This window comes from Monodon monoceros, unplaced genomic scaffold (assembly GCF_005190385.1).
Source record: "Monodon monoceros isolate NGI ecotype Baffin Bay Population unplaced genomic scaffold, NGI_Narwhal_1 Super_Scaffold_11, whole genome shotgun sequence".
NCBI classification, from domain to species: domain Eukaryota; kingdom Metazoa; phylum Chordata; class Mammalia; order Artiodactyla; family Monodontidae; genus Monodon; species Monodon monoceros.
This window is the reverse complement of record NW_021703767.1, coordinates 123,981,786-124,125,964: the sequence shown is the minus strand read 5'-3', so window position 1 is coordinate 124,125,964 and position 144,179 is coordinate 123,981,786. Positions and strand designations below refer to the sequence as shown.

General features: G+C 41.6%; 3 protein-coding genes, 1 non-coding gene and 1 pseudogene across 16 annotated transcripts in view; 3 read left to right on the top strand and 2 right to left on the bottom strand.

Moving 5' to 3' along the window:
* LOC114891177 (elongation factor 1-alpha 1-like) overlaps positions 1–1,471 on the top strand; it is a 1,493-nt gene extending 22 nt beyond the window's left edge. The window contains 2 exon segments of the mRNA XM_029215314.1: positions 1–180; positions 393–1,471. The exon segment at positions 1–180 is cut by the window's left edge and continues 22 nt beyond it. Coding sequence (XP_029071147.1) covers positions 1–180; positions 393–1,471 — 1,259 coding nt within the window.
* Positions 1–46,269, top strand: part of ESYT3 (extended synaptotagmin 3) — a 54,336-nt gene extending 8,067 nt beyond the window's left edge. The window contains exons 2-23 of the mRNA XM_029215313.1: positions 11,929–11,970; positions 13,248–13,382; positions 22,786–22,862; positions 24,431–24,497; positions 25,119–25,208; positions 25,695–25,750; positions 27,171–27,291; positions 29,221–29,391; positions 30,085–30,167; positions 31,958–32,006; positions 32,253–32,342; positions 32,785–32,847; positions 32,951–33,013; positions 33,567–33,635; positions 34,180–34,266; positions 34,975–35,124; positions 36,892–37,388; positions 38,082–38,180; positions 38,705–38,836; positions 44,895–45,000; positions 45,838–45,887; positions 46,227–46,269. Of these exons, the coding sequence (XP_029071146.1) occupies positions 11,929–11,970; positions 13,248–13,382; positions 22,786–22,862; positions 24,431–24,497; positions 25,119–25,208; positions 25,695–25,750; positions 27,171–27,291; positions 29,221–29,391; positions 30,085–30,167; positions 31,958–32,006; positions 32,253–32,342; positions 32,785–32,847; positions 32,951–33,013; positions 33,567–33,635; positions 34,180–34,266; positions 34,975–35,124; positions 36,892–37,388; positions 38,082–38,180; positions 38,705–38,836; positions 44,895–45,000; positions 45,838–45,887; positions 46,227–46,263 (2,334 nt within the window). The 3' untranslated portion in view covers positions 46,264–46,269. The remainder of the gene's footprint in view (positions 1–11,928; positions 11,971–13,247; positions 13,383–22,785; positions 22,863–24,430; positions 24,498–25,118; positions 25,209–25,694; positions 25,751–27,170; positions 27,292–29,220; positions 29,392–30,084; positions 30,168–31,957; positions 32,007–32,252; positions 32,343–32,784; positions 32,848–32,950; positions 33,014–33,566; positions 33,636–34,179; positions 34,267–34,974; positions 35,125–36,891; positions 37,389–38,081; positions 38,181–38,704; positions 38,837–44,894; positions 45,001–45,837; positions 45,888–46,226) is intronic.
* A 9,030-nt stretch (positions 46,270–55,299) lies between these two features.
* On the bottom strand, positions 55,300–135,338 carry CEP70 (centrosomal protein 70). Of its 13 annotated transcripts, XM_029214375.1 has the most exons (20): positions 135,253–135,299; positions 133,561–133,659; positions 132,774–132,876; positions 115,556–115,743; positions 113,939–114,064; positions 111,122–111,212; positions 110,874–110,997; positions 110,361–110,541; positions 103,990–104,159; positions 98,864–98,920; positions 89,453–89,534; positions 89,260–89,348; positions 87,749–87,823; positions 79,307–79,412; positions 61,854–62,024; positions 60,115–60,261; positions 59,765–59,933; positions 59,486–59,600; positions 58,419–58,498; positions 55,420–56,134 (listed from the first exon to the last, which is right to left on the bottom strand). In XM_029214375.1, the coding sequence occupies exons 5-20, from the start codon at positions 113,951–113,953 to the stop codon at positions 56,073–56,075; spliced, it is 1,734 nt and encodes a 577-aa protein (XP_029070208.1). In that variant the 5' UTR covers positions 113,954–114,064; positions 115,556–115,743; positions 132,774–132,876; positions 133,561–133,659; positions 135,253–135,299; the 3' UTR covers positions 55,420–56,072. The 13 variants fall into 13 exon arrangements, 10 of the variants coding, with proteins under 10 accessions (XP_029070207.1, XP_029070206.1, XP_029070208.1 ...); XR_003792332.1 differs by lacking the exon at positions 115,556–115,743 and having other exon boundaries at positions 55,300–56,134; positions 59,486–59,596; XM_029214376.1 differs by lacking the exon at positions 133,561–133,659 and having other exon boundaries at positions 135,253–135,319.
* On the top strand, positions 67,201–67,307 carry LOC114891394. Its single transcript, XR_003792501.1, has one exon. It is a non-coding gene; the product is annotated as a U6 spliceosomal RNA (small nuclear RNA).
* Positions 83,078–84,428, bottom strand: LOC114890661 (annotated as a pseudogene).
* Positions 135,339–144,179: the final 8,841 nt, after the last annotated feature.

Sequence of the window (144,179 nt, the reverse complement as noted above, 5' to 3'; positions counted from 1 at the left end):
AGGGCTCCTTCAAGTATGCCTGGGTCTTGGACAAACTGAAAGCTGAACGCGAGCGTGGTATCACCATTGAAATCTCCCTGTGGAAATTCGAGACCAGCAAGTACTATGTGACCATGACTGATGCCCCAGGACACAGAGGCTTCATCAAAAACATGATTACAGGGCTTCCCTGGTGGCGCAGTGGTTGAGAGTCCACCTGCCGATGCAGGGGACATGGGTTCGTGCCCCGGTCTGGGAGGATCTCACATGCCACGGAGCGGCTGGGCCCGTGAGCCGTGGTCGCTGATCCTGCGCGTCCGGAGCCTGTGCTCCGCAACAGGAGAGGCCTGCGTACCGCTAAAAAAACAACAACAACAAAAAAAAAACAAAAACAAAAAAACCCATGATTACAGGCACATCCCAGGCTGACTGTGCTGTCCTGATTGTTGCTGCTGGCGTTGGTGAATTTGAAGCAGGTATTTCCAAGAATGGGCAGACCTGTGAGCATGCCCTTGTGGCCTACACTCTGGGTATGAAACAGCTAATTGTTGGAGCTAACAAAATGGATTCCACTGGGCCACCCTACAGCCAGAAGAGATACGAGGAAATTGTAAAGGAAGTCAGCACCTACATTAAGAAAGTTGGCTACAACCCCGACACGGTATTATTTGTGCCAATTTCTGGCTGGAACGGTGAAAACATGCTGGAGCCAAGTGCTAACATGCCGTGGTTCAAGGGGTGGAGAGTCACCCGTAAGGATGGCAATGCCAGTGGAAGCACACTGCTTGAAGCTCTGGATTGCATCCTGCCACCAACTCGCCCAACTGACAAGCCCTTGCGTCTGCCCCTCCAGGACGTCTACAAAATTGGTGGTATTGGCACTGTCCCTGTGGGTTGAGTGGAGACTGGTGTTCTCAAACCTGGCCTGGTGGTCACTTTTGCTCCAGTCAACGTGACAACTGAAGTGAAGTCTGTTGAAATGCACCATGAAGCTTTGAGTGAAGCCCTTCTTGGGGACAATGTGGGCTTCCATGTCAAGAACGTGTCTATCAAAGATGTTCGTCGTGGCAATGCGGCTGGTGGCAGCAAAAATGACCCACCGATGGAAGCAGCTGGCTTCTCGGCTCAGGTGATTATCTTGAACCATCCAGGCCAAAGCAGTGCTGGATATGCACCTGTGCTGGATTGTCACACAGCTCACATTGCCCGCAAGTTTGCTGAGCTGAAGGAGAAGATTGATCGTAGTTCCGGAAAAAAGCTGCAAGATGGCCCCAAATTCTTGAAATCTGGTGATGCTGCCATCGTTGATACGGTCCCTGGCAAACCCATGTGTGTTGAGAGCTTCTCTGACTATCCTCCTCCTCTGGGCCTTTTTGCTGTTCATGACATGAGACAGACGGCTGCAGTGGGTGTCATCAAAGCAGTGGACAAGAAGGTAGCTGGAGTTGACAAGGTCACCAAGTCTGCACAGAAAGCTCAGAGGGCTAAATGAATGTTTTCCCCAATACCTGCCACCCCAGTCTTAATCAGTGGTGGAAGAACGGCCCCAGAACTGTTTGTCCAATTGGCCATTTAAGTTTAATAGCAAAAGACTGGTTAATGATAACAATGCATTGTAAAACCTTCAGAAGGAAAGGAGAATGTTTTGTGGACCGTTTGTTTTGTGTGTGGCAGTTTAAGTTATTAGTTTTTAAAATCAGTACTTTTTAATTGAAACAACTTGATCAAAAATCTGTCACAGAATTTGAGACCCATTAAAAAAGTTTAATGAGAAAAAAAAAAATGCCCTTTGCGGGACTTCCCTGGTGGTCCAGTGGTTAAGACTCCGTGCTTCCAGTGCAGGAGGTGCGGGTTCGATCCCAGGTCTGGGAGCTAAGATCCCACATGCCTCATGGTCAAAAAACCAAAACATAAAACAGAAGCAATATTGTAACAAATTCAATAAATGGTCCACATCAAAAAAAAATCTTGAAAAAAAAAAAAAGCCAGGCTTCCCTGGTGGCGCAGTGGTTGAGGGTCCGCCTGCCGGTGTGGGGGACACGGGTTTGTGCCCCGGTCTGGGAGGATCCCACATGCCGCAGAGCGGCTGGGCCCGTGAGCCATGGCCGCTGGGCCTGCGCGTCTGGAGCCTGTGCTCCGCAACGGGAGAGGCCACAACAGTGAGAGGCCTGCATACCACAAAAAAAAAAAGTCCTTTGGAACAGAGGCGTGAGACTTTCTTTTTTTTTTTTTCCTAGCAAAGAGGGTGTGTACCTGGGTCTTTGTACATGTGTACATGTGATTCTGTGAATGGATCTCTAGTTCTGCATGTGTGTGCGTCTGTGTGTGTACATGTGTCTTTGTGTGTCTGTGTATATCTTGGTGTGTATGTCTGCATGTGTGTGTCCACCCACCTCTGTATGTCTGTGTGTCTCTCTGTGTCCATACACACCTGCTTCCACGGGAGGAGCCACCGTCCCTGTGTGAGGGAGCAAGCAGGGGTCACCTAGTGACAGGCAAGCTCTGTAAGTGAAGCTCTCCAATCCCCCTGCCTCCTGAGAGGGTCTGGTGGCCAGAAGCTCCTGTCCAGGCCTCTCAAACCCCAGCCCATCTGTGGACCCCACCCCCCAACGGGATGCAGCCGTCACTCTGGCTCCATTTCCTCAACTGCTATGGAATCATTTTTCCTAAAGAGTTTAAGAAATAAAGCACGTGACCACCCAAAGGGAAGCACCGATGTGGCCCATGTTGGTGGCCTCTGCTAGTCTGGAGTTCTTAGACTCAGTTTGATTTCCAATCTTCCTCTCCTCTCTAAGCTGTCATTACCACCACTCTCTTGACAATGTCTAAAAACGCCGTCATTAAATTATTAGCCCACTTTGCCTGGAAGGCTTTGGCCCAAGTGCACTAAAACCAGCATGACTGTGTTAGTTTAGGGAGGCCTTCCATGCGGGCTGAGGCCCCTTCTTGCTGAAACTTCCCCGAGGGCTCCTGCAGGCGGAATAGCAAGCATCTGAGATCCTGGTGATTTGACCGCGGCCCGACAACTTTCGAATTTTCCAGGCCTGCTTTGGGGAAATGCTCATACCTGTACTACGTCAGTCAGAAGAGTGTTCATGTTTCTATGGAGACGAACCTTCCAGAGCTCTGTCTCCATTTAGAAGTAGATTTTTGTCCATTATCTGCTTGATTGTAGATCCTGTGGGCAGCACAGGAATGAGAAGCCTCACTCCCCTCGGTCAGGAGAAACCTGAGGCTGCAGGAAGGGAGTGAGGACACCTTCTAGGGGCAAGGGCAGTGCCTCAGGCTAGGCAGAATTGTGATATTGTGTTTTTCACCTGTTAGCTTTTGCCTCCCTTTGCTCTTTGTGGTCCAAAAGATTTGTAAAAGAATTGAGGGCCATAGGCTGCTGGTTGGAATTTGATGTTCTCCTAGGAGTCACAGCTGGAAACACAGGCTGTGACTCTCTAGCCCTGGTCAGGAACCCCAGGGAGCAGAAAAGCCACCTAGTTCCAGGGCTGGAACAGGTCCCCGAGCCTGGGGGGCCCTGTGTGCTCATGCTTCCACATCCTCCACCGCCAGCATCAGGACAAGCTGGCGAGCTTGTTAAAGATGCAAGTTTCCAGGCCCCGACCAAGAATCCACATTTTTGTTTGTTTGTTTGTTTTTTGCGGTACACAGGCCTCTCACTGTTGTGGCCTCTCCTGTTGCGGAGCACAGGCTCCAGACGCGCAGGCTCAGCGGCCATGGCTCACAGGCCCAGCCGCTCCGCGGCATGTGGGATCTTCCCGGACCGGGGCACGAACCTGTGTCCCCTGCATCGGCAGGCGGACTCTCAACCACTGCGCCACCAGGGAAGCCCAAGGATCCACATTTTCACCAGCTCTCCAGGTGGTGTTTTTATACAGAAAAGTTTGAGAATCGCTCAAACTCAGGGTGTAGCCCTTTGCGTTGCCTGGTGGTTTGAGTGTCTCTCTTCCTAGCTGGTCCCAAGGACTCCCGGCTACCCCCAGCCTCATGGGAATTGGTACAAAAGTGACTTTAGGACTCAGTCTGACAGTGAGCCATGTGGCTTCTTTTTCTGCCTTCCCTTTGTTTACCTGGCAAGGGAAAGTCACACACAGAGGCTCTGACCGGGCCGCTTTGCCCCACCTCACTCGAGCTCCTGCATTGGTCAGAGTTTCCCGTGAAGCCTCGCAGGCATTGGGCCCAGGCTATCTGTGACTCATTATCTGGGGGCACAGATCTCTCAGCCAATCAGCGGAGGCCAGAGAAACAAGAATCTACGTGGTCCTTCCCCCTCCACCTCAACCACTTTCGCTGTGTTATCCTCTTCTCATCTTCCGTTCCGCCTTCTCAGTGGTCTCCCAAAGTGCAGAGCAGCAGGCACTAGGAGACCCAGGGAATTTGCCGGGCTTTGGGTCAGACAGAACTGGACACACAGCCCATGTGATCTTGTTCTTGGTATGTACCTGAGGTCAGAAGTGTCAGTGTTCGTACCTCTGAGGTCTGTACAACTTCCATCAAGAATCACCATTTCTGGAACATTTACTCTGAGTCAGGAAGGGTACTGAGCTCCTTACATGCATTGTTTTATTTAGTTTTCTCAGGAACTTTGTGAAGTTGGTAGTATTGTACCCATCTTGTGGTTGAGAAAACTGAGGTTTAAAGTGATGGAATTTTAAATGCAAAAGGGATAGGTTAGAAAAACACTGAGAAATGGACTTCAAATGTTGATATTTCAGATGGCTTAAGGGGAGGGGAAACGGATGAGAGAGAGATTTGAAGGCTGGGCTCAGGTGAGAAAATCTGAGTTCTGGTCACCTGACTGATCTTGGCAAGTGCTAGTCTCTGAGCCTCTCCTCATATGTAAAACAGGGATAATTGCATCTTTGCTGTTCACTTTATACAGCATGAGGAGGATCAAATGAAAGTGTCTGTGGAACCCTTAGCTAGAAAGCATGGCCTACCGGTGAAGGCTCAGGTCCCATGAGGGCAGTCCTCTATCCAATTAGACTTTCTGTAAGAGAGGAAAACAGTGGTATGTAATGTTTTCTTAAGAGGAGTGAGTGGTGGAGTGGAAAAGCACAGACAGACGTAGATCTGGGTCACAGCTGTAGCACTCCACAGCTGGTGATTCTAAGTAACCTCTCAGCCTTAGTTTCCTTATCTGGAAAATGGGTCTAATAAGGGATTAAGATGAGTATTAAATAACATGAGATAACATGAACTCAAAAAGGCTGAAAATAGGATGAAAAAAATACAACTGGGTAACTTTGAAGCAAAAGAAAGCTGTAGTAGCAATTTTCATCTTAGACAAGATAGACTGTAACTCGGATATATCTTTAAGACAAAGAAAGATATTATATGCTCATAAAGGGAGCCATAATTAAGATATAATCATCATGGCCATATATGTACTGCATAATATAAACCTGAAATATAAACCAACAGCTAACAGAACTGCATAGAGAAGTAGATAAATCAGCATTTTGGCTTGAAAATTTTCATATATTCCTCTTGGAACATGGAAAATCAAGTAGACAAAAAGTAAGCAAGGAGAAAGACTGTTAAAAGGAAATGATTAATAACTTGATCATACATGGAACAACCATAGAAATTAATCATGTACCAGGCCACCAAGGAATTATCACTATATTCCAGTGAATTGCCACCCTACAGACTGTTCAGATCATACAGAAGTTAAATTAGGAAACAAAAATAGGTATAGATATCTCGTGCATCTAGATATTTTAAAATATTACTATTTTAAAAAATCAGTGTTTAAGAGGAAGTCATAATGGAAATTACAAAAACTGAGAGCTGAATAATGATGAATAATGATGAAAAAACTGTTAAAAATTGTAAGGGAATTTATAACTTTGAATTTATCATGAAACAAGAAAAACTGAAAATAAATGATTCAACTCTAAAACTCATAGAGTTGACCCTAAGAACATAAAAGAACAACAGATTCTGATCAAAGAAATAAGAAGGAAGGAAGGAAATGATAAATATAGGGATGAAAATGAACAAAAAAATTTTAAAATAAAGGTAAAGGGGAAAGAAAATTATTAAAAACTGAAGTTCCTTCTCTCAAAAGATTAATAGACAAAACTTTGTCGAGCTTGATCATGAAAAAAATAGAAAATAAAATATAGAATGAAAAAAGGCAGAAATAACTACAGATATAACAGATTAAAAGAGTAAAATCTTATAAATGACTATATATCAAGACATATGAAAACCTGGATGAACTAGACACATTTCTAGAAAAATATAAATGCCAAGATTACCAGACTAAGATCAGTAGACCTTGAATACACCAATAACCTCTAAAGAGAGACATGGTAATTTACCACCCACAAAAGTCTCAGGCTAAGATGGTTTCAGAGGTAAGATATGCTAAATTCCATCGATCAGATAATTCCTATATTTACAAGTTGTTTCAGAAAATAGGAGGATAAGGATAGCTGTCCCACTCATTTTACAATTTATCATAAAATCTTTATACCAAAACTAGATAGGAATTTTACAAGAACAAAAGCTGTAGGTATCACTTTGGATCATTAGTGTATAAAGCCTAAATGAAATATCAGGCCAGCTAAATATTTCAAGTAGGGTTTATCCCTGGAACTAGTGATGGTTCTGTTTTAGAAAGAAATATCAGTTAAGTTGACCACATTAATGGATGAAAGGAAAAAAATAACATTATTATCTCAATAGATATGAGAAAGTATTGAATATAGTTCAATACCCATTTATAATGAGAGCTCTTGGAAATTTAGGAATTGAAAAGAACTTCCTCAGTCTGATAGAGGCTATCCTCCAAAATCTATAACAAAAATTGTGCTTAATGGAGAAACTTTCTTTTTTTTTTTTTTTTTTTTTGCGGTACGAGGGCCTCTCACTGTTGTGGCCTCTCCCGTTGCGGAGCACAGGCTCCGGACACGCAGGCTCAGCGGCCATGGCTCACGGGCCCAGCCGCTCCGCGGTATGTGGGATCTTCCCGGACCGGGGCATGAACCCGTGTCCCCTGCATCGGCAGGCAGACTCTCAACCACTGTGCCACCAGGGAAGCCCTGGAGAAACTTTCTTTTGTGGTCAGGAACCAGACAGAGCTGCTTGCTATCACCAGTGTGCCTGCGTAGTACCAGAGGGCTGGCCAAGAGAAGCAAGTAAGGATAAGGATGGGGAGCGGAAAGAAAAAAATTGTTATTATTTGGAGATTATAAATGTTTGTAAGTTACCTATGAGAATTAACAAACAATTAGAACTAGTAACAACTTTCAACAAAAGTTGCCCAGAAAATGAAATACCATTTTTAATAACTATAAAACCCACAAAGTAATCTAACAAAAAATGTACAGGACTTTGGTAGAAAAAAAGTTATGATCCTAAATGTGAATACAATCAAATGTGAATAAATAAAGGGAAATATTCTGTTCATGGATGCAAAATGTAGTAAAGAGATCAGTCCTCCCACAAATTAATCTATATATTCAGGAATACAACAATCAAAATCTCAGGAGGATTTTGGCAGGGAGACTGACAAGATGATTCTAAAATTCATATGGAAGTATAAATACCTACTATTATCTAAATCAGTTTGAAAAAGAAAAGCAAAAGGAGGGGAATCACCCTACCCAGATCATATTGTGAAGCCATAGAGATTAAAACAGTGTGGTACTGATGCAGAAACAGGCAAACAGACCATGGAGATCAATGCCAAGTCCTGAAACACACCAAAGTACACATGGGAAGCTGATGTGTGAGGGAAGTAGCTTCACTAGTTAGGAGGAAACATGGGCTTCTTTCTTTTCCTCCCTCGCTCCCTCCCTTCCTTCCTTTTTTGTATGTTATTATAAAATTGCCTTAGTGAAAATAAAACTACCATACGACCCAGAATCCCACTACTGGGCATATACCCTGAGAAAACCATAATTCAAAAAGAGTCATGTACCACAATGTTCATTGCAGCTCTATTTACAATAGCCAGGACATGGAAGCAACCTAAGTGTCCATCAACAGATGAATGGATAAAGAAGATGTGGCACATATATACAGTGCAATATTACTCAGCCATAAAAAGAAATGAAATTGAGTTATTTGTAATGAGGTAGATGGACCTGGAGTCTGTCATACAAAGTGAAGTAAGTCAGAAAGAGAAAAACAAATACTGTATGCTAACACATATACATATGGAATCTAAAAAAAAAAAAAAAGGTTCTGAAGAACCTAGGGGCAGGACAGGAATAAAGACGCAGACATAGAGAATGGACTTGAGGACACAGGGAGGGGGAAGGGTAAGCTGGGACGAAGTGAGAGAGTGGCATTGACATATTTGACATATATACACTACCAAACGTAAAATAGATAGCTAGTGGGAAGCAGCCGCATAGCACAGGAAGATCAGCTCAGTGCTTTGTGACCACCTAGAGGGGTGGGATAGGGAGGGTGGGAGGGAGATGCAACAGGGAGGAGATATGGGGATATATGTATATATATAGCTGCTTCACTTTGTTATACAGCAGAAACTAACACAAAATTGTAAAGCAATTATACTCCAATAAAGATGTTAAAAAAATTGCCTTAGTGAGAGTGTGGAGAGAAATTATACGCCTATCTCACCTGCTATAAAAAAAATTCCAGACAGATTTTAAATGCGAAAGCTAAAACACAAAACCAGTAGATAAAAACATAGAATACGGGCTTCCCTGGTGGCGCAGTGGTTGAGAGTCCGCCTGCCGATGCAGGGGACGCGGGTTCGTGCCCCGGTCCGGGAAGATCCCACATGCCACGGAGCGGCTGGGCCCGTGAGCCATGGCCGCTGAGCCTGCGAGTCCGGAGCCTGTGCTCCGCAGCGGGAGAGGCCACAACAGTGAGAGGCCCGTGTACCGCAAAAAACAAAAAAACAAAAAAAAAGAAACGTAGAATAACTTTGAGAATTTGGAGTAGGGAAAGGTCCAGATTATAATGGGAGAACAGACTCGCCTGTCTTCATGGAATTGAGGAAGCATGGCATAAGCAGTAGCTCCATGAATGTCAGCCTGCCTCATTTCCTTCCCTGGCCCAGAACCTACTCAGGGGCAGTCACAGAGAAGGCGGCCCGGCCCTTGTGTTGGCTCCCTGGGGAGGGATGACATGGCCGAGATTCGGACCCAGGGAGGCCCTACAGGTGCCTAAGGCAGAATAAGCTGTCTTGATGGTCTCTTATTTTCTTTGTCTGAATCGCTGCTCTGGTCAGGGGTTCAGACTCACTCTCTGGGGGAATCTCTTAGACAGGAGCCTCAAATACAAGCATGGGTGGCCAGGAGAGACCATGACAACGTCCTCAGAGTGGGCCCTGGGCATTCCATTGCTGTCCTCAGTGTCAGGGTGAGTGTGGGTCACTCTAATGCAGGGTTGGGCAGGTCATTGGTACCTCACATCAACCCTGACTGAACATCAGGGTCATGCCAGGAACTTGTTAAAAATAAATTGGAAGGCCCACGCCTACTCATTCAGTAGGCGTGAGGCAGTACAGGAATCTTCGTCTGACTAGATCCCAAGTGTGGGCAAAAGCTGGCTCACCTTTCCAGGGTTCAGCAGATCAGAGCTTCTCAGCTTCCCGGGGTGAGAATCACATGCACGGGGGTGCAGGACGTTGGAAGGGGTACGCACATAGGGTGTGTGGGGACGGGATGGGAAGTGCAGTGTTGGGACAGCAGGAAGGGTGTGAGGGGTCCAGCCAGTAGGCTTGGGCACAAGAGGAGCAGAGGCACCAGTGACGGCCCCACTGTAACCAAACTCTCCCCTTTGTGGCGGTCCCCCTCCCCCTGCCTTGGTGCTGATCCTGTACTGGAATAGCCTGTTAATTGCATGCTTCCTTCACCAGGCTGAGAGCTCCTTGAGGACAAGACCTTGCATTCATTCATTCATACATTCATTCATTCCACAAATAGTTATTAAGACATTCATACACCAGGGACAGGCGCTAACAGGAAGCACGGCTGAGTCAGCCCACCAGAGCTTGTGGTCTGGTAGGGAGGCAGGTGGAAGACCAAGCGGCTCTAATAAGGTGTGTTGAAAGCTGTGATGGAGAAGCAGCAACACATACTAGGGACACCTAGCCCCAGCTTGAGCGATCTGGAAAGGCTGCCTGGAAGAAGGGAAGTCTAAGAGGGTGGTGAATGGAGCAATCACCATTGGAGAAAGAGGTCTGTTTGAGACCCACGTGCAGGAGTTTGTACTTCAGTGCTGGGCAGTGAGTGTAATAGAGAGGAATGGAAGGGTCTCACCCTACACTTGGCTGGAACCCAGCTTGGGACCTGACCCAGGGCAGCTGCAGTGCATGTGTGGTGAACTGGCCGGGCTGACCCTGGTTCCTGGCCCCCTACTCCCCCGATGATTCCCTTCTGTTCCTGGGCTGGGCTGGCTCCCCTTCTGGGAACCAGGCAGTATTTTTCTGGCAGCACCTGGGAATATTAGATGCTTCTCCAAGTTGGTATGGGCCACACTGCCCAGGGGTGGGGAAACTGAGGCTGGGAGAATGGCGTGATGTCCCAGGAGTCTCAGAAGCACTGAGCTCCCCTGAACTGTCAAGGCTGTTAAAAACTGCTCCTGAGAGAATGAAATCTCTCTCCGTCTCTTCCTGGGCGAGTGGCCTAGGCCTAGGTCTGCGTTTGGGCCCTCGGGGCATCCCCGGAACTAGCTCAGGGCCTGGCACTTGGCAGGGCTGCACCAGGTGTGTGAACTGCATGGACGTGTTTACTCAGTCCCTGGACGGTGCGCCTTCCGAGCCCCCAGGTGGGAAAGGCAGGCCCTTTCTCCACCTTCGGAGGTCCCAGGCCCACCGTGGATCTGATCCGGAGTTGGCCTCGTCCTCTGGGGACTTGCAGCACGGTGATAGTGATGGCCGTCCCTTCCGTTTTACTGATCCGTGTTCTGTGCCAGGCACCCATACACTCTTACTCTGTGCATCCCAGAAAACCCTGGTGGTGGTGCAGGGCGGCCCTCGTGGGGGGTGGGTAGTGCACTCAGTAGACATATTCCGAGACTGAGACTTGTGGGGAGGGGGTTCAGCACCCTCAGAATCAGGTTACGCGATGGTTAGGCGACAGGATTGTCAATTCCCCTCAGGGACCTCCGCACCCCCCACCACCACCACCCAAGGGATGTGGTGGGACTCACCCAGCAGGCCCTGGAGGGAGCTGTGCTGTGGCCATAGGATCTGGTCCAGGGGCCTCCCTGCCGGGGACGGGGGGGGGTTGGGGGGGGCCGAGAGGCAAGGAGGGGCACATCCACTCCCCAGTTGCCCCTGGAAACAACACGGTGCCCTTTTTGGCCTTTTATATTGGCACCAGTTACCTCTGGAGTCAGCACAATCACAGTATATTAAGTGAAAAAGGCAGCCTGCAGAAAAGCACTGTGACCTCAATTTCTGTGAAAACTGCACATACTTGTTTCTGGAAAAGCCTGGAAGGAAACGTATCAACCTGGTAATGACAGTTATCACCGGGCGGCGTTCTCTCATAAAACATTTTCCCTTTCGTTTAGCTGTATTTGCTAATTTTTTCTACAGGGACTACGATTACTTGTGTCATTAAAGGGAATAAGGGGGACAGAATCTGCAAGAAGCAAACTCGGGTGTCACCCTGGGGAAGGCCCGGGTTGGGGTTCTGCACTTCCACTGGGAAGATGGGCTAGGGCTGAGGGGAGGGCGGAGGGTCGCGGCAGAACTGCCCCTCCGTGCCTCCTGAGCCAGGAGCTGGCAGCCAAGGTCAGGTCAGTGTCAGGCTGCACGTGGGCGCCTTTGGGCTGGTTGCCCCCACCGCCTGGCCGCCTGCTGCACTCCTCCTTGAGGGCAGGCCAGCTTCTAGTTTCCAGGGTAAGTCAGTGCAGCTCTGTGCTTGGGAGTGGGAACCTGCCTGGTTCCACAGGGCGGGCAGGTCTCAAGTCTAACTTCCCCTCGGGGCTTCTGTTCCCTAGATCCACTTCCCGGACGTGGAGCGGGTCGAGTGGGCCAACAAGGTAAGGCCAGGGTGGGCCTGGGGGCACCGGCCTCACTCCAGGCTTCGTCCTCCCCTGCAGCCCTGGCTGAGTCACCTGAAGCCTGGACGGGGCGGGCAGCGCGTGGACAAGGCGGTCCTGGTGGGAGCCCTGCCCGGGGAGGAGCAGAGATGGCCCTTAGTCGCTGGGGTGGGGGCCTTCTGCCTGTCGCTTGCTCTTCCCACCCTCCGGGTTCTTCTCATCACCAATGACTTTCTTTTCTAAAAAGAAAATATTTTTTATTGTGAAATTAATGCATGGCTACAGCAGAAAACTTAAAAGTACAGAGAAGCACAGAGCAAAATGCAGGGCCAGCAGGCCGAGATCAGCGCATCCTGGGGAGAGGAAGGCAGTGATCCGGGATTTGACAGCAGCTCCTAATCACCGAAGCATCCTGGTGATTAGGGAACCAGGGTTTCGCCTTGGTCCCAGGCCGGATCTGGCGGCACTGGCTGTGCAACCTTGAGCAGGTTGCCTAACGTCTCAGAGCTGGTCCCCTCCTTTGTGCGATGGGAATAATGATGGTCCCTGCCTCGTGGGGTTGTTGTGAGTATTAATGAGGTAATTAAAACACCACAATGCCTGGCTCATCGAGGCCTGAGAGGGATAGGGGCGTTAAACCCTGAAACCGCACTTCCTCTGATTAGGGTTTGTAAAGGGGGAGCTGCATCTTTAAACTAAGGCCCAAGTCCCAGAGATGGAAGAGGCCTTTGCCCCAAACAGAACATATGGGCTGCTCTCCCTCCCCACCAACTCCCTCTCCCCGCTCCTTACCCCTCTCTGCTCACCGTCTTCTGCCACCAGGTTCCATCTCTCCACCACCTTCCCTCTCCCCAGCTCCTACACTTGGTTCCCAGCACCGTGAGTCATCCTGCTGCAGAACTCAGCTACAGGCAGCCTTTCCCGACTGCTAGAAAAAGAATTAAATCCACAGGAAACAATTTAAATTTCTCTTCCGTGGCTTTCTTTTTCTTTTCTCTTCTTCTTAAACCTCTGGCACGTGCTCCTTTTTTACACCACTGTGTTCTTCAGGTTCTTATGTTTCAGCACAGAACTAAAGGGCCTTAGTGGGTGACTATTTCATGGTGGGCTGTGGTTATCCGATGTCTGATGGACAGATGGACGGACAGGTGGGTAGACGGGATAGGGGGTCAGGCAGGCAGATGGGTGCTGCAGCGTAAGGGCCACCCCTGGGCAGCCATGGTTCTGGGGCAGGGGACACAGACCTGACCACCAAAGGCCCCTTCCTGTCCTCCCAGGTCATCTCCCAGATCTGGCCCTACCTAAGCATGATCATGGAAAACAAGTTCCGGGAGAAACTCGAGCCCAAGATCCGGGAGAAGAACGTGCACCTGAGGACCTTCACCTTCTCCAAGCTCTACTTCGGACAGAAGGTCAGTGCTGTCTCGGGCAGGGCAGCCGGACCTACGGTGCAGGCTTTTCTCCAGCCCCTGCCGGGGGTCACTCACAGGGGGCCCATTCCCCACCTGCACTTCCCAGCCTCTCGGCCTCAGGCTAAACCCCTCAGCCCGTAGTCCCATCACCACCATCTCTACAGGTTCCGGGGAAGCCTGGCTCAGAGAAAAGGTAAAGGAGAGGTGGGAAATAATTCCATCCTTCTTAAGCAAAATTTGGAGAACATGCCATGTGGTGGTGGAAGCCAGCCTGACACAGAGACGTACGAGTCACACTTCCTGGCCTCGGCATCAGCTGGGGAGAACTCCACGGTGGAGTGGGACAGTCAGTGCCTCAAAGCAGTGACTAATTCTCTACCAATTGGCTGATGCTGGCTATCCGTGTTATAAGCCCAGGCTAGTTCTGTGAAGATACTTGGTGACCCAGGATAAAAGCGTGTGTATTGAACACACCTAATGTCATGTCCCTATTCTAGGCTGCATTTCCTATTCCAGCCTCTTGCCCCACTCTCTCTGCCCCTCAGTGCCCCACTGATGTAAAAGTGTTATTTTGATCATCAGAAAATGCATACCACAGGCAGAGCCGCTGTGAGCTCCATCACCCCGTAAATCAGAGGCACTGGTATCTGGTCAGCTCCAGAAGAAGCAGATGCAGAGGGCAGGCCAGCCTGATGAGAGCTGTCGGCCAGCTCCAGGGTGTGTGCCCCGCTGGCCTCCCGAGTGGGGGCGGATTGGTCTTACCTGAGCCCTGGAGGTTCTGGCTGAAGTCACTCAGGCTCTGCCAGGACTCGCTTGTCCCAGCACCTGCTGGCTCATTTGTTCTTTCCCTGTTTCACTCACATATGGCTTCCTGAGCACGGCCGTGTGCAAGGCACTGTAGACAGAGATGGTGTGGCTGTGCCCCTGCCTTCAGGAGGGTCCCTGTCCTGTCGTGGAGACAGACGTATAAGCTGGTGGGTGACGGACACTCACATGGCAGTGCATGCACGATGTGGAGGAACCCGTGGCTTCAGCAGTGGCGGGGCGTGGGAGTGTGGTAGTCAGGGAGGACTTCTGGGAGGGGTGATGTCTGAGTTGCCATTTGAAGAACTCAGCAGGCAAAGAGGCAGGAAGCTTGCGGACCGCTGTGTTCATAGCAGAGCCTGCCCGGCCAGGCTGCTTGTTGGGTGGTGATGCCTGTGGGACAGTGGGACCTTGCTGGTGGCGGAAGCAGGCAGGCCTAGTGATGTCAGAGAGACCGCAGTGAGCGGTCCTGAAGCGAGATCTTAGTTCCCTGCCCAGGAATTGGACCTGGGGAGCCTGGATGAAAACCGGGAATCCTAACCGCTAGACCACCGGGGGCTATAGGCTAGAAGCAAAGTGGCCCTGACGCTTGCCCGCATTTGAAAGCAACAATGTTTCAAGGAGGCAAAAACTGTAAAAACAGGTACAAAGTTTATTATCAGAGACACAGCATAACATGTGAGAGAACACACAGAGAAATTGTTTAAGGCAGAATCAAGGCAGAAATACACACCCAGAGAGAAAGGCGGTGGGCATCCTCCCTAATGAGGAGGAGGGCCATAGAGGCCGTTAAATCGTCGTATGTAGGGCAGTTCTTCCGGGTCTTCGTTTACATTTGGCCAATGGTCTCATTTCTTTTCCCACATCTGACTGGTCCTAGGACCCTCCCCAAGATGCGTGCGCAACTTTTTGCTAAGATGGATCCCACCGCAGAGGACTGTGGTTGCATGTCCACACTTATTATAGGGGGGCGCCCCCTCCCTTTTAGACCCCCAAGGAGCCTTCCTGCGCATGTGAAGACAGAGAAGTTTTCCGTGACCTCAGGACTGGTCATCTTATCTCATTACTTCAGCAGAGCTCAGCTCTTGCCACCAACTTTGTCCTTGGAGTGTCTGGGGAAAAACAGAGCTTCAAATTGACTCCGCTTGACAAACACCAGCTGTCCAGCCAGGGACCCATCCATCTCCCATCTCACTAGGAGTGGCTGATCCTGAGAGATGATTTTCACCCTGTCACGAAAACCTGGCGGGGGTGGGGGGGCGGGGGGGGGGCTGCAAGTTGACCAGATGCCCCAGCCCCGCAGGAAAAATAGCCGGCTCCTGGCCCTGGCATTCAAAGCCCTTCGTGTCCTGGCTCCTCCCACCCCTCTTAGCTCTCCCATCCCTCTCCTCTCCACTGCGGGGGAAGGCGGGGGCATCACAGAGGCCTTCCTCACCTGACCTTCCTGGGCTTGGCCAGGCTCAGTGTGCTCACTACACCCACTCCCTTCACGCCCATGAGTGTTTCCTGCTTCCTCTGATTCCCACGTCCATGCCCAACTCTGCTCACTGCTGTGATGACCTTGGGCCAGTGACTTAACCTCTCTGAGCTCCAGTTTCCTCATCTGTAAAAAGAAAGGAATCACTTCTAAGGGTGCTTGTGAAGCATGACTAACAGGCCTGGCGTCAGGGCCACTCTGCGCGGGTGGGTGAGCAGTGCTCCACGTGGGGCGCCTGACCAGCCTGATGCCCCACGCTCACTGTGAGCCCTGAGCCAGGGCCGCCCTGCCCGGCACAGAGGAAATGCTCACAGTGGTAATCCCTCCTCTCTGTGGCGGGGCCTCCAGGTAGCCAGCCTTCTCCAGGGCTGGTCTCTCTGCAGATGGGGGTCTTGGGGCTGACTGAGCTTCCACAGGTGCCTGCAAACCAGCCCCCAGCCCAGGAGCAGACTTCAGGCTGGGGCAGGTCGGTGACAGGCCCCTTCCTCCTCCCGAGGCTTCTGCTGGTTTTTCTGGGTCTTCTACATCAAGCCAGGTGCTGTGTGGCCTAAAGCTTCTACAATTCTGGGGGCCCTCTTAAAGGAAAAGAATTTTTTTTTATATCTTTATTGGAGTATAATTGCTTTACAATGGTGTGTTAGTTTCTGCTTTATAACAAAGTGAATCAGTTATACATATACATATGTTCCCATATCTCTTCCCTCTTGCGTCTCCCTCCCTCCCACCCACCCTATCCCAACCCTCTAGGCGGTCACAAAGCACCGAGCTGATCTCCCTGTGCTATACGGCTGCTTCCCACTAGCTAGCTATTTTACGTTTGGTAGTGTATATATGTCCATGCCACTCTCTCACTTTGTCACAGCTTACCCTTCCCCCTCCCCATATCCTCAAGTCCATGCTGTATTAGGTCTGTGTCTTTATTCCTGTCTTACCCCTAGGTTCTTCATGACATTTTTTTTTCTTAAATTCCATATATATGTGTTAGCATACGGTATTTGCCTTTCTCTTTCTGACTTACTTCACTCTGTATGACAGACTCTAGGTCCATCCACCTCATTACAAATAGCTCAATTTCGTTTCTTTTTATGGCTGAGTAATATTCCATTGTATATATGTGCCACATCTTTATCCATTCATCCGATGATGGACACTTAGGTTGTTTCCATCTCCTGGCTATTGTAAATAGAGCTGCAATGAACATTTTGGTACATGACGCTTTTTGAATTATGGTTTTCTCAGGGTATATGCCCAGTAGTGGGATTGCTGGGTCATATGGTAGTTCTATTTGTAGTTTTTTAAGGAACCTCCATACTGTTCTCCATAGTGGCTGTATCAATTTACATTCCTACCAACAGTGCAAGAGGGTTCCCTTTTCTCCACACCCTCTCCAGCATTTATTGTTTCTAGATTTTTTGATGGTGGCCATTCTGACTGGTGTGAGATGATATCTCATTGTAGTTTTGATTTGCATTTCTCTAATGATTAATGATGTTGAGCATTCTTTCATGTGTTTGTTGGCAATCTGTATATCTTATTTGGAGAAATGTCTATTTAGGTCTTCTGCACATTTTTGGATTGGGTTGTTTGTTTTTTTGTTATTGACCTGCATGAGCTGCTTATAAATTTTGGAGATTAATCCTTTGTCAGTTGCTTCATCTGCAAATATTTTCTCCCATTCTGAAGGTTGGCTTTTGGTCTTGTTTATGGTTTCCTTTGCTGTGCAAAAGCTTTGAAGTTTCATTAGGTCCCATTTGTTTATTTTTGTTTTTATTTCCCTTTCTCTAGGAGGTGGGTCAGAAAGGACCTTGCTGTGATTTATGTCATAGAGTGTTCTGCCTATGTTTTCCTCTAAGAGTTTGATAGTTTCTGGCCTTACATTTAGGTCTTTAATCCATTTTGATCTTATTTTTGTGTATAGTGTTAGGGAGTGATCTAATCTCATACTTTTGCATGTACCTGTCCAGTTTTCCCAGCACCACTTATTGAAAAGGCTGTCCTTTCTCCACTGTACATTCCTGCCTCCTTTATCAAAGATAAGGTGACCATATGTACGTGGATTTATCTCTGGGCTTTCTATCCTGTTCCATTGATCTATATTTCTGTTTTTGTGCCAGTACCATACTGTCTTGATTATTGTAGCTTTCTAGTATAATCTGAAGTCAGGGAGCCTGATTCCTCCAGCTCTGTCTTTCGTTCTCAAGATTGCTTTGGCTATTCGGGGTCTTTTGTGTTTCCATACAAATTGTGAAATTTTTTGTTCTAGTTCTGTGAAAAATGCCAGTGGTAGTTTGATAGGGATTGCATTGAATCTGTAGATTGCTTTGGGTAGTAGAGTCATTTTCACAATATTGATTCTTCCAATCCAAGAACATGGTATATCTCTCTATCTATTTGTATCACCTTTAATTTCTTTCATCAGTGTCTTATAGTCTTCTGCATACCGGTCTTTTGTCTCCTTAGATAGGTTTATTCCTAGATATTTTATTCTTTTTGTTGCAATGGTAAATGGGAGTGTTTTCTTGATTTCACTTTCAGATTTTTCATCATCAGTGTATAGGAATGCCAGAGATTTCTGTGCATTAATTTTGTATCCTGCTACTTTACCAAATTCATTGATTAGCTCTAGTAGTTTTCTGGTAGCATCTTTAGGATTCTCTATGTATAGTATCATGTCATCTGCAGTGACAGCTTTACTTCTTCTTTTCCGATTTGTATTCCTTTTATTTCCTTTTCTTCTCTGACTGCTGTGGCTAAAACTTCCAAAACTATGTTGAATAAGAGTGGTGAGAGTGGGCAACCTTTTCTTGTTCCTGATCTTAGTGGAAATGCTTTGTTTTTCACCATTGAGGACGATGTTGGCTGTGGGTTTGTCATATATGGCCTTTATAATGTTGATGAAAGTTCCCTCTATGCCTACTTCTCGGAGGGTTTTTATCATAAATGGGTGTTGAATTTTGTCGAAAGCTTTCTCTGCATTTATTGAGATGACCATATGGTTTTTCTCCTTCGGTTTGTTAATATGGTGTATCACTTTGATTGATTTGCGTATATTGAAGAATCCTTGCATTCCTGGAATAAACCCCACTTGATCATGGTGTATGATCCTTTTAATGTGCTGTTGGATTCTGTTTGCTAGTATTTTGTTGAGGATTTTTGCATCTATGTTCATCAGTGATATTGGCCTATAGTTTTCTTTCTTTGTGACATCCTTGTCTGGTTTTGGTATCAGGGTGATGGTGGTCTTGTAGAATGAGTTTGGGAGTGCTCCTCCCTCTGCTATATTTTGGAAGAGTTTGAGAAAGATAGGTGTTAGCTCTTCTCTAAATTTTTGAAAGAATTCGCCTGTGAAACCATCTGGTCCTGGGCTTTTGTTTGTTGGAAGATTTTTTTTTTTTTTAAACAGTTACTTTTTTTTTTTAATTTATTTTTGGCTGTGTTGGGTCTTCGTTTCTGTGCGAGGGCTTTCTCTAGTTGTGGCAAGCAGGGGCCACTCTTCATTGCGGTGCGTGGGCCTCTCACTATCGCGGCCTCTCTTGCTGCAGAGCACAGGCTCCAGACGCACAGGCTCAGTAGTTGTGACTCACGGGCTTAGTTGCTCTGTGGCATGTGGGATCTTCCCAGACCAGGGCTCAAACCGGTGTCCCCTGCATTAGCAGGCAGATTCTCAACCACTGCGCCACCAGAGAAGCCCTGTTGGAAGATTTTTAATCATAGTTTCAATTTCAGTGCTTGTGATTGGTCTGTTCATATTTTCTATTCCTGATTCAGTCTTGGCAGGTTGTTCATTTCTATGAATTTGTCCATCTCTTCCAGGTTGTCCATTTTATTGGCATAGAGTTGCTTGTAGTAATCTCTCATGATCTTTTGTATTTCTGCAGTGTCAGTTGTTACTTCTCCTTTTTCATTTCTAATTCTATTGATTTGAGCCTTCTCCCTTTATTTCTTGATGAGTCTGGCTAATGGTTTATCAATTTTGTTTATCTTCTCAAAGAACCAGCGTTTAGTTTTATTGATATTTGCTATCATTTCCTTCATTTCTTTTTCATTTATTTCTGATCTGATCTTTATGATTTCCTTCCTTCTGCTAACTTTGGGTTTTTTTTGTTCTTCTTTCTCTAATTGCTTTAGGTGCAAGGTTAGGTTGTTTATTCGAGATGTTTCCTGTTTCTTAAGGTAGGATTGTATTGCTATAAACTTCCCTCTTAGAACTGCTTTTGCTGCATCCCATAGGTTTTGGGTCATCGTGTCTCCATTGTCATTTGTTTCTAGGTATTTTTTAATTTCCTCTTTGATTTCTTCAGTGATCACTTCGTTATTAAGTAGTGTATTGTTTAGCCTCCATGTGTTTGTATTTTTTACAGATTTCTTCCTGTAATTGATACCTAGCCTCATAGCATTGTGGTCGGAAAAGATACTTGATACGATTTCAATATTCTTAAATTTACCAAGGCTTGATTTATGACCCAAGATATGATCTATCCTGGAGAATGTTCCATGAGCACTTGAGAAGAATGTGTATTCTGTTGTTTTTGGATGGAATGTCCTATAAATATCAATTAAGTCCATCTTGTTTAATGTATCATTTAAAGCTTGTGTTTCCTTATTTATTTTCATTTTGGATGATCTGTCCATGGGTGAAAGTGGGGTGTTAAAGTCCCCTACTATGAATGTGTTACTGTCGATTTCCCCTTTTATGGCTGTTAGTATTTGCCTTATGTATTGAGGTACTCCTATGTTGGGTGCATAGATATTTACAATTGTTATATCTTCTTCTTGGATGGATCCCTTGATCATTATGTAGTGTCCTTCTTTGTCTCTTCTAATAGTCTTTATTTTAAAGTCATTTTGTCTGATATGAGAATTGCTACTCCAGCTTTCTTTTGGTTTCCATTTGCATGGAATATCTTTTTCCATCCCCTCACTTTCAGCCTGTATGTGTCCCTAGGTCTGAAGTGGGTCTCTTGTAGACAGCATATATATGGGTCTTGTTTTTGTATCCATTCAGCCAGTCTGTGTCTTTTGGTGGAAGCATTTAATCCATTTACATTTAAGGTAATTATCGATATGTATGTTCCTATTCCCATTTTCTTAATTGTTTTTGGTTTGTTATTATAGGTCTTTTCCTTCTCTTGTGTTTCTTGCCTAGAGAAGATCCTTTAGCATTTGTTGTAAAGGTGGTTTGGTGGTGCTGAACTCTCTCAGCTTTTGCTTGTCTGTAAAGGTTTTAATTTCTCCGTCAAATCTGAATGAGATCCTTGCTGGGTAGAGTAATCTTGGTTGTAGGTTTTTCTCCTTCATCACTTTAAATATGTCCTGCCTGTCCCTTCTGGCTTGCAGAGTTTCTGCTGAAAGATCAGCTGTTAACCTTATGGGGATTCCCTTGTGTGTTGTTTGTTGTTTTTCCCTTGCTGCTTTTAATATGTTTTCTTTGTATTTAATTTTTGACAGTTTGATTATTACGTGTCTTGGCGTGTTTCTCCTTGGATTTATCCTGTATGGGATTCTCTGTGCTTCCTGGACTTGATTAACTACTTCCTTTCCCATATTAGGGAAGTTTTCAACTATAATCTCTTCAAATATTTTCTCAGTCCCTTTCTTTTTCTCTTCTTCTTCTGGAACCCCTATAATTCGAATGTTGGCGCATTTACTGTTGTCCCAGAGGTCTCTGAGACTGTCCTCAGTTCTTTTCATTCTTTTTTCTTTATTCTGCTCTGCAGTAGTTATTTCCACTATTTTATCTTCCAGGTCACTTATCCGTTCTTCTGCCTCTGTTATTCTGCTATTGATCCCTTCTAGAGTATTTTTAATTTCATTTATTGTGTTGTTCATCATTTCTTGTTTCATCTTTAGTTCTTCTAGGTCCTTGTTAAATGTTTCTTGCATTTTCTCTATTCTGTTTCCAAGATTTTGGATCATCTTTACTATCATTATTCTGAATTCTTTTTCAGGTAGACTGCCTATTTCCTCTTCATTTGTTAGGTCTGGTGGGTTTTTATCTTGCTCCTTCATCTGCTGTGTATTGTTCTGTCTTCTCATTTTGCTTGTCTTACTGTGTTTGGGGTCTCCTTTTTGCAGGCTGCAATTTCATAGTTCCCATTGTTTTCGGTGTCTGTCCCCAGTGGCTAAAGTTGGTTCAATGGGTTGTGTAGTCTTCCTGGTGGAGGGGACTAGTGCCTGTGTTCTGGTGGATGAGGTTGGATCTTGTCTTTCTGGTGGGCAGGTCCCCGTCTGATGGTGTGTTTTGGGGTGTCTGTGGACTTATTATGATTTTAAGCAGCCTCTCTGCTAATGGGTGGGGTTGTGTTCCTGTCTTGCTAGTTGTTTGGCATAGGGTGTCCAGCACTGTAGCTTGCTGGTCGTTGAGCGAAGCTGGGTGTTGGTGTTGAGATGGAGGTCTCTGGGAGATTTTCGCCATTTGATATTACGTGGAGCTGGGAGGTCTCTTGTGGACCAGTGTCCTGAAGTTGGTTCTCCCACCTCAGAGGCATAGCACTGACTCCTGGCTGCAGCACCAAGAGCCTTTCATCCACACAGCTCGGGGAGGAGGCGGCCAGGGCAAAGAAAAAGAATTTTAAACTTAAAGTGTAAAACCAGGACAAAAATGAATGTTGAATAAATATGAGAACGTATGAGAAAATAAATCACAACAAGTTGTACTTTTACAAAAGCTGACATATCACACATATCACAAACTCTGGGGAAAGTTACATAATCATTTAAATGAACTGTTCAAGATATCCCTGTAATACTTTTGTTCCTGCATTTTTGGCTCCATACTCTTTGATAACCTTTGCATGTGACAGTGCATTTGTAAGCATCACTTTCCATGGAGAGAATAGAAGGATAATAGAATCTTTCCTCTAGTGTGGTCGATTGAATTTTTTTCTCCAACATTTTATTATGAAAAATTTTTGTTTGTTTGGAGAGGGAGGTATCAGGGTGCCAAGGATGGGCAGGGACTGCAGGGTGGATTTCTGCTTTCATGCCTCATCCCGGGAGTGCAGTGGTCATGCTGGTTGTTGTGGACAAAGCCCAGCTCGGGGCAGGGAGCCAGCAGTACCCCACCCCCTGCCCCCTGCCTGCAAGACCCCTGCTGACCCAGTCCTCTGGCATCTCTTCCAGTGCCCCAGGATCAACGGCATCAAGGTGCACACTAACAAGTGCAACCGGAGACAGGTGGTCCTGGACCTGCAGATCTGGTGAGCCCCCGTGCCCCTGGGGCCAGGTGTGGAGGGCGGGGGAACACTGTGGGAACAGCCAGGTTGAAGATGGAGTCGCAGGGAAACACTCATTTGGGGTGTGAAAGCCCCTCACAGCACATATGCCCCTTCATCCCCCTGGGCTGGAGCACAAGGTCCCTGCTGGGACGGGGAGGAGTGGCAAGAGAATGGATGGTCCCAGGGGAGCCACTACTGTCTGAGCCCTCAGCCCAGGCCTGGCTTCTCCCATAGACCAGGCACCAGGCGTGTTTTGGGTACCAAGTCCTGGGCAACAGAGCTTTCTTGGAGGCCAGGTCACCTGGAGGGTCAGACCAGCTGTCTCAGAGAGGATGTAGCAAGAGAAAGCAAGTGTGACGAGAAAATGTGGGGACTTGTGGTGCAACCCAGGGAGCTCCGAGCACAGGCTGTGAAAGGCCAGCAGGAGAACTGGGCTCTGTGGTACCTCAGAAAAACTAAAGGATGCAAAGACACACAAGTGACTTGTTCAGTGTGTCGGGCAGGGGCGTCCCTTTTGAATGAGGTTTGTAATAGGCTTGAGTTAGAGAGAATGGAGATTCAATCCAGGAAGTCTTCCTGGAAGTGGTGGGATTTGAATTGTGCTTAAAGGACCAAGGATAAACTCCTGAGGTTCCAGAAGGTTGCCATTCACTTCCAGTGCCCCTGTATTTCCTGTCCTTAGCCCAGAGGCTGGCGCTGAGAACACGTTGGGAAGACAGGAGGCAATTCCAGAACACCCATCACTGTATGGGGGCTGGTCTCAAGTGTGTTGAGATGGTAACGGCAATTGGGCCCTCCCGGCCCCAAGGCTCTGCCACAAGATCCTGTGTGAATAGTTGGGGCACGTCAAGGTCATCTAGCCCATGGACCCAGCTTTCCAGTCATCTCAGGGAGCCCCTGGGGTCCCCCTGCCCTTCCAGGGGACACTCAGCATTTCTGTGACGTCTGGCTCCCCTGCCTGTGCCATGCAGATATTTGATGGCCACCCTGTCCCTCTGCATCTCCTTCAGTCTTTTGATGGGGTCTCTGCTCTCTACTTTCAAGGGCACCCATTCTGGGCTTCCTGTGCCCATCACATGGCAGGCGTTGCCAGCTGAACTCAGGCTTCTGAGAACTTGTTACGGTGCCCACCTCACCACCCCCAGCAGCAGCCTGCATGAATGGTGGATGGAGGCTGCGGGGCTGCTCTGTGTCCCTGGGGAAGAGGCCTGGGTAGAGATGGGGCAGAGGCATAGCAGTGTGTGCACCCAGACCCCCTCCTTCGCATCTGCGGGGTGTCGTGGGGCGAAGTGGTGCCCAGAGGTCTCTGCCCTTGTGGGCAGAGGGGGGCATGCACGTGGGACCCCTGGGTACGGGGACCCCGGGGGCTGGCAGTGTCTGCGCAGAGCTGAGAATAGCCGAGGCTGTCAGGGAGTCCACATCCAGGTGATGCAGGGCTCGGGCTTGGCCATCTGGGCTTAGGCTGGGCTGCACTGGGCAAGTCTCCCAACCTCTCCTGAGTCGTGGACCTGCCCCTCCTCTCTACCTTCCTTCTCCCTCCCCACTTTCAGCTACATCGGGGACTGTGAGATCAGCGTGGAGCTGCAGAAGTTACAGGCTGGTGTGAACGGGATCCAGGTGGGTGGAGCCCGGCGTGACTGCCTCCAGGTTGTGGGTCAAGGCAGGGGAAGCGGGCTTATGCTGGAGGAGGCTGCAGCGGGGGTGTTGACACCAAGCACAGAGGCTAGTACCAATCAAGGGACTCCAGGTCTGAGTTCATAGGGCCAGGAAGTGGTGGCTGGGTTTCACCACCCCGCCGCTCAGGACAGCCCCACACCTGCCTCTGTTCATCAAACCCCCCTGCCAGAGAGGCTTCGACTGCCCTGGGAAGTGAGAGGCTCTCTTTATTAAACGGTGCAGAGCCGATGCTGAGAAACTGAGGTGGAAGGAGGAGATAGAGCTATTTTATGGTAGGAGTAGAGGAGCTGAGCTGGAGCTGGAAAGCACTCCTGGGTCCCGGCCATGGTCAAGGCTGCAGCCCCCAGGCAGCAAGGCAGTGGGGGGAAGTGGGGGCCAGCTTGTGGCCCTTGGAAACCGGCAAAGGGGTGGAAGCTGCACGCTGGCTTCTTTTCCCCGGGTGTGGTCCCTGCTGTGATGGCAGGTGGCCCTGACATCTGGGGATGGCTTGGGCATGAAGGAGCAGAGCAGGTGCGGGAGGAAGAGCGGCTGAGGTCCCTCCCGGCCCTCTGTGCCATCCAGCTGCAGGGCACGCTGAGGGTCATCCTGGAGCCCCTCCTGGTGGACAAGCCCTTCGTGGGAGCTGTGACCATGTTCTTCCTTCAAAAGCCGGTGAGTCCCCAGGACGAGGCGGGCTTGCCACTCCCTGTGGGCCGGCGCTTGCCCACTGGGCCCAGGTACTGGGTTTGAGCCCAAGAACGCTGCCGAAGCCCACCTGGACCCCCCATCTCATGTGCTCCCTAAGGCGGCCTGAGGGGCTCGACTCTGCTCTCCCCGAGCCCAGGAAACAGCCTGGAGAAGTGGCTGAGGTCAGCGAGGAGGCTGTAACTCAGAGCCCTCGGATGCCAGGCTGGCCTGTGGCCGTGCCCTCGGGCCGCTCCTGTGGTCCCGGCAGAAGCAGCCCTCCTGACAGCCCTGGTCCTGAGCAGGACTGGGAGGTGCCCTCACCCCCCTCGCCCCCCGCAGAGGGCACCCCCCCCAGTCGGCTGAATTCTCCATGGGGGCGGGGGTGGGGGCGGGGGCAGGGCCCTTGGCAGAGGGTTCTCAGCCTGGGCTTCTGGTTCCTTCCAGCCTAACGGCCTCCCTCTGCCCCTGCAGCACCTGCAGATCAACTGGACAGGCCTGACCAACCTGCTGGATGTGCCAGGAATCAGGTAAGTGCCTGTGCGAACCGCCAGGCAGGCCCGAGGTGGGGCCCTTCGGGCCGTGCAGCCAGTGATGGGAACCACACCGTGGCTGTGCCCTCCCTCTCCCTCTCTGCACGAGGAGAGGGGTGGGCAGCTGCCCCCTCCAGGGGGATAGCATTGGTGTGTTTGGAGTGACATCATCAGGTGAGATGTCCTAGAGGAGGCCCCGTGGGCTAATGAGGGGCGAGTGCAGGCTCTGGAACCAGGCCAGCCAGACCAGCCTCCTGGCCCCCCCTCAGCCACTGTGTGCCTTTGGACAAGTGACTTCACCTCTCTGGGCTCTTCCTCAGTAAATAGGGAGCCTGGTTCCTCTGTCTTGAGGCCCCTGGGAGAACCAGTCAGGTACGTGCGGTGCTGGCACAGTGGGTGTGGATACACACGAGTGTCCTCCTCGTCCACATCCACTCCCTCCCCGACCCAAGTGTGTGTGAGAAGCCCAAGTGGCTCCCGCCCAGACACAGACACTGGCATGGGAGGGGGCAGCTCTCACAGCAGAGGCCAGTGAGGAGGAGCTGGTCTGGGCAACCCACCTTCCTGGGGCCGGTGTGGTGCTGCGCTCAGAGCCTCAGGCCCGTGAGAGGAGCAGAGAAGGGCTCCAGCCCCGTGTGGACACACCTCCCAGGAGGGAGGGACAGTGGACCATCCAGGGTAGCCCCTGGCTGGCTCGCCAGGCCCAGCAGCTGCCCCCACCTGCAGGGAGGACCACTCACTCCCTCACTGGGGACATTCCCACTGATCTTCACCCCCTGGGCGCAGAGAATCCAGTCATGCATTCTTTCACTTAGAAGATATTTCCTGAGCACCTACTGCGTGCCGGCCCACTGCCCCTGTCTCCCTCTACTGGCGAGATAAGAGTCAGGCAATAAAGAAGGAGGATTTCAAGGTGATGTCAGAGAGTAGAAGGGCTACAACAGTGAACACATACCTGGCATTTACTGGGCATTAAGCACTGTTCTCAGCACTTCACACGTATTAACTCATCCTCATAACAACCCCAGGAAGTGGGCATAATTATCCCCACTTTAGAGATGAGGAAACTAAGGTCTGGCGAGATCAGCAACTTTCCAAGGTCACGCAGCTTGTGGGTGACAGAGCCAAGATTCTAACCCAGGATCCATGTCCTCGTTCTTGGCTACCATGCTGTGATGCCTCAGAGAACAAAGCAGGATTGGGGTGGGGGGGCTCAGGGGCGGTCAAAATGTACACCCTACATCCTCCCCCTGACCCCCCATCCAGGCAGGCTGGGGTCAGGGCTGCTCTGTCCCAAGATGGGCCCACCTGGCCCCAAGCTCTGCTCCTGGTTCCAGCTCCAGGGATGGGCGGACAGGCAGGCGGCCTGGGGGAGGTGGTGCCACCCTCCACAGCTCTGCGTGCCCACTGTCCCCAGTGAGGTGTCAGACAGCATGCTGGAGGACCTCATCGCTGCCCACCTGGTGCTGCCCAACCGTGTGACTGTGCCCGTGAAGAAGGGGCTGGACCTGACCAACCTGCGCTTCCCTCTGCCCTGCGTGAGTACCCGCACGGGCCGCAGAGCACTGGGCCCAGAGCTGAGGGACAGACGGGCCAGGGAGATGCACCCTCAGATGGCAATGCTCACTTCCGCCCTATGAGGGCCTGGCATCCTATTTTATGGAGCAAAGACTGAGTCTTAGGAAGGTTGAATGACTTGCCCAAAGTCACCCATCTTGGGAGGGAAAAAGCCCAGGGAGCATTCCTTCCTGGATCCTGGTCCCCCCATGCGGCCTGTGTTGGGGACTGTGGGCGGTCACACTCGCTCCCGGGAAACTCCAGGAGCCTCCCATTCTCCCTTCAGGGACAGGAGGCTCCCATTCCATCCTTTGGTGGCAGGAAGAACGCTTACGTCTTCTGGGAAGGAGCCAGGACGTGGGGCTTCCTTGCGTGCTCAGCCCCACTGCCCCCGCCCGTCCTGGGAGCTCAGAAGGCCCCTGAGGAGGGGGCCAGCCCTCAGCGCTGTCCTCAGGAGGACAGCCACATGGCCTCCCTGCAGAAGGTGCCCTGGCCATGGGGCTGGGAGTCAGGGCCTCAGGAGAGGGGAAAGTGCCTATTTTTACCATCAGAGCCAGGTGTGAGGCCATCAGGCCACACAGGGGTGACGCATGGCCCTTACCCCACACTGCGCGTTTAGCAGTCTCAGTACGGCACTGTCACCTACATCATAGCTACTGCAGACATTCTGTCCGTAGGGCATATCCCACTAGAAATGTACTGTCAAGTGGCTACAATTTAAACTCACTTGGAATAGTTCCTCTCTGTGTGTCTGTGACAACTGGCCATGAATATTTACATTGATTTCCTTCCATTTTCTGTTTCTAGAGTTTAATTTTTACCTTAACTTTCTTTTACAATCATGTAAAATATTTGCACACGTCTAAAGGCCAGTGTGAAAAACAAATTGTACTTTAAGGAGTCTAGCTTCTACCACCTAGTCCCTCCTCCTCCAGTATTTTTCATGGTTTGTTTTCTAATATGAGCACATACACGTATGATGGCTGTGGGTACACATCTGATTACACGCATAGTCCCCCTTTCTTGGATGGACGGCAGCAGGCCACAGCTCTCCTCACCTTGCTGTTATCATGCATGTGTCGTGAGGGTCACCCCATGACAGTGTGGTACGTGGTACTCCACCACGTGAATGTACCGCATCTATTCAACCAGTTCTCTACTGATGGATGGCTGAGCTGTGTCTGGTCTTCCGTTATTTCCAATTATGCTGTCATGAAGAGCCTTGTCCATATCTTTTCATGTTTGCCAGTATGTCTTTAGGATAGATTTCTAGACGTGGGATTGCTGGGTCAAAGGGCAAATGCATATGTATTTACTGATATTTAAAAGAAATAGTTCTAGGCCAGAGGCCTACTGGCCCCCTGAACTGTGTTTTTCCTGGTTCTTGTGCTCTGTTCTGACTTGAGACATAGCCTAGGGTGTGGGGAGTGGGGTGACTCAGTGCTGGGGCCTTTACGAGCCCAGGGACCAACTGCCGCAGCAGGCAGTGGCCACAGGGCTGTGTACACCTGGGTAGTGGGAAGAAATGACACCGGGCCTCAGTCTACATGTAAGCTAGAGAGGGGCTGGAACGCAGGAGGAAAGCCGCTCGGGTGGCGTGGCAGTTGGCACAGGACGAGGACGTGGCCGCGGTGGAATGGGCCCTTCACGGGGCAGGCTGGAGGCACGGAGAGGCGGGAGGGCCGGGAATGTGGCCGGGCATCGTGGTGCAGTGGACAGAGCCCTGGGCCTTGCCGTCCCTTGCTGCGTGGCCCTGGCCAAGAGGCTGTCGTCTCTGGCTTCTGTCTCCCTGTCCAGACATGAGGAGGGTAAGGTGGGGCTGGGGTGATAGCTGATGGCTTGGGCTCTGATGTCGGGGGCTTTGAGGGCCCTAGAGACAGCTGTGAGGCCCGGGCTGGGGCATTTTCCAGGGAGTGATCAGAGCCCACTTGCTGGAGGGAGAAAAGCTGGCCCAGAAGGACAACTTCCTAGGACTCCGAGGCAAGTCAGACCCCTACGCCAAGGTGAGCATCGGCCTGCAGCATTTCCGGAGCAGGACCATCTATAAGAACCTGAACCCCACCTGGAACGAGGTGTTTGAGGTGAGAGTCTCCTTAGCGGCTCCCAGCCGCTCTCCATGCCCTCCAGGGCTCCACTCTGGGTGGTTCTGTCCCAAACAAGGGAGGGCCCTACCTTCACGGTCCTCACACACCCACGGGCAACACTGGGCCACAGGCATGGCCCTCGGGAACAGGCTTGCAGAGATGGGCTGCTCTGGCCCCTGATGGAGGGCCAGCCTATTGACAGATTCCTACGTCCCTTCCCAACCAGAGCCGACTTTGTTGGAAGTTTTCAGATCAAATCAAAGAACATCAGGGGCAGTTCTGCCCCAGTCCTCTCAGCCTTCCCTCCCAGAGCCAGACACCGGGAGCCTGAAGTTCTGCCTTAAGTTCAGCCACAATCCCTTATCGTGAGAAGGGCAGGCCCACAGCCTGTTTGAGTGTTGCAGTTTGGAAGCGGCAAGCCCCGGGCAGAAAACACAGCAGCCAGCATCCCGAGCACCCACCCTGCCCACAGGCTTGCACAAGCTGCCTTTAATCCTCCGCACCCCGCAGGAGAGGGCATCACTCCCCTCTTACAGGTGGGGCTCTCCAGGCACTGAGAAGGGCAGGACCTGCCCGGGGCTCCGAGCTGGCAGGTGGCAGAGCTGGAACTTGGCTCCCCGGGGGTCGTGCTTGAGGTCTGCTTCATCAGCTGTGTGGCCTGCAGGTCAAGTCACCTCTCTTTCCTTCCAGTTCATAGTGCATGAAGTCCCTGGGCAGGACCTGGCGGTGGACCTGTACGATGAGGACCCTGACAAGGATGACTTCTTGGGCAGGTGAGGAGGAAGGCCATGCTGGGCCTGGGGGCGCAGGGCTCTAGGCCTTGAGGCACAGGTACCCCTGCTTCCACCGCCCTCGCTGCACTCTGACGTGGTGACTGTACCAGGCACCCAGTCCCATCGTTCCGCACCGCTGCCACAAACCTCCCCCCAGATGCCTCCCGAGTGCCCAGCCCTGAGCGCCAGCCCTCTGGGGGTACATGGAGGGCCCCGACGTTTGTGTACCGTGGGCTCTGCTTTCTGTGCTCCTCATAATGCACCCAGAGTCCCCGTTTGGAGCAGTGGGCAGGGCCAAGGCTGGCACGGATGGCCAGGCGCCCGGTACCCAGGAACCATCTGCTCACTCTGAGCTGGCACTTGGCTCCCGTGGGGTCGTGCTTGAGGTTTGCTGCATCAGCCATTGTGGCCTGCAGGTCAAGTCACCTCTCTCTCCTTCCAGTTCAGAGGAACACAGAGCCTCAGGACTGAGAGAGGATTGAAATGACCGGCGTGGGGCTGGCTATCAAAACTCTAAATTTACATGTGTCTTGGTCCAGCCACCCCAATTCCAGGAATCTCCTATAAAAGCATTATACCTGAAATGTTTATCTGTGGTGACAAACCAAAAAAGCTGGAAACGTGATTGTCCAGAGTCAGAGGACATTGCCTGAATGTTTCAACAAATTTGTCACTGCCAAACTACAGAATATTCCGCAGCTTTTAAAAATGATGAGTAGGATCTATGTATGTTGACCTCGAGGATATTCATTTCTATCTAGGGAAGTAGGGGAAGCAGTTGGGAGTGACCTGAGCAGTTGATACATCTTTCCAGGGAGGATGGACATGTACGTGTGTTCGCATGTGCTCATGTGGACGCTACACCGCTGCTCATCTCAGAGGCTGGGGTTAGGAGGCAGCAGAAAAGAGAATTTTACCCAAATCTTCTTACTCCTAAAATTTTTAGCTTGTTTCTGTGAACAGGTGATTTAAAAAAATAGAAACAAAACAAAATGGGAGGGGAACAATCTGACCACCCGAGAAATAGCTCACCACCACGTTACTTATCATTTTTAATTTCTCATCTTAATGAAAGCAGTTGTGAGAAAGGAGTTGTGATTTTTGTAATGTTGCAGATTAGAAGTGTGTCTTGTGGTTCGTGGTTTAGGTAACTGATTTCAAGTGTGTTTTGAGCTCAAGCACATTTCTAACAGTTACATGGAATTAATTTCCCCTCTGGCTCTCAGGACGCTCCAGTTGGGCTTGGGTCGGGCGAGGCGGAAGGCACGCCATGAATGTGTACCGCCTCTCACACACATGCCAACTATACGTAGCCCCTGGAGGGCATCTGGGCCAGTTTTGGAAAGGGAGGGGCATTTCTGGTTATTACAGTGACTGCGGGAGGTGGTGCCACTGGCATTTAGAGGACACACGACAGAGAGGCTAAATTCCTGCAATGAATGCATGGGCAGTTCTGCATAGTGAAGACTCATCCCAGCCCAAATACCAATAGCACCCTCATTGAGCAATCCAGAGCCAGTGTGTCCCTCAGTGTCTGCTTGTTCCCCTCTGGGATCAGAGCCGCCTGCCTGCCCGGGCAGCATGCCCAGTGGGAGCAGCCCCGATGGTTAGACAGTCCTTCCTTTGCTTGAGCTCAAAGTGGTCTCCCATTCATTCTTGGGATGAATAAGGTCCTCCGTCTTGAGAGTCCCACTCGGACATTTCAAAATTGATTTCAGAGTGGGCCTCCATGCCCGCTGCTTGTTGCTGCCTCTGGGCTGAGCTGACTTTCCGCTCCCTGTGTATTCCAGCCTGCAGATCTGCCTCGGGGACGTCATGACCAACAGAGTGGTGGATGAGGTAGAGTTGGTGCCTGCAAACCCCTCCTTGTGGACAGCATCATTTCCATCCCAAAGTGTAGTACTTCTGTCCTTCCATAACCACCTCTCCTAGTCTAGAGCCTACCCTGTCTGGGCTGCTTCACCTCTTCCCTGAAGCCCCTATTAGGGCCCTACTGGGTCCCAGAAGTGAGCTGCCTGGAGTGAGTCAGTAGCGTCCCACTGGCCCTTTCCCCAAGCTCTCCTCCCCCTCCCCCTCCCCCTGCAGTGGTTTGTCCTGAAGGACACAACGAGCGGGCAGCTGCACCTGAGGCTGGAGTGGCTTTCACTGATCACAGACCCGGAAGCTGTGATAGGGGTGAGTGCGGGCTGTCGTGCTCCCTGGCAGAAGGGGGGAGGGGGGAACTTGTGGCAGGTCTGGTCCATGTGAGAGCTGTGCGGGGAGGCAGGGAGGGAGCTAGAGAGCTGAAGCCACAGATCTTGCCCACAGAGTCCTCCAGCCAGCCCCACCTTCTGGGGAGCATGTCCCTCAGCCCTCATCTCCACAAAGGGCGGATGGGATCCTTAAAAGCTCTGTTAGTGCCCATCAGCCCAGTTCATAGGGAAGGCCACTGGTTCTGACTTGAGTCTGTCGTGCTGCAGTTGTATTTTCAGCCTCAGCAAAGAGCTAGGTTGTGAGGGAGGGTAAGGCCAGTCTGGAGGGCAAGGGCTGGCTCTTCAGGCACGAAGAGGCTTCTCCTAAACCAGTCTGTGTCTCCTGATGCTGGCGCCACCTAGTGAGGGTTTGTGTCTGCTTGTAGGACCATGGTAGTTTTTCCACTGCCATTCTCGTGGTCTTCTTGGAGAGCGCCTGCAACCTGCCGGTGAGTGGTGACACAGCCAGAGTGTCACACACACCCTGCCTTGTGCCCATCACTTTCAAATGTCCACGTGTTGCTCATTCACCCTGTTCTTCTCGTGCTGCAGAGAAACCCCTTTGACTACCTAAATGGTGAATATCAAGCCAAAAAGCTCTCCAAATGTGCCAGGGTAAGTGTGGGTGTGAAAGCAAGTCACACAGCTCCTTTTCCCCAGAGTAACCACAGCCCCGCGTCTGCTGGGCGGTGCCATGCACACACAGCCCAGGGCCAATGAGCGCCACCGTTCACTGAGACTGCAGTGAGCCAGGCACCGGGCTTGGCACCTCATCCCCACATCTGCTATGCCTGAGTCCCATGGTGGCCGTGCATCCATTTTATTGCCGTTTTAAAAATAGGACCCGGAAAGCTAAGTGCTTGTGCCACACAGCTAAGGGGGAGCCAGAACTCAACTGCACCCTGTCTCCACAGCTCTAGGGAACAAGGGCCTGTGCCCAGCCAGGCCTCCCATCTTTAACTTGGAAGCTTCCCCTGGGGTCAACCCCGTCTAGGTGCTGGCACAGTGATGGCAGCCCGGGGCTCCTGGGAGCACCAGGGGAGCCTTCTCTCAAAGGGAAGTGGTTGGGTGGCCTCAGGTCCCACTGATGCTCCTGAGGGTTGAGAGGCAGGGTCTCAAGTTGGCACTGGGGGTGCCACCTCCATTTTGTGGATTTGTCCCCTCACAGAATAAAGTCAACAGAGATCCTTCTTCCTATGTCAAGCTATCTGTAGGCAAGAAGACACACCTGAGCAAGGTAAGACAGCTTGGCGTGCAGCCGAGGACTAAGGAAATGGGCGGGTACCCCAACACTTCCGGGAGAGAAGCAAAAGGGAATTCGCTTACACTGAATGCCTAGTAGGTGCTGGCACACGATAGGCACTTTATATTACTCTGTCTTCAAAATAACCTCACAAGATAGTTTCACAGTTCAAGAATCTGGAGGCCAGAGATCAGTGACTCGCCTAAGGGCTAGAAAGCAGAAGAACTAGCGTTCAAGCTTAGGCATGGCTCTACGCCTATGTCCTTTCCCCCACCCCCAGCAGCAAAAGTCCCCCTGGAAGTGAGCTCTAATGCTGGTAGGATTTCAGCCCCTGTGAGATTTCCTGGCAAACTCTCCTTGCCTTTGAGTCTGACTGCCCTGCCCTAGTGCCTCCCACGAGCCGTAGCTTGTGCCATACCTGGGCGGACACAGAGAAGGCTCCCAATGGCACCAGGGGGCCAGAATGAGAGCAGAGGGTGCTGGTATCCTGCTCTGCCCAACTTGACCCTTCAGTGATCTCTCCCTCTCCTGTCCCCAGACCTGTCGCCACAGCAAGGACCCTGTGTGGAGCCAGGTGTTCTCCTTCTTTGTGCGCAACGTGGCCACTGAACAGCTGCATCTGAAGGTTTGCTTAAAGTTGGGCTCTTGGAACACAGCTAAGAGGCGTCTAAGCTAGGAGGGGTAGGGGGCTTGAGCAGGCTCCCCCGGCAGTAAAGTCAGGAGAGGATACTAAGGGCCCACATCTTCGTGAGCCTGGTGACCAAGGTCATTGGGTAGGAGGTTGTGGAAGGACAAACCCTCAAGTCCCTTGGTGCTCCCTGCCAGTCTCTCCAGTTATTACCTAGCACCCAGCGTGGCCTGGGTTGGAATCTACTCAGGACACTAATGATGATGTACTTCTTTAAAAAGAGATCTGTGGGCGAGAGATCTTCTTTACACCTGAGCAAACCAGAGGCTCAAACGATGACTTGTCCAAGATCTCATGACCAACAAGTAGTAGAACTGGGGTCTTTGGGGACCCTCAGACCTGTCTGGAAGTCCCATCATAGAGCAGCACAGCTCATCAGTCCCTAAAGCCCTGATGGTCCCAGGCATTTGACAGACTTGCCTCATACAGATCATGGTTGCCTCTACCCTGAGTCACTCTCTTGCCCTGACTGAAGGCAGGGACCAGGTGTGGTCCCATTTCCAGTTTTCAGGAAAGGACCAGAGGCCAAAGGAAACACAGAACATCCTTACTGAAGTGAACTCAGTCTTGGCGGGAGCCCAGAGAGCAGTCTGGTGAGGGTGGGACTTCGTTATCCTCTTGTTTTGTGACTGGCCCACTGCCCAGGTGCTTGATGATGACCGAGAATGTGCTCTAGGAGTGCTGGAGTTCCCCCTGTGCCAGATTCTCCCCTATGCAGACCTTACCCTCGAGCAGCGCTTCCAACTGGACCACTCAGGCCTGGACAGCCTTATCTCCATGAGGCTGGTGCTTCGGGTAAACCTCTCCCCCGTTCCCCCAGGGGAGGCAGGGGGTGGTCTGCCCAGCACTCAGTATCTGCACTGTGTGGGGAAGAAGCTAGGAGATGGATTCCTATTTTTTATCAATTTCAAGAATATTGTCAGCCATTTTCTCTTCAACTATTGCCTCTCCTAATCTTTTAATCCCTCCTTCTACAATTCCTTCTATTATGTTGGACCTTCTCATCATCTCCATGGCTTAACCTGATCTCACCTTCATATTTTCCATCTCTTTATCTCTTGGTGCTACATTCTAATTTCCTCAGACCTGTCTTCCAGACCACTAATTCTTTCTTTGGCTATGCCTAATCTGCTGTTTAACCTGTTCACAGTTTTTGTTTCAAAGGCTATTCTTCATCTTTCACTTTATCTTTTCCAAATCTACAATGTCTTTTCTTTGTTGTGTTTTATTATCTTCTCATGAGTCTATCCCATCTTTAATCATTTGAAAATACTTAAAATGTATGTTAAGTCTATTATCTGAAGATCTTGGTAGATAAATTTTGATGTCTGTTGTGTCTGCTGATGCTGTTTCATGGTGACTCATTTCTACATTTGGTAACTTGGGTTGCAGACATAGGTTCAGTGTTGCCTTTGTGACCTGGATTGAGGTTGTTCACTTCCAAGGAAGTTCTGCTTTGGCTGCAACCAAGCACCTCAGGAACATTACACACCTGAGTCCACTTTTATGTTAATTTTCAAACTTTGGGTTTCAAAACCACACGGTAGTATAAATATGAACCCAAAATTTATAGGAGACAGGCTATAAGGTGCCATATTCTCATGAAAGACTTTATTTCCCCCAACCAGAGTACAGGCTGAGATAGATATATTTCTTGTCGTCAGTCTTTGCTGGTGGGTGAAATGTTTATTTATCCTAGACTACTTTTTCACTAAAGATATCCCACCTTCATGGGTCCTACTCTGACCCTAGGTCTCTTCTCCAAACCCCTTGGATTCCATGGTTGATAAATGACCCTGGGAAAGTTAACCTTTATTTTTCAGTTTTCTCTCTCTCTCTCTCTTTTTTAACCTAGGGATTTTCCTTACTTTCTTGTGAGTTTGGCTATGCATTTAGAAGTATGTTTGTTTCATTTTTATTGGGCATTCCTAACAGGAGGTTTTTCAGAATATTTTGATCGCCTTATTGCTGGAAATGGAAGTTCCTAGGAAGAGTCTTAATGACTGATGGGAAAAGGGGAAGGAGAGACACAATGGCTGAGGTTTGAAACTTTGGTGCTACAAGCACAGGGGTGTGTCTGGATAGGAAACACATTTTAGGGAAAGCAATGGTAAATAAGGTGACAGCTAGAAATGACCATGTCCAGAAGGCAGCTGGTGATCTATATGAAGGTTAAGGTGAGGGAGTCCTCTGTACCGAGGGGAAGTGCATGCTGTGAGAATTGGCCAGGTCTCCAGCATCCAGTACCAGTGGATAGAAAAAAGGGGATCAGAACTGAGTCTTCATGAAGACTGGTGAGGCAGGAGAAAGGGAAAAGACAGAAGGTCTGGTCAGAGTGAGTCAGAGGCAGAGAGGTTAAGGAAGATATGGTCTAGGGGTAAAAAAATATGGTCTGGGGGTAAAAATCCATTGGACTGGGGAGTCAGAAAGGAACTGAGTTTTGAGAAAACTGTTCCTTCCAGGAAAGAGAAGGAACCATTTCCCAGAGGTAGGTGAGAGCAGAGGGGGAGAGAGTGGTACTGGTGTGCCCAGCCCATAAACCACCCTGTCATCTGCTTACAGTTCCTGCGCTTGGAAGAACGAGAGCTGGGAAGCCCATACACAGGACCTGAAGCCCTAAAGAAAGGCCCTCTGCTCATTAAGAAGGTTGCCACCAACCAGGGCTCCAGAGCCCCACCGCGAGGAGAGGGCCCTGCAGATTTGCCATGCCCTCCAGACCCTGCTTCTGATATCAAGCAAGCCTCCAAAAGTACCACAGCCACCACCAGTGCCACCATTGCTGCCACCAAGCCCTCACTTCAACAGATGGGCCCAGAGCCCAAAGGCAAGGACAGAGCCAGAGGGTTCTGTGCATCCAAGGGGGAGAAGACGAGTGTGTCTACCATCTTCCTGGCTGTCCCAGGCCCCCACTCTCCAGGGCCCATCAAGTCACCCAGAGCCATGAAATGCCCTTCCTCCCTATTCGCACAGCCGCCCAAGAGGCTGGCTCCCAGCATGTCCTCGCTCAACTCCCTGGCCTCTTCCTGCTTTGACCTGACAGATGTCAGCCTCAACACTGAGTACGCACCTCTCTGCTTAATCTTTTCTAAAATGACCTGCATGAAAAATACCTCCCTGGATGGAAAAGTAGATATGAACTTACTTTTCTGTGCAAGTTCTGGTTTTTCACAAAATGGCTTCATAAGAGGCAGCATGGTGAGATAGAAAGAACACAGGCTGGGGGGAGAGAAAGCACGTGTGCACGTGCCAAAAAGTCTCATGTGGCTCTAGCTACACACCAACTATAAAATAGATGTTGGACTTCAGTTGTTAAGGTTCCTTAAAACAGAAGCATACCCTGAATTCTAAAGAGTTATTTATACTGGGATGATATGGAAAGCTTAGAATGTGGAATTATATAAGCAGCGGCTGCCATTTATTAAATGTTGACTCTGGGCTTAGCATGTTATTTAATTTGATCTTCACAATAACCCTACAAGATAGAACTTACTATCATAAAGGTCGAACAACTCACCCAAGGTTCCACAAGAAATCATAGTATAAAGGCAGATTCTGCTCCAGGGTTCTTCCTACTGTGCCATGCTTTTCCTACTGTGAAATAGGATAATTTTACATGAATGCTGGATAGAACTGACTTCCAACTAAAAGGAACCTTACTGAGAATTATTTTATTAACTTACATACTTCTTGGGGGTGCGGGGAGAGGTCAGCACTTGTAATGGCAAGAGAAATGACAAAGCCTTTCTTTACAGAGACGGAGATCTCAGGCATCAGGGGCTGGGTGAGATTCAGCTCACGGTGCGCTATGTGTGTCTGCAGCACTGTCTCAGCGTGCTAATCAACGGCTGCAGGTAAAGGGATGCTAGGGCCAGGTGAGAGCATCAGGTGACCAAAATCAGAGTGGGGGCACTTGGAGCAGTGGCAGGGGCAGGCAGCCCCAAGGCAGACAAGGTAGACATTTGGAAGGAATGAGGTCTGAAGGCCTGCATGCTGTGCATGCTGTAACAGATCCTCAGTGGTGCTGACGGGCTCCAGAGCCAAGGGCTTTGCTCAGACACAACCACTGCAACCACTGCAAAATTGTCTGGGGTGGTTTGGAGCCAGGACATTTTCTCAAGTGAGAATCTTCAACTTCCTTTAGATGGAATGGTACTTGGCTCTACACCCAACTTTACAAAATGCATGTTTACGAAACCATGCACCTGATATCCTCTGAATTCTGCAGACTTTTGCTTTTTTTGGTCTAGACTGCAGGGCATTTTTATCCTCAAGGCCATCTAAAGCTGTATGGATAGTACAGCTTTCTCTAAATGAGTATTTTCAGTATTTCAAAACCAGAGGCCTTTTTTCTTTAATGTCTTTGAAACCAAATCAGAAACCTGATGCCCTGTACCAGCAGTGGAGCTGATCCCTACGTCCGTGTCTACTTGTTGCCAGAAAGGAGGTGGGCAAGTCGTAAGAAGACCTCAGTGAAGCGGAAGACCCTGGATCCCCTGTTTGATGAGATGTAAGTGGCCCAGGTGGCCTACCTAGAGTGCCTCAGCTGCTCGAGTATTTGCTGAGGACCTCCCGTGTACCCGGCAGCTGCCAGATTCTGGGAAGGGCTGGGGTTGAACAGGACTACACAGTCTATGCTTTCATAAAGCTTCTATACTTTAGTGAGAGAAAAGGACTGCCAGGGAAGTTTAGCAAAACAGCTACCCACTTTTCTTGTCCATAGAGACTAAAGTGCTCCTGATTATGAAATGTTCCATACTCTTTCTCTTTAAATGAAGCCTCTTTGGCAGTAAAAGGATTTGAATCTGGTCAAATATATTTTCTTTCGATCAAAAATAAACGTGCCTTGAACCTAAGGACCTAAAATTTCCTCCAAAGCTCCAGGCTCTTTGGCCTGTCTTCCCACCCGCAACAAAGCACAGGTGGCAGGTAGAACAGATACCCTCCCCTCGCGTGTCCACCCATGTCCTTGGGGACAAACCAGTAGACAGAGTCTAATCACGTTTCTTGCTTTTGATGGGTCTGTGGTGGCAAGTCTTAACCTTAATATTCTAATTCTTGATTTCAAGTTGATCACAAGGTATGGAAGTCAGAATCTCATCATTGCTTCCTTTTGCTGTGGGATCCTAAGAGAAGACATTGCTAGCCAGCCTAGGAAGATACATCTAATAATGTTGGTTTCCTCTTATCTTGGTCAATAACTACTCATTTTAAAAAGAGTTGTACTGAGTCCTTTATGGGCCATGTCTAACGACTAATATATTCCTTCAAAAGCTACCTTTTGAGTTCACCGATACCATGAAAGAGTGGGGGAGAGAGAATATATTCATTCAGTATTTATTGAACACTCTACATACCAGGCACCATCCTATATTCTACAGCCACATAGGTGAAAGATGTTGCCTTCAGAGAGCTCTGACACAATTATAAAAGGATGTCAAAATTGTTATGTGGGAACACAGGAGATTGACTTTTGTGACAAACCTAATCTGTTAGTAATTCTCTCTCAAAATTGTAACAGCAAGATATGCCTGGATTATCTACGAGGCAGACTTGGCAACCTCCATCTTAAACGTAAACCTAGAAGTAAGGAGTTCAGAGGTCTCTTGTTGAGTACATGATTCATACCATATACATTATAATTAAAATCTCTAAAGTTAACGACAAGGAGAGAATCTTAAAAACAGCAAAAGAAAAACAAGTAGTTACATTACAGGGAGCCCCGCTATAAGACCATCAGCAGAAACTTTGCAGGCCAGAATGGAGTGGCACAATAGTCAAAGTGCTCAAAGGAAAACACTTCCAACCAAAAATACTCTACCAGGGAAAGTTATCATTCAGAATTGAAGGAGAGTTTTCCAGACAAGCAAAAGCTAAAGGAGTTCACCATCACTAAACCAGCTTACAAGAGATTTCTTTAAGCTTCTGTTGTTGTTGAGCACAGGCTCTAGGTGTGCGGGCTTAGTAATTGTGGCGCACGGGCTTTTAGTTGCTCTGCGGCATGTGGGATCTTCCCGGACCAGGGCTCAAACCTGTGTCCCCTGCATTGGCAGGTGGATTCTTAACCACTGCGCCACCAGGGAAGCCCCTAAAATGCATTCACACTTAAGTCACCAACTTAAAATAGACTGTTGGAAGTTGTCATATGTAAGCATAATGGTAAGCACAAAGCAAAAACCTATAGTAGGTACACAAATGATAAAGAAAAAGGAATCTAAGCATACCACTAAAGTCATCAAACCACAAAGGGAGCAAGCAAGAGAAGAAAAAAGGAACAGAGAGGATCTACAAAACAGCCAGTAAAAAATTAATAAAATAGCAATAAGTACATACCTGTCAATAATTACTTTAAATGTAAATGGACTAATTCTCCAATCAAAAGAGAGTGGCTAAGTGGATTAAAAAAAAAAAAAAACAAGACCCATCTACATGCTGCCTACAAGAGACTCACTTCAGATTGAAAGATGCACACAGACAGAAAGGGAAGGATGGAAAAAGATATTCCACGCAAATAAAAACTGAAAGAAAGCCAGGGTGTTGCTATACTTATATTAGATAAAACAGACTTTAAAACAAAGACTGTAATAAAAGACAAGGGCATTACATAATGATAAAGGGGTCAATCCAACAAGAGGATATAGTATTTGTAAATATTTACGTACCCAACATAAGAGCACCTAAATACATAAAGCAAATATTCACAGACCTAAAGGGAGACATAAACACAATAAAATAATAATAGTAGGGTACTTTAATACCCTACTTTCATCAAAGGATAGATCATCCAGACAAATTCAATAAGGAAGCATTAGCTGTATATGACATGTTAGACCAGATGAACTTAACAGATATACAAAGAACAGTCCATCCCAAAGCAGCAGAATACACATTCTTCTCAAGTGCACATAGAACATTCTCCAGGATAGATCATATACTAGGCTGCCACAAACAAGTCTTAATAAATTTAAGAAGATTGAAATCATATCAAGAAGTCAAGAGAAATCAAAAAATACCTTCAGACAAAGAAAATGGAAATGTAACATAACAAAATTTATGGGATGCAGCAAAAGCAGTTCTAAGAAGGAATTTCATAGCAATAAATGCATATATCATAAACAAGAAAAGTAAGTAAGAAATAAGAAAAATCTCAAATAAACAACCTAACTTTACGCCTCAAGGAATAAGAAAAAGAAGAATAAAGTCCAAAGTCAGCAGAAGGAAGGAAATAAAGTTCAGAATGGAAATAGAAACTAAAAAGACAATAGAAAAAAAAAATCAATGAAACTTAGAGCTGGTTCTTTGAAAAGATAAACAAAATTGATAAACCTTTAGCTAGACTCACCAAGAAAAAAAGAGGACATAAAAGAGGAAAGAGGAACTGTAAAACTGATACCACAGAAATACAAAGGATAAGAGACTACTATGAATAGTTATATGCCAACAAATTAGACAACCTAGAAGAAAAGGATAAATTCCTAGAAAGATACAACCTACCAAGACTGAATAATGAAGAAACAGAAAATCTGAACAGACTGATTACTAGTAAGAAGTTTGAATCAATAATCAAAAATCTCCCAACAAACAGGTCCAGGACCACATGGCTTCACTAGTGAATTCTACCAAATATTCAAAGAAGAATTAACACCAGCCGTCCCCAGACTCTTCCAAAATATAGAAAAGGGAACAGTTGCAAAACTCATTTTACAAGACAAGCACTACCCTCAGACAAGGATGCCCACTCTTACCAGGTTTAAACATAGTATTGGAAGTCCTAGCCACAGCAATCAGACAAGGAAAAAAAAAAAGGAATCCAAAGAGAGAAGTAAAACTGTCACTGTTTAAAGATGACATGATGCTTTATAAAGAAAATGCTAAAGATGTCACCAAAAACCTATTAGAACTAATAAATGAATTCAGTAACATTGCAGGATACAAAATTAATATACAGAAATCTGTTGCATTTCTATACACTAACAACAAACTATCTGAGAAATTAAGAAAATCCATTTATAATTGCATCAAAAATAAAATATCTAGGAGTAAATCTAACTGAGGAGGTAAGAGACCTGTACTCTGAAAACTATAAGACGCTGATGAAAGAAATCAAAGACGACACAAACAGATGGAAAGGTATATCATGCTCATGAATTGGAAGAATTAATAATGTTAAACATTATTATTTCTGAGCTGTCTATTCGGTCCCATTGATCTGTCTCTTTTTATGCCAGAACCATACTGTTTTGATTATTATAACTCTGTAATATAGTTTGATGCCTAGAGGCATCAGGGAGCATGATGCCTCCAGCTTTGTTCATCTTTCTCAAGACTACTTTGGCTCTTTGGTGGTGCCATGCAAATTTTAGGACTGTTTGTTCTATTTCTGTGACAAATGCCATTGGAATTTTGATTGCATTGAATCTGTAGATTGCTTTTGTCCACACATGTATAGCTGATTAACTTATGGCAAAGGAGCCAAGAATGTATAATGGGGGAAAGCACAGTCTCTTCAATAAGTGGTGTTAGGAAAATTGGACAGCCACATGCAACAGAATAAAATTCAACCACTATCTTATACTAGACACAAAAATTAACTCAAAATGGACTAAAGACTTGAAAGTAAGAGCTGAAACTCTGAAACTCTTAGAAGTGAACATAGGTGGGTTAAGCTCATTGACATCAGTCTTGGCAATGGTTTTTTGGATTTGACACCAAAACCAAAGACGACTAAAGCAAAAATAAACAAGTGAGACTACATTAAACTAAAAGTCTTCTGAACAGCAAAGGAAACCATCAACAAAATGAAAAGACAACCTACCGAATGGAAGAACATACTTTCAGATAATATATTGGAAAAGTAGTTAATATCCAAAATCTATAAAGAACTCATAGAACTCAATAGCAAAAAAATCAAACAATCTGATTAAAAAATGGGCAGAGGCTCTGAATAGACATTGTTCCAAAGAAGACATACAATTGGTCAGTAGGTATATGAAAAGATGCTCAACATCATTAATCATCAGGGAAATGCAAATCAAAACCACAATGAAATATCACCTCACACCTGTCAGAATGGCTATTATCAAAAAGAAATAACAAGTGTTGGTGAAGATGTGGAGAAAAGGGAACCCTTGGGCACAGCTGGTGGGAACGTAAATTGGGGAAGCTGCTATGGAAAACAGCATGGACGTTCCTCAAAAAATCAAAAATAGAACTACCATACAATGCAGCAATTCCATTTCTGGGTATTTATCCAAATAAAACAACACTAATTCAAAATGATATATGTACCCCCATGTTCACTGTGGCATTATTTACAATAGCCAAGACATGGAAACAACCAAATGTCCACTGATGGATTTTTTAAAATGTGGTGTGTGTGTGTGTGTGTGTGTATATATATATATATACATATATACACACACACACACACCATAGAATATTATTTAGTCGTGAAAAAGAATGAAATCTTGCCATTTGAAACAACATGGATAGACCTTGAGGGCATTATGCTAAGTTAAATAAGGCAGAAAAAGATAATTACTTATGATCTCACTTATATGTGGAATCTAAAAATGCCAAAAACCAACCAAACAACAAAACCCAAGCTTATGGATATAGAGAACATATTGGTGGTTGCCAGAGTTGGCGGTTGGGGTGTGTGTAAAACAGATGACTGGTCAAAAGATACAAATTTCCAGTTATAAAATGAATATTCATGGAGTTATAATGTACAGCATGGTGACTATAGTTAATAATACTGTATTACATACTTGAAAGCAGCTAGGAGAGTGGATCTTGAAAGTTCTCATCACAAGAAAAAAATGTTTTTGTAACTATGTATGGCGATAGATGTTAATTAGACTGATCATTTCACAACATATCCAAATCACATTATGGTAAACATGAAACCAATGATGCTATGTCACTTATACCTCAATTTAAAAAATTAAAAGATATTATGGGATTATATTGAATCATGTGTGTCAAACTTTTCAAAAGTGTAAAGCACTATAGAATTTAAAGAATCTTTCACTCAATTAAAAAAATTGGAAGATTTTTTTTTTTTTAAACCAGAAATGTAAGGAGTCCAGAGGCATCTTATGAGTACACAACAAAGCTTGTATACTAAGATTCCTCTGCCTTACTCCACAGGCGTAAGTGGGAAAAGACCACTGTTTTCCATGCAATTCCAGCAAACCTAATTATTCAGCATCCTAGCCCTTAGCTGGCACTGTTCAGAGAGAGAAGGGGCAGCCGAAAGAGTGACAACCAGAGTAGAGTCAGAGAAGGAAAGAAGCAAACCCCAAAGCACAATAGTTCAAGGAACTTCTCAGAGAAGCAAACAGCCTCTTGACACTTCCAGGGTTTGTGAATATAACACAGGACAGTGATTATCTATAATAATGATGCACTGAGTATCTGCTGTAAGCCAGTACTGTTCTAGATGCTCTTCTCTATAGTCTATATCTTCTGTTTTAAAGGTAGGCAAATGGATGAAACACTTGAGATTTTCAGTGAAAATGATTAAAATATATAAATCACATTTCCTGACTTTTTGCTCCTTAAAGATTTGAATTTTTTGTTCCCTTGGATGAAGTAAAGAAGAGGTCACTAGACATCGCAGTGAAAAACAGTAGGCCACTTGGCTCACACAGAAGGAAGGAGCTAGGAAAAGTAAGTACAAAAGGGACTTTTGTCATTCTTTCCCTCCTGGTGGCTAACTGGAGTTCACTGGTGGAACACACCCTTGCAGAAATTCTGATGGGATCATCTGGCTATTACCAGAACTGACTTCAAGGAAGGTATAGCCTCATTGGGAGGCTTTTTGTTTTGTGTCTTTTTAAAAAATACTCTTGAAACTGAAGTATGTAAGTTAATATAATAAACCCTATTTTAACAAACTTGAATATCCAAGTTCATCGCTACACAAGTATTTGAACTTCTACTATGGTATTAAGTATTGTTTTGATAAATACAGCATTGTGTGAAGCTTGGATCTCGATCTCATTATGTCAAGATTTTTGTGGTGAATGGGATTTTACTTAAAGTTAGAAATAAAGGAAATATAATCCTCAGGAAGATGCCAAGGAGAGACAAAAAAGAATATTTGTACACTCTGTAGTTGTTGTGTTTTAATAAACACCTCTTATACTCATTTTTAAAAGCCCACTTCTGTGAAGTAGGTGATGATATCCCCATTTTTACTACTGAGGAAACTACGGTGTCTTGCTTAAAATTCTGGATCAGTTCATGAGTAAAGGCAAGCTGTTCTAAAACATTCATAAATAAATTCCTGAGGTACAACTGCAAACAGCAATTCACCTCCTCCCAGGACACTGAGGTCAGTGTCAGTACTGTCCTTCTGGAGAGGTTCTGTATTGAAATCCAAAGGAAAAAGAGCTCCTGCTCAGAACTCAAGGAGGCCCTTTTTATGATCAATTTCATTTATCCCAATATGTTTCCATTTAATGCAGTTTTGGGGAAGGGAACTGATTATTTGTGTTTGTTTAGGTACTGATTGACTTATCAAAAGAAGATCTGAATAAGGGCTTCTCACAGTGGTAAGTGAGCCCTTTCATTTGATCAAATTAAATTTGCTACTCAAGACATTGTCTCAGACAGTTGCCCATATTCTCTCTCCAAAGTTCTTCCCTTTTCAGTACATATCAGCTCCTTTGTTTATAAAGGAGACATTATCACCTTAAGGCTTTACTGCCTACAGATTTCACTTACCTAAAGGACCTCTGTAAGCTCTAGTCTTAACCCTGGCCAGCCAACTTACAGAGATGAGTTCTGCTGGTCCCACAGAGGCCCAGGTAGGGTAGATTAGGCCACCTGTCCTGATGTTGCCACAGCACACTCTCAATACTAACACAAGTCCAAACTCAACTATCTTACAGGTATGAGCTGACTCCCGATGGCCAGCCCAGAAGTTGATGATGAACAACATCTTTATTTTTTAAATGTGTACACATGTATATTTTGTAACTTAAATCAGAACAGCCGTTTGAAAAAAATACATACATATACATACACACACACACACACACACACATTCTTGTGTGCAGTATAACTGCATGACTGGATAGTATTAGGAAGAGGTAAACACATGTAAAAGCAAGAACTACTCTTTCTTGATTGGATTTGTTTAAATCCATAAACAAGCAGCGTATTTGTGCCTAACAAATTATCAGAACCTCAGTGGTGAATTTTCACTGACATAGGACTCGTGTGAATGTATGCACCAAAAGGGTCCTGTCTCAGACACAGAGGGTGAGGGAGGTCTGTTTGTGAAGCAGCTATCAGTATTCCTGGGCAGTGACTGACCAAGGGAGGAGGCTTCTTTTATGGCACTAAAAAGTGATCCACCAAAAAGTGCCAAGAGCTAACTCTATCTAAGCCCTGCTGGCTGCCACCTCTGGTACTTCTCTGCCTGGAGGTTCGTTCATGTATCTGATTTGGAACTAAAATGTACTTTCCTGATGGCAACAATGTTAGTGATAGTACTCCAGTGTGGGATGGCCTGGGACCAAACTCTAGCATTTGGCATTATTTCCATAGGAAAATGCAAGAAGAGTTTCAAACCCAGGTCTACGTCTGCACTCCCATAGAGCACTGGAGGCTGCTGCCGAGTGTCAGTGCCAGAGAACAAGGGGCTTTCTGTATCTCTCTCAGATAGGTTTGGGAATTCTGCTCCACTCTTCTAAGAGAGGGCTGGTTCACCTAAACAACATGTTAAAAGCAAAATATGTAAATTGTATATTTAAACAAGTGCCTCTTCTGCATTTCAGACTTTATAAAACCACATATTCTTGTCCTTTCTCACGCTCCTAGAGCTGTTGTCGAGTCACATCCTCTTCACTTATCTACACAGGCAGTACCCCCTGCCATCAGTTTCCTCTCCCTACCACTGCCTTCACTGCCACTTTTCTGAAGAATGGTAACATCTTAAAGTTTTTGTCATTTTACTCTCACTTATAAATTATTATTTCCTGCTTCCTACAAAATTCAAGCCCACTCCTTGTGTTTCAGACCTAACATAATCAGGTCTCCAGTTTTCTGCTACCTTATTCATGTGCAGATGCTCTGTTCCAGAACAGTCCACATATATCCTGTCTACTAATCCTACTTACCTCTTAGAGGCCTATGTCAAACCCACCTCCTCCATATAGCCATCCCACACTGACAGGGCCTCTCCCCCCCCACCTAGGGCAGCGGTCCCCAACTTTTTTGGCACCAGGGACCGGTTTCGTAGAAGATAATTTTTCCACAGACTGGGACGGGGAAGGGAATGGTTTGGGGATGATTCAAGCACATTATATTTATTGTGCACTTTATTTCTATTATTATTACACTGTAATATATAATGAAATAATTATACAACTCACCATAATGCAGAATCAGTGGGGCCCTGAGCTTGTTTTCACTTGCCACTCACTGATAGGGTTTTTTGTTGTTGTTGTTGCAAATGTCAGGTTTATTGTACTCATATTTCTAAATGGATGTTTTTAGACCTTGACCAAAATAGAAAGGGCTGGTTTACATTTAATGCTCCACTTTAAAAAGAAATAGTTAGCAGAAGCACAAATCAGATTGCAGTGGGGTGGAGAATACACCATAGCTTTACAAAAATAAGAGAGACTACTCTTATCCTGGCCAAGTATTTAAAAACTCAGTCATTGGTTAGCAGCAGTCCTTAACATTTTTATACCCTCCTCATTATAATTTCCTCACGTTGTAGAAGCTAAGGGTCACTCTGAAGATATTTTTCACAACAGGCAATTCACAGAAGAGAAATCTGAATGCAGGCTACACATGAAAAGATGCCTTGACTGCACTAAGTAATCAGAGAAATGTACATCTAAACAATAGTGAATTACCATTTTATACCCAACTGATAGGGTTTTGATATGAGTCTGAAAGCAACTGATTTATTATGGTCTCTGTGCAGTCAAACCTCTCTCTAATGATACTCTGTATTTGCAGCCGCTCCCCAGCACTAGCATCACCGCCTCAGCTCCACTCAGATCATCAGGCATTAGATTTTCATAAGGAGCACGCAACCCACATCCCTCGCATGTGCAGTTCACTGTAGGGTTCGCGCTCCTATGAGAATCTAATGCTGCCGCTGATCTGACAGGAGGCGGAGCTCATGTGGTAATGCGAGCGATGGGGAGCAGCTGTAAATACAGATGAAGCTTCGCTCGCTCACCTGCCGCTTACCTCCTGCTGTGCAGCCCAGTTTCTCACATGCCACGGACCAGTATCAGTCCGTGGCCCGGGGGTTGGGGACCCCTGATCTAGGGCATCTACTATCAACACTGTACATTTTTCATTTTAGCAAATCCCTGCCATGTAACATTTAATTTTTAAAAATGTTTATTAAATATCTACTAAGGTCATATGCTAATCAACTACCTGTACTGTGATTGGTATTTAATGTTTCTGTTTACTCTCCAATTGACCTAGAAGCTACTTGAATTGATTTTCGCCCCCATCATCCAAGGCTATGCTAAGTACATGGCCGACGTGTAATAAAATTTGTTTTTGCTGTTTTGAGTGACAAATTCTCATAATAAAATGGGACAAGTGATGCCTGTCCTATCTACCTCACAGTGGCATTGTAATGTTCACTAAACAGACAAGTTGCTTGAAAATGATAAAGTGCCACAGGAGTAGAAGGGAATGTATCATATATCACGTCCTGAATATCAGCAACCCTAAAACAACTACTGAGCAAGATGGCAGACAAAGCAGACAAGTGAAAACCTATCTGTCCTCTTCCAAACACATAGAAAACCTTGTTAAACCATGAACAACATTTATTTTAAACATGGTTGATTAAAAAGTAACACAGGTAGGGCTTCCCTGGTGGTGCAGTGGTTGGGGGTCCGCCTACCGATGCAGGGGACGCGGGTTTGTGCCCCCGGTCTGGGAAGATCCTACATGCCGCGGAGCGGCTGGGCCCGTGAGCCATGGCCGCTGGGCCTGCGCGTCCGGAGACCGTGCTCCGCAACGGGAGAGGCCACAACAGTGAGAAGCCCACGTACCGCAAAAAAAAAAAAAAAAAAAAAAGTAACACAGGTAAAGTTCTGGTGATGATCCAAAGAGAAAATCTACAGCAGGGTATAGGAGTTGAAGGAGGTGTTTTGAAGAGAACCAGAATTTTAGCACACACCAGAGAGAAGGCAAAGCTACTATGTAAGGCACAGGAGCCTGAAAAGTTTTGTCATCAGAAAATGCCTTTGCTGCCAATGAAGACAAGCAGTTGGTTGTCAGCAGTGGGTGGAAACAATCACCTACTCTCTCCTACAGGACCACGGGGTCTGAAGTTACACACAGTTGACTTGGTGTGGAAACCTCCACACCTGGAAACTAATGTGAAAATTGGTTTAGAACCTGCAACCATGTGAAGCCCTGACAGAGGCAACCACAAAGCTAGCCCTTAGGGTTGTCATGCCCACCTAGGGCACATGTTGGACCACTGTAGCAGATAATTCCCACTAAAGGGAAGCTCACAGGCAAAAATTATAAAAACAAAAACAATTCTAAAGATATGAAGCACATGGGAATACCAACTGAAAAATGGCCACTAGATGTATTTCAGCAAGAAGGAAAATGTAACATTAAGGCAGAAGTGGCATGTGGGAAACAAAGGAGAGCAAAGAAATCTGTAAAATGTGTTGGTAAACCTACGTAAGTCTTGATTGTTTAAGAAATATAAAGTAAGCAAGCAACCAAAAATGTTTGCAAAAACTGGGTTCAAAAAGCCAGTGGCACTGAAATGCTAGTACTGACATCTAAGAAGGACCATGAAGCTGGTTCAGAGGAATGTTAAAGTCCTTATTTAAGAAATTAAAGATAGTTTTCTATTTTAAAAATTAATTATAAGTTATGTGGCAGTTACTAGTTTATTACCTTTCAACTCCAAATCAACCCATCTTTGCCCTGCTTTGATACTAGAGACACCACAGCCTCCTCTCCTTTGCCAGGGGGCTTGAGGTTAGGCTTCCCAAATGAGGGCACTGGAGAGACGCTGCAAGGCCAGAGTGGGAAGAAGGGGCCTTTCTTTCTTCTACTGAGGTGCTTTTTTCCTGGCTGTGTGAGGGCCGTCCTCAGTTACCAAAGCACCGCCACAGTTTACTCTTGGCTCACGCCCTTGGGCTTTGCAAACGTAAATACAGCCTTCATGGTTCAGCACCATCCAGCACCCTCTGGCAAGTTTCTTTGCCACAAGTTCGTTGCCTGTTCCTATAGCAGCCAGACCTCTACTCAAAGGTTTAAATCTCAGCCTAGTGAGAAGGCAATTTTTAAGTTTCTAAGTTCCTTCCTTGTTCACTCTCCTTTATCCCTGGGGGTAGTATCTGCTTTCTGAAGTCGCTACTGCATACCCCTTAGAGTCTCCTTTTCTCCCCTTTTAGTAGGTAACTACCATTACTAGTTAGCCATTCTTGTTTTAAATTTTTCCTGTTAGGCTACCTGTGCAATGTAGTTTCTATCTCCTGACCTTGACTAAGTGTATATTAAAAATTTTAAGATAACCAATAAAATAGAGTAACAATAGAAAAATCAACAGAGCTGAAATATAAAACTTCCAAATCAGTAGTGAAGAAGAAAAAAAAATAAAGAGAAATTCAATACCCCCCCAAAAAATAGGAAAGAAAAAAGTACCATAGAAAAATATGATAAATAGAAAATACAAAAGAAGATAGGCAAAAGACTTCTAAATATATTGGTAATCACAATAAACCCACTATTAAAACCTGCAAGGGGGTCAAATTCCATGAAAATAAAAAGTACAGCTATATGCTATTTACAAGAGGTTCACTTCAAACACACAGAAGTGTTGAAAATAAAAGGATGAAAAAGATATACTCAAGGGTAGTTTAGATTTGTTTATAGTAATGGTAGCAAACATCGTATTTAATGGTGAAACATTAAATGCTTTCCTTTTGAAATCTGGAATAAGAAAGGGCTGCTTGCTATCACCACTTCTACTCAGCCCTGTATTGTGGCATATGTAGCTGGGCAAGAAAAAACAGGTATATCTGACCAAAACTGTTGTTATATACAGATGATATGATCATGAGCATAAAAATCCAAAATAATCTAAAGATATACTGCTAGAGTTAATCAGAGAGTTTCTAGCAAGATTGCTAACTGCAAAGTTAATATTTAAAACTCAACTGTAGTTCTCTGTTCCTGAAATAGTTGGAAAATGAAATTTTAAAAAGATAATTTATAAATGTATAAAAGATCAAATACTATGAATACATCCAACAATAATCCCTACAGGAAAATTATGAAACTTTATTAGAAATGTTAAAGGGAATCTAACCAGATGGAGAGCTATGCTGTATTTGGAGTTTGAAGACCCAACATTACAGATGCTGATTTTCCTCACTGATCCTATCTTTAATGAAAAAAAAACTCAGTATGTAGTGTGTGTGCGTGTGTGTGTGTAACTTGATAATCTGATTCAACACACATGGAAACATAAAGGGTGGGAGGCCATCAACTGGATACCAAAGTTTATTTTAAAGTTAAAATAATGAAAACAGTGGGGTACTAGTGCAGGGAGCGACAACTGGACCAAAAGAATAGAAAAGAGTCCAGTAACAGACCCATTCACACACAGATATTCAATTCATGACAGAGGTAGCACTATGAGCAGAGGGGAAATAGATTTTTCAATAAATGGTGCTGAGATAACTGGGTATCTATGATGGAAAATGTAAAAATGGTCCTTTACTTATACCACATTTAAAAAATCAAACAACTGCAGGTATATTAGACTAAGTGTGAAAGGCAAAAGTGTACAGCTATAAGATAAGAGAATAACTTTACACTTGTGACTAGAGAAAGGCTTCATAAGACACTTAGAGCACTAACTATAAATCTCTACATCTTTAACTATACTCTCTATATTAAAATTAAGTTTGTCAGTTCATAAAAAGAAACTAGAGGAAAATGGAAAGAGGACATAGAATGGAAGAAGACATTTGCAACACATATAACTGTCAAATGGCTCATGTCCAGAATATATAAATAACTCTTACAAGTCAGTAGGAAAAGACCGTCTGTCCAATAGAAAAGTGAACCAAAGATACATACAAGCACTTCAAAAAATAAATACAAATGGCCAATAAACAAAGGAAAAGATGTTTAACTTCATTAGTAATCAGGAAAATAAACATTAAAACCACACTAAGAGCTCTATACACTATACTGGCAAAAATAAAAAATCTGACTTACCCAAAATTGGTCCAGATATGGAAAAATGGGAACTCTCATACATTAATGGTGGGAGTATAAACTGGTACAACCACTTTGGAAAAGAGTTTGGCATTTTCTTCTAAAGTTGAAATATACATTCTCCATCAAAGTTGCACACTATACAACCCCAGAGGCTCCATTCACATGGTTAGATGTGTTTTACTCTAGGACCCAGCAATTTTATTTCTTGGATATTGCTTCTAGAAAACCTGCACACAAGCGAACGAGGATGCACATACAAGAATGTTCACAGCAGTAGCTCACAACAGCCAAGAACTAGAAACAACCTAAATGCCAATCTCTAGTAGAACAGACAAATGGATTATGAAACATTCATAGAGGAATACTAGACACCAATGAAAACAAATGACCTAGACCTACACACAACAACATAGATGAACAGTACAAACAATGTTGAACAAAAGAAGAATTAAAAAGAACATATACAATATGATTCCATTTTTATAAAGTTCAAAAATAGGCAAAACTAAACTATCTTGGTTTAGGCGTACACAAAAAACTGGCAAAACTATTTAAAAAAACAAGTAAGTGATTAACATAAGTCAGTCTAATGGGGGAAGACACATATGGTATGTGGGGGAGGCCTTTTGGAGTGCTGGTGAATGTTCTGTTTCTTGATTGTTGCATGGGTGTTCACTTTATAATCATTCATTATACTTGACATTTATGGTTTTTATCATACTTAGCATATATGTTATATTTATAACACACAAAAAAGATTAGTGAAATAGGACTTCCCTGGTGGCACAGTGGTTAAGAATCCTCCTGCCAATGCAGGGGACACGGGTTTGAGCCCTGGTCTGGGAGGATCCCACATGCCGCAGAGCAACTATACATGTATGTCAACTATACATCAATAAAACTGTAAATAATCAAGAGCTAAACAATGGTTGCAGTACTTATATTTTAAATAATTAAAACTGGATAAAAGTTGACCTGATAGAGAGGGCCTAATGTTCTTCCTACTAGCAGCACTGTCCCTTCTCAGTGGCCCTCCAAAAAAACTCCTAGGCCTCTGAGGAAGAGTTTGAAAACCTCTGTTTTAAACTAAGAGTTAACCACAGGCTCTTAAACTAGCTGACAAAATTTAGATTAACATAATTTTAAAATTATATTTCTTCCATGCAAATCAAAACTATAATGAGGTACCACCTCACACCAGTCAGAATGGCCATCATTAAAAAGTCTACAGGGCTTCCCTGGTGGCGCAGTGGCTGAGAGTCTGCCTGCCAATGCAGGGGACGCGGGTTCGTGTCCCAGTCCAGGAAGATCCCGCATGCCGCGGAGCGGCTGGGCCTGTGAGCCATGGCCACTGAGCCTACGCGTCTGGAGCCTGTGCTCCACAACAGGAGAGGCCACATCAGTGAGAGGCCCGTGTACCACAAAAAAAAAAGTCTACAAATAACATGCTGGAGAGGGTGTGGAGAAAAGGGAACCCTCCTACACCGTTGGTGGGAATGTAAATTGGTGCAGCCACTATGGAGAACAGTATGGAGATTCCTTAAAAAACTAAAATTTTGCCATACGATCCAGCAATCCCACTCCTAGGCATATATACAGAGAAAATGATAATTCTAAAAGATACATGCACCCCAATGTTCATAGCAGCACTATCTACAATAGCCAAGACATGGAAGCAACCTAAACGTCCACTGACAGATGAATGGGTAAAGAAGATGTTACATACACACACACACACACACACACACACACACACACAATGGAATACTACTCAGCCATAAAAAGAATGAAATAATGCCATTTGCAGCAACGTGGATAGACTTAGAGATTATCATATTAAGTGAAGTAAGTCAGACAAAGATAAATATGACATCACTTATATGTGGAATCTAAAATATGACACAAATGAACTTATTAATGAACAGACTCATAGACATAGAAAACAAACTTACAGTTACCAGAGGGGAAAGGGGGTAGGGGAGGGATAAGTTAAGAGTTTGAGATTAGCAGATACAAACTACTATATATAAAATAGATAAACAACAAGGTCTTACCGTATTGCACAAGGAACTATATTCAATGTCATATAATAAACCATAATGGAAAAGAATATGAAAAAGAATATGTGTGTGTATATGTGTATATATATATATACACACACATATATATATCTATAACTGAATCCTTTTGCTGTACACCAGAAACTAACAAAACATTGTAAATTAACTATACTTCTATTAATTTTTAACTATACTTGACATTTACTCTCTGCATTCCACTATGCTGATTCCTGGAAATTCTTTCCAATATTCTACATGGCAATGAACAAGAATAACTGAGAAGTCCCCCAGGCCCGTTACTTATAAAAGTGGGGGGCTTCCCTGGTGGCGCAGTGGTTGAGAGTTCGCCTGCCGATGCAGGGGACACGGGTTCGTGCCCCGGTCCGGGAAGATCCCACATGCCGCGGAGCGGCTGGGCCCGTGAGCCATGGCCACTGAGCCTGCGCGTCCGGAACCCGTGCTCCGCAATGGGAGGAGAGGCCGCAACAGTGAGAGGCCCGCGTACCGCAAAAAAAAAAAAAAATGGGGGTAGGGGGTGAGGGAGCAGTAACCAAAAGTGGCCCGTACTCACGGATGTGAAGCCAAACACCTGTCCTTTAAGAAAATCAGAATGAATATGGAGAACAGAGGGTAAGTAGAAAGCATCAAGAAAGCTACTCTTATGTAAAACGCAGCAAAGGTGAACCAGGAAGGGTGCCCAAGGAAGGCTCAGCCTAGTAAGAGAATACGACTCATTATTGGTGAGGAATACAAGTAAGTCACTGAGAACATTTACGTTTGGAAATTCATTACAAATATTTTATTTAAGATTTCATGCCCTTATAAAAAGTACATCACATCAAGATAGCAAAAAGGACACTTTATGAGAGACTCACATCCACTCATCTATTTTACCTCATAATTCATTTCCTACCCTAACACGATAAAAACTTTTTTCCTTCTTCCTTTTGTTCCTTCTGCTCTGAAAGGTCAAGTGTCATGAGGGATATCTTAATAGAATGTGCCATTTCCTTGCCAGGAAAGCAACAGCTTCCTGCTGGCTGGACTAAAGAGAGCCACTGGCATTCCTTGTTCCCAGGCCAAAAAACTCTGAACTTAAATGCAACGTTTCTATTACTTGCACTCTCTCCCTGAGTTTCTCTCTTACACACTGTATTTTAAAACAATCTTACATTTTAAGCACTCAAGAATTGCTTAAGAAATGATTAAAGGATCTAAAGTTAATTTAGTAATTAAACTTAGCAATGTTTTCTATAAAAGAATCTCAAAGTCAATAAAAATTATATGGATGGAGAAGGACCCAACAGAAAGAAGGGGGTGAATTCTGAGAGTATATACATTTTATAACCCTTGTCTCAGAGTAAGATCAACCCTACAAAATATTTAGAATGTTAAGAATGCAATTTACACAGTAAAAATGATTTGTTTTCAGGATGAAAGTATTTTTAATTTCCTTACTGCAGGTACAATGGCATCCAAGTCATCAATTTCTGTAATAGAAAAACAACAATAATAAAAGAATAGCTTTATCCACTGTTAGGCTGAGATGAAATGAGAATCTCTATTCAGAGGCAAACTTCAGACACAAAGGCAACGTCACTAGTGCTTTCATGCACATGAAACTTTTCTCCAATAGTGGTGATGAGAGTATCACTGATTCAGACACAGATGCTTCACAGGGCAAAAAAAAGGGTAAAAGCTACCACACACCTACAAAAGCACCCTCTGACTCTGATATTAATCTCATTAGCAGTGTGCTCTTATTAACAGATCCTACTAGCAACATTTATGATATTATGTTACTGCGTCTTTAACTACATGGGTGAGCCTACATGGTGAAATCCCCAGTAGAGGCACTCTCTCTCATGGGCCCCCATCTAAGGACTTAGGGATTTCTTCTCTTGGAACACAGTCCTGTCCTAAATCTATGATAAAGATTTCTCATTAGTAGGATGGCTCTTAGGTCTACCTTTTAGGATGAAGCCTATCTACCTAATAAAAGGTGTGAGGTGTCTCAGAGTAAAATCTCAGATGCAATGTATTATAGAGCTTAGCCTGGTCCAGCCTACAAGATAGTTCAGGTTCTTCTCTGCCAGATTCTTTCCGAATTTGACTTCTCTTCCTAAGACTATCTTCTTCCAACCAGCCTAAGTTAGAATTCACCATCTGGAAGCTCCTAGCCACTAAGGAAGGTCCTTTCTCTGATTATGTAGACTCCAGCCCTACTTAAGGTAAGCCCCAGTGGCAGGTTCTCTAAATTCTCACCACTTTTTTCTAGATTATTCTGCTAGTTCACTGTTCATAAACTCACTTCCTTTACATAAAACATGATTCCTTGGATTCCCATCTCTCTCCCTCCATGTTTAGCTGGATTCTGATTGTTCTTCCTTTAGCCAAAACACATGACCCATGCTGTTTAAGCTCCTGACTTCAGTCAGAATCCTTATCTGAATCCACTTATCAAAATATAGGAAAGGAAAAAAATATGAGCAAATCTACAGCAGAGAATTTGGTTCACATCTTACATTGTGGTAAGGTACAAAGGTCAAGTTATTCCCTGATCCACATTCTAAAATCACACCTGTTGAATTGAAGCAAATGATCCTACATGAACCATGCTGAGTATCCTATCTCAGGGGAAGTTTCTATAGAAGGATTCTGAAATAAGTGTTGCTAGCACACCTATTAAAATGTTTATTAATGACAAGAAACTCATTGTTTAATTGCTACGTCAAAGCAAGTAAAATCATATTATTGCAGGAAACAAGGCTCTTTGAGATACAAGGCAACACATTTATACAATTCCACATCTCAAGTTAAACTTTCAAATTACATTTTCCCAAACAACAACAAAAGAAACAAAAACAAAAAAACACTTTCAATTTCAAATGAGCTATATGGAAAAAAAAAGAATTCATTAATAAATATATCACTTTAACCTTTTTAAAAAGTGAGGTTTTTTTTGGCCACGCTGCACAGCTTGCAGGATTTTAGTTCCCCTGCCAGGGATTGAACTTGCACCCTCGGCAGTGAAAGCCCAGAGTCCTAATGACCACTGGACCGCCAGGGAATTCCCTAAACAGTGTTCTTAACAGTAAGATAAATTATTTTTATAGCCACATATAATCACACTTAAAGAGAACTGGGTCTCTATTTTGCCTATGATTCCTAAGCTAATTACATTTTTTTTCCCTTTAAGAGATATTACTACTGATGAATCCCTCAATCTGACCAAGAGTGTAAAATGTAACTCTTCCCTTCAACAGATTTATAAATTTATCTCCTTTCTACAGATGTTTACTTTATATTACTTCTCATCACCTTAGAAGGAAATTTAATTTGTATATCTAAAAAACACAGTAAGTAGGAACTATCTTTAAAAAAAAAGAGAGAGAAGAAAAAGAAGGAGAAGGAGGAAGAAGAAAAAAGAAGACACCTTCCAAGATCATAAATTCTGAGGACATTTCTCATTAGCCAATGACAGAGTCAAGGTTACACTGGGCCTAGCCAGAGTAATGTCATTTCTCATTTTAAGGTCCTAAAACAAAGGCAGCCCCCAGCTCCTTAAAGGATATATGTTTCTCTGTTCTGCAGACTAATCCCAACCAACTTTAACTGCAAGTTAGAAGTTTGTTTCCAGAACTGTTAGTGGTTTCCAGACACTTTCTACAACTCTGGGTAAAAACACTAATACAGTGACTAAGGAGCACTGTTTCCTCAAACCCACTGACATCTTGAGACTCAAAATTTAACCACCAACAACAAAGATCTTACCTAAGATTTGAAGTAGGTCATTAGTAAATGCCTGAAATGCTGGGAAAAATTCCTCATGTTCTTCCAATTTGTTGATAATGCTTTAAAAAAAAATGCAGTTTACACTGAATTTCCAACTTGCATCTCACTGGACATAGAACATTTCAAAATGGAAAGAAATTGTCCTGCTAATTTAAATATAAGTTTAATGATCATTTACTGCAATCCATTCTTTTTCAGCTCTTTGTTCATCTAGTAACACTTTTCTAAAACAAATCTATTGCCAGTGTGATCATCTGTCCTACAGTTAAATCTATATAACTTCCTAATATAGGAATTTTCTACTTAGCTTGAGGAGTCTTAAGAGACCACGCTTTTATAACGTTTTCTAAAAAGAACTGGCTTTTATATCCTGTATTCTATTAAACATTAAGAATAAGTATCAGTAATCAGTAAAACTGTGGGAAGGAGAAAAAGACCAATAGTGAGACATACATTCCTTTTAAAAGCATTAAGTATCAGAAAACTCAAGGGTCAGGTAAGGGTTCTTGGAAAACTTGCAGAACATATGTTGAAGTATAAAATCTGGGGAAGGAGGGAGGAAGAGTATAGCTATAACATTTTGATATTTTAAAAAAACATTAGGTTTTATGTCAGAGATGCCTAGCTTTTTAAAAAAATCCTTAACATCTTCTTATCAAATAATACACATACTCTTAGTGATTATTTAGTGATCAGTGATTGATGGTAATGTACTAAAAATTGGACTTATACATTCTGAATTCACATAAAGTTGCTAATAAAGTATGAATTTCTCCATATATAATTTGGAAACAAGCTTATAGCAATAATGCTGGAGTCCTGACCCACCCTATGTAAACCTATAGGCCCTAGAGTCTACTTTTATCTTGAAAATACTTGACATTCTCTCCATCCCTAAGGTGTGAGATTATTTTAGATTGTCAAGTTATTTTAAAAAATGCTATTCCAAACAGGAAAGGTAAATAACTTATGAAGTTTTGGAAGTCTTTAATTTTACCACTGCAAACATTCTGGATGGTACTTTGCAACCTTTTCAAAATAAATACCTTTGGAGGTCTTCAGGTCCCAATACCTGCATGACCTGTTCATTCACATCTTCATTGACCAGCCTACACAATTTTCCAACTGTGCTCACCAGCACACACAATGAGGATGAACTATCTGCAAAAGAGAGATAAGAGGACAGGATATTTTAAAAGAGAGTTTTCAAAGTCATTAAATCAAACACTGTATGCTTCAGTTAGCCTTGATTTTTTTAACTACTTTTTGTTGATTTATTAAAAATAATTCTTAAATGGGGGGCCAAAAAAACAAAGGGTCATCACCTAGTTCTAAGAGTTCCTGGAGGTTTCTCACAGCATTGTTCACTTCTCCAAGCCTAGTATAAACTTCATTCATTCGGGGATAGACTCCAGTTAAAGAAGGCACATCAAATAATTTTTGGAAGTGAGAAACAATAGCTCGCAAAATTTGAAAGTCTGGCATATTGCTGTCCTGCCCAAAAGAGAGGAAGAAAAAGATAGTTTCCATCTTAAAATTATTCCAAATCTTTAATAAAAACTTTCAAAAGAGAAATAAAGTTCTAGTAGAATATCTATATCCATATCATTATTAGTTTCTAAGATAAAGAGTACATTAAAATGTAAACATTTATGTAAGTATTAGGTAGTATTACCTTTTCCTTATTTTCCACTTCTTCTAACATGGTATCTACTATAAACAACAGATCTTCAACTTTGACACCTTCATTTTCATCCTGCTTCTTTAAATTATGCCAAGGCACCAGTTCTGCAGATAGTATTTTCAAGGACTTATACAAATCCTTTACGAAAGAAACAATATGCTATTACTGATTTTTTAAGTTTTCATAATAATGCTAATGAAATATAATTATCCAAGCAGGTTTAATATATATATCAACCATCATCATTATTTTTTTAAAAAATACCATTACCAGTTTAGAAAAAGTCTGTTAAATTAGTTTTCTCCAGGCCTTACATATATATATATAGATTATCTGGAATCTGGATGTTTAAAGTAATTATATGTTATTTATTAGTAGCATATGTCATTCAAGTAATTATTTTGAAATATTGATGAATAAAAAATAAGCTTGTCCTTAATATTTTGCCCTTGATTTTTTAAATAAGATATACTGAGATGTAATTCACATACCATAAAATTCATCCTCTTTAAATGTGCAATTCAGTAGTTTTGACTTATTTACAGAGATGTGCAATCATCACCATTATCCAACTCTAGAACATTTTCATGACTCCAAAAAGAAACCCTGTATCCATTTACAGTCATTCCCCATTCTCTCCTGCTCTCAGCCCTTGGGTAACTACTAATCTACTTTCTGTTTCTATGGATTTGCCTATTCTGAGCATTTCATTAAAAAAAATGGAATCATACAATAAGCGGCCTTTTGTGACAGGCTTCTTTCACTTAGGATATTTTCAAGATTCATCCATGTTATAGTATGTATCTCCAGGAAAGTTTTTAATTCGAAAGGACGCCTGAAGTAATTCGACTTGATTTTCATGACAGCCTACTTAGTTTTCCTGGCCTAGATATGTTGTCCTAATCTATTTAAAACTGTGCACAAGAGGCCAGGCTCCTGGAATTTTAGAAGTCTAAGACTGGTCAATCTATAAACAAATATTTACTGAGCATCTACTATGTGCACGGCACAGTGCTTGGCCCTTTAGAACAATGCCATCCAGAAGGAATGTAATGTGTGTCACAGTAATATTGTCTAGTAGCCACATTTAAAAAAGTAAAAAGAAGTAGGTGACAATTTTAATAATATATTTAACCCAATATATCCAAAATATTATCATTTAACAGATAATCAATATTTTAACTATTTTTCTCCATAATAAGTCTTCTAAATCCAGTGTGTATTTTTATACTTGCAGCACATCTCAGTTGGGACTAGTCACATTTCAAGAGATCAAAAGCTACTTGTGGCTTAGTGGTTATTGTATTAGACAGTGCAACTCTAGAATACAGAAAGAAATACAGGAAATTCTTACTTTTCTCAACTTCTTATTTTAGTCCTCCACTTATTTAACACTCTCCAATTAATACCCAGACCTCACATATCAATATCTTTAATCTTTCATTTGGTAAGAAGGCAGTTATCTATTTTAGCAATTCAAGGCAACACAATTCAGTGCCAAATAAATGTATTAAACAATAAGTGCCACCAGAATTTGAAAAAAAGTCAGGAAGTCAGAGCATAACGATACTTTCATTAACCAACGTTTTTCATCAGTAAGGTGCAATTATAAAGAAAAAGTCTATGGTAAAAGCACACCAAATATAAAACTTTGCTTGAGAATAAAAGTATATAAAGCCCATGGACTCCTACAGATTTTCAAAGCCTGTAAAGAATATTCAACCCCTTACCTTTAAGGAAGCCAGCTGATCTGCCCACATTTCTATTATAGGAACAAGATGCTCAAATCCACAATCTTGAACAAGATCTTTATTAAAATGTTGGGCTCCTCCTTTGCTCTGTTTATAAATTATTACTGGAGCTCTTGGATTGTGAATAATTGAATTGATGCTCCTTAATACCTTTAAAAAAGACAGTGTTTTTAGTTGAAATGTTTATCACAGTCCTATCAAAGTGATATATGTTAAAGGAGTGCTTTACATATCAATGTAACATCATTACCGAGTTAGAGATTCATTGGACAGGATTCACCAAAACAAGTGTCTTTCAAAGGACTGTACAGAACAAGTGAGTGAAAAATGCTGTGTTATTTTTCTTTTCTTCCCATAGAAAGCTACAGGTCTCCTGAGAATTTGATTTCTGATGCTTATTAACAAGCAGTTTTGTTGTTGCTGTTGTTTGGTTTAGAGCATGCATTTCAAAGTTTTGCTTCTATTATATTTAAACTCTACTTTGAATTCCATTTTAATGGAAAAAAATAATTAATTCGCCTTCATTAAATTATTAATGAGCACAGGAACATAGTCTTTCTTCTCCCTCTGCCTCACACCAAAGATTAAGGAGGGCAGCAGAATTCCTAAAAGAAATCAGGGAGCTGATATTAGCTGAGTGCCAGAAGGTCATAGCACAATTCCCTTCCATGAGGGTGGCAGTGAACCAAGGGGGATTACATACATGTCTAGCAGTATGTATCCATACCTCGTAGTAGACTGTTAGCAAAAATTACTGCAATTATTACTCTTCCTTACATCCTCTCCCCTTGGCAGTATGACACTGCAGGTTCTCCCATCAAGAGGTAGAGTATTTCCTGCTCCTTGAATCTGGGGTAATCTTGGGCCTTGCTTTGGCATACAGAAAAGGAAGTTATGGTGTGCCAGCTTGAAGCCCAAGACTCAAGGGGCCTTGATTATTTCTGCTCTCTCCCGTTGAGCTCTGCTGCCACATGGACCAGCCCAGGCTAGATGGTGAATGATGAAAGACACATAACCCAGTCAACCCAATCACTCTAATACAACTCCAGAGCCACTTAGCTGACTTGTACCAGATTGCAGATGCATGAGGGAGCCCAGCTGCAATCAACAGAACTGCCCAGCTGTCCAAGCACCATAATATTAAAGGGGTGTTATTTTAAGTCACTAAGTTTTAGAAAGGTTTGTTACACAGCAAAAATAAACTGATACGTATATAAAGTCAAAGACAGAATAGAGCAAGGAGAGGAGGCAGCAACAAGTCTGCCCTTTTACTTCTTCTGGTATGGTAAGAATATACCCTGTGACCAAGTGGACACTTTGGAAGACAGTCAAGCTTTGCTTTCATGGAAAAAAAAAAAAAAGCTACCTATAGCTGGAGGACCCTAAGGGAGTGTCACTTGAACAAGAGGAAGAGAGGAATTCATAAGAGATCAGCTGGAAAATGCATTGCCCACAGAATGAATGGTACATTGCCAAGGTCCCTAGTTGGTAGGGAGGAAATAACTGCACATACACACACACACACACACACACACACACACACACACACACACATTCCGTGATAGAGAAAAACAGGCAGTATTTGGTCATTAGCCACACAAAGGGCACCAGTGCTAGATTATACCAGCACCAGTCGAGAAAGATTCTGCCCTTTTGCTTTGTGTTCTCACTCAACATTCACCCTCACTGACAACCTGGAAGAAGCTAGATATAGCAGAGGACTAGGAGCGAAGGGGAGCAATGAGAATAAAGAAACAGATCACACCCGCTTGCCACACTGCTTATTTGGAGAGGCATAGGTCAGACATGAGATAAAGTAAGCATAAGGTAGAAGCCTTGAACTGGAGGAGAGATTGAAGTTTTGACTGAGATTTGAATGACGTTTTCTCCCAATTTTTCAACAAGGAAATTTTGAAACATACAGAAAATAAAAAGAATATAAACAATAAATACTATATTATATAGTCAGTGTTCACCAGAAACAGAACCAATAGGATGTGTATGTGTGTGTGCAAATGTCTGTGTATTTATTTATTATAAGGAATTGGCTCACACAATTATAGGAGCTGACAAGTCCTGAGATATGCAGTCAGCAATTGCTGAGATCTGCAGTCAGCAATGCAGCAATGCTGCAGTTAGCCAATGGCATAGTTCTAGTCTGAATTCCCACAAGCTTGAGACCAAGGAAGAGCCAATGTTTCAGTTCAACATTTGAAAGCTGGAAAAAAAACTGATGTCCCAGCTCAAAGGCAGTCAGGCAGGCAGAAAGTTCCTTCTTCCTCAGCCTTTTTGGTCTACTCAGGCCTTCAGGTGACTTGATGAGACCCAGCCACCACGAGGAGGGCACTCTGCTTTACCCAGTCCACCATTTCAAATGTTACTCTCCTCCAGAAACACCCTCACAGACACACCCAGAACAAGGCTTGACCAAATTATCTGGGCACCCTCTGGCCTAGTCAAGCTGACACATAAAATTAACCATCACAAGGCCACCCCTTGTCAACTTGGCACCCATACACTTTGCCTTAAACCATACTTAATCTCCAAATAAAGACAATAACAAGATAATGGATCACCTAACATGATACAACTGTGCTGTGTACAACCAAAAATGTACTAACCCCTTTGCCAGAAGAGGAGGTAAAGTCCTAAAGTGAGGATTACTCTTCTCCTTGATACGCTGTAACTTAAAAACTATGATATAAAAATAACAATACTCAAATATGATGACATAGTCATTATATGATAAGAGAATAAGAGCAGGAAAAGAACAGAGATATTTGCCATATATATATGTATTTACAAATATATACATACACCCATGTGAACATATTCATAACCAAATAAGGAGGAAATACACATGACAATTATAATCCTCATTTCTATAAGTCATCATATGGTCACAGCTGGTATTTATCACTACTTTCTTCCATTACCTTTTTTTTTTTATTATGTTTGCCTTCAGCAAGCACCTCAGCTGGTCCTGGTCCTTCACTTGCTGGGGTAATCCAAATCTTCATTCCTGAAGGGTCTGGGCCATTAGTAGTTCTGCCTAGACCAGGTTGTTGGAGTTTTCCATTGACCTTTATCACAAGGCATGGCAATACTAAGAGATGCCCTAAGGGATGGCCTGTATTCTAGACATTCTCTTCCTTTCCTTCCTTGTGGAGTGGTAGTACACTGCTCAAAGTTCTGCCCAGTGGGAGGATTTCCCTTCACTACTTTCCTTCAGGGATGTTCCAGACAGAAGCTGTAGTGTTGCAGTTGTCTACTTTAATGTGGTCCCTACAGATTATGCAGAGCCACCTGTAAATCAGGCCTAAGTCTCCCCTTCTTATGTCAATTGATCATAGGGAACTCCCCATGAGGCCACAGGTGCAGGCTGGGGGAGAGAAGGTAGTGCAGCAAGAGTGGGAAACCGCAGGCATTTGGCCACTGCTTCATGTAATTTATTGTGCCTTCAGGGCCTGCTCAGGCCCAATTTCACATGTACCACCTTCATTTGATGACAGAGTGCTGCTGTGCTCACCCAATTTTATGGCTTGGTGGGTCAGATGACACCCAGCTCATGACGGGTAATTCAGGTCACATGGTAACTTTGTGGCCCACCATTAAGCCTTCTACTCAGGCCCCGCAGCAGGCCAAGAGTTATTACTTAAAAGGAAAGTAGTTACTTGCAGAGGATGACAGGATTTTTCTCCAAAATCCTAAGAGCCTGACTTATGATTCACCTACAGGGGCCACCAAAGGCTCCAAGCAGCATCCCTACCTGCCATGACAGTCTAAGCCCCATCAGATCTGCTGGATCCTGTGGCCTGAAAGGCAGAGCAGCTTGCATGGCAGCCTGGACCGATGCAGAGCCTTCTCTTGTTCTGGGCCCCACTCAAAACTAGTGCCTTTTCAGATCACTCAGTAAATGGGTTGGAGTAACACATCACATGAGGAATATGTTACCTCCAAAATCCAAAGAGGCCTACTAGGTGCTGTGCCAGGTTTTTGGTTGTAAGAGGTGCCAGAGCAATAACTTATCCTTTACCTTAAAGGGAGATCTTGACATGCCCACACCACTTGAGCCCTAGAAGTTTCAAAGAAGTAGAAGGCCCCTGAATTTTTGTTACATTTCTTTCCCATCCTTTAACATGCAAATGTCTTACCAATAAGTTGCTACTTCTTGCTCAGTAGGTCCAATCAGCATAATGTCATCAGTGTAATTGGCCAGTGTGATATCTTATAGAAGGGAAAGGTGATCAAGATCCTTGTCAACTAAATTATGATATAGGGCTGGAGAGCTGATATACCCCTAAGGCATGACAGTGAAGGTATATTATTGGCTTTGCCAGTTTAGGCAAACCACTAGTGGTGGTCCTTATTGACAGGTATGGAGAAAAAAGATTTTCTCATCTCATTCAGAAACATTCTCAGAAAAACCCAGAATAATGTTTGACCAAATATCTGGGCACCCTGTAGCCCAGTCAAGTTGATACATAAAATGAACCATCACAAACACCCATATAATCACTACCTAGATTCAATAATTGTTAACATTTTGCCATATTTGCTCACTCTATCTATATTTTGAGCTGAACCATTTGAAGAAACTGCAGATGTGATAACACTTCACTCTCATACATACTTAAGCATGCATCTCTTAAAAGTAGGCATATTCTTCTACAAAGTCATAATGCCATTATTATAAATAAGAAAATTAACAATAATTCCCCCCCCCCCCACACCTACAGTCAGTATTTGACAAAGAAGGCAAAATACACAATGGAGGAAAAAAAGTCTCTTCAGCAAGTGGTGCTGGGAAAGCTGGACAGCTGCATGTAAATCAATGAAGTTAGAACACTCCATCACACCAGAAACAAAAGATAAACTCAAAGTGGCTTAAAGACTTAAATATAAGACAGGACACCATAAGACTCCTAGAAGAGAACATAGGCAAAACATTCTCTGACATAAATTGTAGCAATGTTTTATTAGGTCAGTCTCCCAAGGCAATAGAAATAAAAGCAAAAATTATTAACAAATGGGACCTAATCAACTTATAAGATTTTGCACAGCAAAAGAAACCATAAACAAAATGGACAACCTATATACTGAGGGAAAATATTTGCCAATAATGTGACCGACAAGGGCTTAATTTCCAAAATATACAAACAGCTCGTACAACTGAATAACAAAAAAGCAAACAACCCAATCAAAAAATGGGCAGAAGACCTAAACAGACATTTTTCCAAAGAAGACATACAGATGGCCAATAGGCACATGAAAAGATGCTCAATACTGCTAATTGTTAGAGAAATGCAAATCAAAACTACAATGAGTGCTCGCTTCGGCAGCACATATACTAAAACTGGAATGGCACAGAGAAGATTAGCATGGACCCTGTGCAAGGATGACAAGCAAATTCATGAAGCGTTCCATATTTTTTTGTTATAAAGCAGAAACTAACACACCATTGTAAAGCAATTATACTCCAATAAAGATGTTTAAAAAAAAGAACTACAATAAGGTACCACCTCATGCTGGTCAGAATGGCCATCATTAAAATCTACAAATAACAAATGCTGGAGAGGGTATGGAGGAAAGGGAACCTTCCTACACTGTTGGTGGGAATGTAAGGTGGTGCAGCTACTGTGGAAAACAGTATGAAGGTTCCACAGAAAACTAAAAATAGAGTTACCACATGATCCAGCAATCCCACTCTTGGCCATATATCCTGAGAAAACTATAATTCAAAAAGACACATGCACCCCAATGTTCACAGCAGCACTATTTACAACAGCCAAGACATGGAAACAACCTAAATGTCTATCGACAGGTGAATGGATAAAGAAGACATGGTACATATATATACACAATGGAATACTACTCAGCCATAAAAAAGAATGAAATAATACCATTCGCAGCAACATGGATGGACCTAGAGATTATTATACTAAGTGAAATAAGTCAGACAGAAAAGACAAATATCATATGATATCACTTATATGTGGAAGCTAAAATATGATATAAATAAATGTGTTTACAAAACAGAAACAGACTCACAAACATACAAAACAAACTTATGGTTATCAAAGGGGAAAGTTGGGGGAGGGATAAACAAGGAGTTTCAGATTACCAGATACAAATTACTACATATAAAATAGATAAACAACAAGGCTGTACCGTATAGTACAGGGTACGGTACTATATTCAATATCCTGTAATAACCTATAATAAAAAAGAATATATATGGATATATACATAACTGAATAACTTTGCGGTACAACAGAAACTTAACGCATTATAATCAACTATACTTCAAGAAAAAATAATAAAAATAAAATAAAAACCCAATAATTCCCTAACATCATCAATGCTTGGACTGAAGTTTAAATATACTGATATGTATAATATGTGACTATAACCCCCTTGCCAAAAGCTATGAGTTCTACTTTATATATTATTCAAGAACAGGAAAGGGAGACTCAAAACAACCACTTTAAAGAGAGAAGAGTTGGGGCTTCCCTGGTGGTGCAGTGGTTGAGAATCTGCATGCCGATGCAGGGGACACATGGTTCAATCCCTGGTCCAGGAAGATCCCACATGCTGCGGAGCAACTAAGCCCGTACGCTACAACTACTGAGCCGGCGCCCTAGAGCCCATGAGCCACAACTACTGAGCCCGCGTGTCACAACTACGGAAACCCGCATGCTTAGAGCCTGTGCTCTGCAACAAAGAGAAGGCACCACAATGAGAAGCCTGCACACCGCAATGAAGAGTAGCCCCCACTCGCCACAACTAGAGAAAGCCCACGTGTAACAACGAAGACCCAACGCAGCCAAAAATAAATTTAAAAAATACTTCAAAAATAAACAGAGAGAAGAGTAAAGCCATTTCCTTTGTTTCCACCATCAAGCCCAGGGGATTTGATAAATAAAAATAATAAAAATAAATAAAAAACGAATAATTCCCTAATATCAGGGAATTATAAAGTATAAAGACAACATACCATTTTCATACTGAATTTTCGTCCCTACTCATACTTCAAGTTACAACTCACAGGTCTCCTGGTAATATGATTTGAGATGTTTATTTTGGAGCTTTTTTATTATTTATTTAGTTAGTTCAACAGAGTGTATTCAACATTTCACTTCTATTTAAACACATTCCAGGGCTTCCCTGGTGGCGCAGTTGTTAAGAAGCCGCCTGCCAATGCAGGGGACACAGGTTTGAGCCCTGGTCCGGGAAGATCCCACATGCCGCAGAGCAACTAAGCCCGTGCGCCACAACTACTGAGCCTGCGCTCTACATTTACTGAAGCCCATGCACCTAGAGCCCATGCTCTGCAACAAGAGAAGCCACCGCAATGAGAAGCCTGTGCACCGCAACGAAGAGTAGCCCCCGCTAGTCACAACTAGAGAAAGCCTGCACACAGCAACAAAGACCCAACACAGCCAAAAAAAAAAGACCCTAAACACATCTCTTTAATGGAAAAATTAATTAATTCCCCTCCACGGAATTATTATTGACAACCGAGTATATTCTTCTTCTTTTATTTTTTTTGGGGAGCAGTGCTGAAGTATTAAAGGATAGCTTTATTACTTTGCCAGGCAATGGGGTCATACTGGACTTCTGCCTCGAAAACCTATGTGTCCTAATCCAGGAGGATTTTTTCTTTTTAATCTTTTATTTTTTTAACACCGTTATTGGAGTATAATTGCTTTACAATGTTGTGTTAGTTTCTGCTGCACAACACAGTGAATCAGCTTTACATATAAATATATCCCCATATCTCCTCCCTCTTGCATCTCCCTCCCACCCTCCCTATCTCACCCCTCTAGGTGGACACAAAGCACTGAGCTGATCTCCCTGTGCTATGCAGCTGCTTCCCACTAGCTATCTATTTTACATTTGGTAGTGTATATATGTCAATGCTACTCTCTCACTTAGTCCCAGCTTCCCCTTCCCCCTCCCTATGTCCTCAAGTCCATTCTCTACATCTCCATCTTTATTCCTGTCCTGCCCCTAGGTTCATGAGAACCATTCTTTTTTAGATTTCATATATATATGTTAGCATACGGTATTTATTTTTCTCTTTCTGACTTACTTCACTCTGTATAACAGACAGACTCTAGGTCCATCCACATCACTACAAATAACTCAATTTCATTTCTTTTTATGGCTGAATAATATTCCATTGTATATATGTGCCACATCTTCCTTATCCATTCATCTGTCGATGGACACATAGGTTGCTTACACGTCCTGGCAACTGTAAACAGTGCTTCAATGAATATTGTGATACATTTTTTTTTTCTTTTTTTTGCAGTACACGGGCCTCTCACCGTTGTGGCCTCTTCCGTTGCAGAGCACAGGCTCCAGGCGCGCAGGCTCAGCGGCCATGGCTCACGGGCCCAGCCGCTCCACGGCATGTGGGATCTTCCCGGACCAGGGCACGAACCCATGTCCCCTGCATCGGCAGGTGGACTCTCAACCACTGCGCCACCAGGGAAGCCCACATGTCTTTTTGAATTATGGTTTTCTCAGGGAATATGCCCAGTAGTGGAATTGCTGGGTCATATGGTAGTTCTATTTTTATTTTGAGGAACCTCCATACTGTTCTCCATAGTGGCTGTATCAGTTTACATTCCCACCAACAGTGCAAGAGGGTTCCCTTTTCTCCACACCATCTCCAGCATTTATTGTTTGTAGGCTTTTTGATGATGGCCATTCTGACTGGTGTGAGGTGATAGGTCATTGTGGTTTTGATTTGCCTTTCTCTAATGATTACTGATGTTGAGCATCCTTTCATTTGTTTGTTGGCCATCTGTGTATCTTCTCTGCAGAAATGTCTATTGAGGTCTTCCGCCCACATTTGGATTGGGCTGTTGTTTTGATACTGAGCTGCATGAGCTGCTTGTATATTTTGGATATTAATCCTTTGTCAGTTGCTTCATTTACAAATATTTTCTCCCATTCTGAGGGTTGTCTTTTCGTCTTGTTTATGGTTTCCTTTGCTGAGCAAAAGTTTTTAAGTTTCATTAGGTCCCATTTGTTTATTTTTGTTTTTATTTACATTTCTCTAGGAGGTGGGTCAAAAAGGATCTTGCTGTGATTTATCTCATAGAGTGTTCTGCCTATGTTTTCCTCTAAGAGTTTGATAGTGTCTGGCCTTACATTTAGGTGTTTAAACAATTTTGAGTTTATTTTTGTGTATGGTGTTAGGAAGTGTTCTAATTTCATTCTTTTACATGTAGCTGTCCAGTTTTCTCAGCACCACTTATTGAAGAGTCTGTCTTTTCTCCATTGTATATTCTTGCCTCCTTTATCAAACATAAGCTGACCATATGTGCATAGGTTTATCTCTGGGCTTTCTATCCTGTTCCATTGATCTATATGTCTGTTTTTGTGCCAGTACCATACTGTCTTGATTACTGTCACTTTGTAGTATAGTCTAAAGTCAAGGAGCCTGATTCCTCCAGCTCTGTTTTTCTTTCTCATGATTGCTTTGGGGGACTTCCCTGGTGACACAGTGGTTAAGAATCGGCCTCCCAATGCAGGGGACATGGGTTCGAGCCCCGGTGTGGGAAGATCCCACATGCTGCAGAGCAACTAAGCCCGTGCTCCAAAACTACTGAGCCTGAACTCTAGCACCCACGAACCACAACTACTGAGCCCATGTGCCACAACTACCGAAGCCACATTGCACAACTTCTGAAGCCCGTGCACATAGAGCCTGTGCTCCGCAACAAGAGAAGCCACTGCAATGAGAAGCCCACGCACCACAACAAAGAGTAGCCCTCGCTCACCACAACTAGAGAAAGCCCGCACCCAGCAATGAAGACTCAATGCTGCCATAAATAAATAAATTTATAAAGAAGAAGAAAAAGATTGCTTTGGCTACTTGGGGTCTTTTGTGTTTCCATACAAACTAAAATTTTTTTCTTCTAGTTCTGTGAAAAATGCCATTGGTAGTTTGATAGGGATTGCACTGAATCTGCAGATTGCTTTGGGTAGTATAGTCATTTTCACAATATTGATTCTTCCAATCCAAGAACACAGTATATCTCTCCATCTGTTTGTATCTTTAGTTTCTTTCATCAGTGTCTTATAGTTTTCTGCATACAGGCCTTTTGTCTCCTTAGGTAGGTTTATTCCTAGGTATTTTATTCTTTTTGTTGCAGTGGTAAATGGGAGTGTTTCCTCATTTTCTCCTTCAGATTTTTTGTCGTTAGTTTATAGGAATGCAACAGATTTCTGTGCATTAATTTTGTATCCTGCTACTTTACCAAATTCATTGATAGCTCTAGTAGTTTTCTGGTAGCATCTTTAGGATTCTCTATGTATAGTATGTCATCTGTAAACAGTGACAGTTTTACTTCTTTTCCGATTTAGATTCCTTTTATTTCTTTTTCTTCTCTGACTGCCATAGCTAAAACTGCCAAAACTATGTTGAATAATAGTGGTGAGAGTGGGCAACCTTGTCTTGTTCCTGATCTTAGAGGAAATGGTTTCGGTTTCTCACCACTGAGAACGTTGGCTGTGGGTTTGTCATATATGGCCTTTATTATGTTGAGGTAGGTTCCCTCTATGCCCACTTTCTGGAGAGTTTTTATCATAAATGGGTGCTGAATTTTGTCAAAAGCTTTTTCTGCATCTATTGAGATTATCATATGGTTTTTATTGTTCAATTTGTTAATATGGTGTATCACATTGATTGATTTGCATATACTGAAGAATCCTTGCATTCCTGGGATAAACCACACTTGATCATGGTGTATGATCCTTTTTTTTTTTTTTTTTGCGGTATGTGGGCCTCTCTCTGCTGTGGCCTCTCCCGTTGCGGAGCACAGGCTCCGGACGCGCAGGCTCAGCAGCCATGGCTCACGGGCCCAGCCGCTCCGCGGCATGTGGGATCTTCCCAAACCGGGGCATGAACCCGTGTCCCCTGCATCGGCAGGCGGACTCTCAACCACTGCACCACCAGGGAAGCCCTATATGATCCTTTTAATGTGTTCTTGGATTCTGTTTGCTAGTATTCTGTTGTGGATTTTTGCATCTATGTTCATCAGTGATATTGGCCTGTAGTTTTCTTTTTTTGTGACAACTTTGTCTGGTTTTGGTATCAGGGTGATTGTGGCCTCATAGAATGAGTTTGGGAGTGTTCCTCCCTCTGCTATATTTAGGAAGAGTTTGAGGAGGATAGGTGTTAGCTCTTCTCTAAATGTCTGATAGAATTCGCCTGTGAAGCCATCTGGTCCTGGACTTGTTTGTTGGAAGATTTTAAATCACAGTTTCAATTTCAGTGCTTGTGATTGGTCTGTTTATATTTTCTACTTTTCCCTGGTTCAGTCTCGGAAGGTTGTACTTTTCTAAGAATTTGTCCATTTCTTCCAGGTTTTCCATTTTATTGGCATAGAGTTGCTTGTAGTAATTACTCATGCTTCTTTTATTTCTGTAATGTCAGTTGTTACTTTTCCTTATTCATTTCAAATTCTGTTGATTTGAGTCTTCTCCCTTTTTTTCTTATGAGTCTGGCTAATAGTTTATCAATTTTGTTTATCTTCTCAAAGAACCAGCTGTTAATTTTACTGATTTTGCTATTGTTTCCTCCATTTCTTTTTCATTGTTTTCTGATCTGAACTTCATGATTTCTTTCCTTCTGCTAACTCTGGGGTTTTTTTGTTCTTCTTTCTTTAATTGCTTTCGGTGTAAGCTTAGGTTGTTTGAGATTTTTCTTGTTTCTTGAGGTAGGACTGTATTGCTATAAACTTCCCTCTTAGAACTGCTTTTGCTGCATCCCACAGGTTTTGGGTCATAGCGTTTTCATTGTCATTTGTTTCTATGTATTTTTTTTTTTTTTTTTTTTGCGGTATGCGGGCCTCTCACTGTTGTGGCCTCTCCCGTTGCGGAGCACAGGCTCCGGATGCACAGGCTCAGCGGCCATGGCTCACAGCCCCAGTCGCTCCGCGGCATGTGGGATCTTCCCAGACCGGGGCATGAACCCATGTCCCCTGCATCGGCTGGCGGACTCTCAACTACTGCGCCACCAGGGAAGCCCTGTTTCTATGTATTTTTTGATTTCCTCTTTGACTTATTCATTGATCTCTTGGTTACTTAGTAGTGTACTGTTTAGCCTGTGTTTAAACTATTTTTTAGTTTTTTTTTTCCCTGTAATTGATATCTAGTCTCATAGCGTTGTGGTCAGAATAGATACTTGATACTATTTCAATATTCTTAAATTTACCAAGGTTTGATTTGTGACTCAAGATGTGATCTATCCTGGAGAATGTTCTATGAGTACTTGAAAAGAAAGTGTATTCTGTTGTTTTTGGATGGAATGTCCTATAAATATCAATTAAGTCCATCTGGTCTATTGTGTCATTTAAAGCTTATGTTTCTGTATTAATTTTCTGTCTGGATGATCTGTCCATTGGTGTAAGTGAGGTGTTAAAGTCCCCCACTATGAATGTGTTACTGTTGATGTCCCCTTTTATGGCTGTTAGCACTTGGCTTATGTATTGAGATGCTCCTATGTTGGGTGCCTAAATATTTACAATTGTTATATCTTCTTCTTGGATTGATCCCTTGATCATTATGTAGTGTCTTTCTTTGTCTCTTGTAATAATCTTTATTTTAAAGTCTATTTTGTCTGAGTATTGCTACTCCAGCTATTTTTTAATTTCCATTTGCATGGAATATCTTTTTCCCTCCCCTCACTTTCAGTCTGTATGTGTCCCTAGGTCTGAAGTGGGTTTCTTGTAGACATCATATATACGGGTCTTGTTTTTGCATCCATTCAGCCAGTCTGTGTCTTTTGGTTGGAACATTTAATCCATTTACATTTAAAGTAATTATCAATATGTATGTTCCTATTACCATTTTCTTAATTGTTTTGGGTTTGTTTTTGTAGGTCTTTTCCTTCTCTTGTGTTTTCTGCCTAGAGAAATTCCTTTAGCATTTGTTGTAAAGCTGGTTTGGTGGTGCTGAATTCTCTTAACTTTTGTTTCTCTGTAAAGGTTTTAACTTCTCCTTTGAATCTGAATGAGATCCTTGCTGGGTAGAGTAATTTTGGTTGTAGGTTTTTCCCTTTCATCACTTTAAATATGTCCTGCCACTGCCTTCTGGCTTGCAGAGTTCCTGCTGGAAGGTCAGCTGTTAACCTTATGGAGATTCCCTTGTATGTTATTTGTTTTTCATCCCTTGCTGCTTTTAATATTTTTTCTTTGTATTTAATTTTTGATAGTTTGATTAATATGTGTCTTGGCGTGTTTCTCCTTGGATTTATCCTGTATGGGACTCTCTGCCCTTCCTGTACTTGATTGACTATTTCCTTTCCCACGTTAGGGAAGTTTTCGATTATAATCTCTTCAAATATTTTTTCTTTTTTGTTTTTTAAATATCTTTATTGGAGTATAATTGCTTTACAATGTTGTGTTAGTTTCTGCTGTATAACAAAGTGAATCAGCTATAGGTATACATATATCCCCACATCCCTCCATCTTGCATCTCCCTGGAACCCTCCCTATCTAGGTGGTCACATAGCACCAAGCTGATCTCCCCATGCTATGCAGCTGCTTCCAACTAGCTATCGATTTTACATTCTTCAAATATTTTCTCAGACCCTTTCTTTTTCTCTTCTTCTTCTGGGGCCCCTATAATTCAAATGTTGGTGCGTTTAATGTCCCAGAGGTCTCTGAGACTGTCTTCAATTCTTTTCATTCTTTTTTCTTTATTCTGCTCTGTGGCAGTTATTTCCACTATTTTATCTTCCAGGTCAGTTATCCGTTCTTCTGCCTCAGTTATTCTGCTATTGATTCCTTCTAGAGAATTCTTAATTTCATTTATTGTGTTGTTCATCATTGTTCATTTGCTCTTTAGTTCTTCTAGGTCCTTGTTAAACGTTTCTTGTATTTTCTCCATTCTATTTCCGAGATTTTGAACCATCTTTACTATTATTACTCTGAATTCTTTGTCAGGTAGACTGCCTGTTTCCTCCTCATTTGTTTGGTCTGGTGGATTTTTACCTTGCTCCTTCATCTGCTGCGTATTTCTCTGTCTTCTCATTTTAACTTACTGTGTTTGGGGTCTCCTTTTCGCAGGCTGCAGGTTCATACAGTTCCCGTTATTTTTGGTGTCTGCCCCCAGTGGGTAAGGTTGGTTCAGTCACTTGTGTAGGCTTCCTGGTGGAGGGAACTGGTGCCTGTGCTCTGGTGGGTGGGGCTGGATCTTGTCCTTCAGGTGGGCAGAGCCACATCTGGTGGAACACCTGTGTATCTTTTTTTCTTTTCCTTTGTGTTTGTCTAGTTTCACTTGAATTGCACCCTGCTCTTCAGATGAGAGTTCCTATTGTGAAACGGCTGTGCCCATCACCTCAGCTTGGCAGGCCATCTACTGGAGCACTATGCTCCACACTGCAATTGATCTGGGAGGATTTGATCAGGGGGTTTATAACAGTGGTTCAAAGGTGGGGTCTCTGACAAGATCAGGGTGTGAGCCTGCACTCCTTTAATCTCATCTCAGGTCTTCTAACCTTGATGATCTTCTCTGGCCCCTTCAATCCTGCCTCAGGTGGTTTGTTGGCTACTCCTCCCTTGATTAGCAACTGTTCGAATCTGCCCTTTGGAATTCAGGGAAGGTCATGGATGCTGGAGTCTTGCCTTGGTTTGTAGAAGCCAAACCTCTAGACGGACAGATTAAGGGAGTGAGCATGTTGGGAATATCCAGTCTCAGTCTTCTCACTTGCATATCCACATAAGAAAGACGAAGGATAAATAAAAGGAAGATCATTTAAAATCCAATTTAGTGTGAATTTTGTTATAATCTTGTGTCTTGAAGAGATGCAAATTCAAAGGAAAAAAAAGATGGAATTCATAGGTAATTCAGGGTATGGAGACCAGCTCACAATGAGGAATCCAGAGTGATTATTCCATTTGCATGTGAGGTTAGTGGCTGGACTTTTTTTTTTTAACGCTTCTTCTGGCAATTACGGTATTTGATTTCTGGAGCTTTAGTGGAGGGGGCTCTGTGTAGAGAAGCTGGGGGCCAGCTCTGTCCCTCCACGGAGCATGGTCATTCCCAAAAAGTGCCCTTCTGGCTTGGAGCACCTGGGCGATAGCAGGGCCTCCGGAGAGGGGTGGCCAGTGGTCGAGAATGGAGAGCTTTCCTTTCCTGCAAAGCAGGATTACTAATCCATCTTGGAGGGTTTTGAAGTGCACGACTCTTCATTGCAAAGGAAAATGCATCTGGACACCAGCACTTCTGGATAGTGGTGCCCCAAAATCACCCAGTCGAGCACTTTCAATAGAGCAAAGCCCCAAGATTTCCTAGAGGTATATATTCTTCTTTATAACTTAGCCACACTCTGATGATTGGCAGCAAAAGATGTATTAACAATGAATAAATGGCAAAATAAAAAATTCCCAGAGAGACTAGAATTTATGAAAGAAAAGTCACAATACAGGTCTCATCTTATTCAGAAAGAGTTTGCAGGTACTGACAAACTCTTGGTATGGGTAAAAAAAAAAAAAAACGTTTTTAAGGGTAATCATTAAAAGAATAGAAAATAATTAAGATGATGATTGTCCTACGTACTTGAAGAGAAAAAAAGAGCAAAGGAATCTCCACCTAGCAAATGTCAGGAAAGAAAAGAATGGAACAAGAAACCATGTAAACAGAAAGTAAGATATCAGGAATAAAAGCAGATATATAAGTTGGTCTCAGTGTCTATGAATGGTTTAATTTCCCTGCTAAAAGAACAAACCCTCTCACAGTAACTCTAAGAAACAAAATGAAATTTAGTTATATAGTGGATACAAGAGAGTTATCTAAAACAAAACAGTTTTCACAAAGGTGCCTGAACATAAAGTCAACACAGAGATGTACAAAGAACCAGCAACAACCAATTAGAAACTGTAATGGAAAAAGGATCCCATTCATAATAGCAATAAAAGTTATAACTAGTAACCTAGGAAATAAACAGAACAAAATATATGCAAAAGCTAAATTTAAAAATATATAAAACTTTATTGAAAGCTAGAAAGGAAGACCCAAAGAAAATTAGAGACATATTTCCGAGTGAGATGATTCAAAACTGTAAATGTGGTGACTTCCCTGGTGGTCCAGTGGCTAAAACTCCATGCTCCCAATGCAGGGGGCCCAGGTTCGATCCCTGTTCAGGGAACTAGATCCCACATGCCGCAACTAAGAGTTCTCATGCTGCAATAAAGATCCCACATGCCGCAACTAAAGATCCCGCATGCTGCAACTAAAGATCCCACATGCCGCAACTAAGACCTGGCGCAGCCAAATAAATAAATAAAGTTTTTTAAAAAACTGTAAATGTATTATTTTTCCAAATATTAATCTAAAACATTAACTCAATTTCAGCTCATCTCAATGGGATCTATTTTTGAATTTGACAAATTATTCATACAGGAAAATAAATGTGCTAAAACTACATCCAAGGAAAAAATTTAAAAGAACAATAACAAGACACTTACCTTAAAAGGTATCAAAACCTACTATAAAGCTACAGAAATTAGTATAGAAATGGAAGAGACTAGAGAGTCTAGAAACAAACTTATGCATCTAAGGGCATATGGTATATGATATACGTTTCAATTCAGTAAAGTAGAGAAAGAATGGTCAACTAGAAGCTGCAAACTCAAATGCCTATAGAAGCCAGGTAAGAGCATAAATGAGTGAAGCAAGGACGGGGTGGGACTGTAGCTAACTGAAGAGCACATGCCCATATGTGACAGGGGAAAGGTCTAATTCTGTGCTGATAACGACTATGCAAGAATTTGCTGCCAGATTCTTTGGCTTTTTAAGAGAAACTAGAAATAAGCACTTAAATAAAAATCCCTTAATTAAAAAAAATTAGTAATTAATTCAAAGTTTAAAAAAACCTGTATGGGCCCAATAAAATATGAGTGCAGGCCCAGTTCAGTCAGTAAACTACCAGGCTTACTTGCTCATTTATTCAATAATAAATGGTCTATAAATCAAGTAAAGTTAGATCTTTATATCATACCACATAGAAAATTAAATTTCAGATAGACTAAATATCTAAATTTTAAAAAAGCATACAAGGACCTTAAGAAATAGATTTACTTATGTAATAATATCAACAACAGCAAAAACAAAAACAATAAAAAGGGAAATGGCTTAAGCAGGTAGAGAAAAGGATTATAAAATCTGTTAAAATCTTATCAGCTTTTCACTACCCTACTTTGAACAGGCCAAAGTCTCTTTTCAAGGGTAAGACAAATTCTCAGTCAAGTTACCAACTTTTAGCCAAGCAGCATGTCATGGCAAGACAAGACAGGCTAAGCAACACAAATAAAGGATACAAGTATTCCTTACCAATTGATAATTTGTTATACTGTGATTGTAACCAAGGTTCACTGAAAACACCAGTCTTTCTGTCAACTGTTCAATACCTGAAAGTATCTCTGGTCAATTAGGGTCTGCTGCTGGTTATCTTTGCTGGGCTCATCTTTTCCCTCTTTGTCCTCAGCCTTTTTTTGACTGATAAGATCCTGTAATCTAAAGGGGAAAAAACCCAAGATAATACAAAATGCTTTACTAGACACTGGATTAAGATGACAAAAATAAGCCAATGATCCAGCTACCCTCCCAAAAGCTTTGTCATTTTCCATATATATGCGTGTTTATGTGCATGCACATACATGCATATATGCATACATAAATTTTTTTTTAATTTTAAGCCATGTTGTCACTGGAAAACAAGAAGACCCTCTTAACAGACACAATATAGAAGGAATCCCTGAAAACTAAAGGGATCAGACTGATGAAGAAAGTTCTAACCAGTCCCCAGCACTTATAAAAAATAGAATAGGAAAGAACTACAGTAAAGGATGAAAGCAACTTCCAAGGTACTCCAAACTTGATGGTGTAGGTAAGGGAATCAACAAACAATGGGTAGGGAAAACAGTTTGGGCACTGCAGCAGCAAGAGCTAGGCAGTTTGGTCCTTCCTTCGTCATAGTCCTCTTGTGCCGAAGAGAAGACAACAGTGATACCTGCCTGTCAAGAGGGCATGAAAACCCAAGAGACCATTGTCCCAGGTGGCTACCAGAACTCTGGGGGAAAGTCTCTTTGTCCAGAAACCTAAAAACACGAGTGTATCCACCTAGTAGCCCTTCTCCAAATATCTCTGAAGTCAAGGCTGTAGTAAATATTTCTCCCCCACCCACCATGCCTTAGAAAAAAGTCTCTTATTAAACCCACTTCAAATTAACCAGTATGACTATCAGTTTCCTGTGGAACCCTGACCCATTAAAACTGATTCCATGACTCGTTAGTAAGCTTTACTTGCTGTTTGTAAAATAGAATAGTGACATTCTATCGTGTCATTTGCCTACTAAAAAACAGTGGCTTCCCACTACTTTTAGAACTAAATCCAATCTCCTTGGGTTAGGTTTGAAATTCTCCATGCTGGTAGTCCTAACCCAATATTCCTCTGGACTCCTTTCTTACCTCATCTCTTATTACCACCTTACAATTATCTCCTTCACTCACATGCATTCCCCTTGATCTTCACTCAATTGCTTTTCTCTGCTCTCTGGTGAGCATATGCCAGAAACAAAATAAACAGAATTAGCTCTAGATAAAAAGTCAACTTCCTTCCTCTAATAGACACAGAGACCTCACAATCTATTTTCCACTTGACTTCCCATCTATTTACCATATTCACATATGTGACAGTTTTGCCTAAAGGCAGTGCCAGGAGCATACTGTCTAGAATACAAAAGTGACAGAAAAGCCAACAGCTCTATAGTGGGACTACAAGTCAACTGACATATCTGAATTTAAATGTTAGTTAACCTTTCATTCAGGTGGAAAAGTTTAATTTATCAATGAACTGTTCGCAAGTATGATTAATAAATATTATACTATGGATATATAATATTTTAACTGTCAGTATAGTAACCTGAATATATATATCATTGCATGTACTAGCTTACAGTCACTCTGGGAAATGAAATGTGATTCAATTAATTAGGTGAATAAAGAGATACCCTCAACGTAATAACGATAATAACTAACATATTGGGAGCCTGGTGATGATGATAATTAGTATTTATTGAGAAACTTCTCTATGCAGGAACTCTTCTAAGCACTCACATGTATTAATTTATTTAATCCCACTGTTTTTCTAAATTTACAGAAGGTAAGGATTAGTAAAAGCTAGGGATTCATGGGGAATTGACCTTTGGTTCACCTAGTCTCACAGTAAATATCTGCCACAGCATAATACTCCTGAAAACTTTTGTATTCTGCAAAACCACACGTGAAAATAACAGGGTTCAGGAGAAAAGTAAGTGTTAGCAACCAGACTATTTAAAACTGATGCAGCTTTATAACTAGACAGCTAACAAAAACAATAATTGGTGCCTCAGGAGATAAGTTAGACAGCTCAAGTATGTCTGGAGGTTGCCTCAGGCGATATTACAAATGCACAGCCAACAGAGCAGAAACGTTGGCTTGAGGATGCCAAAACTATGAAGATGGAAGTGGAGCTCCTGGCCAAAGAAGTCGACGTTGTAATAGGTGAGGAAAGAAGTGCAACCTGCTCCTGGCCAAAGAAGCTGATGTTAAAATAGGTGAGGAAAGAAGCTCAACCTGCCTCCAGCCTATAGTCTGTCTAATGCTGAGGGTCAGGGAGGGAGCCCTGGGTGCAGTTTCTCATTTTAAATTTTCTTAAGATAGATCTGAAAGGGCAGGTGCCTATGTACTAGCAAAGCTTTCCCCTTCCTGAAGTCTATACTATACTGCTAACTCCTTGTACCTAGGAAAAAAGTGCATGTAAACAATGCAACTTCTATGTTATACTATTAATCATTCCCTTATTTTCCAATTGCATATGACTTAATCGGTGTTTTAGAAACCCATGTTTGAACAGAATATGCTGTACTCAGAAATATTCCAGGGTTGTTTTATAGTCTCCAGAGTAGTGAGCAGAGCCTGAAGGCCATAAAAGTCTCCTAAAATGGCTAAGGAATTCTTTACATACTTAGCAGACACCCATTCCACATAGCTAGCAGCAACAGCTATGTTTCTTTGTGGAGTCTGGAAATCCAGAAAACTGTACTCCCAACTTAAAAACTATGTTGATAAGTTTCTATGTGCAGACACTTTATAGCTTTTAACTGTGTCTGTTGAAGCCTTTCCATAATCTCATGGTGACTCCTGTTCTGGAGTTCTCTTTGGGGGATAGATGGGGGAGCCTTAACTAAAACACTTTTTCCACTCTGACTCAGTATTTTTCCACTTCCTGCCCTTCCCCTAGGCCCATGAAAAAACAGGAGTCATCTGTGCAGCATGTCATTGATTGACCCTTACCTGGTGCCATTCTATGGGGAAAAATGGAACACCGAGGAGCCAGTCCTGTTTTGGCCTCTTTCCTATATTACTGCAGTAAGTCAGTAAAGCCTTGATTGTTAATTTCAGTTTGGCTCATTGTCCTAACTGACCACCTCAACTCCTGTCAGCTCAACACTAGGGTGATGAAATTCTGATTTTATTTTCTTCTAGCAAAATATAAATACCGCTGAAAAATTAAATGGAATTAGTGTAGTACCTTTGGTTATCTTGCACTGGCAGACCTATTTGATCACTTCCCAGCAACAGAACTTTATAACCAACTTGTTTGTAATATTAACTCAAACAAGAAGCTTTCCCATGTTAAATTAATTTGATATTTGAAGACTGGTTAGTTGAAAGGTAACTACAGACTAAAGAAAAATATTAATTTTCTCTAGTTATCAAAGGGAAAGAGGGACGTCCCTGGTGGCGCCATGGTTAAGAATCCGCCCGCCAATACAGGGGACACAGGTTCAAGCCCTGGTCCGGAAAGATCCCACATGCTGCGGAGCAACTAAGCCTGTACGCCACAACTACTGAGCCTGCGCTCTAGAGCCCGCATGCCACAACTCCTGAAGCCCACGCGCCTAGCCTAGAGCCTGTGCTCTGCAACAAGAGAAGCCAGTGCAATGAGAAGCCCGCGCACCGCAACGAAGAGTAGCTCCCGCTCGCCGCAACTAGAAAAAGCCTGTGCACAGCAACGAAGACCCAATGCAGCCATAAATAAATATATAAATAAATAAATTTCTAAAAATAAGGGTGGGGGGAGAGACTTTCCTCTCCTTTTCTTGTAGCATTTCCTTTGGAAAACCTGTAGTTATAAATCCTAAGAAGTATGTAGATCTTGTTAAAATTTACGTAAGCCTCCTGCCAATTTTATATCCTAGCAATGTCTTTCTTGGGAACCTTAGAACCATCTCTTCAAAGGTGGACATCAGGGAAGAGGGTGCCTTGTCTCCTTTTCCCTGTTGGAGCTTAGCCTATGCTCCTGGCTCTAAATTGTAACTTCCTCCTTGTCATGAAGATACGTTTCATTTTTCCTTTGGCTAAAGACAATTCCATGTATGTAATGGACTGCATATCTGCCTGGCTACATTAAAGGGTGAGATTTCTTTCGGTCTTTGAAATCTCTTTAGCAGGTTGCCTCTAATGCACACTGCAGTCTGGCTGGATATTTATTCCAACTGTTATATAAAACTGTTTCTTTTTTTTCCTACATATGTGGAGAGGATTCACTGGGTTGACAGGAGATTTTTTTTTTAATTTTTTGAGTAAGTCATACTTTTATTTTTCAGAAGCGAAAAGGACAAGTGGCAACTTGCCTTTGGAAAATACATTAATATCAGAGTAATAAGCTATCTATCTCATAGAGACAGTGGCCTAAGAAAGACTGTATTATCATATAAATCTCAAAGTTCTATTAAATAAATCGCAGAATAATATGTTTTTAACTGACACAACAAAACAAAAACATCAGCAACAACAAAAAATTAAACAGAATCCATAATGTGGTATGTGAAGACGGAAAAAGGAAAATCTGGAAATCTACACACAGAGAGCTCTCTATTAAAATCAAGGAGGCCCAAATCTGTTTCTTTTAAACAATATTCATGGATATAACTGCATTTTTCTAAATGTCTCATTGGTAATACTCAGTCTCCTAAGTCTGGTTCCATAATAATCTATAATGTAACTATTTCCATCTGAAGGTCCAACAATCTGCATTGAAATAAGAATGAAATCAATTAGGTTCCCAATTCCACAAAATCCTACAGTGTAAAACTTTAACAAACACATTTTGGCAATATATGGACTTGAGAAAACCAATTTCGTTTCCAGTAAAATGTGTTTCATTGCCACCAAAATCCTTACAAGTTATGTTGGGTGCTGGAAAACATGGAACATGAGTGGTGTAGTTTGTACAGTTAACTGGTTCTTGTGTAGCATCATTTATTTTTGGATCTTTACAAATATACTGTCCCACTTTGAGGTCCTCGCACTTAAGTGACTCCTTGCTGCCACCGGCGGCAGCTCCCCAAGTTCCTGTGGTTACTGACACAGCCCACAGGACAGCCAGGAGCCGAGCAGCAGCAGTCTTGGAAGCAACCAGCCCGGAGGGCCAAGCGGCCACCATGCTGGGGACCAGCGCATCCCCCTGGAGATTTTTATTTTTGATTATTTCCCTAACATCACAGTAGTTCTTTGAAAAAAATATTCTACCTCTGCCCCAGCAGAAAATAAAAATTTGAAAATTTTTTACATTGAAAAAGTTTTTTTCATTGGGTGCTCTGTTTGGTTTTAATTATCAGCGTGGTGGTTAAGAGTGTGAGCTTGAGAGTCCAAATGCTTGGGTATGGACCTGATTTCTTTCCAAGTTCTTCCACATACCACCTCCTGTGCAATATGGGCAAGTTATCTAACATTCCTAATTCTCTGTTTCACATCTAGATACTACAAAAGTTCCAAACTTAAAAACAAATTAGTGACAGATTTTTTAAAATTCCAAATGTAAATTTCTAAAAAAAACACAAATCCTTTATTCAAAATGCAAATCATTTCTTCAAAATTCAACAGGAATACATAGCAGGGATTGGTTCTGAATCACAATTTTAAAGTCTAATAGTGAAGTCACTCTAAAAACCAGTTCCCAAATGAATAACAAAAAACATATACACAATCAAATCTCATTATTCATGGTAGTTATACTCTATAAAGTCACCATGTACACTGAATTAGTGAAGACTGAACCACTGCTGCTAGGGGGAATACAGGATCAGGTTCCTGCATGCCTCTGGTCACATTTTCCTCAACTGATCAATATATATAACCTTGTTTTATGTGTGTTAATGTTTATAAAGACATCTTTTTAAATACTGTTGTTTCATTAACATTGGACTCATGGCTAACAGCACTATAACTCATGCCTAAATGAAGTTTCTCTAACACATGTATATTCTCTGCAAGGTACATCACAGCCTTCTTGTGTGTAGAACACTACACAGCACTTCAGTACCATGCTTGGGACCATCTTGGAGAAATCACCAACAAAAAGCAAAAAATGAAAAAATAAAAGTGGCACTGACAGCAAAAAGAATGACTATTTACATTATGAAAGCTGAAACAAAAGGGCAGAGCATCACATCGCTCAGCAGCTGAAAATGTGTATACTGGGCACATCCATGAATGGTTGTGCAGGTGCCACCACTACTGATTTGGGGATTAAAAACAAATTTTAGCAGATAGGCAAATTCACAAATATGCAATCTGTGAATAATGAGGAAACGACTAGATATCTCTATGAATATATGTGCATGCCTTTATGTGTGTGAGTATCTTCACTGATACATTTACATTGAAGTCCTAAGATTCCTTTGAAGGGGATCGGGATATGCCACTCCAAAATATGCCACTTTGAGGGATGGCCTAGTGCTTAGGATTCCGGGCTTCACTGCCGTGGCCCAGGTTCAATCCCTGGTTGGGGAACTAAGAGCCCACAATCCGCATGGTGTGGCCAAAAACAAAAACAAACAAAAAACCCAAAATATGCCACTTTGACATAAGAAATGTTTTAAGCTAAAGGAATTTGAGAAATGGCAGGAGCAGGAAGGACTCTGACCTCCCCCTTCTCCCCTGAAGCAGACCATAAGACCCTCATGCAACAGGTGCCCTCCCTGTACCCAGAGGAAAGGAGCATCTTTATCTCTGAAGACGAGGAATCTGAATTTCCCCCAGTTTATTACCCTTAGCTCATACCCTTTTGTACTATCACATTTTCCCACAACTTTCCACTCTTCATCAAACCTAGTAAATGCTCAAGCTTAACAATTTCTTCAAGTCTTCATTTCTTCTCAGGTCAGGCAAAACTTACATTAAATAAATTTACATACTTTTCTCATGTTAATCTGTCTTTGTCAGTTTAATTTTCAGGTCCAGCCAGAGACCTTAAGAAGGCTGAGAAGTTTTCCTTCTCTGACTTTTTATCTCCCTTACATCCTCCTTTTCCCAGCTGCTCCTTGACCAATTTTCCTATCTCAGTTAATGCCCCAACAACTACCTAGTTATTCAGGACTAAAACTTAGTCTTGATTAGGTGATTTTTTGATTTTTTTAAGTTGACTCTTGATTTTTCTCCCCCCGTCAGCTGCCTATATCCCCAATCCATCACCAAGTCCTATCAGTTCTATCTCCACTACTGCCACCTTCGACCATGTCACTACCACTTCTTGTCCAAACTCATACAATAGCAACTCTCACACTATTTCACCTTTAGTACTTATATTATATCTAAATTGTCATTTATTTTTTCATTGCCCTTCCCCCTTCACATAACCTTCATGAGAGCAAGAACCTTTTCTATTTGATTTACCACTGTAATTTCAGTATGCAGAATGCCAAGCAGATAGAAAGAGGTACTACAGCTACCTAAAATATCAAGCAATAGTAGGAAGGGAAAAAATATTAATTGAATGAATGAAGGCAACCTTTCCAAACCTTTCACTTCTCTTCTCTTTTTTAGTTTTCCTTCCTTAATTTAACTCAATATGTAATTCCTGGATGGCCAGAATACTATACTTCCCTTTCACTGTGGCATGTGCTGCCATAAGGAAGAAACAGCTGTCACTGAAAATTGAATCAACATATGCTAATACAACTGATTTAATACACCTAATGCATATTTTAACTCATGTCATTTTTAAAATATTTCATCTCAGTGCTCACTGCACTACTTCAAGTCCCATTCCCTTGAATCAAAGAGTACACATAGCTAATCTTCAGAAAATACTATCACTATTTGAAGACCAACTTTTCGAAACTCCTGAGTACATGCTTTTCAAAGTCATAAAAGAGAGGTGGTGGATATGAGTGACACACTGCATTCATTCTGGGACCTTTAGTTTTTTTTTTTTTTTTGCGGTCGCAGGCCTCTCACTGTTGTGGCCTCTCCCGTTGCGGAGCACAGGCTCTGGACGCGCAGGCTCAGCGGCCACGGCTCACGGGCCCAGCCGCTCTGCGGCATGTGGGATCTTCCCACACCGGGGCACAAACCCGTGTCCCCTGCATCGGCAGGCGGATGCTCAACCACTGCGCCACCAGGGAAGCCCCAACCTTTAGTTTTAAAATACGATGAGGCTATATATTATTCATGTCATAACTACCATCAACAAAAATTTGGGCCTTGTCACCTCTAATTTCAATGATTCTCTTGCAATTCCTCCATGACTTTCAAAGACAACTTTCTAATTAAAATCTTTGCCTTTTATTATATCAGACAATTACCTTTTCCTTGTTCTTATTTAAGATGCATATACAGCCAAATCCAATACAGTAGAAACCTTTAAAACTGTGGAACCAGAAATATCCATTTTTAATGTCATTTCCCCCCATCAGCCTGGTAATTTTGAGCCACGGTCACTATGGGGTAAGCTGACAGGTAATAAAAATAAATAATAAGATACAAAATCTTAATAAATTTTTAACTTTGGTAAAATATAATTACTTGATGCTTTTCTTAAGGGCTTTCTCCAGCTTCTTCACCTGTTGTTGATAAAGTCTTAATTCATGCTGTGTGGGCCTGTAGAAGATAAATCATGTTGAACGCACTTATTTTTATTTAATAAAACTATACCGTAAAGATATTTAATAATAAACAATAGTGTATACCCTGTTACTTGTCACAAATATGCTTAAAAATTCTTAAAATATTTCATGATTGCTGGGCTTCCCTGGTGGCACAGTGGTTAAGAATCCGCCTGCCACTGCAGGGGACACGGGTTCCAGCCCTGGTCCAGGAAGATCCCACATGCCAGGGAGCAACTAAGCCCGTGCACCACAACTACTGAGTCTGTGCTCTAGAGCCCGCAAGCCACAACTATTGAGCCCGCGTGCCACAACTACTTAAGTCCACATGCAGCAACTAAGACCCAACGCAACCAAAATAAATTAATCAATTAAAAAAAAATTTCATGACTGCTAATGAGGTATTTATTGGCCATTGGGTTTCTTCTTCTGTGTATTCCCTGTTCAAAACTTTCTACCCATTTTTATTGTTATTAATCTATTACTTGTTTTTATAGTGAATTATCTCAAATGTACGGACAAGAATAGAGAATAGTAAGACAAATAGTACTGTGTCCACCGCTCAAGCTTTATCAAAGTTGAATAGTAATTTGTTTCAAATATTTTAACTAAAACGTTATACATGTACTTAAAACTCCATGTGTGACCCTGATTACTGTCATTGCTCTCCTTCCCATACCACAGGTAACCACTATCTGAAATTCATTCTTCATTCTTCCCATGCATGTTTTATAAATTTTTACCTCATATTTATATAACCATAAATTTACACATTATTATGTGGCAGGCTTTTAAACTTTATAGAAACGGTTTTTACTGTAGGTATCAGTCTCCTCTCCATTAAAGTATAAGATTTACAAGAACAAGGTATTTGTTTTGCTTATTATATATTATCCCAGAACTTAAGGCCATGTCTAACTTACAATAGGTATTCAACAAATATTTGTTGAATAAAAAAGTCTCAGCAGTGTGCATTCCTTATTACTCTCTGTTAACAGGTAGAGTGCCATCCTTTTGTGGTTGTATGATGTACATAAATAAACCTTTCTGTTGTATGCCATTTAAACTTTTTAATTCCCCCTTCCCACAACACAGGCATATGATGAGGTAATAAGACATTCTAAAGTAATTTGGAAAAAACAATTAAAATAAAAAATAAAGTTATTTGGGAAAGGGAAACCTGCTGGCTTAAGACTGAATATATTCTGAGTTCCTACCCAGTTTCATCTTCTTCCTATTTTCTCACTTCCCTTGCCTATGTATGTATTTTTGCTCTTTCCATGATATGAGAGACAAATGACTAAAATAAGTATGAGTATGAGGTCCCCAACATTAGTTTTAGAGTAAAGGGGACAGAATGATTTATTTAATATTCAAAATTCCAGTTTATGCTTAAATGGAAGTTAAATAAAAATGACAAGTTTCTCTCACCTGGTTTCCAAATCTTTCTGGAGATTCAGCTTTTCACTTAAAAGTGCATCTATCTTAGATTTCGATTCCTTGAGTTGATTCTGTAATGACTGCAACACATTTCATAAAAATATAGTTAACTTTCCTGGGAGATTATTTAGATTATCATTTTGCTTTATAAAAAAAGTATTTATCAGTCATATAGTCCCCATACCATTAGAAGGCCTTTATAAGTAGGTGAAGCACTCAGACTTCTGTAGTCTTCTTCTGACTGACTTTCATCTTCTTCATATTGCCTATGAAAAGATACATGCAGTGTATTTATGAAAAATTTATCTTCAAAGAAAAAAAATCTAGCTAACAAAAATCAAATCAATACAATAAGGGTTTGATAACCTAAACATGAACTAAAATTTAAGCTAAATTTCCTACTTATTCTCACAGAAAATGGTATTAGAACATACTACTTACCACCTAGTGCTATAGTATATATTTGTTCACTAATGCCTTAATTGGAAGGTAAGATCCATGAAGACCAGAACTTTGTCTTGTTCACCATTGTATCTCACTGCCCAGAAGAATATGGGGCATAAGAGGTGGTGAAAAAACACTTCTTGAATGAATAAACAAACAAAGCATATTGTTTTTTCCTTCTAGTACTTTTAGGTCACAAAAATATCTATATCAAAAAATGCAGGGACTTCCCTGGTGGCACAGTGGTTGAGAATCTGCCTGCCAATGCAGGGGACACGGGTTTGAGCTCTGACCTGGGAAGATCCCACATGCTGCGGAGCAACTAAGCCTGTGTGCCACAACTATTGAGCCCGCGCTCTAGAGCCCACAAGCCAAAACTACTGAGCCCACGAGCCACAACTACTGAGCCTGCATGCCACAACTACTGAAGCCTGTGCACCTAGAGCCCAAGCTCTACAACAAGAGAAGCCACCGCAATGAGAAGCCCACGCACCGCAATGAAGACTAGCCCCTGCTTGCCGCAACTAGAGAAAGCCCGCGTGCAGCAACTAAGACCCAGCAACGAAGACCCAATGCAGCCAAAAATAAATAAATAAATAAATTTATTTTTTAAAAAAATGCAGAGTATAAGTGGACAAGGCCACAGACTTAGTGTCCCTGATTCAAGTCTTGACATCACCATTAACCAGTTGTGTTATTTGGGTAGGTCAGTCTCTCAAAATTTGTTTTCTCATCTGTAAAACAGAGATAATTTCTGTCACATCTACCTCACAGAATTGGTGTTAAAAGTTAAAAAGATATCAAAGCATTCTGTGAGCTATAAAGTACTAGAAAATCAGTATTAATGTTTTTAAAAATCCTGATACACTAACACAGGGCTGTCCGATACGGTAAACACTAGGTACACACAGGCAATGAGCACTTGAAATATAGCTAATGCAACTGAAGAGCTAGACTTTTAATTCTATTTCATTTTTTTCTTTTTTAAATTTATTTATTTATTTTTGGCTGTGTTGGGTCTTCGTTTCTGTGTGAGGGCTTTCTCTAGTTGCAGTGAGCGGGGGCCACTTTTCATTGTGGTGCGCGGGCCTCTCACTGTCGTGGCCTCTCTTGTTGCGGAGCACAGGCTCCAGACGCACAGGCTCAGTAGTTGTGGCTCACGGGCCCAGTCGCTCCGCGGCATGCGGGATCTTCCCAGACCAGGGCTCGAACCCGTGTCCCCTGAATTGGCAGGCAGATTCTCAACCACTGCACCACCAGGGAAGCCCAATTCTATTTCATTTTAATTAAAATTTAAAAACTGAAGCAGTGTAAAATATTCTTCTGTTAAACACGACTTTATTGTTTAGGACTATATACCACTACCATGCATCATGTTAAGGTATTAATGTTGTGGCCTAGTTGTGCAATGGGTGCGTGGGTAGTTTGTAGTACTATATACAAACACACCACCAGTCTAGTCAGTATCAAAGGATTGATTCAGTTAGAATGTTTTTTTTCCTATATACCAATATAACATTGTAAGGTGTTTGTTATGATACTATATTTATGGTGATGCCTATATAAATCATAATTGATAATTAATATAGTTATTATTTTAATTATAAGAACTAAACTTTTTTAGTTTAAAAAATAATTATGGACAAATTTTTAACAGAATCAAGTGGAGATGATAACATCTGAGACAGTACAATAATTGGAACAGTAAAGAAAAGAGACTGAAAGAACGTATGCCACAAATTTCCTAATGAATGCTACTATAATTTGCTATAACGAACTCTTACAATTCAACAATAAAAGACAAAAAAGTCAATTTAAAAATGGGCAAAGGATGTGAGTAGGCATTTCTCCAAAACAGATATGCAAATGGACAATAAGCCTATAAAAAGACACTCATCATTAGTCCTTAGGGGAACACAAATCAAAACCACAATGAGATATCCCTTTAGGATATTCACAAAGTTGTGTCACCATCTCGACAATCAATTTTAGAACATGTTCATCACCCCACTGAGAAATACCATACCCGTTATCAATCACTCCCCATATCTCCTCTCTGCCCTGAGTCCCTACTCTACTACAATCCAATTCCTAGGCAACCACTCATCTACTTTCTGTCTTTATGGACTTGCATACTCTGGACATTCCATGTAAATGGAATTGTATATTTTGTGATGTTGTGTTGCAGCAGAGTAGGGGCTCAGGGCGGGGAGTGATTGCCAACAGGGTTTCTCAATGGGGTGATGAACATGTTCTAAAATTGACTGTGGAGATGATGACACACTTTGTGAATATCCTAAAATCATTGAATTGTATGCTTTAAAATGGTGAATTTTATGGCATGTGAATTATATCTCAATAAAGCTGTTTATTTTAAAAAGTTGTTATATAAAAAATCTTTTAGGATAATAAAGTAGATGACGATAGGATGCATTTTCAGCAAATACATAATGAACATATTAAGAAGTTTCCTTTCAACAGTCAAAAAAGAATTAAAGTCACCGAAACCAAAATTAACCATACAACAAAAACTTTTAAAATAATTTTTTAGCAAAATCTGAGGTTATAATTTTGGCCACCTATAAAACATTTTGAAGTGTTGCACAAAAACAGAAACTGTCCTTACATGAAATAAATTGTTATGGAAATTTTTTTGGAAAATTATGAGAAAACAAAAGTTATTTTTATAAAAAAGTGAAAGATCTTCAATTAAGCCCATGAACAACTGCCTGGAGAATACAAGACCTTTCTTATAACATCAAAGATGAATTGATTTAATTTTAAAAATTGCAAATACGTTTCTTTATCTTTAGATGAATCATATCTCAATTAACGCTTTGGGAATGTTCTGTCTCAGAGGACTTCCAGATTTACCAAGAAATGTTGACAATTTGAGGTCTTAAAATAAAAATATCACACTTACGGTGTGTCTTTGAATTTTACATATCTATCAAAGAAGAATTTCAGCTAGATATGAAAAAATCATTTTTTTCCACAATGGAAGGTGCTCTAGCTTTGTAACATCAAAAATCCAGATTTACTGGAATGTTCAAAAGACTGATGTTTCTCATTGCTTTGTTATACTGTATAATACATATTAGAAATGTGCTCAGTTTTCTGAAGCAGACTATGACAGTGTCATGAATATAGTTGTTAAAATTATACAGCACCTGTGTAAATGCTATACCAGTTTGCAGAACCACTGAAACAAAATGACTTTAACAATCTTGTGTTTTTTGCCAATGCTTATGGGTTGAGCCATGGAAGGGTTACAAAGACTAACTGTACTGTTAACCTGGATATTAAATAAAATATATTAAAATGTATTTCATTGGTTTCTTTTTACTTTTCAACTTGGCTACATGAAAATGCGAAATTATATATGTGGCTTGCATTACATTTCTATTCGAGACAGCTGTACTAATATATCCCTCAGACCTTCTTCTAAAACACATGCTAGCCTTGAACAAATGACCATTTTAGGAAAGATGACTAAAATAAGGATGACTGAGTAGCCTCTATATAACAAGTACTAAAATAGATGTTTTATACAAACTATTTCACATTTAACAGGTGAGGAGTTTGAGTAGTTATTTAACTTGCTCAAAGTCACACAAATAGTTAGTAGTAGTAGTGAGATTCAAATTGAAATCTCTCTGGTTCCAAAGCCTATGCACTCACATCATTCCCTATATATACTCTAAAATACCTGCCACTATGGCTATACTTGTTCTCAAGAGAAACCTAATATATGAATATAGTAGAGGAGACCAATTTTAAATGTATGCAGACCTAAAGGGAAATGAGTTTCAGTAAAGAATCCTCACTTTCTTTTCCTGTAGTTCTTTATTTAGCATTGACAGATTTTGTGGTTTTCCTGAAGTAAAAACATAATTCTAAGCATCCACAAACTCTCATTTGGACATGGGATCCCCACAGCCAAATTCCTCCCACTCTTTCTCCAATGGCCTCCAGAAGCCTCAGGAGGGACGCAGTGTTGAAGATCGTGCTCCTTAGGGGTGGGGAGAAAGAGCAAAACTAGAGAAATCCTGTGTTTTATTTTCTTCCCTAATCCAAACCATGTTCAGTCAGAGGTTAATCTCAAATCCACCTGCCTCCATTTCCCAAGACCAATTTAAAAATTTCTATCTAAAAACAAGGATGGAATTAGACAAGGGGACTTCACTTTACTAATTCATTATAGAACTATTTTCCTTGGGGTAACTTTCCAAATGTCTCTGACATCTCAGAAGAAATTCAATCTGAGGCCTGTAGGTTTTATTCCTACGTTACTTTCCTTGGCTCCTTAATCTATCTACCAAGCCAGGGAAATACTAATAGAAAAAGCCAGCAATATATTCCATGTAATCTACAGTGATATATTAATCTATATTACCATATAGTGATATAGTAATCTACAGTGATATATATTTCTGGGTAAAGAAAAGTAGGTAGGGGCTTCCCTGGTGGTGCAGTGGTTAAGAATCCACCTGCCAATGCAGGGGACACGGGTTTGAGCCCTGGTCCGGGAAGATCCCACATGCTGCGGAGCAGCTAAGCCCGTGAGCCACACTATTGAGCCTGCGCTCTAGAGCCCGCAAGCCACAACTACTGAAGCCCACACGCCTAGAGCCTGTGCTCTGCAACAAGAGAAGCCACCACAATGAGAAGTCCGCACACTGCAACGAAGAGAAGCCTCTGCTCGCCACAACTAGAGAACGCCCGCGTGCAGCAATGAAGACCCAATGCAGCCAAAAATAAATTCAATAAATATTTTTTTAAAAAGTAGGTAAAGTAACAACATAGCTGAGAGCCTATCGTTTTAAAATTTACTTTTCCTCTGTTTCAGAGGTTATACCATGTTTGCAGTTTTCTAAGATTTCCAACTGCTTAACACTTGTATTCAAATATCTGCTGCCTTGATTGCAGCTTCCTTTGCTTTCCCTGAGTTTTCTCATGTATGGAGGCAGAAAGGAATACCAGTCCACAGTATTCAGAAACTGCCTTTCATGAGCTCTCTGGAGGCCTTTCTCAAGCCTGCGCCCTAAAATGAGGGTCCAGATGGTGTGCCATAGGTGTGCTGTGCAAAGGTATTACAAAGGTGCCAAGATATTCATCTCTCTCAGCCCTCAGGACAACTGGACAGACCCCAGTGTGGTACACAAACATCACTTTCTGTGTTTCATGATGAGAAAAACTTTGGACAACACTGCCCTTAAAAAGTGGGTGTTTGGGCTTCCCTGGTGTCGCAGTGGTTGAGAGTCCGCCTGCCGATGCAGGGGACACGGGTTCATGCCCCGGTCTGTGAAGATCCCACATGCCGCAGAGAGGCTAGGCCCGTGAGCCATGGCCGCTGAGCCTGCGCTCCGCAACGGGAGAGGCCACAACAGTGAGAGGCCCACGTACCGAAAAAAAAAAAGTGAGTGTTAAACAGAGGGCTTCTACCTCTGCAAGAGGCCCATGTCCCATCTGTCTTCCTCCTTTGGTCTTGCTCCCCTAGCTCTACAGGTGTATGCGTCCTCCTCCTGTGCTTCCTGTTTATCCCACTTAGGCCTCCAAATCACAGCCCATCTTCCTTCATTTTCCCTTCTCTTTCGCCTTCTTTTTTTAGTAATATAATACTTGTCAGTTAATTCTACACCCTCCTTTTAGAGTACTCCTGCTTCTTCAGGTGATACTAATATCCTATTTGCAGATCTCAAAATCCACCTTGAAGTTCCTACAATCTATCAAGTTAGTATTTACTCTTAGAAAAGAGACTGATAAACTTTGTTCAGTCAATGAACTATGAAAAACTCTCCTCAGGGCAGACCCTTCATCACTGCAAAGTATAAGTGATTTCTAATTTTCCACCTGTGAGAACATTATGTATAATGCAGCCCCTATTTTCTTCCTATATCCTTCTCCCTTAATGAGACATTCAGTCCAAGTATCTGACCTGAGCGTAGTTTGCACCGGCCAAAGTATTATATTTCACTTAAGCTAGACCAATGATGATAGGATTGCTAAGCAAAAAAGTAATTCCTTTCCTCCAAGGTCCTCATTCCTCAATCCCAGATTTTCACTACAAATTCATGACAACCAGATTCAACACCACCCCCCACCAATGGCCTCAATCCTTTTATTATTTTTAGTCAGAGAATGCCAGTTTGCACAACTTCAGAGGCAACCTCTCACACCACATTCTACACAAGACATTTCAATGATGGCTATACTAAATCTTCTCTGCTCTTACTACAAATCCCAAATGTTCTCTCTTCATCATCTAGATTGGTGGTCAGCAAACTGTTGCCTGTGGGCAACATCTAGCAGGCTTTTTTAAATTAATGTTTTATGGAACACAGCCATGCCAATTCATTTACTTATTGTCTATGGCTCATTTCATGCTACAACAGCAGAGTTGAGCAGTGGTGAGAGACTATACAGACTAAAATGCCTAAAAACATACAGTCTGGCCCTTTACAGAAAAAAAGTCAACCAAGTCCTGAATCCAGATTACAATTTATTAAAGATATAGAGCAAAGGTTTCAAATAATATTCAGCCTGGACTGTATAATATGTTGTAGAGCACTGAGTTTTAGTTGCGAACATTAAAAGTCTGATTTCATTTATAAACCTAACATTCTAACTTCTCAAAAAAGCAGATTTAGCTACAGTGGGCTCACATTCCTCACAGACTGTACAGTTTAACTGCCCCCTTGAGACTGATGGTACACAGCTCTCCAATTTGCCACAGCTCCCACCTAACCTGCTTTACTCATTTTCATTATTTTCCTGATTCTGCAAGCTTAACAGTTTACAACCTCTCAAATGAAATTATTCATTTGCCTTCTCTTTACTCTTACATACTATGATTGTTCATTTTAGGCTAGGCTATGGTGCCCTGCTACTTGGTCAAACACCAGTTTAGATATGGCCATAAGGTATTCTTTAGATGTGGTATTTAAATCAAGAGACTTTGAATAAAGCAGATTACCCTTCATAATGTGGGTGGGCCTTGTGCAATTAGTTAAAAACCTTAAGAGCAGAGACTGAAATCTTCAAGAAGGGAGGTATTCTGCCTTCAGGTTGCCTTCACCCTCAACACTGCAACATCAACTCTTCCCTGGGTCTCCGGCCTGCATGCCAGCCTCACAGATTTCAGACTTGCCAGCTTCACAATCGCATGAACTAACTCCTTTAAAATAAATATCTCTCTGCATATAAATGTACATTCTATTGGTTCTGTTTCTCTCTAGAACCCCACCTAATACACATACCTACAACCTCATCACTAGCTTTTCTGTATCAAAGGAAAAAGCGCCTTCCTTCTTTCCAAGGCAAATGATGTCTTTTTGTTCACTTATAGCTCACTCTTGGTCCTGTATGAAGCCCAGCCAAACTGGCTTATAGTACCGTAAAAAAGTCTACTCTCTTACATCTACGAACTTTTGCTCAAAGCATACAAGCAGTGGGGTTTTTTTGCCTTTCTGCTTTCCCAAATTTTACTTATTCTTCAACTTCAAGCACAACCCCCATCTGCTTTGTAATGGCTTCCCTGGTTACTCCATCTAAAACAAATTTGTTCCTGTTATCGACTCCTGTATTACTTACTGTCTGTACAGTTTTTAGTAATTACTCTACTGTGACATTATGCCTTAGTGTCTTTTAAGTCTCATATTATTTTTAACTATTAATGTGTTTACATTTAATTTCCCTTACTAGATTGCAAATTCCTGGAAGCTAAGAATTGTGTTCAAAACGTTGTCCTAGGGACTTCCCTGGTGGTCCAGTGGTAAAGAATCCAATCAGCCTTCCAATGCAGGGGACGCAGGTTCGATCCCTAGTGGGGGAACTAAGATCCCACATGCCGCAGGGCAGCTAAGTCTGTGTGCCTCAACTAGAGAGCCCACGTACTCTGAAGCCCACGCGATACAACTAAAGAGAGAAAAAAACCCAGCACGCCACAACTAAAGAGAAGCCCACATGCCTCAACGAAGAGCCTGTGTGCCGCAAAAAAAAAAAAAAAAAAAAAATCCCGTATGCTGCAAGGAAAAGCTGATGCAGCCAAGATAAACAAACAAACAAACAAAACTTTGTCCTATCTCTAGAATCTATCTAACACCATGCCTACCATCTAAAAGACACAGTTTTGAAAATCAGAAGGTCTCTGAAGTTAATTGGTATAATACTACTTTCTGAATAGAACAAAGCAAGGAGTTGCTCTATCATTAGTTGTTCTCTTCTCATCTTCCCTTCCTTCCTTTTTCACTTCTTTCTTCCCTTCTTCCCTCCATCCCGCTCTTTTTTAAGAGTCCCCAAGGTGCTAGAAGGAATCAGCAACCAGCACAGCTCTGCCATCAGTCCTACTGAGTTTCTGGAGTCAGTACTCTTGGGGCAAGAATACTAGACAATGTATGCTTAATGAAAGCAGATATGCTTAATGAAAACAGAGAACTTATCTGCTTTATTCTAGTTTATCTATTTTATCTGTTCAGTAACAAAAACAGAACTTGGCAGAAAGTAGGTGCTCAAATATTTGTTAAAAGAACTGTTCCATTTATAAACAATGAAACAGAATAGCCACTGTTTTAATAACTATATTAAAGCACTTTAGATTATTTGGCCTTAGATATCTTTCAGCTATTTTTGGTTAGTCAAAGACCATTATTTTTAAACTTTACCCTTATTTCTTTAATCAGAGGTGACAACTGTGCTTTACTCTATATACTTGATTTTTCACTATGACATTTTATCTTTATCTCATATAAATCTGCATACTAATTAGGCTGTACTTTGGCAGGCAGCTAATCCAACCCTACACACTTTGTGGATATACTCAGTAACTATCTAGTGGTTAGATGACATCAGTAGAACAAATTATAATACTTCAACAGAAGAAAAATACTATTTCTTCTGTGACCGATACTTTGGTGATTATTAAATATACATATTTTAATATAAATGCAACAATATACTTTAACATAAGTGGTAAAGTACAGTCTTGAAGATCTTTATAAAAAAGGAAATTTGTAGTTAAACATATTAGGTAAATTACACATATATCAGGTAGATTTCCAAAGCATATTTGTTTCAAAAGCCCATAGAAACTTTTGTTGTAATTCATGACTAGATAATAACTTCAAAAACTGTAATACAGGACTAGTCGTACCTTTGTTTATGAAATTTTCTAATTTTAGATTCATAGTAATCAATTAGGCAAAGCAACCTAGAAAACAGATAAGTTGGATTATTTTCAAAATGTGGTATTGGAACATTTACTATTCTCTCTGTACAATTTCAAATTACAGTGATAAACATACATGTTATCTGCAAATTTATAAAAAATTTAAGTGATTTTTGCCAGAAGCAAGTATCACACTATGCCATATATTTTAATTTTAATGTATATATTTTTAAATAACCACAGACATTAAATCTCAACATATTAAATGCATATTGTCCAAATAGTTCTACCTCTAGCAATCACTCCCACAGAAATATGTGCCTAAGGCTGTAACTCAAGATGAACGAAGTTGCTTGATGCACCATTATTTATGAGTGAAAACTCAGATACAATCTAAATATTTGTCAACAAGGGAAAAGTTAAATAAATAATGGCACATCCATATTATAGAAAATGATGAGGCATGAGAAGAGACAATGTAAATTTGTACATCCTAATGAGAATTGATAAGGTTAAAAAATGTTGCATAGCAAAATGTATAATATTACTCTATTTTTTTAGGAAAATAGTTATAAATGAATCTGTATATGTATTGAAAATGAACTCTATGGGTTCTTAGCTGAGGGATAATACCACAGCTAGGGGACAGTGTTGGTTGTCACACTGAAAAGTTGGGGAGGGGGCGACGATGCTTAAAAGTTCATCAATGAACATGATGAATGCTCATCATGCCCTACACAATGAAGAATGGTCCCACCCAAAAGCCAACAGCACTATTGCTGTGAAACACTAGGAAGGACAAAAACCAAACTGTTAAAAGTGGTATCTCTGGGATGTGGAAATTAGGAGGGGTAAGCAGGTCTATAACATTTTACTTTACATACTTTTATATTGTTTGAATTTCTAAAAGCACATATTGCTTTTGTAATTCAAAAAATCCTCAAAGAAAAATAAAATAACACTATACTTTCACATATTATTCTTTTTAAAGCAAGAATGTATAGTATTTCACTCCTATCTTGGGAAAATTACCCATCTCCTTTTTTTCAGAGCTAATTCAACCAACTGTGCTTTTACTATCATAACTTTCCGGATTATCCTTTCTCTTCAACTTTCCCCATCCCAACACGTACCAGCTTTCATATTATCCTGCAAATATGCTTTAATTTCCTTTATATACTTCACAAGCCCTCTCACCCCTTCCTTCCCCCATGCTACCATTCCATTTCTATCTTTTTCCTTCATAGCAAACTTCATTCATCCTGAATGACTGTTACCTCTACCTTCAATAAACTTTTAAAGAGGACTTACCAGGAATTCTGAGCAAATAAGACAGTGGGAAGGCAAACACAAACCAATGAGGTGGCATGTAACACTTCTTACCACCCTCTCCTTCTTCAAACACTCTTGTTCCTTGGTTAGCCTGACACCCAAACGTAACTCCTCTTCTGTCTCTTCTTTCTCTCTCTAAATTTTAAAGTTCTCCAGAGTTCAGCCTTTCTAACTGTAGGCCTGATATCTCTCTGTGGCTGACGTAAAGTGCCTAATGTTCGTAAATGAACCCATTATCCTCCTTCCCCATTCCCCAAACCTAGCTTGAAATCTGGCTATCTTTGACTGCTCTCCTTCTTTCAACATCTACAGTCAGTCAGTCTAGACAATTCCTGTCCATCTCTGCAGTATCTCTCTTTCTTTTTTCTTTATAGACCTCTGTTATCTACCAACTAGACTATTAAAACCGATCACTAATTTTGTCTATCTCTGGGTTTAATTTCTTTGCTCATAAATCCTGGGCTTTTTTAATCCTGCTACACAGAAAGTAGAACCTGAACTCTTCAGCCTGGAGTTGAAGCCCCTCAAAGTTTCAGCACACCTTTCCTTCCATACTGTCTCCTAAGATACCATCACCTTGTGCACCCTATGCTCCAGACCTCTTGGACTACCTGGACTACTTGCCACTCCCAAATACGTTTTGTTTCCCAGACACCATATTTCTCTAACTAGAATACCCTTTTCCTCATTAACGTCTATTAAAACTCTACAATTCCTCTTGGACATGCACTAGAACACAGCAGGGAATGACACGGAGTCTTTGGCTTCATTGAGCTTACAGCATCATGGGGAATACAGATGCCAGAACAAATTAATACAAATGTAATGAGAATTACAACACACAAAATTCAAACTACTATCAACTGCTCCCTTTAAGGAACATGATATGTCTTCCCGTCTGCAAATAAATTTTAAAGCATTCGTCTAGGACTTCAACACACCTCAGGAGAATTGTTCCTGGGTATTGCATATTTACTGTTATGACTGTGTATGGAATTTTCCTCCCATTACATTTTCTGCCAGGTTATTATTGGTGTAAAACAAAAGCTATTGATTTTTATAGATTTATTTTGTAAACTGGACACCTTATTAAACTCTTTTATTGTGTTTTAAAAAAAATTCTACAGTTCCTAATAATCTAGTTTACAAGTTACCTCCTTCATGAAGTCTTTCTGGTCATCCCCATCTTTCTCAGTGGAAACTAAGCTCTCCTTATGCCACGCCCAGTTAGTATCCTGTCTGCCTTACCATTACAGCACATACCAACGTGCCTTTTATTTTACTTACCTGAGTATGTGTCTATCTACCCAACAAGCTATCAGGTCCATAAATGCAGCAAACATCGCTTTACTCATCTGCGTATGTCCTATACTGTTTTGTCCCAATGCCTTTGTAACTTTTGACAATAGCTGTAGTGGCTACAACTGATGCATTTTTATATAAGGGTTAATTCACAATTTTTAAGTTCTGCGCTCAAACTGAAAATTTGTTTTATTAAAAACCAAATAAAGTGGAGAATCTCTAGGCCATCAGACGAATTCACACCTGAATTAGCTTGACTTCATCTGGTACTTGGTAAGTTTTCTCAATGCTTCTCTCCCTTTTTCTTGCCCTCTCACTCATTCAAAGTGCCTGTTATTTTGTTTTTCTTTTCATTCCTCTTCCTCTATCTCTCTTCTTACCTTATTCTCCCACTGTAATTATCTCTCTCCTTCTTTTTGTTCTTCCTTACTCCTATTTTCCTTTCTTTGCTTTTCTATTTATTCACACCTAGCTCCAACTACATTTTGTTATTTAAATTATTTATTATTTATATTTTTATCCTAGTTCGTCCTTCAAAAGGATAAAAATTGTATATATATATTTGTGTACATGTATATGTGTGCATTATCTCTCAAATAATTATTGAAACAATCTATAGTTTCAACTTGTTTTTAACTTATATGTGACTTCATTTATTTTTATAGTATAAAACAGACATACCTAATTAGTAAAAATCCCCAATCCTACTATGTAAACACATAAGACTAGTTAAAATGTAACTAGTTTATACTATTAAGTGAAAAGAACAAGATGCTATCTTTTATACAAAGAAATATAATATCCATACTGTTTGTATTTGCTAAAAATAACACTAAAAAAGTTATCTATAGGGAGAAGTAAGGAATAGGTTAAGGGGACAGGAATGAAAACAAAACCTCTCCAAATATAAATAATTACAGTTTTGACTTTATAATTGTATAAACGTCTTACATAGTCAAAAGTAAATAAATTTTAAAAGCCAGCCCTAAAAACTGAAAACAAACTGAAACAAGTAAACTTAACTCTATATTAATTTGGTGCCACAAACACACAGAAAAGAAATATTCCAAGATATTTTAGAACACTATATTTTGACTGTACCCATAGTGGAATATATTATTAATGTCGAAGATAATTGCAAAGAAATTTAAATTTCATTCAGTTGGCTTATTGTTAGTAGCAATACTGGTATTATTATTTTGAAACTTTTTCTATATTATAGGATAAAGCAAATAAATAATTATGATATTATTCTTAGGAATAAGGATTTTCAGTGTAAAAGAAAACCGTTACAAATGTAAAATCAGAGTTTAAATAAAAACCCAGTGTTAACTTCAGTTAGAAATTTTTCTCAGAAATATATATAGTTCCTGGTACTTGCCACTAAAAAGCCCTAAAATCAATGACAACGTAAGATAAGCAACCTAAACACTCAAACTGTGGTCTCTCAAATCTATTCCTGACTAAAAGGAACCAGAGCTCTTTTGAGAAATGTCTAATTAATTCATTTTAAATGAGTTAATTTTAAATGTTTAGTGTTAGTTTTAACAAATACCTAACTCGATTCCTCAAAAGAGCTCCTAGGGCAAAACAATGTACAGGATGTATCTTCTGCCTAAAAGTAAGAAATCTAACAAAGATTAATGGAGTTGGGTCTAAGGGATATAATACCAACATGATAAAGATCCCACCGGCCAAAGACAAGATAATTTGATCATTGAAAGCCCACGAGTTAATAACAACCTTTGAAAAAAGAGAGATAGGCACAAACAAAAAATCTTATTGCTTATCATTGGAGATCATTAGGGCAACCACTGCTTACTCTAAAAACTTAGAATTAAAATGAAAGAACTGAGCATTGCACTTCCCTGTAACAAACCATATAGGGCAACCAAATAGCCCCTATCCAAAAGGAAAGGTTCTTTTTTTTAATGGAAGACTTCTGGGAAAAAAAGAAAAAGAAAAAAAAGGGATAGCAGAATTGAAAATAAGATCATCAATGGGGGAAACCATTAGATGAAAGGATGATGAGAAATTTTATAGTGGAAGGATCAGATTGTTATTATTTAAACCCCTGAACAATCTCATCATCCCTGAGAGTAGGTCAACTAGACATTATGTGCCTCCTGATATGTTATAATTAGAAGCATAAATTACCACCTATGAAGTATTTCACCAAAAATACTTGCATCTGAATTTAGCTCTAACTTCCAGTTTAGAGGGAACATAGGAGATAGAAGAATAAATTAAATGACATAGTACGGAAGCAAACAGACAAATCTAGCATGTACTTCTCCAGGACAACTGACCATTTTCTTCAAAAAGTTAATGACATTTAAAACAAACGAACAAACAGCAGAGAAGAGGGAGGGGAATACTTCACCAGTTTAAAAGAGATATAACCACACCCAAGATGAAATCTGTTTTTAAAAAAGTGATGACTCTAGCTACATATCAATTTACGTAGCAAACATTACTGTCTATCCAAGATGGTATGAGGAACTCTCTTGCAGAGATAGGAGAACACTCTGTTTTGAGTGATGATGCGCTCTTCGTCCTCCTTTGTTAATCTACAGATATCCTTCTGCAAAGAAGCAATAGTCTCTTGTTGCTCCATTCGTTTTTTCTTATAATGCTCACATTTTGCCTGTAAGAAATTTTTCAAAAAATATAATTATGATATATACATCAAGGACATGCTGTCCTAACAATATTGTACACAAAGCTATCCTCACAATTTCTATCAGGCTGCTTCATTCAAGAACTTCAGTACTGAGCCTGTCTTTAAATGGGTGCAAGCTCCAGGAACACTGATATGTCAGAAATGCAAAAACTATAACAAGTAAAATCAGTGTAAAATGGGGAAAATATAGCTTATAATTGCACGCATTCAAGGTTTCATAATAAGTAAAAGAACTCAATCTCCATAAAACTGATATAATTTTATATATATGTTTAGATGAAAATAATAACCAGAAAGAGACCAATATTAAGGATGTCAAAAAGAACCAAGAATTAAAATTAATATTCTTAAGTGATCAACGATAATTCAGGATTTCAGATGGTTTAATCACCTTAGGCATTCATGTAATGTGGTAGACTGCAAACTCAGAGAAACCAGGAATTTGTTCAGAAATAATATGTACCCCAAGATTTATACAAGGGAATGTAAATCCTGAATACACTCTTGCCTTCAGTGAAATATCACCAGCCTGGTTTTCCTTTATTCGATAGTTTCCATCCCTCAGTGTCCTTAGAAAGCTCATAATCAACAGTACCATCACTGTTATTATTAATACACTTTTTATAAAGCTCAGTGAGTAACCCTATCCCCATCTGGCCTGCACAATACTAAGACACACCACTTTCAGAAGACAGTGCCATATCTAAGCACATGTTCACCTGCCGATAGGGTCAAGTTTGCACAGACTTAAGAGACCCTCAGGGGAAAAAGGAGACTCAGCTCCTGGTACCATACCATCTGTCAGTAACCACCAGCTATACCCAGAATTTATCCTCTGCCTCAGCCCCACCTTGGAAGCCAGGCAGGAGCTCTACAGCCAAGTGACTTGGGTCCCAATTCCATCTCTATAAATTAGCCATGAAACTAGAATGATTGAATTTTTCAAGGTTGCAGGGTGTAAAAGCAAAATACAAGAATCAACTGTATCTCTCCTAAGACATTCTATGAGGTTAGTGTTACCCTAATACCAAAACCAGACAACACACAAAAAAGAGAACCACAAACCAATATCCCTTAAACAATGATGCAAAAACTCAACAAAATACTAGCAAACCAAACTCAGCAGCATATTAAAAGGATGATACACCATGACCAAACGGGATTTATTCCTGGAATGCAAGAAAGGGTTTTTCATACGTTGAACCAATGTAATAGACTACATTAACAGAATAAAAGGAAAAAAAAATGATCATCTCAATTGAGGGGGTCTGTGTGCTGCAACTACTGAGCCTGTGTGCTGCAACAACTGAAGCCCATGTGCCTAGAGCCCGTGCTCCACAACAAGAGAAGCCACTGCAATGAGAAGCCATGCACCGCAACGAAGAGTAGCCCCTGCTCGCCACAACTAGAGGAAGCCCAGGCACAGCCACAAAGACCCAACGCAGCTAATAAATAAATAAATAACAAAACGACAAAAACACAAAACAAAACAAAAAAACCAAATTGCCTAAAGGCTTGGGCCTCTGAGATAATACCAAAAGACCCACAGGAATAAAAGATTATCTCTGTTCCACTGATGTTATGTACATAGTTTCCAAAAGACAAAAGTGGGACTATAAATCTGCCACACAGCAGAGTCACTGAACTCCCAGTTCCCTGACAGATACAGATAAAGGCCTGACACACATTCCTAAGTTATTTTTGCAGGAAGCAGACCCCCGCCAGAGGAAAACTGCTGACTGCAAGCATGTAGACACCAGACTGGTTGAAACTAGAAGGTTGATGATACTTGAAACTTCACCTTGATGCCAACCAGTGCAAGAATTGAGCACAAGCTGATCAGGCACTGTGCGGCCCCCTCCCTCACCCAGCCTTTAAAACCCTTTCCCTGAAAGTCCTCAAGGAGTTGGCACTCTTTTCCACCTTCTCCCTTGTACTCAAGCTATCCTTTCAATAAAAAGCTTTGCTTGCCTAAGAATCTTGAGGGAGCAATATTCATTTCTATGGTATTACTGTCCAAGAATCTGGAGAGGGAGCAGTAACAATTTTAACAGCCCATGCCATCCTTCCTATATCTCTTTCCTCCCTACCTAGATATCAGTTACTTATAAGGCAGTCATGTATTAGGAATATCTTGCTGACTTTAATATACATTAGATCTATTTTTTCATTTGGCCCTAAAAAACACTCAATTTCATGGCTCCCTGTGTATTTTAGAAAGCTAAAGTCAATAGAGGAATCCAACACAAAGTAAAAAAAAAAAATTGAAGCTAAAGAACTTGTGGAGAAGTGTAAAAAAGAGCTTGGTGGCTTTACACCAGATAGTTTGGATAATACATAATAATTAGGGCACAGAATATAGAGCTAAATATTTTTCCTGCTTTTTAGAAGTTTAAATAATAACAGGAAGGAAGTATTTTGTGCTATTTCAACTGTCAGCAGTAAATACATATATGGAGAGAAAATAAAAATAAATATGGAATTGAAATATACAACAATAATATAAGTTGGAGAATGTCAAAAATTGTTTTATGATTGTTACAATGTCATGGAATAAGGTAAAAAATACAAAGTAAAATTACATTTTGAGAAGTCAAGAGTGCATATTTTAATCTTTGAGGTAACCACTAAAAGAATAGTAAAAATCAGTTTCCTGATCCATATACTCTCTATGAAGAAAGAAGAGGGAGAACTACCTGATACTGTTCACGTTGACTTAAAAACTGAAATTATCTGCTTAGATCTTTAGAGGACCCAAAAGTTTATCAAACTTTATCCACAGAAGCTAAGTACAGAAAAAGGGAAACTGTACTGAAGAACATAGAAACTGCAAATACAATGTTGTCTTTTAGTTTCTGCGTTTCCCCAGCAATCTCTCAACAGCAATCTCTCAAGAGCAATCTTTCAAAATATTATTGTCAAACATCTGTTAATTTCCTAGATCTCTTTGCCACATACACACAAAATCAATGTTTCCTTTCTCTCAACTGCAAAATATGCAGCACTAAACCATTCTAAAATTGGAAACAAGCATATGCCAAAAAAAGAAAAATGTGCCTCAAACTGTGAAATAATTTTTCTCCAGGAGCACTTCCATCTGCCCCAAGAAAGCACAGATTAACTAGTACAGTACAGAATATATGACTAGTCTGTAATAGAACTGGACAATCAGGCAACATTGAGGGGCAGCAGTTCCTTGGGTTTGCCAATTTCTGTTACATTCTATAAAAAAGTACCCTTTAGAGGCTTCCTTGATGGCTCAGTGGTTGAGAGTCCGCCTGCCGATGCAGGGGACACAGGTTCCGGGAAGATCCCACATGCCGCGGAGCGGCTGGGCCCGTAAGCCATGGCCACTGAGGCTGTGCGTCCGGAGCTTGTGCTTCGCGATGGGAGAGGCCACAGTGGTGAGAGGCCCGCGTACCACAAAAAAAAAAAAAAAAGTACCCTTTAGGTACTTAAAAAACAAACAAGCAAGCAACTAATTTCAGTTGAGCAAAATAGCATAGACACCCTACCCCAACACCAGGTTTTCATACCCCAATCCTAATTCTGTCTGTCCCCCACGGCAGACTGGAACATGAGACCTCCTCTGTACCAATTTATAAGCTACATAACAAATCTCTGGGACCTGAAACAAAAAGTTAATGGCCCATAATTCATTTAAAACAGATGAACTACTTGACAGAAAATACATGCCACTCCAAGTCACTTCTTACCAATGAATCCTCAAGCATCTATTCTTTCAACTGGTACATTCATAAGTCTTATATTTTAAAAATTTGACTTTGTGATTTTTTATAGATCAACCTCTCTGAAAAAAAAATAGGCATTGTCCTTAAAAAAAAACAACACTGCTCTCCCCTGCCCTCATCTCCCTCTCTCAGTACCACCTGATGGCTGCTTTCTCACATCAGTAAGTTGATAAGTTAAAGAGCTTCAGGTTTCCACATGGTCCTATATCTGAGAGCAAGGTCAAAATCAAATGTATACAGAAATATTTCCAAAATGCCCCTCCCTGTAGAGAGAGTTTGAATGTACCGTTGATGAGGAAAGCAACCTAACAAAGCAAACCTAGAAATGTAAAGTTCTGGGCTTCCTTGGTGGAGCAGTGGTTAAGAATCTGCCTGCCAATGCAGGGGACACGGGTTCGAGCCCTGGTCCAGGAAGATCCCACATGCCGCGGAGCAACTAAGCCCGTGCGCCACAACTACTGAGCCTGCATTCTAGAGCCCGTGAGCCACAACTACTGAGCCCACGTGCCACAACTACTGAAGCCCGCGTGCCTAGAGCCCATGCTCCGCAACAGGAGAAGCCACCTCAATGAGAAGCCCGTGCACCGCAATGGAGAGTAGCCCCCGTTCGCCGCAACTAGAGAAAGCCCGCACCCAGCAACAAAGACCCAACACAGCCAAAAATAAATAAATAAAATAAATAAATTAAAAAAAAAAAAAGTAAAGTTCTAACAGTAAAAGATTTTGTTGACTGATGAATAACAGAAACAGACTTGGCCATCAAAGAATGACAGTGTCTTCTCCAGAACAATGATCAATACCAGCAGGTAGAGCACTGTCCACCCCAAGCTGGCAGCTTAAATGAGGGCAGAACACCAACTGTCTGAGGCCTCATACCAGAACTTCTTAGTATCTCTGGCTGATTCTCTCTGGCTCCTGAAATTTATATTAACTCATCAGATCCTTCCAATGCTGCCAGTATAAACTGAGGGGACATCCAGACTCTGCCTTGAGGAGTAGTGGTCCCTTTTAGGCAGCCTGAACTCTCTGTGTGCAATAGTGTTGTGCCGACAAAAAGGATTTATAATGATATAATGTTTCTAAGTATCTGTAATGTCTCATAAAACTAAATACTGGTTATCACTACAAAAAATTTATTTCATTTAATCATAAGAAACACCAGAGGTTTGAAATAAGAGGTTTTTTACATTAGGAAATTAAGTATTCAATGTTATAACATTGTTATTTCAATAAAAATAAAACAACTTAAAATCACAAAGTATATTCCATATAAATATTATGTAAATTTAACTCAATAATTCAAGTATTTATTGAGCATCTACAACTAATAATAAAGCAGACACTTTCTTAGCCCTAACCAAAATAGACAAAAATATTTGCCCTCATGGAGCTTACATTCTAACACAGAGATATATAAACAAAACAAAGTGTATATAGTATATTAGCATGTTGGATGGTGCTAAGAACTATGGATAAAACAAAGCACGAAGGCAATATGATATGTGGGGGACAGGACTGCCAACTGTAAGCAAAGTAGTCAGAAAAGGAATCCCTGAGAGATTGTGATGTGACACTTGAGTAAGGAGACAGAAAACAAACCATGCAGCTATCTCTAAAAAAGCATGCATGGCAGAGGGAAAAAGAAGAACAAAATGTACAAAATCCCTGAGGTGAGAATGGTCAAGGAAAATTTCAAAGAAAAGCAAGAATGTCATCGTGGCTGGAGCAGAATATGCAAGAGGTATAGTAGATGAAGTCAGAAGGTAACACGGGGCCAGATCATGTAAGGCCATGGTAAGAGTTTTGGATTTTCCTCTTAAAAAACAAAAAGGAAAGTCATTGGAGTGTTTTGAGCTACTATGTTGAGCACACATTGAAAAAGGCAAGGGTGGGAGTAGGGAAACCAAGAGAGAAGCAGGAAAGAAATGAAGGTGACTTGGACCAGAATGGAGACTAAAAGAAGAAAGTTTAGGAAGGAAATTCAGGAGCTCAGTTTTAGACATGTAAAAAAGTTCTAGATGTCTATTAGACATCCAGTAGAGATATCAAGTAGGGTGCAGGATGTGAGTCTGAAATTAAGGGAAGAGGTGTGCGCTATGGATTTAAAAGTGCTGTGAATTAGACTGAGCATCACCAAGGGAGTTAGAATTTATAGGAAAGAGAAAGGTCTGGGGAATCCAACACTAAGAGGTTAGGAAGATGAGAAGAATCAGCAAAGGAGCTGAAAAATAACCAGTGGGGTTGAGGAAAACCAGAAGAGAGGATGTTCTGGAAACGAAGCAAATAAAGTATTTCAAGGCAACAACGATAGGTCAAGTAAGATAAGGACCACTGAATTAAGCAACACGAAGTCACCTGTAACCCTGACAAGCTGTCTTAATACCATCATGTAAGAAAATGTTTAGCTCAGTACCTGTAAAGCTTTATGCTCCTTTTGAAGTTCTTTTATTTTATTCTGTTGCTGGCAAACCCTATTTAGGGATTCATCCTCCATTTCACCAATTTTGGATTTCACACTCTCCATAATTTGTTCCAAGTCATTAGCTCGTTGTTCCTGATCTGCTGCTCGGCTGTGTTGTAGCTGAAGTTCATTTCTAATAACACATACACAATTCCTCCCTTAGTAATAAAAATAAAACATATCAACAAACATATCCATCTAACAACACAATGAGTTTCTAAAATTTCTTTGCATTCTTAAAATTTCTATCCTATAACACAAACCAACTGAAGAAATATAGGATACCATTACATATCTAAGCTAAGCTATTACCAAAAGATTTACCTACTAAAAACATTTTTAATTTAATATTTAATCACAATGGAAAATTAAATTTCAAGATTTTTTTCAAGGGAGTTATTTTTAGAATGCATACCACTTGTACACAAACAATTGAAAAGAGATCTTTTTTTTCCATTTTCTTACTTAAGCTGCTTATTAGTTTCTATGAGCTCCCGGATCATGTTCTGTTGACGTGATGTTTCTTCCATCAAAGTTTTTAAATTCTCCCTCATCCTTTGTGATGACTGTTTGTCAAAAATGATGAGATCTACATTTTTTGAAATGTAATACACATAGTAAAAATAAAGATAAGGAAAAAAATTGAACATCAAAAATTTTTTAACAGAAAAAGAACATTTTTACCTTAAGAAGCAAGAATAGGACCTGATTACCTTTCGTATCTGTTCTTTCGACTAGAGATAAAGGTTTTAAGCCATGCATCAGCAACAGCACGTTTATGCTTTCCCATTCTGCTTCTTCCCGCTACAATTACGAGGGAGAAAAGGATCAACTTCAAGATATAAGGTGAAGAAATACCCTTGTATATAATTTCCTTTGTTTCCAAAATAACAGACTTTTTCTCCAAAAGCTTTAATAGGAATTTTTATACACATATAATGATTAAAATTAAAACAAATTTGTTTCTAACAAAATTAAGAGACTAAAAAGGATGCAAAGAAGCACAGATAATTACATTATATAATTCCAGAATACTCATATATAGGCCTTCATGGATAAATTAAATAAAAATTAAAAACCTTGTAATTTCAGTGAAACAAACAGAATTTAGGTTTTTTGTTTTTTTAAAGTCTTTATTGAATTTGTTACAATATTGTTTTATGTTTTGGTTTTTTGGCTGCGAGGCATGTGGGTTCTTAGCTCCCCAACCAGGGATTGAACCCACACCCCCTGCACTGGAAGGCCAAGTCTTAACCACTGGACCACCAGGGAAGTCCCGCCCTTAGGTTTTTTATTTAACTGAACCAGACCAGGCCCCAATCAAAATAAAAAGCTGCAAATTAGGTTATATTAATTTAAGAGTAAAGGAAGGTTGAGTCACTAAGAAACAAGTGTCACTTTAATCCTGACTAGGGTCACAACAAAATCAAAACATATCTGACTTGACAGAGCCAGTAATTTAGATAGAACTTGTCCATCATACAAGGAACTAACTATGAAAAGGAGTCTGCCCATCCAGGTAACTGATTCTAGTAGAATCATTCTGAAAGACACTCAAGTTTTGTATTGCTGATTCTAAATATGTATTTACACCATAAACCTGAGAGGGTAACTCTCACTCTCTAGATTAAAAAAGAATAAAAACTAAAATAAATAAAAACCTAACAATGGGAAGAAAAATAAGAACATAAAATACAGATAAGAACAGAAATGGAGATTTTTTTAAATGACACATTTAAATCCATGATCTTAACAGTTTTATAACAGGCTCTTAATTTAAGTACAATGATCAATTTTGAAATCACTGTGTGAGGTACTTTGTGTTCTTTTTAAAAATACCTTAAGTATCTTATTTATTTGTGAAAACATAATTTGAGTGAATTTTCAATCTATTTAAATGCTTGAAAAAATATATTTTATACATTTTCATTAGTGTAGAGTATGTAAATATCATAATAACTTCAAGATTAATAATTTAGACTTCTCCCCTCCCACCCACCTAGACAATTTTTAAAAGTATTCTCCACATCCAAATGCCCCTCAGACATTAAAATATCTACCAAGATAGATAAGCAACAAGGATACACCATATAGCTAGAGAATTATAACCATTATCTTATTGCACAGGCTCCGGACGCGCAGGCTCAGCGGCCATGGCTCACGGGCCCAGCCGCTCCACGGCATGTGGGATCTTCCCAGACCGGGGCACGAACCCGTGTCCCCTGCATCGGCAGGCAGACTCCCAACCACTGTGCCACCAGGGAAGCCCTTATAATATTTTTTAATGGAGTAAAATTTGTAAAAATACTGATTCACTGTGTTGTACACCTGAAACTAATACAGTACTGTAAATCAACTATACTTCAATTTAAAAAAAATCTATCAAGACAAAAAACGAATTATTATGATGACTCTCTGATAGCACTATGACTCACAGTGCCAAACAAATCTTTCCTTTTGACTGCTGACTTTCTTCCCTTTCTTTATCCTTTCTATAATCCTCCTCCCTCCCACAACCTTCTCCCTTATTTATGTCTTCTGGTCACAAAGATTAATGACACAGAACTAAAATTATGCTGATAAGCCAAAAGCTCTGTGTGGGTATATAAGTGGATGCCTACTATGACTCATAAAAACAAAATGCTCTATAAATAACAATGTCACACATTTTGAATGACCCAATTACACATATCGTTCTTTGACAGCTCTTTTAAGAGAAAGAAAAACATAACTGTTTGCAAATTCTGAAAATAGTTGAGAATGGTATTTTCCAAAGTATGTGCTGCAGAACACCAGTCTAATGAAATATTCATCAGATTAGTGTTAAATAAGTAGGAAATACTGTATACTAAAGCCTCTTTTTGGAGACTGATAGTACAGTAAGTCCCCTACATACAAACGAGTTCTGTTCCGAGAGCACGTTCATAAGTCCAATTTGTTCTTAAGTCCAACAAAGTTAGCCTAGGTACCCAACTAACACAGTCGGCTATACAGCACTGTACTGTAATAAGTTTCTAATACTTTTCACACAAATAATACATAAAAAACAAACAAACACAAAAAATAAACATGTTTAATCTTACAGTACAGTACCTTGAAAAGTACACTAGTACAGTACAACAGCTGGCATACAGGGGCTGGTATCAAGTAAACGGGCAGGAAGAGTTACTGACTGGAGGAGGGGGAGGAGGTGGGAGATGGTAGAGCTGAACAATCCTCAGCAGCAGGAGACGGAGGGCGAGCTGCAATGTCACTCACGCCTGACGTGGATGGCACAGGTTCTGGTTCCTTGCTGGCACCAGATGCACGTTCGCATCTTTGAAAGTTCGCAACTTGAAGGTTCGTATGTAGGGGACTTACTGTATTGTGAAGTCTTAGAATAATGGTATCACTTAATAGTCTTTAACTCATCATTTCCCAAAATGATTTTACTAAACCAGCCTTTGAAAGTAAGATTTTTCACATTTGTAGATGTGGTATTCTTTGACATATAGTTTGACAAACACTGGCTTCAAATATTTTAGGTTTACCTGTTTTTCAGTCATGAGTCCGTCTGATGATTTGCTGGACTCCTGGGCTTTAGGGGCTGCTGTAGATACAATTTTCTTTGTAGAGTCAAAGGAAGTAGAGGTTGGCAATAAAAATGTGTGAGTTGCCTAAATTAAGAAAAAAGTGCAGCAGTTGTTAAAGGAAATTACATCTAAAAGAACCTACTACTCTTAGGCAATTTAAGTATTCCTGTGTCAAAACTTTTATGACCTCTAAGAAAACTGATTTCAAGAATTTTATAATGTTCTCCTCCAGAAATAAAGCATTATGGGGTTTTACATACATACACACAAAGAAAACTATTTGTTTTAACTAGATAATATGAAAAGCAAGTGATGCTAATAAATAAATTGATGTTTTTTGGAAGCTGCTTCCCCAAAAAACTAAAAGAACTGTGTCTGACCCAAAGTTACAGGCCAGTCTAACAATTCACTGGACTAATTCGAAGGGTAAATGACGTGCCCCATTCTTAGGTGGTCTTTATTTATTAAGTAGCTAAGAAACTAGCAACAAAGGATTCTGTATGGCACACACAAAGGTTTATATTAAGTTTACCCTCCCATCACTTGCTCTTGCTGTCTAAGACTGTGCCACTCTGTAGGAAAATATTTCCTTGGATTTTTTGATATCTAACTGCTCCTTTGCAGAGGCACAATCACACACACACATTCATTAGCATCATGGAATCTCAGAGCTTGAGAGAACCTCGGAAATTGTTTAATCCAAAATCTATAGCTGCCCAGAGCTGGCAAGAGAGAGTGCTGGGAGAATTGTACCAGTATATCAGATGCTAAAACCATCTGAGACCCAGAGAGGTAAAATGATCTTCCCAAGATTCCTTAGAAGTAGGTCTCCCCGCTGCTAGTTCAGTATTTCTTGCAAAGCACCATTCTGTCCTTTTATATCTGCTTCAGGTAGTGAAATCCAACTAAACAATTTACTAGCCACCAATAATTCATTTTCAGCTAAACCTAGTAACATGTTACAAATTCTCAAATTCTGCCATTTTTGCTGCTTGACATCACAGAGTACTCTCTCCCCTTTAAATTCTGGTCTCCAACAACTAAGTCACCCACTATGTTCACCCCTCCCACCTTTATTTTAAATAAAGATACTTCTCAAAAATATCAGCCAACTTCAACGGCTATCACCTTTCAGCTAGTTTTTAAACTTTTCATTAGAGAAATTTTCAAAAATACATAAAAGTAGAGAAAGAGTACAATGAACCCAAGTATCCATTAATTCAGGTTCTATGATAACCAACATTCTTCCATACTTGTTTCATTTCTTCCTTACCCACTTATATTTCAGTATTCATCTCTAATAAATACAGACCCTTTTTAAACATAACTTCAATACCACTGTCACACCCAATTATAATAATAATTCCTTACTATCACTTAATATCTAGCCCATGTTCAATTCTCCCCCAAATGTCTTAAAAATGTCTTTTGGGGTTTTTATTCAAGGAATGCATATAGCATTCCTAAATTTCTTTTAATCTGTAACAACCTCACTCATCTCCCCCACCCTCTTTTTTTTTAACCTGACATTTATTTGTTGAAGAAATAGGCCATTTGTCTTATAGAGTTACTCACATTTCAGATTTGGCTTATTGTATTCTTATCATTTAACATATTTCTTCATCCCCTGTATTTCTTGTAAACTAGTTACATCTAAATTCAGGTTCAGTATTTTTTGGCAAGAATACTTCCGAGGTGATGCTGTGTTCTTCCTACTGCATCACCATCAGGAGTCAGTCAGTTTTAAAGTGGGAAGAATACGTCTGTAGCAAACATAAGGGGAGTAAATATCAATGTAAGAGAATCCCCCAAGAGTGTGGAGCCACATAGTCTAACAATCTCCCTAACAGCCACACCAGACTTCTTTCAGATCTTCAAAGTGTCATCTCCCTCCAGGTTCTAGGGCTAGGCACTCTTATCCTCTTCACTTAGTTAACTCATACTTGACCTCCAGCTCTCGACTCATATTTCCTTCTTCAGGGAAATCTCCCCTGATCCCATGACTAGATCAGGTCCTCTTTTTATATGCTCTTCTAGCACTACAAAGAGTAAAGTATAAAGGTTTAGAGGTTCAGAGTCAGGTGGCCTGAGTGACTAGCAGCTTAACCATTTATTAAACTGTGTGACATGGACAAACTCAACATCTTTGAGCCCTGATTTCTTCATCTGTAAAAGAGAAAACACAGTAATACCTATATCTCATAGGTTGAATTAAGTCAGACAACATATAGAAAGTACGTAGAACCTGAAACATAGAAACTTATAGATAATTGGTGTTATTGCCATATATTAGTATGCTGAATGAAACAGATCTTACCTAATCATACCACTGTATATTATCTTAGACTTTTTCTACAAATTACACAGCTTAGTTATCTGTGTAATTTGTTTTATATGAACACGTCTACATAAGACTAAATTCCATGAGGTGAGTAGCCTACTTTTTGGTAATAGTACAGCAGAAAACTCTGCCTCCAAAGACAATGAAAAAAGCTGAATAAACTATGTTAAAGAAATGTCTTCTTCTTAAAAGCATTAAAGAACTAATAAGATAATGACGAATTATCAAGGGAAAAAAATCAAGAAGATTAAAATTCACTTTTTCCCTGAAGGCATTTGCCAAATCCAAAGAAAAATCTGTGAAAATGAATGCTAAAATCAAAGTCACTCCCCCATTTAAAATTGTTACCTAGATGGGCTATAACTCTCAGAATAAGGGTGAACCAGATGCAAACCACCTCTGAAACCTAGCTTCCTCTCCTCTGGGTCGTTCTTATATGTCAAGAAGGTCCCACATTAATGGTGCTTCCATTGATTTACCAATTTTCAAGAAAATGAATTGGTTCCTTATCTTCTGAAGATAATCCTGTTTTAAAAATCTAATATTAGTATGAGGTTGTGAATTTAAACATATTTTATACATTTCAGTTCACTGCAATTATTATTATTAATAATAATATTAAAATGGATTATAGACCTAAATGTAAGACCAGATACCATAAAATTCTTAGAGGAAAACATAGGCATAACACTCTGACATAAATTACAGCAATATCTTTTTCGATCCATCTCCTAGAGTAATGGAAATAAAAATAAACAAATGGGACCTAATTAAACTCAAAACCTTTTGCACAGCAAAGGAAGCCACAGACAAAATGAAAAGACAACCCACAGAATGGGAGAAAATATTCACAAACAATGCGACCGACAAGGAATTAGTCTCAAAAATTTACAAACAGCTCATGCGGCTCAACATCCAAAAAACAAACAACCCAGTGAAAAAATAGGCAGAAGACCTAAACAGACATTTCTCCAAAGAAGACATACAGGGACTTCCCTGATGATGCAGTGGTTGAGAGTCTGCCTGCCAACGCACGGGACACGGGTTCAAGCCCGGTCTGGGAAGATCCCACATGCCATGGAGCAACTAAGCCCGTGTGCCACCACTACTGAGCCTGCGCGTCACAAATGCTGAGCCAACATGCCACAGCTACTGAAGTCTGCATACCTGGAGCCCGTGCTTCTGCAACAAGAGAGGCCACTGCAATGAGAAGTCCACACACAGCAACAAAGACTAGCCCCAGCTTGCTGCAACTAGAGAAAGCCCACACGCAGCAACGAAGACCCAACGAAGCCAAAGATAGATAATTTTTTTTTTACAAAAAGAAGACATACAGATGGGCAAGAGGTACCTGAAAAGATGTCCACCATTGCTAACTATTAGAGAAATGCAAATCAAAACTACGAGATATCGCCTCACACCAGTCAGAATGGCCATCATCAAAAAATCTACAAACAATAAATGCTGGAGAGGGTGTGGAGAAAAGGGAACCCTCCTACACTGTTGTTGGGAATGTAAATTGATACAGCCACTGTGGAGAACAGTATGGAGGTTCCTTAAAAAACTAAAATATAAAGCTATCATATGATCCAGCATTTCCACTCCTGGGCATATATCTGCAGAAAAACACAGTTCGAAAAGATACATACACCCCAGTGTTCATTGCAGCACTGTTTACAATGGCCAAGACATGGAAGAAAATCTAAATGTCCATCAATAAAGAAGATGTGGTATATATAAAATGGAATATTACTCAGCCATTAAAAAGAATGAAATAATGCCACTTGCAGCAACCTGGATGGACCTGGAGATTATCATACTAAGTGAAGTTAAGTCCAACAGAGAAAGACAAATATCATATGATAACACTTATATGTGGAATCTAAAAAAAATGATACAAATGAACTTATTTGCAAAACAGAAAGAGACTCACGGACTTAGAGAATGAACTTATGGTTGGGGGAGCAGGGATAGATTGGGAGTTTGGGACTGACATAAACACACTGCTATATATATATATTTCTTTTTTTTTTTTTTTTTTTTTTGCAGTACGCGGGCCTCTCACTGTTGTGGCCTCTCCCGTTGCGGAGCACAGGCTCCGGACACGCAGGCTCAGTGGCCATGGCTCACGGGCCTAGCCACTCTGCGGCATGCGGGATCTTCCCAGACCGGGGCACGAACCCGTGTCCCCTGCATTGGCAGGCGGACTCTCAACCACTGTGCCACCAGGGAAGCCCCACACTGCTATATTTAAAATAGATAACCAAGAAGGACCTACTGTAAAAAAAAAATTTTTAATCTAATATCAGTATGAGGTCATTAATTTAAACATATTTTATGGATTTCAGTTCACTATTATTATTATTATTATTATTATTGAAGCTTATGTGGTCTCATCTTTGGCTGGGGGAAGGCTATTCAAGCCTATCCTTTTGATATGACTCCACTAGTAGCTTCCTTGTTGTCTGATATCTTGAACCAGTTCTGCTCCAAATCTGAAATCATCCATTTCTTCAAGATCAGGAAGAGATGATTCTGGGAAGATGGCAGCGTAGGAAGCATAAGGAATGAGTCTCCCCAACTAGAAAAAAACTTCACTGGCAGAATCTGTCTCATGTTAACTATTTTGGAACTCTGAGTCTATTGAGGCTTGCAAATTCCACTGAAGTATTAAATGATGATTTGTGGTTAATTTCAGTCTATTTCACCTCTCAGCAGGGTAAAAGTTACCTATTCCCCACCCTCAGCTTTAAGGCAGGCAGCTGTGCACAATGTACCAGGAGCAGGTTATACCCAGTTTATGTGAGTCAGGGTGGGCAAAAAGGATCTTGTCCTCCAAATTCTGGGGTTCTGTGATCTGACTGATTGCTGCTTCTGATCTCAGAGGAGCAGAAAAAGAAGCAAGGGTCTTATTGTACTTCCTCCCATTGTTATAAGCTCCTCTCACGCTGGTTAAAGTGATGTACAGGGGATTTAAAGGACCATTGTCCTTTTCTTCTCTTCATTCTTCTCTTTTCCCCTTTTGGAAACCATACATTTAAAAACTAGGACATTTAAAAACAAATGCAGGGACTTCCCTGGTGGCGCAGTGGTTAAGAATCCGCCTGCCAATGCAGGGGACACGGGTTTGATCCCTGGCCTGGGGAGATCCCACGTGCCGTGGGGCAACTAAGCCCATGCACCACAACTACTGAGCCTGCACTCTAGAGCCCACGAGCCACAACTACTGAGCCCATGCACCACAACAGAAGCCACCACAAATGAGAAGCCCGTGCACCACAATGAAGAGTAGGCCCCACTTGCCGCAACTAGAGAAACCACACATGCAGCAACAAAGACCCAATGCAGACAAAATTTTAAAAATAATAATTAAAAAAAATAAAAGTAAATGCACATATGGGAAATTAGAAAGTCACTGCACATGACCGAGAAAGGTGTAGGCTAAAAAAAGACCTTAAGTTTATACCTCAGGCTGATCCTGAGACAGCCATGACAATTTAAAACAAACAAAAACAAAACCCAGAAAACCTTGGTGAAGGAAGAGAATCTTACTTCCAGACATACCCAATTATTAGATTGAAATGTTCAGTTTTCAACAAAAAATAAGGGATACAAAGAATCGGGAAAGTATGGCCCATTCAAAGGAAAAATAACAAATCTACAAAAACTGTCCCTGAAAAAAAAGACCTGATGGCAGAACTACTGGACAAAGATTTTAAAACAACCATCTTAAAAATATTCAAAGAACTGGGCTTCCCTGGTGGCACAGTGGTTGAGAGTCCGCCTGCCAATTCAGGAGATACGGGTTCGTGCCCCAGTCCAGGAAGATCCCACATGCCGCGGAGCAGCTAGGCCCGTGAGCCATGGCTGCTGAGCCTGCGTGTCCAGAGCCTGTGCTCCGCAATGGGAGAGGCCACAACAGTGAGAGGCCCGCGTACTGCAAAAAAAAAAAAAAAAAAAAAAATTCAAAGGACTAAAGGAGGATGTGGAGAAAAATTAAGAGAAAATATATGAACAAAATGGAAATATCAATAAAGAGATGGGAAACCTGAAAAGAAATCAAAAAAATTCTGGAGTTGAAAAGTACAATAACTGAAATGAAAAATTCACTAGAGGCATTCAAAGGCAATTTGAACAGGCAAAAGAAAGAATGAGTAAAAGTGACAGTAAGACAATATAAAATATCGACTCTAAGGAACAGAAAAAAAAGACTGAATAAAAGTCAACAATGTGGGACCTCCCTGATGGTCCAGTGGCTAAGAATCCACCTGCTAATGCAGGGGACACAGGTTCAATCCCTGGTCTGGGAATATCCCACATACTACAGAGCAACTAAGCCTGTACACCACAGCTACTGAGCCCATGTGCTGCAACAACTGCAGCCCGCAAGCCTAGAGCCTGTGCTCTGCAACAAGAGAAGTCACCACAATGAGAAGTCCGTGCACCACAACAAAGAGTAGCCAGCACTTGCCGGAACTAGAGAAAGCCCGCGTGCAGCAACAAAGACCCAATGCAGCCAAAATGTAAATAAATTTTTTGATTTAAAAAAAAAAAAAAAGAACCCATCTTGCAATGCAGGGGATGCTGGTTCTATCACTGGTCAGGGAACTAAGATGCCGCAGGGCAACTAAGCCTGCGTGCCGCAACTAGAGAGCCAAAGTGCTGCAACTACAGAGCCCCACGGGCTTTGGTGCCCGCACACCACAACTAGAGAGAAGCCCAAATGTCGCAAGCCTGCATACTGCAAAGAAGAGCCCGCACACTGCAACAAAAGATCCCACATGCCGGGGCTTCCCTGGTGGCGCAGTGGCAGAGAATCTGCCTGCTAATGCAGGGGACACGGGTTCGAGCCCTGGTCTGGGAGGATCCCACATGCCGCGGAGCAACTAAGCCCGTGAGCCACAACTACTGAGACTGCATGTCTGGAGCCTGTGCTCCGCAACAAGAGAGGCCGCGATAGTGAGAGGCCCGCGCACCACGATGAAGAGTGGCCCCCGCTTGCCACAACTAGAGAAAGCCCTCGCACAGAAACGAAGACCCAGCACAGCCAAAATAAATTAAAAAATAATGATAATAAAATAAATAAAAATTAAAAAAAAAAAGATCCCACATGCCGCAACTAAGACCCAACACAGCCAAATAAATAAATATTTCTTTTAAAAAATGAACAGTGCCTAAAGGACTGTGAGACACCATCAAGCAGGGCAACATACAAACTGTGGGAGTCCTAGAAGGAGAAAAGGGAGAGAGAGTGGCAGAGAGAATATTTAAAGAAATGATGGCTGAAAACTTCCCAAATTTGTTGAAAGATACAAATATATATATTCAAGAAGCTCAACAAACTCCAAGAAATGTAAACTCAGAGAGACCTACACCAGGAAGTACTATAATCAAACTTCTGAAAGACACAAAGAGAGGATCTTGAAAGCAGCAAGGGAGAAGTGACATATCACATACAAGGAATCATCGATAAGATTACCAGCATATTTCTCAACAGAAACTTTGGAGTCCAGAAGGTAGTGAGATGATACATTCAAAGTGCTGAAAGAAAGAAACTGTCAATCAAAAATCCCATATCTGGCAAAACTGTCCTTCAAAAGAGAGAACAAAATTAAGACATTCTCAGATAAACAAAAGCTGAAGGAGTTCGTTACCATTAGACCTACCCTACAAGAAATGGTAAAGGGAGTCCTGCAGGTTGAAATGAAAGGACACTAGACAGTAAATTGAAGCCATATGAAAAACTAAAGCTCTCAGTAAAAGTAAATGGCATGGTAAATATGGTAAATACATGGGCAATTATAAAAGCTACTATTATTATGACAAAGATGTGTAACTCCACTTTTTGTTTTCTATATGACTTAACACATTACTGACCAGGGGAGTTTTATAGAAGCTAACGTCTGTGGCCATCAATTTGTTATGTAAGTGAATACTGAAACACCCATGTTTGAGTAAATATCAACAACTTTTTTTGCACTTAATGTATTCATTTGAAACGAAAGCATCCTATTATTTCGTTAGAGTGTGACAGGGAGTATAGCAGGCACCTCTGTGCAGGGGAACAGAACATCTATTACAAATACACCATGTTTCACTGCACTTTCCCCTGGAAGAGCAGACTCTACACTATCTGGCAGCATTTTTTTTTAGTCCTGTGGGGATTATTTCCTCTAGGATATGTTCTTTTATTTTACCTGAGAATTGACAAGGTGGATCTTTGTGCAGGGGCTCTTTTAGAAATGCCACAAGAAGGACCAGGTGCAGGACTACCACTACCTTCACCAGAATGGTGAATGAATGAACTACATTCACCAGTTACCCATTCTCTAGTTACTGCTAACAAAAACTGCTTGTAAGTAATTTTATTCTGTGCCTTAAGGCTACAATAAATTTTAAATGCATTGAATAAACTGAAATTACTCAAATAGAAACCCACTTTCTTATACCATTTTCAAGTTTTCCAGAGGATATTGAAGTTTGCCAGATATTGATTGGATCAATCAACTCCTTTCATACATTATACTCTAATACACAAGTAGGCTTACTTATCTGATGGCCAGTCCTCCTGTCTTCCTTTCCTGTAGATGCTATGGAGGCATCATGAATACTTGTCACCATGCGGACTAGCTTCTTATCTTTCCATATAAGAATCACTTCTCCCTTCTGTAAGAATGTCATTTCTCCCCACTGTAGATTTTTAGATTTCTCCTTTAATTCGTTTGGTAGACACGATTCTCTCCTATGGTCCCACAAACTCTGGTTTTATTTTTCAACAATATTTCAGATGTGGACACACTGTTGTAATAATTGTCTTAGTAAATATGGTGCCATAAATCAAGATAAGGTTGTAGGACCCATAATATTGTTTCTTGCAGTTTCTTTCCTTCACCTGTGTAAATCTTAAGGTTGCACAGATATCCAATTTCACTTTCACTAACCATCCTGACCAAAATTTCATGTTTTGTAAGTTTTCTGGGATTACAGGTTTTGAATCTGAGCCGTCCTCTCCACTTTATGATTGCCTCATCAAGTGATAGTTCTTGTTTGGGTATTATAGACCGATTGAAATTTTGGTAGAAAATAATCCAGAAGAGGTTTAACTTTTTAAATTCTGTCTGCAGGAAGTGGAGTTTCTGAGTTATCATTAAAGTGAAGAAATGTCATTATTTGTTCAAACCTTCTTCTCGTCATAATCTTTGGAAAGATAGGTGTTTCAAGTAAGGGATCAACCAACCAATATTCTTTCCAGTGTGACTTTCTTATTTGTCCCACCAAAATTATTAATCCAAGAAACTTCTTCATGTCACTATGTTACATCAGTCCATTTTGAAGCCTTATCACACTTTTTATATGATTTTTCACTCTGTTGGTGATACAAGTTTGTCTGAGAAGTGACCAACTCGAAAAAGTAGTTACCAAAAATTAATTCTGTTATTTCACTAACACTTTGTGGGTTATTACACTCAACAGTTACACCTGACACATCTGTAAGTCTTCTAATTTTCGTGAAATGTTGTCTTCAATCCACTCTTCTGTAGAAACAAAGGAGCATTCTCCAGCACCATGAGCTTCATTTTCACTTTCTGTATCAGAATCAATCACTAAGGTTTTTTGTCTTTTTGTTGGCCTAATATTCACATCATCTAAATCAGAACTATATTCTGAAGAACTATCATCTTCTGAGACACTAGTATATATGTCACTCGGAAAATCAGAGAAAGTACCTGCATAAATTCATTGAAAAATTCTTCTTCACTCAAAATTTCACAATGCGTCATTTTTGAAAATTTTACCATAATAAAATTGCATTTATAATATACACAAGATTGGAACAAAAACTTAAAGGAGCAAAATGTGAATGATAATGACAATCATAAGTTGTATAAAGAACCTTTGATCAATTTTAAGTTCTAACAGCTTGGCACAGTGATGTTAATTGTATCACTCTCTAAAAACATATTGATACATCTCCAGTCAATAACATTTGGGTAATAAAAGACACATTAATAAGTCTCCAGTGGATAATGTGTTAAGAAACAGATAATTTTTAAAAAAACAATCACTAGTCTAAAAGCTAATATTATTGTAACTTTGGTATGTAATGTCACATCTCATTTTCCACCTAATTTAGGAGACTAGGGTCTTCCCTGGTGGTGCAGCGGTTAAGAATCTGCCTGCCAATGCAGGAGACATGGGTTCAAGCCCTGGTCTGGGAAGATTTCACATGCCGCAGAGCAACTAAGCTTGTGCACCACAAATACTGAACCTGCGCTCTAGAGCCTGTGAGCCACAACTACTGAAGCCCGCACACCTAGAGCCTGTGCTCTGCAACAAGAGAAGCCACCGCAAGGAGAAGCCTGCGCACTGCAATGATGAGTAGACCCTGCTCTTCGCAACTAAAGAAAGTCCACGCACAGCAATGAAGATCCAATGCAGCCAAAAATAAAAATAAATTAAAAATAAATAAGAGACTAAATTAATTTAAAATAATTATTAATTTATGTTTTGGGGCACACATGTATAAAGATGTAATTGTACAACATCGACAACTAAAAGAGGTGGGGGAGTGTTATAATTTATAATGTTAAATGTAATCTCCATGGTAACTGCAAAGAAAACAGTGATAAAATATATAGAAAAGGAAATGAGAAAAGTGAAGAGAAAAACATTTCACTACAAAAAAATCAACTAAACACCAAAAGACAGTAATACAGGAAATGAGAAAATAAAAAGGCCATAAGATATTACTAACAATAGCAAAATGAGAGAAATAATCCCTACCTATGAGTAATCACTTTAAATGTAAATGGGTTAAACTCCTGACAGATTGGCAGAATGAATTTAAGAAATCCAACTACATGTATCTAAAACAGGACCCACTTTAGATCCAGCAACACAAAGACATTGAAAGTGAAAGGATGGTAAAAGATATTCCATGAAAATAATAACCAAGAGAAAGCAAGGGTAGCTATATTAGTATCAGACAAAATAGACTTTAAATCAAAAAAGGTTACTAGAGACAAAGAAGGACATTACATATTAATAAAAGATTCAATACAGCAAGAATATATAACAGTTACAAACACTTATGCACTTAATAACAGATCACCAAAACATATGAAGTAAAAATTGACAGAATTGAAGGAAGAAATAGTTCTACAATAGTAGTTGGAGACTTTAACACCCCATTCTCAATAATAGATATAACAACCAGATAGAAGAAAAGTAATGAAACAGGAAGAAAAGTAATGAAACAGGATGTGACACAGTAAACCAACCAGATCTAACAGATTTATAAAGAACACTCTGGGGAATTCCCTGGTGGTCCAGTGGTTAGGACTCTGAGCTTCCACTGCAGTGAGCACGGGTTTGATCCCTGGTCAGGGAACTAAGATCCCACAAGCTGTGTGGTGTGGCCAAAAAAAAAAAAAAAACAACAAAAACACTCTACCGAACAACTACAGAATACACAGTCTTCCAAGTGCACATGGAACATTTTCCAGGATAGACTATATGTTAGGCCACAAATTAAGTCACCACAAATGGATGAAGTTAGAAATCAATAACATAAATAAAAAATTCATAAATTTATGGAAATTAAATACAACACACTTGTAAATAACCAATGGATGAAAGAAGAAATCACAAGAGAAATTAGAAAATACTTATGATATTAATGAAAATGAAAACACAAAACTTACGGGACACAGTGAAAGCAGTGCTAAGGGGGAAATTTATAGGTATAAAAGTTTACATTAAAAAATGTGAAAGGTCTCAAATTAACAACCTAACTTTACAACTTAAGAAACTAGAAAAAGAATAACAAACTAAACCTAAAGCTAGCAAAGGAAAGAAAATAATAAAGATTAATTAGAGCAGAAACAAAGGAAATAGAGAATAGGAAAGCAATAGAGGAAGTCAATGAAAGACAGCTGAAAAGATCAACAAAAATGACAAATGTTTAGCTAGATGAACAGAAAAAAAGAGAAGATTCAAATTATTAAAATCAGAAATGAAAGTGGGGACATTACTATCAATTATACAGAAATTTAAACTATAAAACAATACTATGAACAATGGTATGCCAACAAATTAGATAACCAAAATGAAATGGATAAATTCCTAGAAATACAAAACTTACCAAGACTGAATCACAAAGAAATAGAAAATCTCAGTACACCTATAACTAGTAAGGAGATTGAATCAGGAACCAAAAAACTCCAAACAAAGAAAAGCCTTGGACATGGTGGCTTCACTGAGGAATTCTACCAAAACATCTCAAACTTTTCCAAAACATTAAAGAGGAGGGAACACTTCCTAACTCATTCCTGGAGGTTAGCATTACCCTAATATCAAAACCAGACAAAGACAATACAAGAAAAGAAAACTAAAGACTAATATTCCTTATAAGCATCAATGCAAAAATCCTCAACAAAATAACTAGTAAACCAAATTCAGCAGCGTATTAAAAGGATTACACACCATTTCCAAGTGGGAGTTATAGTTGGAATGTAGGAATAGTTCAACATATGAAAAGAAATCAACGTATTACACTACATTAATGGAATGAAGGAAAAAAAATATCATCTGAACTGATGCAGAAAAAGCATTTGACAAAACCCAACACCCTTTCATGATAAAAACACTCAACAAACTGGGAATAGAAGGAAACTAATTCAACAAAAGCCATATATTAAAAAGCTACAGTAAACATCATACTCAATGGTGAAAGACTGAAAGCTTTCCAAGATGAGGAACAAGGCAAGGATGTCCACATTCACCACTTTTTTTTTTTTTTTTTTTGGAGTATAATTGCTTTACAATGTTGTGTTAGTTTCTGGTGTACAACATAGTGAATCAGCTATATGTATACATATATCCCCTCCCTCTTGGACCTCCCTCCCACTCCACCCCATTCTCACCCATCCAGGTCATCACAGAGCATGGAGCTGAGCTCCCTGGGCTACACAGCAGGTTCCCACTAGCTATTTTACACATGGTAGTGTATTTATGTCAATCCTAATCTCCCAATTCGTCCCACCCTGCCCTTCCCCCCACCATGTCCACATGTCCATTCTCTACAACTACATCTCTATTTCTGCCCTGGAAATAGGTTCGTTTGTACCATTTTTCTGGATTCCACATATATGAGTTAATATACAATATTTGTTTTTCTCTTTCTGACTTACTTCACTCTGTATGACACACTCTAGGTCCACCCACATCTCCAAAAATGACCCAATTTTGTTCCTTTTTATGGCTGAGTAATATTCCATTGTACGTAAGTACTACATCTTCTATATCCATTCATCTGTCATTGGACACTTAGGTTGTTTCCATGTCCTGGCTATTGTAAGTAGTGCTGCAATGAACATTGGGGTACATGTGTCATTTTGAATTATGGTTTTCTCAGGCTATATGCCCAGTAGTGGGATTGCTAGATCATATGGTAGTCCTATATTTAGTTTTTTAAGCCACCTCCATACTGTTCTCCATAGTGGCTGTATCAATTTACATTCCCACCAACAGTGCAAGAGGGTTCCCTTTTCTCCACACCCTCTCCAGCATTTATTGTTTTTAGATTTTTTGATGATGGCCATTCTGACCGGCGTGAGGTGATACCTCATTATAGTTTTGATTTGCATTTCTCTAATAATTTAGTGACGCTGACCATCTTTTCATGTGCCTCTTGGCCATCTGTATGTCTCCTTTGGAGAAATGTCTATTTAGGTCTTCTGCCCAATTTTTGATTGGGTTGTTTGGTTTTTTGATATTGAACTCCATGAGCTGTTTGTATATTTCGGAGATTAATCCTTTGTCCGTTGCTTCGTTTGCAAATATTTTTTCCCATTCTGAGGGTTGTCTTTTCATCTTGTTTATGGTTTCCTTTGCTGTGTAAAAGCTTTTTAAGTTTAATTAGGTCACATTTGTTTATTTTTGTTTTTATATTCATTACTCTAGGACGTGGGTCAAAAAAGATCTTGCTGTGGTTTATGTCACAGTGTTTTTCCTATGTTTTCCTCTAAGAGTTTTATAGTGTCTGGTCTATTTAGGTCTTTAATCCATTTTGAAAACTTTTGTGTATGACATTAGGTATGGTGTTCTAATTTCATTCTTTTACATGTAGCTGTCCAGTTTTCCCAGCACCAATTATTGAAGAGGCTGTCTTTTCTCCATTGTATATTCTTGCCTCCTCTGTCATAGATTAGGTGACCATAGGTGCATGGGTTTATCTCTGGGCTTTCTATCCTGTACCATTGATCTATAGTTCTGTTTTTGTGCCACTACCATACTGTCTTGATTACTGTAGCTTTGTAGTATAGTCTGAAGTTGGAGAGCCTGATTCCTCCAGCTCTGTTTTTCTTTCTCAAGATTGCTTTGGCTATTCAGGGTCTTTCGTGTTTCCATACAAATTGTAAAATTTTTTGATCTAATTCTGTGAAGAAGGTCATTGGTAATGTGATAGGGATTGAACTGAATCTGTAGATTGCTTTGGGTAGTACAGTCATTTTCACAATATTGATTATTCCAATCCAAGAACATAGTATATTTCTCCATCTGTCTGTGTCATCTTTCATTTCTTTCATCAGTGTTTTATAGTTTTCTGTGTAAAGGCCTTTTTATTCCATGTAGAATTGGAAGTTCTCACCAAGCAATTAAGCAAGAAATAGAAATAAAAGGCATCCAAATTGGAAAGGAAGAAATAAAATTACCTCTATGTGCAGACAATATGATTTTATATGCAGAAAACCCTAAAGAATACACACACACACACACACACACAGAAAACTGTTAGAATAAATGAATTCAGCAAAGTAGCAGGATACAAAAATCAACATATAAAAATCAGTACATTTCTACACACTAACAGTGAATAACCCAAAAAGGAAATTAACAACTCCATTTACAACAGCATAAAAATGAATAAAAATGGCAGTAAACTTAACCAAGGAAGTGAAAGCCTTGTACGATGAAAACTACAAAACATTGCTCAAAGAAATTAAACAGACATAAATAAATGGGAATATATCCTATGTTCATGGATCATAAGACTTAATATTAAGACATCAATACTAACTAAAGCAATTTACAGATTCAGTGTAATCCCCATCAAAATCCCAATGACATTTTTTGCAGAAATAGAGAACCCATCCTAAAATACATAGGGAATCTCAAGGGACCCTGAATAGCCAATACAATCTTGAAAAAGAAGAAAGAAGCTGGAGAAGTCACACTTCCTGATTTTAAAACTCACTGCAAAGCTATAAAAATCAAAACATAGTGGTATTGGCATATAGACAAATGGAGGAGAATAAAAAGCCCAGATATAATTCCCCACATTTATTGTCAAATGATTTTCAACAACAGTGCCAAAAATCCAAAGGGGAATGGTCAGTCTCTTCCTCTTCTGGGAAAACTGTAAAAAGAATGAAGTTGGATCCTTACTTAAGACCATACACAAAAATTAACTCAAAATGGGGCTTCCCTGGTGGCGCAGTGGTTGAGAGTCCGCCTGCCGATGCGGGGGACACAGGTTCGTGCCCCGGTCCAGGAAGATCCCACATGCTGCGGAGCGGCTGGGCCCGTGAGCCATGGCCACTGAGCCTGCGCGTCTGGAGCCTGTGCTCCACAGGGGGAGAGGCCACAACAGTGAGAGGCCCGCGCACCACAAAAAAAAAAAATTAACTCAAAATGGATCAAAGATCTAAATGTAAGAGCCAAAACTATAAAACTCTTAGAAGAAAACATAGGGTAAAAGCTTCACAATCCTGGATTTGGCAATGCTTTCATGGATATGACAGGAAAGGCGCAGGCAACAAATGTAAAAACAGACAAATTGGACTTCACAAAAATTTAAAACTTTTGTGCATCAAAACATATTGTCAACAGAGTAAACAGGCAATCCATGGAATGGGAGAAAATATTTGCAAATCATTTGTGATAAGGGATTAATATCCAGAATACATAGAGAATTCCTGAAACTCAACAACAAAAATTCTGATTAAAAAATGGGCAAGGAACTTGCACTTATCTAAAGAATATATAAAAATGCCCATAAACACATGAAAAGATTTCAATATCACTACCCATTAGGTAAATGCAAATCAAAACTACAATGAGATACCACCTCATACCCATTAGGATGGCTACTATCAAAAAAACAGATAGTGAGGATGTTGGTGAGCATGTGGAAAAATTGAAACCCTTGTGCCCTGTTGGTAGGAATGTCAAATGGTACACCTGCTGTGAAAAATAGCATGGTGGTTCTTCAAAAATCTAAATGTAGAACTGCCCTTATGATTCAGCAATTCTACTTCTGGGTATATTCAAAAGAATTGAAAGCAGGGTCTTGAAGAGATATTTGTACATCCATGTTCACAGCAGCACTATTCACAATAGCTAAAATGTGGAAGCAACCCAAGTTCCATCAAGAGATGAATGGATAAGCAATATATGGTATATCCATACAATGGAATATTATTCAGCCTTAAACAGGAAGGAAATGTTTACATATGCTACAACATGGATGAACTTTAAGGACATTAGCTAATCTCAAAAAAACAAATGCTGTATGATTCCACTTATACAGAAAGTAGAATGGTGGTTGCCAGGGTCTTGGGGGGGATGGTGAGTTATTGTTTAACGGGTATAACGTTTCAGCTTTACAAGATGAAAAGAGTTCTGTGTGCGTCTATAGATAGAGCTAGGATACTTATATCTGCCTGTCTACTGAAAGCCCTCAAACGGTGACTGACTCAGTATCCCTAGAATACAGATTATGATCTTGAAATGCTATTTCCTTCTTTAAAAAAACAGAGTTTCTTGAAGAAATGATGATTTCAGATTTGGGACAGAACTGATTTAAGATATCCGACAACAAGGAAGCTATTAAAGACTAGTAGGGTCATATCAAAAGGATAGGCTTGAATAGGCTCCCCCCAGCCAAAGATGAGACCACATGAGCTTTGATAATAATAATTGCAATGAACTGAAACACGTAAAATGTTTAAATTCATGACCTCATACTGATATTAGATTTTTAAAAAGAATTGTCTCAAAAACAATACAAAAAAGAATTGTCTTCAGAAGATAAAAAATCGATTCACTTTCTCAAAAACTGGTAAATAAATGGAAAGAATCAAACACTTATGCTGCCTTTCCTAAAGGAATTGTACTGCTGCATATTCAAATGATAGATAAAGGACTAATATTCCAACTAATAAGTAAAAAAGCCACGATAGAATACCACTATTTTGCAACCTTCAATGAACAGATATAGGCATCAAGTACAAACAGGTGCTGAAAACACAAAGAGAAACAATACGACATTCCACACCTCCTATGGTCTTGGCAAACACCACCTAGAGAATTACCAAAGGGATTGAATCTGAGTCTGATCCAGTCTTGGATCCAGCTACTAATATACAGGAATTACCCAGGGCAGAGAAACATAATTAACTGTACATGAGTGTGCAATCTGCAAAATCCAGACTGTAGGGTATACACGTCAAATGACCCAAGTTCTTCATCAGATAAATTGTAAGAAAAGAAAGGAATAGGGAGAAAACCTACAGATTAAAAGAGATTTTTTTTAAAATGTAATGACAAGACTACATTATAGTGCTGAAGAATACAGATTTATGAAAAAACTTTTTTTAACACAAGGAAGCAATTACTATAAAAGTCAGAAGAGTGGCTACTAATGGGAGTACACAAGTAGTTGTAATTGGGATGGAGCGAAGTTTTAACACAGCTAGCATGGTTCTTCACCCTGACCTAGGTGGTATCGTCTTTCAGTAATTCATTAAGTTACACATTTTTATGTATGTTCTTTTGTTTGACTTCATAATAAAAATTCATTTTTTAATAAAAAGATTTTGTTAAATAACAATAAAAGCGAAAGGAAAGGAAATACTAACTAAAAGAAGGCTGGTAGAGCCAGAATGCCTAGGTTCGAATCATGGATTCTGCCACACAACCAAGAAAGTACTAATCTCTGTGCCTCAATTTCCTTATCATAAAATGAAGATAATAAAAGTACTTAGCTCATAGGTTCTTGTGAAGATTAGGAAAGTTAATATAGAAAGGACAAATAGAACAGTGCCTGGCACACAGAAGTGGTGACCAGCTATCTGTGTTATCTTAAAAAGTTATTTAACCATTCTGGGCTTCAGTTTCCTTAATTGAGTTTAAAAAATCTGATAGGAGGGACTTCCCTGACAGTCCAGTGGTTAAGACTCTGAACTTCCAATGCAGGGGCATGGGTTCGATCCCTGGTTGGGGAACTAAGACTCCCACATGCTGTGGTGGGGTGTGGCCAAAAAAAAAAAAATACAGTATCTGACAGGATTATGAGGAGGTCAAAATATACATATAGTATTCCATAATTAGCAGATCCTTTCCAGTCTCTCAACATCCAGAGAGAGTTATCTGTCACATCAGACATACCTCAGTCATAGCACAGTCCTCTTGCACTTTTCACCTGGTCATTCAAGTTGATCTCAATGAAATGATCACTCAGTGACTCTCATATCTGAAACTGGATCTTCATCTAAGTTTCAAAAAGATAAAGAGACCCAAATCTTAAAAAGTTCATCTCCTAGTAAGAATGGTCACGTGTTATTCCCAGAACAGGCATCTGTCTTACCGGTGGTAACCACTAAACAGAAGCTGGAACAACTGAATTAGCTAATGGACTCCGATGCTCACCACCACATGCCTTCACCATTGTCTTCTTTCCCCTTATCTTTCCTGTCCCCGCTCTGTTGAAACATTTACCTGGGAGTCCAATTCTATCATCATCTAGCATCAATTCTGATTCTGGCTTCAAAGGTAGAATGTGGGAAGCAGTCAGCCTTGAGAGCAAGCTGCAGACATGCCAGGCATGCCGCTGCTACTCGAAGGGACTGTGCCTACTTGTTCCTCTCCTTGTTCCATTCCATGGGAGATAAATCACCAGGGCCCAGAGATCAGAAAGAATGTAAAATGAGACAAGCAAAGCTGTCTCCCCCCTGCACGTGCAGGTTATTTTTGATGATTCTGGGTTTATGGGTTTTCTCCCAGGGAAGTTAACCTTGAGCCGAGACAGTCTGTAGATAATGTAAACCACCATCTGGCAACCTTCCTTTTTCTAGTCTATATAATCTGCAACTGTAGCATAATAAAATTTGCCTTGCAACCATCAGTTGTCTTGGTCCTTCTGACCCCATTCGTCGGTGCTACTTCAGTTCCTTACCCCTTCCCTTCTGACCCTGGGCGGCGAAATCCTCTTTCTCTGGCTGGTCTGCGGCAGTAGAATAATTCTCATAGGCAGGCGTACTCTCAGACAATACCACTGAACACAAAAAGCAAAGGCAGGGAGAACAACTTTCACAATTTCACCTGTGACCAAGCCCTCCTTTTCAGAAGTCCATACTGTGAAATTAATGTGCCAATAGTTTGCAGCTGCCTTTACCCCACTACAAGCTGTAACAGGACATAGGTCTGGAACTCTGAGTCAGAAGAGACCCAATGCTTCCCAAAGCCAAAGCAGAAGGTGCAGCTTGCTTTAATCAGTGTCATAACACACCTAAAGTAAGACTGTGAGAATAGGAGTTGCAGGGTTGGAGTTCATTTGTACACAGCATAGAAAGCCAAGTGCATAGAAGCAAAACACATTTCTATCTCCTTGCACTGAGATCTCCCAAGAGTCCTTTGGTAACTTGCCCTTTATAGGTCTGAAGCCCCTGTAACATGCACCATAAATTAAAATGTAATCATTTTTCACTACTTTGGGGGGGGGGGAACTGGAAATAAAGCATGACCAGTAGCTGTTCTTTCTCAAGTGAGTCACATCAAAATGTGGAATTAGCTTTCTCAAAAGTACGTATTTCACTTTACTGCAATAAATGGAACATCCAATGCTTTCAAAGTCTCTATTGTCTATTAAATGCAAAAGCTCTATTCCAAAAATATGCCAACATGCTGTTTAACTTCCTAAAAAGAACTGAATCTACCGCAAATAAGGAAACGGAATTAGCACGGGATTTCATCTCAACCAAATCATTCTGCCCCCGCGAGAGGTTACATAAAGGGTCAGAACACGCCTCCAAGCAGAAGCTGCGGGCAAAACCCTAGTCAGCCACCTCTTCCCCAAAGTGGGGCGGGGAAGGCCCGGGTCTACTTGGCAATACCAAAAGTAAAACAACACAACAAAACAAAACCTCATACAGAGGACTGAAACCAACAAAGGTAATGCGTGCCCAGTGTTTAACATTATTACGGTTAGAAAATAAAGTGGTACAAAAACCTGTTTGGTCTGCGTGTCACGGGTCTCTTAGCCTTGCAATATTTTCACCTCACTGATTTTCTTAATAAAATCAAATTAGGCTCCGCATAAAGAGGCCCCTCCGATTCTGAAATGGGCCTAATAAACCGGAGAAGGAGATACCTACTCTACCCGTCCGCGGAGCCCCCACCTTTTGCTACGGGCCTTCACTAGCCAAGAGACCTTCTCAAACACCTTGACAACTGCAAAGTGGAGCGGGTCGGCCCTAGTGGACGCTTGGGAACGGAGTAACTACAACCTATCCAGAATCCAGACTGCGCCGGCAATCATTCCACGCTTCACACTCACTGCCTCATTTAACCTTCTCAACCACCATATAAGGCAAGAATTACCAGCTGTGTCCTACAAATGAAGAAACTGAGGCGCTGAGACGTTAAATGGGAAGCCAAAGATCACAAAGGGCGGGAAGCCAGACTTGAACCAGGTTTCTCAGGTCACCCCGCTCCCCCCGGCCTTTACACTGGGATTTTCATTGCTCCTCTCTGGGAACCCCAGCAAGGGTCAGTCTGACCACTCGCAGGGCGCAGGTGTGGTCAGTTCCCGGGGCTCCTCAGGCAGGGGCTCCAGCCGCCGCTTCTGTGAACCCCGAGAGCCGCTCACCTTACTCAGCCGCTACCGCCCTCCAGCAGCGCGCCCAACCCCGCCGGCTCAGCGGCCCGGCCCCGCCTCTGCGACCGTTACCACGCCGTGGGAGGCCGGCCAATCGAGCCCGAGCGCGTCGAGGAGCCTGCCTCTGCTCTGGCTTAAACTCCGGAGCGATTTTCTCAGGCCGCCCGTGAAGGCTGGGCCTGCCCCGCGCCCTCTGGTTGGCTCCGCTTCTGGGGATGGGGCCTAACTTTGACTTAGACCTGTGCGTGCCGGGCTGGTTTTGTCGTCTGCGCCTGCGCACTTCCATTGCAGCTGAAAATAGGCTCTGGCTCAAGTTGTCTCTCTCACTTACCTGGATCACACACGCACACGCACACACACACATACACACGTCGTGTCTGCTAGCTCCTGCGGATCACGTCAGCGTGTTCTCTATGTTCCAGACCTGGCTGAGCGGTGCAGCGCCTGGCATTTGGAGGACGCAAATAAGTGTTTGTTGATGACGTTTTACCCTCCCATTAAACATTTTCCAAATCTCCACGAAGTGTCAGGCCATACATCGAGCTCCAAAAATGCAAAAGTGTCTGGCTGGAGATGTTCAAAATCTAGTTAGGGAGATAGGTATACACCCTGAAATTAAGGTGCAGTGTGATAGGCATGATCAGAGAAAGGTGTCTAGGGCACAGAAGGGAAAGAAAAGGAGGATTTACCTAGGTCCCTGAAGTCTTCCTCGACCAGTGCGTCTCAACCCTGGCTGCACATTAGAATCACCTGGGGAGCTTTGGCAACAATGTTCAGACCCCAAGTTAAGTAAATCAGAATCTGCTGGGTAGGACCCAGGCATTGGTAGTTTGTAAAGCTCCCCAGGTGATTCCAATGTGCAGCCAAGGTAGAGAACTACAAACCTAGAGAGATGCATAAGAAGAATGATTCTGAATGGTGAAGAGTTCCCCAGCAATACAGATAGGAAAGGCAGAAATGCGTGGAGGGAGAGGGGGTTCAAGAACCTGCTGTTCTTTATGTCTTAGCACAGAAAGAATTCATTGAGAGGCAAAGTGATAGATCAGAAGTGTTTTATTAGAGTAGGACGCTTGTGAGGCTTACAAGCTGGTGGGCAAGGGAATGCCGCTCCGAGAAGTTAGTGGGCTACAGTTTTATAATCAAAGAAAAAGAAGACCACCTTCTTCCTCATTCTTGAGTAGATATCAAGCTTCCATCATCAGTTCCACCTCCACATCAGGTGGAGGAGTTTTCTTGTCCCCACATGGTCGAACTGGGACTGTCATGGTGCAATGGAAATGAGCAAAAAGGCAGTAACATATACTAAAATATGATAAATCATCTCGGGTTTCAGTATAATGTCACCTTTTCCTTATATTTTTGTTTTTAGTGTGCACAGAGAAGCATGTCCTAGGAATCATTAATTTACTGACCTCACTGGGCAGGATGTGTGTCTCATGCCACCACTGTTTTGTTTTGGGGCAAGTTATGCTTCTGTTGCATGGTTTTGTTGCTAAGCAAGCCTGCTTTCTTGAGTGATCATTAACTTACAGGGGTCTCCCATACTTTTTCCTTACAATCCCCTAGAGGAATTAACTATTTAATCACCTACTTTGGCCATTTACTCTGTCCCTATCAGTATTTAGAGAAAACTTCATGTGCAAATTAAGATAATAACTCCAAAGCACATTATTATAATGCCTAGTTCACAAGTGCTCAGTAAACCTTACTTTTTTTTTTATCTTTCTGTAATTAAACCTGGACTCCTTTGGTACAGCTCATATCTGCCCTCCCCCAAAACCTAACTCCCAAAGCATTGGCCAATATAATGGGCTTCCTGAGGAAGCTGAGGAGTATGTTGAATCATTGGAGAATCAGAGAAGGAAGGCCTTTAGCAGGTGTGCTGAGGAGCTGGGACTTTGTACTGGAGGCGATGGGCAACCACAGATGAGTTTTCAAAAGGAGTATAAAATGGAAAGGCTTTTGTTTGGGTCTTTTCAAGCCTAACTTTCTTGCATCCTGATATATAAGTAAAAACTGTAAAAAAAAAAGGGGGGGGAGGGCTCCACAGTGTACAAATATGATCAGTGTTCTTTTTTCTCCACAAAAGGAAATCATCTCAATCCTCTCTGTATCACTTTAATAAATTCAGAATCTACAAATAGGGCCCCTGCCCACCTTTTTCAAAAACTCATAGCAGGTTAAGCGATCCAAAAATTCCCAAAGGAAAATCCGGCTGTGACACACCTGAAGGGAAGGCCTGGTGGCCTTTGTCATTGCATCTTATAGCCACACGATGTCACTGTTCGCAACCTGTACTTTCCAATTGGTCAAAGGATGCAAGTCTGTAGCACAGCAGGTCCCACAAAGGCCAACAGGGATCTCCCACGGAGGGCATGGTGTCTCTCACAAGGAGGTCTCAGGGTCACAGCTTTTAGGATTCAACTTTCAGGCCCATACTCAGCCTTCTTCCAGGCAGCTGGAGCCACTATGAGTTTGATCTCTGTGTCTGTCTGCCCCATGCAAACATGTCCTCACCCCACCGCCACCCCCAGCCCTTTCCATACTTAGCTATTCACACTAGCCTGGTTGGCAGATTTTCATTTTCAACACTTGGAACACAAAGAGTCTCACTGCTTGACTTTTCCAGGGTAATATGGTGACTTACCCACTTTTCTGAGTGTAGCTGCCCTAATTATAGCTAGGAGGCCAAACATCATTGGTCAATTAGGATTATTTGCCTGCAAATAGAATAGAAAATCTGATTTTAAAAAAATCTGATTCAAACTGTCTTCTTAAGCAATAAGGAAATTGATTATCTCACATAACAGGAAGTCCAGGGGCAAGACAGACTTTGGACTTGTTTGATGCAGTGGTTCAACAAGTTACCAAGACAAGTTATTGGAAAGTACAGGATATCAAGTTTATCAAGTTACCAAGGAAAAGTTTACCCTCTGGTGTGGGTGTTCCTTGAGTCACATGGATTACAAGAAGGAAACATGGCTACTTGGGTAAAATTGGAGTTCTGTAAGGATCAAGAGGAAAATGGACACTACATGGATGATCACCAGTATCCTTCACAATCTTCAAAGCAAAAAAGGCTGTTTATTCTCTAATTCCTAACAATAGAACCTCTCTCCCATCACTCCTGGATTTTGTATGTAGCAAGTGGAGGGGAGGAAGCTCTAGAGCACTGTCCTCCAAAGGAATCCCTTCTTCTGAACCCCTAAGGCTTTTCTAGCACCTCTCTGCCAGAAAAGGAAAGGGCCCTGCACACAAGTTCAGTCTTTAGGTCAGCATCCTGCTGCACTGGTCTCAAGAGTCTTCTATGGACCTCATCTACCCACCAGGATTCTAATGGTTCTAACACTCATTTAACATTCGTTCATTTACAAAAATTTATTAAGCACCTGTTATATACCACCGATTGAACTAGATACTTTCTACGGTGGTGAGTAAACCAGATGTGGTTCCTGCCCTCATGGAGCTTACAGTATAGTTGGGAAGAGAAATATGGAATACAAATAAGCATATAATTATAATAATTGCTATGAAGGAAGAGAATAGAGTTACATACAGGAGACCTCCCTGAGGAAGTGGCATTTAAGCTGAGATCTAAAGCCTGTCTTCATTTCGTCGTACTGCTTTCCTCTGTGTTTTGACTTCCCAGTATAATTTTTTTAAGGTTTTATGTATGTATGTATTTAATATGGCTGCATTGGGTCTTAGTTGCAACACGTGGGATCTTTGTTGCCGTGTGCATGATCTTTGTTGCAGTATGCGGGATATTTTAGTTGCGGCTTGCGAACTCTTAGTTGCGGCATGTGGGATCTAGTTCCCTGACCAGGGATCAAACCCGGGCTCCCTGATTGGAAGCGCAGAGTCTTAGCCACTGGACCATCAGGGAAGTCCCCCACAGTGTAATTTATAGCCTACATTAGCAATTAAAATAGATCTATTTTCTAAATTTCTAAATTGATTCTCAAATTTTCTCCTGAGTATAGAATTATCAGGTGCCACAATAAGAAGTATAGCAAATATGAATGAAGAATTCTTGCAGATTCTTCGACTCACAAGTCTTTTAGACTTAGAATCCTTTATTACACTAATACATTTGCTCTGCCTCCCCTGGGGAGGTATGATCCATGGGGACATGGATCATACCTCACTAATCTTTTTCCAGTACCTAGCTTAGTCCCTGGCACATAGTAGGTGCTCAATACAGTGTTGAATTACATTGTTAAATCTGAGTCAGATTTATACAGCAGCATTCACCTTCAGTAGCCATTTTCCAGTATGAAAGACAATAAGCAAACAGCTCAGGCAAATATATTAATAACAAATGCTTAAGAATCCATACAGCATAACAACAGTTAAATGAATTGAGCCCTTAAAATGTGTCAGGCTCTGGGCTAAGTACTTTCATTTTCTAACTTGTTGACGCTTCACAACTTTAATGTAAGTACCGTTATTATCTTTGTTTTACAAATGATCAAATTAGAAAATAGAAGTTTAGAGAAATGACTTGCTAAGGTCACACTGCTAGTATGTGGCTGAGCCAGGATCCAGGATCTGAAACCAGCATTCAGGCTCCAAGAACCACTTCTCCCAATGGGCATCTGCTCTACCGTAAGATTGGTGTAGGCACTTATTCCAACTTGCAATTATTTCATCTGTCTCTGTATTAGTTATCTATTGATGCATAACAAATTACCCCTACTCATAGCAGCTTAAGCCAAACATTTATTACCTGGGAGTTTCTGTGGGTCAGGAATACAGGAGTAGGCTAACTGCAAGGTCTGGACAGACTCTTTCGTGATGGTGCACTCAACGGGTTGGCCGGGGCTAGAGTCATCTCAAGGTTCAAGTGGACTGAACGATCCATTTCCAAGCTCACTCATGTGGTTGCTGGCTGGCCTCGGTTCATTCCTTGTCAAGTGGACCTCTCCACAGGCTGCCTGAGTGTCCACATATGTAGCAGCTTCCCACAGAGGAAGTGATGAAGAGAATGTGTGAGCACCTAAGACAGAAGCTGAAGTCTTTTTTATAACCTGATCTTGGATGTGATATAGCATCACTTCTGCTGTATGCTACTGATTGCACAAACCAACCTTGCTAACACTTGGACAAGGGCTATACAAGGATGTGAATACTAGGAAGTAGGGAGCTCTGGGAGCCATCGTGGAGGCAACCTACCTCATTGCATCCGTTTGCTAATTTTTGTGACTGTCTTCTCCACTAGAATGTAAACTTCACGGGTGGGGAAAAGCCATCAGTGCTTCTCGTTGTCATATCCCCTCACACGCTGCCTGCCATATAACAGATTGTCAATAAATAGTGAATAAATGTGATGATGATGGTGATACTGTTACTGAATTAAGTTGTATGGACCCTACTCAGGCCATAGCCCGGCCAAGGGCCTCTGCCTTGTCAGGGGAGGGTTCTTTTTCCGTTTGGGTTCGAGTAAATAATGAAACGGAAGCTGAGATGAACACAGCACAGGCTTTATTCAGTGGCCAAAGAATAGAGAAGCGGGGAACTAAGTTCACAGATCATCTTCTCACCCACCCGGCAAGAGGGATTTAATGTTAAAGAGTACTGTAGGGCTTCCCTGGTGGCGCAGTGGTTGGGAGTCCGCCTGCCGATGCAGGGGACACGGGTTCGTGCCCCGGTCCGGGAAGATCCCACATGCCGCGGGGCGGCTGGGCCCGTGAGCCGTGGCCGCTGAGCCTGCGGGTCTGGAGCCTGTGCTCCGCAACGGGAGAGGCCAAAAAAAAAAAAGTACTGTAAAGACAAAGGGAGGAGGAGTGAGGCTAATGATAGGGAGGTATATGCATAAGTCTACCAGGGAAGGGGCAGGGCTTTTTCCAAAGGAGTGGCATACCACCCGTTTTGATCCTTTTTGTTGTATAATGTCCAGCCTTGGTGGCTGGTAGGGTGTGTCACTTAATATGCTAAGGTAGTTAAATCAACATATAATGAGACTCAGGGTCTGTTGTAGGTCAGATTCATCACCATCTTGGTCCCAGCTGGTTCCATCTGTTTTTTTTGTTTATAGATTCCTTTCTTATCTCTGGACCCTTTAACTTAAAGATTTAGGTGAACTCGTGCTAAAGGTGGGGGGTTGAAGGGTGTGAGCAGAGACCAGGGTCAGCTCTGGCAACAATAGGAATTCCAAAGGGTGGCTTCCTATAATCCCGTCCCCGCTCTCACACAAATTCCCAGTTGCCATGCATGGTACCATGTAAATACTTTTTTAAGGCAGAACTATATCATGCCCTAAAACATGTACTCATGTATATAATTTCTATATAACTATAGAAGGTGGACTTGGAAGCAAACACACCAAATCCCTGAGAACGTTGGCCTTTGGGGAGGAGAAGAAAGTAATGGTGCTGCGGGTGAAAGTCAGATAGGGTTTTATCTTCTACTGGGATTTTTTTTATTGAGCCAACATTTAACGATGGTCAATTCTGGGTGGTGGGAATATGGGTATTTTTCTCTGTACTTTTCCATATTTTTAAAATTTCTCAAAATAAACTAGATATAGATTTGTAGTCCTAAGCAATTGGAACATGTGCCTTGGAATGATCCTTAGGCACTTAAAAAGTGCCTTCCTTTGGCTCTTTGCTCTAATTAAGAGTGTATCTACAAACCCCACTCTCCAGATGACTCAGACCAAAACCTATTTTCTCCTGAAATTGTCAAACTTTTCTGGTTTGAAGTTCTACAAAATCACCTTGGTTCGCTGCTTCTCCACTTTCTGTGTTTTGTGTAGATAGAGCCAGAGCCTCCATGGGCTGAAGGAGAGAGACCCAAGCAGCAGCAGCAGCCTGGCTGGCAACAGGGGGGCTGTGGTTCCTGGCACTGGTGCTGACATACAATCCTCTGAGGCCAGAGTCCTGGACCCCGGGCTCGTTTGAAAAGCACTGGTGCCTCTTCCTTTAACACACAGACAACAGTCACGCTGGACCAACACTGGAAGGGTGCATGGAAAGTTTTAAACCTGTAGGTATCAGATTATGCAACTTTTCCCTTTTTTTTTTTTTTTTTTTGCTGTACGCGGGCCTCTCACTGTTGTGGCCTCTCCTGTTGCGGAGCACAGGCTCCGGAGGTGCAGGCTCAGCGGCCATGGCTCACGGGCCCAGCCGCTCCGCGGCATGTGGGATCTTCCCGGACCGGGGCACGAACCCGTGTCCCCAGCATCGGCAGGCGGCCTCTCAACCACTGCGCCACCAGGGAAGCCCCTTCCCTTTTATTTTGATGTCCATTCATGCTGTTTAAGTAGTAAGTTCAGAAAATCAGTCAATCCATTAACAATTTCCTTTTCCAATGGAGGCCCGACGAAAACATGGACTATTGTGAATGAAAGCACTTTTAGCTGCTGTCTTAACATAAATCACTGACATCCATGGGCAGGTTGGTGAGAGGCAGCTTAAGAGGTTAGAGCAACATTTAGGTACTTCTTGGGTAACAAGAAGACACTCTGAGAGTGGAAATAAAGTCAAAAGCAGGATCAGCCAGATGAGTACGTTTCACACTCAGTTCAATACCTTTCACAGTATTTTGTTCAGACTTTATTTCTTTCCATGACAATCCTGTTTGATAACAAGCGACTATTCCTATCTCCAGTGTCCTGGACCCAGGGAATGAGTAGGTAGAAAATACAGCCCAAACTGGTGTGTTCCTTAATTCCAGGTATCCCAGAACCTATACCCAAGGAGGAAACAGTGGCACAGAAGAAGCCAGCGGAGAAATCCGACTGCCTCGCCTATTCTGGGGACAGACTTGGGTACACTTCACGAGTGGGCTGACCCCCACTACATTCTGGGGCCCCTGGGAAGAGGGGCTCCCCAGGCCTCTAAGACAGGACCTATATTTCTGTTCATGCACAATTAATACTTTTTTAATAACAGGCCTTGTTAGTATGAACTTTTCAAATCCCACAGGCCTGGCTCCACAACTTCTGAAGGGCTTTGGGTCTCTCTGCAAAATGGGTGTAAGTATAATCACTGGACTGTTGTGAGAACTACAGGCAATGATACACAAGGCACAAAGCAAGCATTCGATAAATTACACATCGTTGGTCTTGTAAAAGATATTCTGATTCCCAAAGTTTTACAAGAAAATATGACTCTTCATTAAACAATACTTTTGAGCTGCTGCCCAACCAGGGTTTCCTGGTCCTAGCCCAACAACTCACAGCTGTTTCTCAGAAGAACTAAGGATTGGGAGAAAGGAATTAGGGAGGTATCTTCAGCTAGCCTTGTCTCATCTCTGGAAATCACCACTCTGAGGCCTTTTACCTTTGCCCCCTAATTCATTCTTTTAACAATCATTTATTGAAAACTCTCTTTTCAGGACATTAGTGCAGAAAAAAATACAAATATGAAAAGTCTTTGTCTTCAGGGAGCTTTCAATACAGGGTGGCAAACAAGAAATCAGTGCTCTCTGAGATCCAGTCGACTACTTTGCAGAGAGGTTGACCTAATCAATAGATTGTTCTTTATTGTTTCTCAACTCCCCTTCTCTCACATACTTGCTCAGCACCCTCACTACCAATCCCAGAGGTGAAACAATCCTTTTTAACGTTAACATCAAGCTGCAGGAAGAAATTACACAATGGGGCCTAGATGTCCCTGTACCTCCAAATCTTCAGAGCCCCAGGACCCCCGGAGAATCACTTCACATGTCTCTACTTTGTTGCTGGGACCCACTCTCCACAGGGACCACTCACTGCTCTTCTCAGATGGCCCACTCACCCACGGTCCTCCCTCCCTGCAGTGATGCTGTCTCTTCCTTAAAGTGAAAAAAATCGAGGCCACCTAAAACATTACTCAGGCCTGCTCTTCATTCATTCATTTAACAAATATTTATCAGAGCCTAATACAAGCCTGCACTGTGCAGACGTGGGAGATGCTAGAGTGAGAACCGATCAG

Excerpts from the sequence above, each read along its gene's own strand:
- CEP70 (XM_029214372.1), bottom strand. Across the intron at positions 104,160-110,360 it reads AGGAGCATAAAGCTTTACAG|GCAAAATGTGAGCATTATAA; the intron begins GTACTGAGCTAA and ends AATTTCTTACAG. Across the intron at positions 56,135-58,418 it reads TGACCTACTTCAAATCTTAG|AAATTGATGACTTGGATGCC; the intron begins GTAAGATCTTTG and ends TTTCTATTACAG.